General features: G+C 44.5%; 10 protein-coding genes and 1 pseudogene across 12 annotated transcripts; 2 read left to right on the forward strand and 9 right to left on the reverse strand.

The window, feature by feature from the left end:
- Nucleotides 1–4,455: 4,455 nt before the first annotated feature.
- sh2b1 (SH2B adaptor protein 1) lies at nt 4,456–14,205 on the reverse strand. Its single transcript, XM_028412277.1, has 10 exons — nt 13,913–14,205; nt 10,905–12,973; nt 10,642–10,743; nt 10,402–10,493; nt 10,222–10,304; nt 9,884–10,039; nt 9,589–9,800; nt 9,286–9,460; nt 8,450–8,540; nt 4,456–7,834 (listed from the first exon to the last, which is right to left on the reverse strand). Exons 2-10 carry the CDS (start codon nt 12,615–12,617, stop codon nt 7,813–7,815), a joined length of 2,646 nt encoding a protein of 881 aa, XP_028268078.1. The 5' UTR covers nt 12,618–12,973; nt 13,913–14,205; the 3' UTR covers nt 4,456–7,812.
- A 767-nt stretch (nt 14,206–14,972) lies between these two features.
- On the reverse strand, nt 14,973–17,356 carry LOC114440043 (heat shock 70 kDa protein 1-like). Its single transcript, XM_028412307.1, has 2 exons — nt 17,279–17,356; nt 14,973–17,046 (listed from the first exon to the last, which is right to left on the reverse strand). The coding sequence occupies exon 2, from the start codon at nt 17,025–17,027 to the stop codon at nt 15,108–15,110; it is 1,920 nt and encodes a 639-aa protein (XP_028268108.1). The 5' UTR covers nt 17,028–17,046; nt 17,279–17,356; the 3' UTR covers nt 14,973–15,107.
- A 1,539-nt stretch (nt 17,357–18,895) lies between these two features.
- LOC114439934 (protein FAM57B-like) lies at nt 18,896–21,533 on the reverse strand. Its single transcript, XM_028412145.1, has 6 exons — nt 21,415–21,533; nt 21,058–21,141; nt 20,281–20,506; nt 19,983–20,078; nt 19,261–19,370; nt 18,896–19,109 (listed from the first exon to the last, which is right to left on the reverse strand). The coding sequence occupies exons 1-6, from the start codon at nt 21,531–21,533 to the stop codon at nt 18,896–18,898; spliced, it is 849 nt and encodes a 282-aa protein (XP_028267946.1).
- Nucleotides 21,534–24,369: 2,836 nt separating this feature from the next.
- nlk1 (nemo-like kinase, type 1) lies at nt 24,370–31,756 on the reverse strand. Of its 2 annotated transcripts, none has more exons than XM_028412332.1 (12): nt 31,420–31,756; nt 30,351–30,519; nt 29,561–29,690; nt 29,413–29,468; nt 28,917–29,023; nt 28,644–28,729; nt 28,211–28,420; nt 28,019–28,120; nt 27,672–27,758; nt 27,377–27,575; nt 27,163–27,256; nt 24,370–26,768 (listed from the first exon to the last, which is right to left on the reverse strand). In XM_028412332.1, exons 2-12 carry the CDS (start codon nt 30,395–30,397, stop codon nt 26,720–26,722), a joined length of 1,167 nt encoding a protein of 388 aa, XP_028268133.1. In that variant the 5' UTR covers nt 30,398–30,519; nt 31,420–31,756; the 3' UTR covers nt 24,370–26,719. The 2 variants fall into 2 exon arrangements, with proteins under 2 accessions (XP_028268133.1, XP_028268132.1); XM_028412331.1 differs by having other exon boundaries at nt 30,351–30,784.
- Nucleotides 31,757–31,927: 171 nt separating this feature from the next.
- maza (MYC-associated zinc finger protein a (purine-binding transcription factor)) lies at nt 31,928–36,962 on the reverse strand. The gene is made up of 8 exons (XM_028412336.1): nt 35,847–36,962; nt 35,068–35,218; nt 34,460–34,842; nt 34,094–34,350; nt 33,899–33,962; nt 33,615–33,786; nt 32,901–33,371; nt 31,928–32,741 (listed from the first exon to the last, which is right to left on the reverse strand). Exons 1-7 carry the CDS (start codon nt 35,877–35,879, stop codon nt 33,043–33,045), a joined length of 1,389 nt encoding a protein of 462 aa, XP_028268137.1. The 5' UTR covers nt 35,880–36,962; the 3' UTR covers nt 31,928–32,741; nt 32,901–33,042.
- A 379-nt stretch (nt 36,963–37,341) lies between these two features.
- On the reverse strand, nt 37,342–40,940 carry cdipt (CDP-diacylglycerol--inositol 3-phosphatidyltransferase (phosphatidylinositol synthase)). Its single transcript, XM_028412400.1, has 6 exons — nt 40,783–40,940; nt 40,163–40,297; nt 39,843–39,996; nt 39,654–39,735; nt 39,478–39,559; nt 37,342–39,299 (listed from the first exon to the last, which is right to left on the reverse strand). Exons 1-6 carry the CDS (start codon nt 40,823–40,825, stop codon nt 39,157–39,159), a joined length of 639 nt encoding a protein of 212 aa, XP_028268201.1. The 5' UTR covers nt 40,826–40,940; the 3' UTR covers nt 37,342–39,156.
- A 604-nt stretch (nt 40,941–41,544) lies between these two features.
- Nucleotides 41,545–56,596, reverse strand: taok2a (TAO kinase 2a). Of its 2 annotated transcripts, none has more exons than XM_028412262.1 (20): nt 55,985–56,596; nt 52,388–52,528; nt 50,516–50,587; nt 50,263–50,364; nt 49,966–50,011; nt 49,781–49,877; nt 49,568–49,681; nt 49,233–49,324; nt 49,058–49,151; nt 48,789–48,870; nt 48,492–48,662; nt 48,124–48,333; nt 47,861–47,989; nt 47,420–47,656; nt 47,208–47,336; nt 46,929–47,132; nt 46,595–46,834; nt 46,233–46,445; nt 45,818–46,000; nt 41,545–45,595 (listed from the first exon to the last, which is right to left on the reverse strand). In XM_028412262.1, exons 2-20 carry the CDS (start codon nt 52,517–52,519, stop codon nt 44,726–44,728), a joined length of 3,417 nt encoding a protein of 1,138 aa, XP_028268063.1. In that variant the 5' UTR covers nt 52,520–52,528; nt 55,985–56,596; the 3' UTR covers nt 41,545–44,725. The 2 variants fall into 2 exon arrangements, with proteins under 2 accessions (XP_028268063.1, XP_028268062.1); XM_028412261.1 differs by having other exon boundaries at nt 46,224–46,445; nt 55,985–56,595.
- Nucleotides 56,597–57,008: 412 nt separating this feature from the next.
- LOC114440042 (heat shock 70 kDa protein 1) lies at nt 57,009–59,675 on the reverse strand. Its single transcript, XM_028412306.1, has 2 exons — nt 59,567–59,675; nt 57,009–59,225 (listed from the first exon to the last, which is right to left on the reverse strand). Exon 2 carries the CDS (start codon nt 59,204–59,206, stop codon nt 57,287–57,289), a length of 1,920 nt encoding a protein of 639 aa, XP_028268107.1. The 5' UTR covers nt 59,207–59,225; nt 59,567–59,675; the 3' UTR covers nt 57,009–57,286.
- Nucleotides 59,676–61,929: 2,254 nt separating this feature from the next.
- Nucleotides 61,930–65,786, forward strand: LOC114440095 (serine protease 27-like). Its single transcript, XM_028412379.1, has 6 exons — nt 61,930–62,183; nt 63,434–63,454; nt 63,643–63,805; nt 63,888–64,156; nt 64,508–64,647; nt 64,721–65,786. Exons 1-6 carry the CDS (start codon nt 62,129–62,131, stop codon nt 64,991–64,993), a joined length of 921 nt encoding a protein of 306 aa, XP_028268180.1. The 5' UTR covers nt 61,930–62,128; the 3' UTR covers nt 64,994–65,786.
- A 4,915-nt stretch (nt 65,787–70,701) lies between these two features.
- On the forward strand, nt 70,702–70,776 carry LOC114440649 (uncharacterized; annotated as a pseudogene).
- A 14,917-nt stretch (nt 70,777–85,693) lies between these two features.
- Nucleotides 85,694–91,318, reverse strand: LOC114440121 (myosin phosphatase Rho-interacting protein-like). The gene is made up of 6 exons (XM_028412416.1): nt 90,905–91,318; nt 90,465–90,576; nt 89,584–89,743; nt 89,210–89,311; nt 86,684–86,733; nt 85,694–85,757 (listed from the first exon to the last, which is right to left on the reverse strand). The coding sequence occupies exons 1-5, from the start codon at nt 91,023–91,025 to the stop codon at nt 86,728–86,730; spliced, it is 501 nt and encodes a 166-aa protein (XP_028268217.1). The 5' UTR covers nt 91,026–91,318; the 3' UTR covers nt 85,694–85,757; nt 86,684–86,727.
- Between the last annotated feature and the right edge of the window lie 16,129 nt (nt 91,319–107,447).

The following is a 107,447-nucleotide window of genomic DNA, read 5'->3' on the forward strand; positions in this document are numbered from 1 at the left end:
TGACCATTCGCCATTACAAAGGAACTCCCTGTATTTTTTGCCCTAACGCGTAGCCCCGCTGGCCAGTTTGACACAGGATCATGAGAATTAGCACACATGTGTATCACCCCAAGACGCACAAAAAAGTCTCTTGGACCCCCCCTCCAAACCCAACAGGAAGTCCACCATTTTTACTTTTTTTTTGTAATTTTTACCGTTTTCTGACCCTGCTATAAAACTTTTCATGCCTCGCATACTTCATGCAATTCAGCTGAAATTCACTGTGTCCACTCAGGACACCATAGGGAATAGACGCATTCCAAAACTCTTTCAAAAGTATTACCGTGTGGTGGGGGAGTGGCCTCAAAGTTGACCATTCGCCATTACAAAGGAACTCGCTGTGTTTTATGCAGTACTACCCATATACTTTATGCAATGTGGACAAAGTCTTACAGTACTGCCATGGAGCCGAGTCTAAACAGATATATATGCTAATAGGATGATACGGTCATAGCGCCACCTACTGGTAGCAGGAAAGTTTGGTTGTAAACATGTGTTTGTTGTATATCTGTGGAAATGAGAGGAGGAGAGCATAGCACAGGAGAGTATAGGAGACGAGAGCATAGGAGAGAAGAGTGCGATGACCCCGCGGATCGCAAGGTGCGCGAGGGCCCGCAATGCTGCTTGCAGCTTTAATTTTTAGGGCCCGAGCACCGAATGGTGCAAGAGCCCTATTGAAACCCTTAGGATTATTATTTTTCATTTTTTTTTTTTTTTCCTTCCCCCCCTAAGATCGCATTTTTGGGGGCCTTAACATGCCCAAAAACTCACCAAACTTGGTAGAAAAATTCATTGGCCCGAAAAATTTTGAAATTTGCTGACTTTTGAAATGCACATATAAAAATGGCTCTATAGCGCCCCCAACGCGTAGCCCCTCTGGCCGGTTTGACACAGGATTATGAAAATTGGCACACATATGTATCACCTCAAGACGCACAAAAAAGTCTCTTGGACCCCCCCTCCAAACCCAACAGGAAGTCCGCCATTTGAAGGTTTGTGGCCATTTTTGGCGATGTGTGACCCTGCTGCCAAACTTTTCACGCCTCGCATACGTCATCGGATTGAGCTGAAATTCGCCGTGTCCACTCAGGACACCATAGGGAATAGACGCATTCCAAAACTCTTACAAAAGTCTGACGGTGTGGCCGGGGCGTGGCCTCAAAGTTTGACCATTTCTGAGGACACAGAAAGTCTCTATAACTTCTTCGTTTTCTGTCCGATCTGTACGAAATGTCACATGTATGATCAGAGTCTGACCCTAAACACATCTATACAACAATATTGAGGCTTTGACAGAGCGCCACCTACTGGCTACACAAAATGTTGTGTTTTCATAGGTTTTTCTGCCTGCCCCTGTGGCCTGTTTTGAGTAGGGTCACGAAAATTGGCACACATGTTTATCACCCCAAGACGCACAAAAAAGTCTCTTGGACCCCCCCTCCAAACCCAACAGGAAGTCCGCCATTTTGAAATGTCTGTTAATTTTTGGCGATTTGTGACCCTGCTACAAAACTTTTCACGCCTCACATACTTCATCCAATCAAGCTGAAAATCACTGTGTCCACTCAGGACACGATACAGAATAGACGCATTCCAAAACTCTTACAAAAGTATTACGGTGTGGTGGGGGTGTGGCCTCAAAGTTGACCATTCGCCATTACAAAGGAACTCCCTGTATTTTTTGCCCTAACACGTAGCCCCGCTGGCCAGTTTGACACAGGATCATGAAAATTAGCACACATGTGTATCACCCCAAGACGCACAAAAAAGTCTCTTGGACCCCCGCTCCAAACCCAACAGGAAGTCCGCCATTTTGACTTTTGTGGCCATTTTTTGCCTATTTGTGACCCTGCTTCAAAACTTTTCACGCCTCACATACTTCTTGCAATTGAGCTGAAAATCACTGTGTCCACTCAGGACACCATAGGGAATAGACGCATTCCAAAACTCTTTCAAAAGTATTACCGTGTGGTGGGGGCGTGGCCTCAAATTTGACCATTCGCCATTACAAAGGAACTTGCTCTATTCTATGTAGTACTACCCATATACTTCATGCAATGTGGACAAAATCTTACACTACTGCTATGGACCCGAGTCTGAACAGATATATATGCTAATAGGATGATACGGTCATAGCGCCACCTACTGGTAGCAGGAAAGTTTGGTTGTAAACATGTGTTTGTTGTATATCTGTGGAAATGAGAGGAGGAGAGCATAGGACAGGAGAGTATAAGAGACGAGAGCATAGGAGAGAAGACTGCGATGACCCCGCGGATCGCAAGGTGCGCGAGGGCCCGCAATGCTGCTTGCAGCTTTAATTCATTTTTTTTTTTCCTTCCCCCCCTAAGATCGCATTTTTGGGGGCCTTAACATGCCCAAAAACTCACCAAACTTGGTAGAAAAATTCATTCGCCCGAAAAATTTTGAAATTTGCTGACTTTTGAAATGCACATATAAAAATGGCTCTATAGCGCCCCCAACGCGTAGCCCCTCTGGCCGGTTTGACACAGGATTATGAAAATTGGCACACATATGTATCACCTCAAGACGCACAAAAAAGTCTCTTGGACCCCCCCTCCAAACCCAACAGGAAGTCCGCCATTTGAAGGTTTGTGGCCATTTTTGGCGATGTGTGACCCTGCTGCCAAACTTTTCACGCCTCGCATACGTCATCGGATTGAGCTGAAATTCGCCGTGTCCACTCAGGACACCATAGGGAATAGACGCATTCCAAAACTCTTACAAAAGTCTGACGGTGTGGCCGGGGCGTGGCCTCAAAGTTTGACCATTTCTGAGGACACAGAAAGTCTCTATAACTTCTTCGTTTTCTGTCCGATCTGTACGAAATGTCACATGTATCATCAGAGTCTGACCCTAAACACATCTATACAACAATATTGAGGCTTTGACAGAGCGCCACCTACTGGCTACACAAAATGTTGTGTTTTCATAGGTTTTTCTGCCTGCCCCTGTGGCCTGTTTTGAGTAGGGTCACGAAAATTGGCACACATGTTTATCACCCCAAGACGCACAAAAAAGTCTCTTGGACCCCCCCTCCAAACCCAACAGGAAGTCCGCCATTTTGAAATGTCTGTTAATTTGTGGCGATTTGTGACCCTGCTACAAAACTTTTCACGCCTCGCATACTTCATCCAATCAAGCTGAAAATCACTGTGTCCACTCAGGACACGATACAGAATAGACGCATTCCAAAACTCTTACAAAAGTATTACGGTGTGGTGGGGGTGTGGCCTCAAAGTTGACCATTCGCCATTACAAATGAACTCCCTGTATTTATTGCCCTAACGCGTAGCCCCGCTGGCCAGTTTGACACAGGATCATGAAAATTGGCACACATGTGTATCACCCCAAGACGCACAAAAAAGTCTCTTGGACCCCCCCTCCAAACCCAACAGGAAGTCCGCCATTTTGACTTTTGTGGCCATTTTTTGCCTATTTGTGACCCTGCTTCAAAACTTTTCACGCATCACAAACTTCATGCAATTGAGCTGAAATTCACTGTGTCCACTCAGGACACCATAGGGAATAGACGCATTCCAAAACTCTTTCAAAAGTATTACCGTGTGGCGGGGGAGTGGCCTCAAAGTTGACCGTTCGCCATTACAAAGGAACTCGCTGTGTTTTATGCAGTACTACCCATATACTTCATGCAATGTGGACAAAGTCTTACAGTACTGCCATGGACCCGAGTCTGAACACATATATATGCTAATAGGATGATACGGTCATAGCGCCACCTACTGGTAGCAGGAAAGTGTGGTTGTAAACATGTGTTTGTTGTACATCTCTGCAAATGAGAGGAGAGGAGGGCATAGCACAGGAGAGTATAGGAGACAAGAGCATAGGAGAGAAGACAGCGATAGCCCCGCGGATCGCAAGGTGCGCGAGGGCCCGCAATGCTGCTTGCAGCTTTAATTTATATTTATTTTTGTCCAAAAAGACAATTTATAACAATTCATAACATGTTTAATTATCTTATCTCTACTGTCCTTGTATGGTCACCACATATACCTGTTTGTCGAACCTGTTTTTCTACTTATTAGGTCTATTTATTGTTTTTCTCTTTGCTTAACGGCTTCTCAAAACCATTATTTCCATTAAAACTATATTGCCGAGAACTTTTGAAAAACTGTCAAATATTCATGGCAAATGGTGTGGCCTTTTTTGTTTAAAATGACATTCTAATTTTTTTTGTTTTAATGCCCTTGGAAGCTGAATTCAGATATTTTAAAAAGGGCACTCACAATGATTTGATTGTCAGAACTGTTGCTGAGGGTTAAACCTGAAAGTATCAATGAAATTTCAAATCCAGTTACCTAGAAATCTAATGCACACAGTGTAAAAGGATTTACAATAAATAATAAACAGAGTAAGAAATGAGCACACGCCAACTGCTATGTTTCACTATATTTATATTATATCATTATCATTAAATTCATGTAGTACCTGAAACTAACCACACAGGGTGGACAGACAACACTGCCCGCCTTCAACACACGGTCCCAGCAAAGACAGAAAAGAGACAGAGAAAGGCACAAAGAGTTTTGAAATTGAGGAAAAGACACAGAACATGATAATTCGGGGGGGAAGGTGCATACAGACAAATACATGAGCAACAAAAAAACATTAGAAATGCTTAGGTAAGTTATGTGGTGTGTAAAGAAATGAGCAAGCTCTAAACTGAAGGTTAAATCAAGACAGAGCGACAGATGCAGGCAGAGGTTGATGATGAGACGACAGACACAGAAAGGCACAAGTAGAAAAAGTAGGTATTTTCATTGACATTGTCTTCTAATTGTATTTTTTCATGAATGCAGAATGAGGTTGAGGAGGAGAAGACAGAATGAAAACAAACAGAGGGATAATGGAGCCTTGAGAAAGAGGCATTATAGCAAATCTTATATATATATCTATATCTATATATAGATATAGATATATATATTTTTTTTCCTTCCTTTTATCCCAAAAATAAAAAAGGCACAAAGACATTTCAATTGAATTACTAAATGGAGTCGGAACAAGTGTTACATGGAGTAAGCATACAAAATAAAAAGGTGTCTTAAAAACAAATAAATTTAATACTATAATTCTGACCGTCATTATTATCATTATTTCCATCAATGTTATTGTTATCGTCAATAGTGTCTCTCTGAAAGAAAACACAGCTCTACCAGTTCAGCTTTGTGTGTGTCCAAGAGAAACAGAGAAAGAGAGAGAGAGAGATACACACTGAGTGATGCTGCTGAGTGTGACTGAGGTAAATGTTTCCTGACTGCTTCAGACCCAATTTATTACACACACACTGGTATAACAACACACCAATCCTAACTCCATTAAAAAAATCATTTCAGTGGTGAGGGATGTTAACAATCATCCAGCGCAGACAATAGTGCGAGTTGTTAAGAGCCTTATCAGCGTTCCTATCAGACCTGGCAACCCAGATTCTTTTTAGTAGCTGATAAGCAATCTACAATATCTTTGTAAATCCTTTATTAGGAATTGTTTACCAATCAGTAGTACCATATTGTCATTGTTAAAATATTTCTGTCAAAATCAGCAGCTGAGCTCAACATACCTTTAGTTTCAGTGGGAGTACCGCAGTTTTAAAAGCTCAACTTTTATGTATGCTTTTAGCATATAACTCACATTGGGTTTTTAATGAATCCAGTCTGACCATGGCCCATTTACACCTTTGTGCCTTCTACAGTGTATTACATCTGCGTCAAACCCAGAGAATGTCAATACACTTTGGTTTATATAACAATATGCATCTCCAATATGCAGGTGGTTTCACAACAGCTTGTTTTAGTGCTTAGTTGGTATGTTAAATAACTGTTATCTTTTAACTTTATCTTCTCTTGCTGCTGTTTTGAGCTCACATTATTGCATACTTGCATATTGCCGTTTCCAAACATTGTATTTAGTTTATGCACACTATGTTGACAGCACTTGAATTCTATGTAACAAACTTTTTGGCCCATAACTTAACAGCATACACTACACTGGCAATACAACTGCAATTTAAATTTATGAATCTGCTAAATGAAGGAAAATCAAACACCATCTAAATGCTGAAGTCTCATTAAGAGTCAACGCATCAGATTATGATCCACACCAGACCCAAAATGTCTCAGTGTGAATCAGGACAAGTTCAACAGACATAAATTGAGTATCAAACATTCATGTTCTTAGCTGAGAGTTGCTGTATTACTTTAGTTTGTGTAGATCTATAAAGTTTAAATCACCAAGAACCTGGAAACAACTCCTGGTATCTAAAACGTAGGATGTGTAAGAGTAAAGCAGTAATCTGAAGTGAATAAGTGTCATTATTTATAGAAGTATACATTCAATCACAGTGTGTTGATTATAAGTTCACATTCTAGTTCAGTTTTGGTATTTCTACCTATTTCAGTCTGACATGTTCTGACCATTTATTATATTTACGCCATCGTGACCCCATGTGCCCACAGGAACTAGCTGCAGCACTGAGCTCCAGCTGACTCACGGTTCTGTTTTTGTGTAACGTCTGCATTGAACATTTCAGCAGCTGAGCTTCTGTTCTTCACATTTTACAGAAAACTACATTCATGTTTGCAGCTGCTTTAGATGCGTTTGGCTCTATTTTAATATAAGAACAAAGTTTAAATCTAATCATGTTGTCAGACAATGTAAATAGTTTTTTTCTCTGCAACACACTCTGCTGGTTAACCTAGTATCCTGCTATGAGCCATGATCATACTTCATTTTGGTTCCAATATCTGACAACAGAAAATATGTTAGTTTGAATCTCTTGCTGACTTTTTTATATAAATTGCAGAACAGAAAAGGTGGATTTGTTATTAAAGTGAAAAAGCTGTGACAGGACTGGAGCACAATGCAGACAACTTGCTGTGTTTTTTAATGGAGTTTGCTGTAATATATTCTCTGCACCAGTGAGAGTGTAATGTTATGGGTCTACTTGCCACAGTAGAAATGTCTGTAAAGTATGTTTGGCCTCTGTCTCGCATGTGCTATCTTGGCAGGACCACTGTGAGGTATTGGGTCTGCTGGCTTCACAGGGATCAAGCTCTCACTACTATTTACTTGCATGTAGATGAAAGAGCCTGCTGTGAGGCGTACCGGCAAAAACAAAGCTTATCTGACTAAAAAGTAAAAGAAATGTACCGCTAGTTAGTGTTGTAAAGCTGCTCTCACCCGTCTCTCCGCTGCTGCTTAGTCTTCTCTCTTTCTCTTACATAGTGTTAGTACTCTTACACCTCCTCCTCTTCTCCTCCACCTCGCTAACAAAATAAAAATACTGGTTATGAATGGCTATGAATGTACGCCGCCTCATTCAATCTCACTTTCACACACACACACACACACACAGTCAGATACACACAAAACCACACGTACACCTCCTCATCCTCCTTCTCCTCCTGGCTTTCCCTTCATCAGAAGAAGGAGTACTGGTTATCGATGGCTCGGGGGGCCCTTGCTCCATCCCTCTCTTCTCCCTCCACAGCTTCTAGTTGGCGGAGAGGAGTGTCCCTGTCCCTCTCCTCCCAGTCCTCGGCTCCTCCACCACTTCCACCTCCACTGCCTCCGCTACCTCCTCCTCCTGTGGCAGCCATAGTCACCACAGTTGCTGCTGCTGCTGCTGCTGCTGCTGTTGCTCCACTTCCCCCTCCCAGCTCTGTCTCGTTTCCTCTCTCCTGGGGTGGAGTGGGAGGTGGTGGCCGCCCTGGCGGCAGGGGAGGAGGCTGAGGGGGGCTACGGGGTCTGCTGGTCAAGTCTGCAAAGAGGCAAGACAACAGACAAGAGAAAGAGAAAAGACAGAAACCGGGAAATAAGAAGTGTAAATTAAGGTAGGCAGAGGAAGGGGAAGGAGAAAGGGGAATAAGACCAGAAGTGGAAGAAGTGAAGTGACAGTGTAGTTGAAGGAAAGAAGGGTGAGAGGTAGGAGAGAGAAAGAGAAAATGACAGTGAGTGGCTGGTTAGGTGGAAGACGTCTGCGGTCATGGAATCCATAGGAGTCATGGAGGCAGTCCAATTCAAGGTACACATGCACACACACAGACACACACACAAGCAACACACAAATATACAGTAACTGTTGGACAATACATGCCTAACACTTAAATCTCATGTTTAGTAGGTACCGAAAACAGTGAGAATGAGAATCTAACAAAAGTACTCTTCTAATAGAATATATTAGAACATCTGCAGATAATTTTTACTTTTAACTGACTCATCATAAAGTGTCTTCAATGCCGGATAATATAGTGCTGGAATAAATAAATCCCCATATGAGCGTCCTGACTAAAAGGAGATATAGTCTTTAAATAAAAGTTAAACCACTTCACTCACTCCTACACACACTCTCTCAGCTGAGTCCGGTCTCACTTACACACAGTCAGAGATGGGGGTTGATGGAGAGTCGGGATGGCGCGTGGTGATGACATCACAGACTGTAGGCCGACTGCCTGCCCTGTCCCGGCCTGCAAGGGATGAGCCAACGGATACAAGACAACAGCAACAACAACAGAGAGGTCAGAACACAATGGGCAATGAAAAAGACTGCAGGGTATGAAGCCAAGCAGAGTCTTTTACCAGAATTTCCAGGATTCATTTTTGTTCCTGTATTTTAAAACAACCTCTCGATGAGCACCGATAGCTATGCTACTGTTTTCTTTATGTTTGACATAACATCTTGAATAAAGGTTGAAAGGTATGAAAATAACAAATGAGAGATGTTAGATAAAATTTTTCAGTGGTTATTTTTTTTTCCAAAAATGATTCTGGATATGTGGAGAAACCATTAAAGGAAACAGTTGAGAGGAGGTTGAAAATGTCACTTCAAGGAACAAAAACGAAATATGGCATGACTAATATAACCTCTGAAAATGGTAAGTCATGCAATGTGTACATGAAAACATGGCCAGCATGCAAATGCACAACATTTAATGTATATATGGTTTCGGCTCAACAGCACACTCACACCTAGGAGCTGACTGTCCGAAGTGATACCTTCAGGTGTAGGAACACCTGTCTGAGGAGTTCAAACTCTAACTGAACCCGTTGACCCATCTTATTGTTCAAAACCCTGATTGTCAATTAATGTCTGTTTTTACTAGCCATCATAATCTTCCTCAGTAAAATATACTTCCAGCATAAAATGTCAATGGCAACTATGACATTCTGGCAGGTGTTCCTAGTTTTAAATGTTGGTGAGTTTAGCCATACCTGGCTGGCGGACTGCAGTGGCACCCACGAAGCTGATGAGTGTTACATCGGAGGCGCCGCCAGACTCCAGAGGGATCGGGTGCACTCGGAAGTGCTCCAACATGTCAAAGATGGACTGGAACCAAAGGTGCTGCACTCGACACTGACCGTCCTCATTCAGGGATAGACGAAGATGCTGTGTGGAACAAAGCAACAACTCAAATATTAAAATCTTTAAAGTATATAATTAACAATCCCTTACACTTCATAAGTCTCTGTGTCATACAAAAAAATGAATGCAGAATACATTCCACTCAGATTCACCTTGGCCTTGCCCTGGAAGTTAAAAGTGAGGACATATTCTCCACGCCGTGTCTCACTCTGCCGAACCAGAAATACGCCGTGGCTTGCAGGGCCTCCAGCCAGCACGAGCTGAGCTGCTTTAAGGCGGGACAGGGTGCCGTGGAACCACTGACACTCACTGAGCGGGTGTTCCACTACCTCAGAAGTTGTCACCTCTGAGAAAAGGAAGGACCCTAGATAAACAAAGAACATATCCACAGTTTTAATCCAAAGTGGTGCATAAGTGACACAGCATTATATGGAGACTCATGTTCACCTGTGGCATCTGGTGTCTCGGCAAAAGGTGTGCCAAGACTAGCTCCACCTCCCCCAAGAATCCGGCCATCTGGTTCATCAAGAGGGGCCCGAGGTGGCAGCTCCGGTGGGAGTGGATCCATCAGAGGTGAGGAGCCTCCAATACCTCCATAACACACTGGCACGATCAAAAACATCCAGAGAAGTTATGAAATAGATAATTACAGTCCTAAAAGATGTTGAGAATAACTGCAAAAACTTATTATAATCTCCAATTACAATTATATCCAGGTGACACCAACGGGAAAGGGCAAAGGGAATACAATAGACATACACCAGAACGACACATCATACACTTACCTTGTGAAAGACGGTCACCGATCTCAGGTGTCCCACTGATGTCTAATGCCCCCCCACACACACCTTCAGCATCTTCCTGTTCGCTGTTAGAGAGACAGAACAGTTATAACCCACAAACCAGACACACATCTTTTATAGAGCTGTATGTTTGCCCTTGTGCCTCAGTCCATCAGACAGTACCTCAGACAGATCCCGTTCCTAATGTCACTCAGCCAAGCTCTCATCTGAACAGCATCTCGTGTCTCAATCACATACTGCGCTGATCCTTCCAACTGGAAGCAGAAGAATTCAATAGAATAGAATTCTGTCACATGTAGCATAATCGACCATTAAACAGTTTGATGACAGGAGACGTGCCAGTGTATGGTTGTGTGTATTCTGACCCACAGGAAAGGTGAGACTATGCTGATTGATTTTTACCTGCAGCAAAAAGGTGTTCTCCTTGTCAGGGACCTCCAGCGCTGTGGTGCTCCTCACATCCACAATGGAGCAGCAAGGGACAGTCAGACGAGGCTTTGATGACTAGAGAGACAAAGATTTTTTTCTGCTAAGCTGTACGATGCGCTAAAGTACCAATTTGCTTTCATGTGTTATATGGGCATATTGAAGTTCTAAAGCATAGTACACATAGTATTTAGATATTTTAGTCCAGTACAACATTAGAAACCTGTTCTTTTACTTACCTTGGGTGGAATGAAGAATTCTAAGTAGTACTCCTCTCCCCGTTCACCACCTTCTTTGTCCCTCTCTCTGAGGACCAGGCGACATTTGTGCCATCGGCCTCCTCTCCAGGGCACATTCCCCCCACTCGCCAAAGGCTGCACTGGACCCGCCTGAGCTGCCGCTGATGAAGCTGAGGCAGCATTGTTGTTATCTGTACCGTGATGCAGTAGACCAAATGAGAAGCCGGAAAAGCCATGGCTTCCACCTAACTCGTCGGTGGATGAACTGACAGTCACTCCGCCCTCCCGCACCAGCCGGCCCACCTTTCGTGGAGGACCCATAGCAGCAGCGGCGCTGCTTGGAGGCAGCATGGCAGAGTGAGAGCCAGCAGTGGTTGGCGTGAGGACAGGAGGGGGAGATCGTGATAATCTGAGTTTCTCCAGACGATGGCTCCACTTCTCTTTCTCACCTCCTTCACCATTGCTCCGCCGCCGATCCCGTGCAGCTTCCGACAGAGACAAAGAGGTGGCACTGCTTGAAGATGATGGGGGCAAAGAGGAGGAGGAGGAGTGAGGCAAGGAAAGGGGCATGGACAGAGAAACAGGCATGGTGGAGGTTGGTGTGGGAGGCTGTGTACCAGAGTTCCTCTTGGAGGCTGACACTGAGCTAGCTTCCTGCACACCCATAGTGTAGCTGTAGCTAGAGGGCAACTGGCTCTGAGCTGAGTCACTTGAGGAACTTCGCCAATGCAGGATGCCCCGTACACTCCCCCGTACACTACGACCGACACTCCGCAGTGAAAAGCGCTTCTTCAGTTTGTTTTTGGAGGAGTTGGGTGTGCTGTTACCTTTGGAGCTGGGTGGAGGAGTCAAAGAGGAAGGCGGAATCTGAGGAGTGTGGGAAGGATCAGTATTGTCCATTTCTGAGGACTCTGCTTCCCTCTCTTCTGGCTCAACATCTTCCCCAACAGGTGCCACTCCGAGCCAGCTGTCATCCTCTTCCTCAACTGGTGCCTCCCCATTTCCAGGAGCAACCATTGCCCCCCTTTCTTCACGCCTTCCATTGTTTCCTCCCACTGAGGAACAACATGACGATGAAGAAGATGGAGGCAGGACTTGGCCATGGGCATATGAATCTTGAAACCTGTCACCACTGCGGTTCTCCAACACCAACCGTGATGGAGCAGACTTGGATAAGGCTCTTGTCGTGTTTGTCTGGGGGCATGGGAGGATGGCTCCCGCTGTCGCTGAAAGGGGTGAGACCACTTCTTCTTCAAGGGAAGTAGCATCAGACTGGGGAGCCCAGCTCACCATGTCATCCCTCCCAGAAGCACAACTCGGTGGAAGCGCCCCTTCCAGCTCACTCTGAAAGTGACGAACAAAGCGGTCAGTGAAACGCCGGCAGAAGGCCGCTGCTGAGTCAGTTGAGTAGTGGGGGTTTTCTAGGAGAAAAGCCCGAAAATGGCGTGCAAAGTCACCAGCTGCAACACGGGCATGGAGCTCACAGAATTCGGTCCAGCTCAGGCAAGGCGAAGGGGATGGTGTAGGGGTGTCTGACAGGGATGACGGGTGAGCCTGAGTCGGTGGGCTCACAAGAGGGGGGAGAGGTGGAGGCCTGGGTGTCAAGGGCAACAAAGAAGGAGAAGGCGGGGAAGGTGATGGGGAAGGTGATGGAGGTAGAGGAGAGGAGTTTGCTGCCCGTGGACTGGGCGGTGTTAAAAGAGAGCCATTCATTCTCCTAAAACGTCAGGGGCACTGACTGATTTTATGATCTGTCAAATCACTTCAAACATACAACAAAAACTTGAAGTGCTTGTACAGCTGGAGCAAATGACTGGGGGCAAACACGGCACATTGGTCTACTAATTTACAAATGAATGTGAACTGAAGTGTTGCTCTCAGCCCCATCTAAAACAGAGAGCTAAAATGACAAGGTTTTTGCTACATTATTTTGTGAAATTGAACACGGGATCATTCCAGCAAGAATATAATGGTTTCAGACGGCCAGTATATAAAACGTTAGAGGAGGGGTCACTGGGTCAGCTCCTTCTTCACCATCTATCAAACATCCAAAGAAGCGTGGCCACATCCTGTATAAAGAACAGAGACACAGATTTTAACTTAGAAGAGAGAAATATACCAATGCCCAGGGAAACTTTAAAAACCTCCAATAAAACATGACCCATCTTTGTAAACCAGTTTTTTGTATTATCGTTTGACCAATAAATAGTTATATTTGCTTTTAATATAAGCACTTAAATGTTAAAATCTCTTGTGTTTTGTGTGTTAAAAGGTAAAAAGTAAAACAAAAACTGTTAATTGATTACCTTTCTGTGGCTAGCCTAATCTTTTCTCAAAGTACAAACTTCTAGGAGTATAAAACACTCCATAAGCACATTGTCTTTCGGCTGTTTACAAATGCATTATTACTGATACATCAGTATTAACAATGATGGATTTTAATATATCAGTCATAAGGGGTTGATATTTTGCTTAAGTATAATACACTTACTTTACATAAGCTGTGCAACTTTAGCTGACAATACTTGTATATGTGTTGTTGTTTTTTACAGTGACATGTATTGTTTAATTAGAGAATTAAATGCTCCCTGCAGTCCTAAATAAAATGATGAATCCTTGCTAATAGCGTTGGGTGATATAAATATTAGATAAACACGCCTCACTCGCTACCCTGCTAATATTAACTAGCAAGCAATGTGTGAGTCTTGCTCATTCAGCTTTCTTTAAAGACGTGTAACGTTAGCTTGCTAACAATAGCTACCTAACCTGAAATATCCTGCAGACCTGCCATTCATTAGGATCTGTATGCACCACCTCTAGTTATATTTAGCTAATTTTGTAATGACTACTGTACATGTCGCTGAGATGGCCACATATTGAATCAGCAGCAGCTATCGCCAAAGATTCTTTGCGAGCTAAGCTAACCGTTAGCCAGCCAGCTAGCTATTAATAAACCAGCTACCTAGCTATCAATATTGCTTTAGCACAATGTTCTGTGTCTCCTGTACCTGTATATCACAGTCCCGTGTTTTCATCCGTATCTTCGCGTGAAGCTGGTACGTCTTTCACCATTCTTTCAGTCTACATAACGGAACTATAATTTTCGTTAAGGTTGTTGTTGTTGCTAAATATGAATATTGCTATGCCTTGCTTGGACCAGTTCTTCTCGCTGTACTCCGATTCTCGCGATAGTTGGAAGGTCGGCGAGTGCAACGTCTTATTCTGGACGTCAAAAACAACTAGATTCAGAGGGATGGACAAGACTCGGTAGAAATACGAGTATAAGTACGCATCCAGTGTCGGTCCACCACTAAACTGACACCCCTCTATCCTGAAGGGGTCCCTGTTCAGGCATCACAAGAAGCAGGAACACAAAGAAACCCCAAAACCTGACTGCAATATATAATATATATATAATAGAACATAATATATATTATAGACCTATAAAAACATCATTAATTTTACACTGTTTTATTTTATTACAAGCATGATAAGAAAATTATATATATTGGAGAGGAGCACATTCACGTTCATTTGTTAGTATATCAAAATGATGGGGATGGTGGGTTGCAAGAACCATCATGACATATTTATTGTCAATAGCTATGTTTTGAATATTTACATATGCTAATTACAAATTAAGATGATGATATAATATTATATCTACATAGGACCACAGACCATTGTAACCTATATATTGTTTACAACTTCTATGATGACAAAAAAGAAGCACCATATTAAAAAAAGTTTAAATCAGTCACAGTCATCCCAAAGTCCATGATAAGAGCCCATTATAGCCAGCCCATTCAATAGTGGGCCACACACACTGACAAACTCAATTGACATGAAAGAACATAGAAGAACGCTGAAACTGGAACTGAAATATTCCCCTTTAAAATGTAGTGTAAGAGCTGTGTTTTCTGTCCTTTAATCCTCAAAATTAGGGAAACCTTAACACCTGAAGTCACTGCCTACTGTGAGATTCAACATCTGGCTCATTGTGTTTGGACACATTCATTGGTTTAATCTTTCTAAATAAAGAGAAAGGTTGAAACCCACATAGCCATATAAAATTAGATTTTCATTTTTATTGCAAAAATATCAGAGAGATTAACATAAATACAAAATTATTTATCAGCACTTTTATAAACATTACAATATTTCAGACAGCTCCAGTGATCAGAGTCTGTGTTAAGAGCCACTTTAGTCGACCTCTTCAATAGTTGGCCCCTGGGAGCCGCCTCGTGCCTCCTCTCTGCAGCCTCCTGTGGGCATCCCTCCCTGATACAACTTGCTGATGATGGGGTTGCAGACTTTCTCCAGCTCTTTCTGCTTGTGTTGGTACTCCTCTTTATCAGCCAGCTGGTTGTTCTCCAGCCAGGTGATGGTCTCATCGCACTTCTGAACCACCTTCTTCTGGTCCTCCTCACTAATTTTGCCCTTCAGGTTCTCGTCCTGCACGCTGCTCTTCATGTTGAAGGCGTACGACTCCAGGGAGTTCTTGGCAGATATTTTGTCCCTCTGAAGGTCGTCCTCAGCTTTGTATTTATCAGCGTCCTGCACCATCCTCTCGATCTCTTCTTTGCTCAGGCGGCCCTTGTCGTTGGTGATGGTGATCTTGTTCTCTTTGCCGGTGCTTTTGTCCACTGCAGACACGTTCAGAATGCCGTTGGCATCGATGTCAAAGATGACCTCGATCTGAGGGACTCCTCGTGGAGCAGGTGGGATTCCTGACAGGTCAAACTTGCCCAGCAGGTTGTTGTCTTTGGTCATGGCTCTCTCTCCCTCATAGACCTGGATCAGGACCCCGGGCTGGTTGTCAGAGTAGGTTGTGAAGACCTGTGCTTGTTTTGTGGGGATGGTGGTGTTGCGTTTGATCAGAGATGTCATGACCCCTCCAGCTGTCTCAATACCCAGGGACAGAGGCGCCACATCCAGCAGTAGCAGGTCCTGGACATTGCCTGAGGTGTCACCCGTGAGAATGGCGGCCTGGACGGCAGCACCGTAAGCCACTGCCTCGTCTGGGTTGATGCTCTTGTTCAGTTCTCGGCCGTTGAAGAAATCCTGCAGCAGCTTCTGGATTTTTGGGATTCGGGTGGAGCCTCCCACCAGAACAACGTCGTGGATCTTGGCCTTGTCCATTTTAGCATCCCTCAGAGCTTTCTCCACTGGGTCTAACGTTCCCCGGAACAGGTCAGAGCACAACTCCTCAAAGCGAGCCCTGGTGATGGAGGTGTAGAAGTCGACACCTTCAAACAGAGAGTCGATCTCAATGCTGGCCTGGGAGCTGGAGGACAGGGTCCTCTTGGCCCGCTCACAGGCTGTGCGCAGCCTCCTCAAGGCTCTCTTGTTCTGGCTGATGTCCTTCTTGTGTTTCCTCTTGAACTCCTCCACAAAGTGGTTGACCATGCGGTTGTCAAAGTCCTCTCCGCCCAGGTGAGTGTCTCCAGCCGTGGCTTTGACCTCAAAGATACCGTCTTCAATGGTAAGGATGGAGACGTCGAAGGTGCCTCCACCTAGGTCAAAGATCAGGACATTTCGTTCTCCTGATTTGCCTTTGTCCAGACCGTAGGCGATGGCCGCCGCTGTCGGCTCATTGATGATCCTCAGGACATTGAGTCCGGCAATGACGCCTGCGTCTTTAGTGGCCTGTCTCTGGGAGTCGTTGAAGTATGCTGGAACTGTGATGACTGCGCTGGAGACTTTCTGTCCAAGGTAGGCCTCAGCAATCTCCTTCATCTTCACCAGGACCATGGAGGAGATCTCCTCAGGGTAGAAGGCTTTGTCCTCCCCTTTGTACTCCACCTGAATTTTGGGCTTCCCTCCATCTGAAACCACATTGAAGGGCCAGTGCTTCATGTCAGCCTGCACCACTGACTCATCAAACTTTCTTCCAATCAGTCTCTTGGCATCAAACACAGTGTTGCTGGGGTTCAGAGCCACCTGGTTCTTGGCTGCGTCTCCAATCAGCCTCTCAGTGTCAGTGAAGGCCACGTAGCTTGGCGTGGTCCTGTTGCCCTGGTCGTTGGCGATGATTTCTACTTTTCCATGCTGGAACACCCCAACACAGGAGTAGGTGGTGCCCAGGTCGATGCCGATTGCTACACCTTTAGCTGCAGACATTTTCAGTGGTGATGGTCGCCTGAGAAACAGCAAAAGTACATTTTAGAAACTAGTAGCAGCACAATATTTATCTATTAATAAGTTGATTGATTATTATTAATTGAGATTGGCATTGTTGTTCAAATTTTGATTCAATTTCTTTTAGTTTAAATCAAAGGTGGATCCAAAAAAGCTCAAAATGAACCAAACATGGATTTTCATATTAAAGTTTTAAACTTCGTGTACGTATGAGAAATGAAGGTTGAACTTACAGTTGTGTGTTTGTTGGTCTGTGCTGAGTTGTTGTTCTTCTTCTTCTTCTCTGGATCTCCTGCTCAGTCTGCTCTGGTTGTGTCTCTGCACTCAGACCAGCCTCTTTATATCTGCCAGCTGACTGACTGGAGCCTTCTAGAGGGTTCACGCACAACGTCCTCAAGTCTGCGTCACACCATAAAGCAGCTTCCTGTTTGCCACTTCAAAATAAAATAAATACGTATTCATTTGAAGTATTTATGATTGTTATCAAACTGGACTTGTGTATAATCTAACATTGTCATCAGAGGTGTGAGGATGGCAGAGTGGAAACATCAGATGAACATAAAGAAAAGTTGTGAGAGAGCAGCAAACATCAGGACTGCCACCAGTTGTCACCACTGGCTATTTTATTTGAACTGGATATTGTCTTTTACCAGCAGCAACGGCGGTCTCTCATTGAGTCTGAGATTAGACACAGAATACTGGATATCTGATCCCATGCGGTGTGAAATATTTAACAATTGTTTGTTTTTTGTTTTTGACACATTCCAGACGTTTCTGGATGTTTCTGTTGCGGGGAAGTTTGTCTTCAATGAGACGTCACCTGTGAAACGGGCGCGAATCGAGCTCTTATTAGTCAGTTTAGTCCAAGCTAATGCGTCAATGTTTTGAAATTAATCGTATCTTTCAACCTTCAATATAAGACGGATGACACGGTTGCTGCCATGTTGTTTAACTATGTGGTCAACGGGAGATCTTTTATTTTGAAAATCTGTAACGGATGTGCCGCCTGCCACTGACTCTACGTTGACTGCAGCTTTCCTGTGAAACGTCTGGAAGCTACTAGAGACTGTTAGTGTGCTGGAACAGAGAAAGTGCTGATGTTCCACAGAGGACGGAGATGGGAGACTGGAAGGATGCAAAAAAAGGACTGTCAAAATGTATTAAAAACATAAATGAAATAAAAACTTAAAATTTAAATAGACCTTTTGTAAATGTGTCAAAATGCCATGTTTTTGTTTTAATTTGTGTCTTATTTATTGATTTTGTTTGTATGAATTACCCTATTAATAAAATAAATTCTAAAATAAAGAAATGCCTTTCCGAGTGTTACCGGACAAATTTTTGTTGAGCTGTGCATTATGACAATATAGAGTCTTGATATATTTTTTAAATCTCCACTTTTAATTAAAAACATATTTATTTAAAAAGACCAACATTTTCAGACATGGGAATTAAATGTAAACACTGTTTTCTACAACAAGATGAACAACATTATTAAAAAAACAACAGGCAGGGCAGCCTGTACTTATGTCACCTCCTTGAATACAAGTTTGTGTTGTCATTGTAGACTTGTCCTCTGCCTGTCAAAATAAAACCTGAAATCCTGATTGGACACTCAGTCGGTCTGTCTTCTGACAAACAATGTCCTTCTTCTTCACGTCAGCCATTTTTCTGTCACTTCTTCTTCACCTTCCACCTTCTCAATATTCCTCGTACACTCCTTTTGGCTGTTACCTCAAATGAAGAAAAAACACTTGGTTGTGTCTGTTACAACGTCCACCTCTGTCCCCTTTGGTTCTGTCTCATGTCAAAGGGTCAAAGGTTAAACTCATCCTCCTCTGTCCTCTTCATCAGTTTGTCCGATTGGTCACACAGCCGTTAGGTGAGGGTAGGTGGTTGTCAGAACTGGAATTTGGCGAGTTTGACCGTCTCGTGAAGAGACGCAGAGCTCCTCTGCAGATCAGGGCGAACCAGTAGAGCTGCAGGGGCCAGAGCAGTGCGGCCCCCAGGTTACACTGCCACGGGGCCACCAGAGGCACCCTGTACACCGGGATAGACGCATACCTGAAACGGCACACACAGGGTACAGTAACTAAACAATCCCCTTAGTAAACACAGCTGTTATTCAAAATACTCTTCTATAAAGCTGTTTAGAAGCAGTGCTTTTATTACATATGTATTGTCTCATAGACACAAAATCAAGATAAACATGTACCTGCTGTAGGCATAGTACAGGTAGGGGAAGAGTAACACCCGACAGCCGAAGAAGGTGAGCAGCATGACGACTCCGTTCACTTTGTGGAGCAGAGTGTGCTGCTTCTTATACTGATGACAGACACAACAAAGTACAATAAGACTTACTTCATGAATCGTAATGAATGTAACAGTCCAAACACACAGCAGGAAACACTTTGTTCTCAGCTCTGTTTTAAGCTGCAGATTCATCTCATTTTGTGCCATTAGTGACAGTATCTCACCGTCTGAGGACATTATCTCAGCAAACAATCGGAGTGTGTTCCTTTAATGGCTCTTATTTTGAAGGGACTAAAGAAGCATTGTCCTAACTTAAAGGTAATTTTTATTTCTTACTTTCATTTTGTGCTGGAAATGACAAAGAAGAGAATCATACATGTTGGTCAAATATTTGGATGATGAGAGATTACATAAAATGGTCATCAATGCCTGCTGGCACAGCTGTTGCTTCATATGTGAGGACAGAGAATTAAAGCTGCATCTTTTAGATTAGTGTTATCACATATGTGGATTAAATCTAGAGTCTTGTAATCTAGGTTAACATTGAAATCCTGTGTGGTTTTTGGATGTAAGTGGATTTCTGTGCTATGATATCACAGCGTGTCTCTCTCTCTTGCTCTCTCTCTGTGTGTGTGTGTGTGTCCCACTGTGATAACCTGAATGTCAGAGCTGGAGGTATATTACCTGGATCAGGACTTTCCCCAAGGAGACAGACGGTGTGCTGAGTTCAGGCAGAAACAGGATGCCCTGGAAGTAATCACCTTTACCCTGCCTCCAGAACTGACACACACACATCACAGGCAGAATTTTTAATTTGTTAGCATTTTTGAAGCATTATAACATCTAACACAAACAGTATACAGTAAAAAAAGTTATCTCAGTTCTCTAGAAAAAATATATTTTCATGGACTTTTAGTGGAGTCTTTGTTCAACTATGTGTAACTTAGTCAGAGGAAGAAGTGTTTAGTGTTGCTATGGTTACCAGTGAAGCGGGAAAACAAAAGGCCACCATGAAGACGTGATGCAGCACCATGAGGATCTCTGTGCGCAGGAAACCCAGCACCGCGGCTCTCACTGACCGGACACTCTGCCCTGCCTCCTCATGACCTTTGACCTGCAGCTTGTGCCAGTAACACACAAACATGGCATAGATGTCATAGGCAAAGTATGGCGTGGCAAACAGGATGTAGGACTCAGTCAGCCAGTGTCTGAGGAGGACAGAGGAAAAAAAAATGATGGATGAGAATGGAGGATCTGACTTTTTAACCTGCATGGTTAAACCAATTTCTTTAGAAAACAACTTGTGAGACAATAACCTGCTCCATCCCAACAACAACATGAACTCCCAGAGATCCTTGCAGCTCCCTGCGGCTGCCTGAGCTGTGATTTGATAATCAAATGCTGCTCAGACTCAAACCTCCGTTCTACTTTGACTGGGAAATGAGGAATCCTGGGAATTTACTGAAACTACTCACCCACCACGCCTCTGTCATCTGTCTCACCATCTACATCATTTCTTTTCCCATCATGCTCAGCATGGAGGATTAGTCTCACAGACTGAAATAGCTGTGCTGCTGGTGCTCACGAGACGTATTAGGCTCAGATTGTTAATTAGATTACAGACAGACAGCGAGGTGTGCTTAAGCTTCCATGAGATATTTCAGTTTAAAGAAAACTACTACCAATGTCTGACTATGGTTTGTTTTTAAAGTTCCACTTATTACAAATGTTGGAGCAAATTGAGACATTCAGTCTTCACCTGTCCTCCATGACGTCCCTGCAGGAAGAGGCGATGATACATCCGGCTGATGAGGCCATGATGGCTTGAATGGATGACACCAAACTGAGAGATACAAAACTTGTTTAATAGTCAAATCTGCTGCATGTCATGTCACAGTTGCTGTGAAATACTTTAAATGACTGTGTCACTCTCAAAGGTTTACATCTGCTGGATAACAGAGGCAGAAAAGAGACAACAGACATACAAACCTAGCACACTGAGAGAACCTTCAAGTGCCAAAAAATTTAAATGTTTATAAATGTTTACATTTTGTGTGCCGACTGAAGACTTGAGGAAACTAATGTAATGTGCTCAGAAGTGTGTCCATGTGCTTACCGCGTTGACACGACAGCGGCATCCCCCTCGCTCCATCCCATCAGGTGTTTCAGAGTCTGTTTGGACATCACAAAGAGGCCGGGGAAGAAGATGGAGCCGGCAGCCACAGCGGCCAGCATGGCTCCTGACTGTGTGTGTGTGTGTGCAGTTTGACTCTCTCTGTTGATGTGTTAAAAGGGGACAGAGTTGTAGCAGCTCAGAGAAGAGGATCAGGAGGGTGGCGTCTCCGCTGCCACCTGTCAGAGGAGGTGTAGTGACAAGGAGGAGGAGGGATTACACACAGCAGTGAGGGGCCAGACAAGCATCAAGGCCGGGTTACCTAAACCAGATATCTGCACCAATATTTGCATAATTTTGATTAATTGCAAATTTGCCTTAAATTAAAAAGTACACAATGAGACATAATATTATAAAGGAGAAGGTGATATGCTGAAAAGGTGTATCAATATCTGCGCATCAGCGCCCCCTGGTGTCTGACAGTATGTTCAGTGTCTTGTCTGTGGATAAAAAAAAATCGTGGATCAGTCATGTTTACGTTTGAGGTTATGAGAGGTTTGTAAACGGTCTGCATCCATTGTCTCATAATCTCATAATCCAGGCTTCATGCAGGCTCCTCACAGACCTGCATGTGTCCAAAAGAGGACAACAGTTTTAAAGGACCCACATATTTTCAGTTAAATAAGTGAATCATATGCAGTATATAGGGCAGAATGTTTTTTTAATAGGAGATTGATGCATGATTTGTGTGGACTATCCCTTTGAGCACACAAGGTCTGCAGAGACATTGTATTTACCAATTAAGTAGAAATAGTTCACAAATACACCATCAGTCTGTCCTTAAAAACAGACTCAGGTGCTTATTTGTTGCAGGAATATAACCATTTAAATCCACATAGCTGCTAATCTTCAGCACATTGTGAAATTAGCTGGTAAAATCCAGGATTAAAGCTTTATCCTAATTTGGACTCCTGTGTTAAAGTAAAATCAGTAAAATCTGAAAGAGATGTTCAACTAATTATTTTTAAACTTGCCAAATTCCCACCCAGGTAAAGCTGCAGAGAAATGACCGCTGAACATGACAGGATTATTATCCAGTGTCCATTTATTTATGTATTTATCATTCACTACTTTAACTCTAAACATTTTTTAAGAAATTCAAGTATTTGTTGGGAACACAAGTCAAAAAAAAAACCTTTTGCTAAAACAAAGACAAAAACATCAGTTTAAAACATCAGATTCATATTTATAATAATAATAATAATAATAATAAACACATCAAGTTTCTTTTCATAGAGAAAAACGGGTCTAATCTCTAAAGACGACCAGCCATCTGTCTCGCTCTGCTTTACGCCACTGAAGAGAGCTGAAACGGAGATCCTGAACGCACCCGACGGCTGATCTGAGAACAGAACGCAGGAAGGGAAAAGACCAAACACGGCTCGTCTAGTTTCAGAAGAGCTTCTAACCTGGAAGAACCTCTACGAACATGACAGAAAAAGAGTCCAGAGGGAAAACTTTGGATCAACTGCCCCCAACGCAGAAATGTAGTGCCTAAAAATAAACAGTCACTCAAACAACTCCTCACCGATGCATTTTATATTTCTTATGTCTTGTTGCTTTGCTATTTGTTACTGTAAACTGAATATTAAGAGGTCTGGAACAAATACGCTGTCTGTTGACTTCTTATAGTAACACTGCGAATTGTTAGAATGCTGTTTAATAACCACTTGTTATTGCTCCTGTTGTATATACAGTACTTAATATGTATTCGTTTTGAGCTTGAGCTGTCGGTGTTGACATCACCGACACCAGGAGACACACAAATATAATTTGTAGTGTCGAATGACACTTTTAAATTTGCATTTTAGCAAATATGTAAAACCTGTTCAAACACAATGAGGCCAGGAGTCTGACGTCCTCTGACCCACAGACTCTTTGCAATCACAATGAGCCTCATCTACACAGTATAAGGTTATAAAGAATCCCAACCTTCAAGTTTCAGGTCTGTGTTTATCTGACACATAATTTGTATAGAAATGTTCCTCATTTACCTTAATAAGATGTAATGAATGTATAATTATGCCAATAGATAAAAACCTGGATCTCTAGAATCCCTCCATCAGCTACAACCAAAGCTTATACTGTAAGTATTTGATCAAGCTGGAAAATAACTGATCATGACATCTGGTCCTAAATTTTATGCCTTATACCCACACAGGGTACAAACATTTACAAAACATGTACAAAAGTCATCACAAACTCATGAGTAGCAGCTAAAATTTGAAAGTTATCACATCAAACTCACGCTGTAAATATAGTAGGAACATAAAATAATACATGGCACACAATTAGGAGCGTATCCGAGTAACTGATCTTGTTTTTCGAGCACACAAGTTAAACCAATAAACAGCAATGATACAGCTTTCTGACAGCCGTACTGTGACCGTGCTGCTTTGTGCGTCTTAAGGGGTTATCATAAAAAGTTCTCCAACTCTGGACTCCATTAAAGAAAATCTAATAAGAAACAACAAGAAAACAAAAAAAGTAACAAAACTCCTAATCAAATCACTTCCTAAGATGAATTAAATTAAATGACCACAAAATGTACGTTTTCATCAGCATTGACAAACTCAACCATTGCACAGCATTCAAACCCAAATGCTCTCCACGGGATAATAAATATACACATGCAGATATACATGTTCTCGGTCTCAGTGTGTCTCACAGAGACTCTCTGTGTTCCTGTAGAAGACAAGCTGAGGTTTCAGGGGTTCTAAAAAGTTTAAAGACACTGTTAGGGACCAACAAAGACATGGTTTAGGGGCTGCTGTCTTCTAAAGGTTCAGGGCAAGTACAAAACAAAAAAAATTCATCCCACCATGAGAACACTTTGACTGGAGCTTCCAACCATTCAACACACATGATCGAGGAGCTGAAGATTCCTTAAGATTTTTGACCTTCTACCACATCAGCCAAAATATACAGATACAGCCTCAGTGTCTGTAGCCTCTTTGGGTTTATTGGCACCAGCTGATCCTTGCTGTAAAGTTCCTGAGATCCTAAAAGGTTCTTGCAGTCAAAAGAGGGCCAAGTATCTCATAGCCACCCAGATTCTTTACAGGATTCCCAAAGAGGATCAAGCAACAGAATGAAGATTTAAAAAGGGCTTTAGTCAATGCACCAGATGCGGCTTTTCAAAAGGTGTTTCCTTTACGGGCTCTCTTCTACTTTATTTTATCCACAAATATTTTTTTTTTACACACCCGTCTACTTAACATCTTCATTTTTACATCAGGTCAGTTCCACTGCAGGAATCAAGGTCTGAATTAAATCACAGGGAGATGACACGTGTGAGAATTTGCCCAGCTTACAGCTCATTGTGTTTTATGTTTCAACAACATGAAGCAACAGGAAAAACTGCTGCTGGGTTACCGACATTTGATACGTTAGCTGAATATTGATCCCTGATTTTCACAAGGCTTCACACTGCAGTGAAAATACGTGTACAGGAACACTGAGTTTATTGGAAAGTTCCTGGTATGAAGGAACATAACGTCCCAAGGATTTTAGCTTCGAGAAGTTCTGGTGGGAAAAGCTCCTTTTGTAAATTCACAGACACATTACAGTCCCAGTGATCCCAATAGGGATCAATACTGAGGCGTCCTAAGTGTGGCTTTTTACACAGTCTATAGTCTACAACAGGACACCTGAGCCTTAAACTAATCAGGAACTAGAAAAAAAGAAAACAGCAGCATTTCAACAACAACATCCTTCTCTCCAGACCACACACTGATTCAAAACGGCAGGGGGAGAGATGAGGAGCGAGCACGAGGTAAAAAGTCACTGAATCTGGAGGAATGGTGCTAAAGTTGTGACAGGAGGGTTTCCGTTTATAGATACACACATTTCCCACGTGCACCCGGCGTCTGCAGCCTCCAGTTTTAGTTCATCTTTTTTTTTCCAGGATTTGAGGTAACCAAGACAGCACGAACGCACAGAGGCATCGCTTCAAAGGGTGGAGACACATTCTTCAACAAACACTTAATAAATTAAAATAATAATAAAAAAAAAACATAACTGCCACCACATCCTGCTTTTCTTTGTCCATGAGTGGGATTAAAAGTCAAGGCTGAGGAGGTGAGCAGGAAAATAAAACCATGGGAAATCTGAGGCGAGTCCACACTGTGTTTAGCTAATACACACTGATATGGGAAGAAGAAGTCAATTTGAGAAAAAGGGAAAGAAAAAGCTGCCAAATATCTCTCGAGTTTTGGCATCTTTCCATCAGCAGAACACCACTGTAGACAACTAAAACACTGAGTCACTACTTCCTGTTACCATTTCCACAAAAGAATTTGCAGTCACGCAGCCTGCTGACATCAGACTGAGAAAAAAAATGGTGTGGGGAATGAATTCCTGATTAAAGTCTTAGTTCATCTCCTGCTGAATGTGGCTTATGTGTTAAGCTGGTCGACAAGGACCACACATTTCACTGTGAGGAGACAAATCCTGCAGAAAAACTGAAACAAAGCTAATAACACATGGAGAAACACCCAGGAAATCCGACTGTTGGTTTAAACCTGCTACATCTGTTGAGTTGCATTATTGTCGCCACATCAACGCACAACAATGTTGCACGATGAAAACACAGTGATGTGTTCAAAAGCATCGGGGGGGGGGGGGGGGGGGGGGGAAGGACAAAACCTTGGCGTTTGGCAGGTAATGGTGTCATGTTGTTTGGTGGGTGATGATGTCACGTTGACGAACCCGTTATGTTGTCAGGTGTCTGGCAGACTCATTGGCCGAGTGTTCAGTGTCCCCGCTTTGTTAATCTTTTTTTTTTAAAATTAAACCATATTGCACAGGGTTGGAATGACTTCAAAATCAACTAAGCATCAGTTCTACCAAACTGTTAAAATCATTATGCTTACAGTCTCTACACACAGATGGAAAAATCCAATCTAGTACCAAGTTCAGTTTTCCTCCCCTTTCTTTTCTCTCAAGCACTTCAGCAGCAGCATTTTTTTTTTCAATTCAGCACCAAAAAAAACGGCTTGAGCATCAGATGTTTGGGTCATTAAAAGTGGTCGTTTTCATATTCAGGAAGGTTGGCATGGGTAAATATTTGAGGATTTTGATAAAGTGGGTTGGCTTTTATGGTGGGGTGTGTCGTTTCCCCTTCCGATGAAGAATTGGGGGGGAAACAAAAAAAAACAAAAACACACGACCCAAACTATTCAGTATTCTTGGATGCCATGGCCAATAAAAATCCTCTCTCAAACTTCCCATGTCGAAGACGAGAGTTTCATCTCTCCTCCTTCCTGGACACCTTGGAGGAGTGCCATGCAGTGGACCTGATGAAGACAAAATGTTTGCCAGGTTAAAATGGAAGGAAGTGGAATTTGACCTTTTTGAACAACATTATGTTGTATAACAATAAGCATTTCAAGATTGGCTCATTAAAGATTATTTAACTGAAAATTGAGAATTCAGACATCAAGATAACATCAATAAAAGAGAGACATAGGCTTATAACTGTAAAACCAGATCTCAGTTAAAGTCAAGCTCTAAAATAATACTGAATAAGAAACACAACACAGCATTTTAAATATGATACCTCTGAGTGAAGTAACTTTATGGCCTTTTTGTGAAGGACTCTGTGCTTTAAAGCACTGTGTGTAGCAACACTAACTAATGTATTTTAAAATGTAAATGTTGCTGTGAAGTATGTCAGGCCTTTCTTCTCACCTGATAAAGGTCTTGAACGCAGCACTCTGAGGGTTGATGCACAGCGGTACCCGTTTGCCCTGCTGGTGCTCTGTGATGAAGCGATGGATTAACTCTGGGGTTGGGAAAGAAAGGAAATCACCATTACCAATATTGTGAACATGCATTTGATTAAATTCTACAAAAAAAAGAAGAATAATCACTATAAGCCATAAAGCCAAACATGCTACTTCACCTTTTCCCTGCCACACGGACAGAAGACTGTTCTCATAGCTGTGGCTGAACGGCCGCTCGGCTACTGGCTCAAAGTCCCGGGTGTAAACTCGCCCGCTAGGAACAGAGTAGCAGCACTGACACATGCAGGTGTGATACCGCAGACGTCCTTCGTCCAGGTAGGGGTGTGAGAGGGCGTCGCTGCCGGAAATCCTTTTAGCCTAGAAGCAAATGAAGATGAGGCGCAGGTAAACGTTGGTGGCACATATTCTGAAATTTTGTCAAAGCATTTTTAACTTCCCGTCATCTGAACTCACCGGATCAAAGACCAACATACGACAAAGCAGGTGAACGGCCTCGTGTGTGGCACCGTCAGACAGCATGTAGAGCACCGACAGTGACGGCTTAGGATGAAAAATACAGTTTGTGTCAACTTATGGATTTCTGCCCCATAGAGGCCAAACATTAATGCTTAAAACAAAAAGTCTGTATACAGTGTGTGGCTGCTGTAACATGGCAGTAAAAAAAAAAAAAATCACGTAGCTAATAAAAGAAAACCTAGGTCAACATTTGAATGTGCAGTCTCCTTTTTAGGCAACATGTTTAAAACAGTACTGTTTGCGCTGGTGCTTGCAGTGTATAGGCAGAGTACACAGCCACGCACCGGCTTGTGCGGCCCCCTCAAGATGTGGGCTCTGGCTCCTTCACAGGCTGAGGCCAGAGCTGACAGAGGAGGTGTTCCCAGCAGGTCTGTGATCAAATCCAGCTGGTTGGAGGAAGAGAAAGATGGACACGATGTTTGTGGTTTGAAACAAAGCTCCAGTGGTCATAACTATGTGACTATGTTTGTTCTTACCTGCTGAATGGGGCTCTGAGCCTGGAAGAGGATGCGGCGCCCCAGCAGCTCAGCGAAGATGCAGCCCACTGACCAGACATCAATAGCTGAGCCATAGTGCCGGCAGCCCATCAGCACTTCTGGCGCTCTGTAGTATTGAGTCACCACCTCCTGGGTCATGTGCCGTGACGGGTCAGGCTCCTCTACGCGTGCCAAGCCGAAGTCACAGATCTAACCAGAAACAAAGCGAGGTTAAAGGATTTCTGCATTCCATTGTACATTAGCTACTTATGAGACATATTTTCTGATGTGCTATTTTTATGCACTATGAGACTACTAGAAGCTGTAGCAGCTGTTTAAGTGCATTACCAGAAAATATTTAACTCGCTAATGACTATTCTGACACTTTACAATGTGTCACAGTGCTTACTGACACGTTTCAGCATTACCGCACCTTGAGCAGGCAGTTGCTGTTGACCAGCAGGTTTCCAGGTTTGATGTCTCTGTGCAGGATCCCAGCTGAGTGCAGGTACTTCAAACCTGAACAAACATGGGAAATGCATTTCCCATTTAATGTGGGTGCCACTACGGATCATGCCTCCAGGCATCAGGAAAATATTTTACAAGAATCAAAAACATGCAGAGATTTAGCATGTGTTTAAACCAAAAAAACGTTTGTATGTTTTTTGTAAACTCTTCTCCAAATGGAGCGAAAGCGGCCACTCACCTCGGAGGATCTGATAGAGGAAGACCTTGATGTGGTCGGTGGTGAGAGGCTGGGGAGACACGATCACTTTGTGGAGGTCGCTCTGCATCAGTTCTGTTATCACGTAGCTGTGGGGAGGTTTGCTGTCAAGGAAAAAACACTCACACACTCATGACCTCCGCCTACACAGACACAAAACATCTCTGAACACACGTCTCGCTGTAGGCTGCTTAACAACAAATGTCAATATAGTATTTAGGGGGGAAAAGCAAGCGTCGTGTCAACAACCTACATTAAATATTGACCAGTGGCCAGCCTCACATCTGTAGTGAGGAGCTGGATTTAGATCAGAGACCAGAAGCTATATTAAGTGAATTAAAAGGAGGACATAAGAGATAATTAATGAGGAGAAACTAGGACAGACAACTTGAGAAGGTAATATATGTGGTAAGTGTACAGTGGAACTGGTAATATTAAACTAGCTGACATGATTCTGCTTTTCATATGAAAAGGATACATCTCCTCAAAGCAGTCAATCTGTGGAGGCTGCAATATGTCCAGAGCTGACAACACCTGCATGAAGACACACAAAAACACGTCGTTAGCCCCCTCACAATTTAGATAAATGATTCTCTCATCGGTTCATCGGTGTGTATGGTCGTTACATTGTCATGCTTGAAGAAGCACAGCATCCTCAGCTCTCTGAAGACCCTCTTGCAGGAGACCAAGTTCTGGAAGACATTAGGCATCTTCTTTAAAGCCACCTTTCGGCCATCCCGAGGATCGGTCACTGACCTGCACAAAGATAAGAAGATCAGGTTTCCTTTAAGGAAAATGTTTCATAACAACTCAGATAAGCTGGCGACACAGTTAAGCAGAGTCTGTTGTTCAACAATGACATGTTAAACATTCTGTAGTTCGGTATTTTATCAGTGCAGCTGAAGGGAGGGATGAGTAGATTCGGTTAATAAGGGTAACTATCTTTGTTAGTTTTGATCATTATTTAAGGGCATTTCCCAGAAAACAGACCTCTGGGCTCTGCTAGTTGCAATTTCTGTGCTTTGTGAAATTTGAAGGGGTTCTGTGTCTGTGTGATACGAGGCCATAAAACAGGGTTAGCATAACGAGCAGATAGAGTTTAATTTAACTACTAGCCTCCATTTGCTCTTTGAAGAACACAACCCCCCACTGTGGCACAAATAAAGGGTTTTCTTTTTCCTGTCTGGTGACTGTGTGAAAACAAGCAATCTGCGATCATTTCTTAAGTTTGTGTTAACTGTTTCAAGTGGTTTGTTAGAAGACTAGGCTTCAAGCCAGAAATAAAAAGATGAGGCAAACACTGCTTTGCTTTAGGATCGAGTACAGAGCAACTACTAACTGCTCTATTTTCTGTGCTGTTGATAGTAATGCATTTTGGTCGTTAAAAGGTGCGGGTCTGATGCGGTGCTTTCTTACCAGACGACACCAAATGCGCCATAACCGATGGGTCGGTCCGGCTCCATCTCTGCAGGGCTGGGCACCTCACTGGCCGGGTTGCTGTAGGGCTGAGGCACTGCTGCTCCCCCACCGGTGCTTCCTCCAAGAGCTGTGGGATGACGAGGGGTCCCGGCCGGCGCAGTGGGTCCTGTCAAGCACGGTGTAGCACTGAGGCCCGTGGAGGGAGCTCCGCAGGAGGAGCTGACACAGAAATACTTGTGGCCCAACTCAGAGCCCGGAAATAAATCTCCACACACGGTCTGCCGGCCTGCGCCGTGAAATGCCATCCTCCTCTCACCGAACCCAGAATCTATCCTCTTTATCTGAGCGGCACCGAGCTGCTGCTGCTGCTGCTGCTCCCGGCTAGGCGCGGAGGAAAAGCAGCTCCTCAATCTGCATGACCCATCAGCTTCCTGTGTGTGCATACAGGGAAGACTGGGTGAGATATGCAACTCAACCAATGTAAACAAGCCAGCTCCACGCCAAGAACGGAGAAAGGCAAATCTGCGGCGTTATCACTGCAGCCTGAGCTCGATTGTTCAACCGAGATGTGCACACAAACACACACGTAGCATGTTCTTACAGCAAATCTAAATGTGTTTCACACGGTCTGATGGGGCAATGAAAGAACAAAGCACCGACTGAAACAGTATAATAAAAGATCGGTTACCTTTGTTAGTAGCATGCTGCACTTACCAGGTAATGAAGGTGCTCGGTTAACTAAGCTAACAGTAACCGGCTAGCTAACGAGCCAGCGACGTGTTCAAAATTTGAAAAAATACACGTTAACCCAACGGAATTCATGGTTATTCAATTTGCAGATTTCCTTTGAATAACCCAGTCACATGCCCACATATCCCCCCCTTTAAAACGCTAATAAAAAACATATACCAAAAGGACACATACTAGCTATTGTGCTAACCAGCTGTTCCAGCTAATTGGTTAACCCAACGATGACCCACATATCTATCATTGGTCGGATATGGTGACCTACATAATTCCAAACAGAAAACCTTCACTTTATAACTGAATAAAAATGCTTACAAACCTATCTCAGTTAAAAGATGGATGTCATTGCAGGAAAGCAGACTTCAAAAAGGCAAAAAAGCCGAGTTAGATGCTTGTCGCCGGGGTCCAGGAGCTAGCCGTATCGTTAGCTAGCTCTCTAATGTAGCCGAGCAGCTAGCTGCAGCTAGCTCTTTACTGCTCGCTAGCTGGCCATCGCATCGTGACATCCAGCGCAGAAGCGTCCCATAAATGCAGTCCCCTATGTTTTCTGGATGGTGGCTCATCCAGCAGACAGTTCACGCAGTGTTACTTAAACCTAGTTCATGTGGTCGCGATTACAACGACAGCAACAGCTAGCTGCTCGCTAGCCTGAAGAGTAGGAGGAGCTGACGAAGCCGGGTGGGGGAGGGTTGATACTTTTCACAAGGCTGTAAACAATGCTAACGTTAACTAGCTTTGGTGCTGCAGACAGCTACCAGTTAAATGCGCACAATCACCAATCACTCAGACTGCGATGGAGATTATTTGAACTTGAATCCACACATGCATTTTACTGCCTTTTAATACAGCAAGAGTAACTATGCACTATGTATCAAGTACAATCAATATGCACAGCCACAGAAAATGTATCACCAAGGTAGCTACAAAGTACATGGCAATTTACCTGTTCAAAGAGTTACAAATCAGCATCCAGAGTAAGAACAAAGATCATATGAAGCAGAGAAGTTATGCACATTCAATGTCCATGGAGAATATACACAAATAAGTTTGCCTTCATCAGCTATATAAAAGTGTTTATATACATGATGGCCCATCAGAAAACCTAGCTCCCATGTGCAGTGAGGATTTCCTGACTAAAGGATCTGATAGAAGCAAACTAGGAACTGTTTTGTAATAAATTTGGAGAGTCAGTCATGTTGCTGAGGTCCTCTAGATCCATTATAAACAAACACAGATATCATGAAATTTAAATAATGTAAAAAAAAAAACAAACAGCAACAGCTTTACAAATCATGAGGCTATGCAAGTAAAAACAATGATATGGTGACAGCTAATTTCTAAGCCATGTGAATAAAAATACACAAAAAATACACATACATTTTTCCTCCTTAATGAAAAAAACAACAATAACAACAGGGTTCGTCATCATCTAATCCACTGTCTTCATCCAGGCTTTGCAACAATAACATTGTACAATGTGTAACGTACAGTTGCGTCTCTAAGGGTTGAAGACAGATCAGCTGTTAAACACTGAGCTGAAGGAGCTGGACTTCACAGAAAATAAGCATCAAATCATCACATGGTCAGGGCAGGTTCTCCATGATCCTCTACATCCACCTGTGGCAGTCTGTTAAAAATAATCTGAAAAATACAAACAAAAGTGGATCACTAAACCATGCAAATACTACTTATTTTCATTTCATAATGACTTTTTTCACATTAGTTTTTGAAGTGTCAGCAGATTTCAACAGATTTACTTGTTTTAAAGACGTGTTTTAACAGACTAATATTTACACACACCTTGACAGTTTAGATGTTTTTCCAGTACTTTCCTCCATGTGCCCTTTGTTACATGTGTCTTGACTCACTCCAGTCCTTCCTGCCTCCATCCCCAGGCCCACCCACCCCACCCCAAGCTCCCCCCCCTAGCCCTCACAGTGTGCTAGCTGTGGGGCTGCGGGGCAATACTCGAGCAGTCAGTTACCAGCAGTCCCACTGTGCTCGCACTGGACACAGTGACAGCCACGCTGGTGGTGCCCACGGGCACTGTGCTCGTCTGGTTGGGGTTGGTGGGGTCGCCCTGGTTTGCGTGGGTCCCCATGTGACCCTGGAGCTGTGTGGCTGTCTTGCACTGCACTCCGCACAGCTGGCAGAGTAGCACCCCACCAGCCCCTGTCCCACCGAAACCTCCTCGTGCCCCGCCGCTCTCCTTCCACTCCTGGCCGTGGTGCTTCTGGGCATGGACACGCAGGTAGGTAAGGGTGGTGAAGCCTGGAAAACACAGTCACACTCAGGGTGTAAGGAGACAAACCTGCAGTTCTATATGCCAGTAAACACTGTCAACACTAAAAATGATATAAGCCGCTGTCTCTGGTACAGAAGTAATGCTGCACATGGACAAGTTTAGCCTGCGGTGTTTGAAGAAAGCATCACTTCACTTTAGCGAGTATTTGTAGCAACAGGAATATGTCTAAATGTGAAAAATATGCTCTGCTGAGGCTGCTGCTGTCTTACTGCGGTTGCAGAGGTGGCAAGCATGATGCTGTGACTGGTTGTGGACCCTCATGTGGTCGGTGATGTAAGCAGCAGACAGCAGCTTCCCACAGATGTGACATGGCACCTTCTCCTCATGACGGATCAAATGAGCGCGCAGACGATCACGCGTGGCAAATGCTGAAGTGCATGTCTAAGGACAAAATTAAGTTAATGCTGCATCAAGGATTAATTTGAAGAATGAATTCCGCAAAAACGAAGTAACATAATAGTGTTATCTAGTGTGATTCAAACAAAGACAATACCGTGCACTTGAACGGTCTCTCTGTGGAGTGCACCTGCCGGACGTGACTGTTGAGGTGGTCCGGTCTGAAAATATAAATAACACCAAAAACAGAATGAAATCTAGTAATCACAAGAAATATAGCAGGAGTCTTGTTGCCAAATGTTTGAAAACGTGACGGTCCTTGTTTTTGTAGATACCAAAAAAAATCTTGTACCGAGAAAAGGCCTTGGCACAGTGTGGGCAGACGTAAGGTTTCTCCACACCACCTTGGTGTGAGCGCACGTGGTAACTCATCCTGTCTTTTCTCTTAAAGCGCTGCTGGCAGATGGGACAGGAGTAGGGCTTCTCGTCTGAGTGGGACAGTCTGTGTCGGTTCAGGTGATAGACATCTCTAAAGGCTTTTCCACAGGCCTCACAGGCGTGATTCTTCCTCACCTGGTTGGTGTTGGGAATGGGATTGGGGATAGGATTCTGTGGGGCACAATTAGAGAAAGGCTATGCATAAATGTTCAATATATCAAGCCTGTCTTAGTCAGCTGCCGGTAATTAAACTAGTTGGCTCTCTTCCCAGCAAACCCACCTGCTCTATGGACCCAACAACAACGACAGCTGCCGGGATGGGTTGAGGCGGTGTAGCCATGGTTACGGTTGCTGGGGTAATCGACACAGAGACCTGCTGGCTCTCTTGATTGGCATGCTGACCGGGCTGGGGGAGGGTCTCCGGGATAGCAACAGTGGGAGGGGGCTGTGTGGGCAGGGTCAAGTGGAGAAGGGAGAGAGGCACTGTCTGCTTCTCTACCCGGCCTCCCTTCCCTCCATCCTCCTTCTCCCGGGCTGCTCGGTCCTTCATCTTGATTCCCGTGTGCACTGATTGGTGCCGCCGCAGGTTGTAACTGTTCTTGAACTCCTTGTTGCAGGTGGCGCAGATGTGGGCAGGCCGGCTTGGTTTGGTGAGCGGTTTAACTGAGAGATACAACACCAAGATTATGTTTTACTTCCAGTACAAGATCATTATTTTCTGCATTTTCAAACAGATCAGTTTGTTGTTCTGAATGCAGTCACTCCACTAATGCTTTATTACTTCTATTTTCAGATTGATCTGATTTTTACCTGATACAACAGACATCATCTGAACAATCTTCAGGTCTAATCCAGGACCTGTTTAAAATAAAACCCTGAAACCCTCACCAGGTAGCGGCTCCTCACTCAGGGCAGCGGTGTCGACGGTTGATGGTGGTGTCACAATGTGCTCCTCTGGAGGACTCTGAGCAGAACCGGTCAGTTCAGGCAGTAGCTCAGACTGCAGAGGGGTCTCAGGTTGGCTCTGAGTTGGCGGTGTCTGCCAGAGGGCAACAACAACAACAACAGTATTAATACTCCAACAAACTCAGGTCCTCTATCTTATATCAAGTACTTCCCAACTTTTATGCAACATTGTTTGTTACAGTCTGTCAGCTATAACAATGAATAAACTCTCTGAGCAGTGAGCATCCTTAATGGTGAATCCTTTGTATTTTTATAAGTAAAAACAATCAACCAATTAGAAGGAAAACAAAACAATATGCTGCAGATGAATCATCATGAAAATAACATATTGGAAGCTGCACCCCAAGCAACCAAAGCAGTAATGTCATTCTCTATGATGATAATCTTATATCAACAAATAAATAAAGGACCCATACCACATGTACTGTAACAGGCATCAGAGTTCAAGTCAACCAGGATCAGGTGAAAGTCTGCCTCAGTAATAAACACATGCAGGAGCCCCAGCTGTGAGAAAAGCTCCCAGCAGGGTAGCCAAACCCAAAACTTCCCCCTGACCCCACTGTGACCCCCCACCCCCCTCACCCCTTTTAACCCCCACGCAGAAATGTCAAACACCCACGAACCCCCCCCCCCCCCCCCCCCCCCCCCCTCCTCCACTCCACCTCCTCCCCCCCTACAGCTCCAGATTCAATATAACTTACCTGAAAAAGGAAATTACTCCAGGAGGTATCCATCCTGAAGGACTGAGAGGAACCACAGCCTGGGACCAAAGAGAGGAGGGAGGAGGGCCACGGAGCCGAGGAAGGAATGCGCTAAGTGCTGCTATGATAACAAAACCTGAGGCCTGTTTCGCAGCTCTCTTCTTTACCTGCTCGAGTTACTTATTAGATAAATATGATGACATCGGACGATATTCGGTTAAATTAACCAACACTTATTAGTGGTAAAACTGCTATGAGTTATGAATTAATATGGCAATCAGTTGGCGATAAACAGGCACTGACAAGATGCTTTTGTAAATGCGACAAAATGGTTGGTATCATGCTTGCTTTAATGGTGCATTTTAATAATATTTGCTTATGTCTACTGTAATAAAATCTGGTGAATTGCATGCAAAATAGAAATTATTTTAATACAGAAGACGAGCAGTCGAAACGTGCTAATCATAGTCAGCAGGAGGCATTTATTTGCGATAGCTCCGAAAAGGCCGTAGCGTCGGGTTCCAAGCCTCGGCGTTGCGTACAGCTCGTCACCTAACTAGAGAGCTCCTGGTCGGCCGCGGTCCATGGCTCCGCCTCGGTGTTTCAATCGACAGGATGACATCTTTCTGTTTTTTTCAAATTCGCTCCCTCTCCCTCCCTCTCTGTCTTTTCTTCCTTTTCTTTTTTTATCTCTTCTTCACCCCCTCTGTCCCTCTCTGCTTTAAAGGGAAAGTATTTTGTGTATGCGCCCTCCTAGCGGACCCCGTCTCGGCTCGTCTCGTGCCGCGCCGTCCCTCTCGCCCCCGCCGCCACCGCCACTTCTCGGTAGGCCGACAAATAATGAAATCCGACATTTATGGAATCAGCTCGGCCGATAATTCCCCCGCTTCCTTTTTTTAAAGAAAAAGTCCACTGCTGCTTAGAAAACTCACACCGGCCACAGTGTTCCAGACTGTGTTCGACAGACGCGACAAACTCTTGGCTAAAATGGTGTCGGGTTTGGCTAAAACAAGGCTTTATCCCCCGAGCATCTTAAAGGTAACGATGCGCGCAAGTGCAACAGCTGGATCTCAACTCACATGACGTCCATTCCTCCGCGGGCCGGAGCAGGCGGCACGCCGAGCTCCACTCAAGAAATCACACATTTCATCCACGCCCGCTTTTCAACACCAGTTATTGACAATAATAGTGTGTTCCGACATTCAGTAAGAGCCGCTTATAAATACGGCTTGCAAAGCAGCACCTGTATTACTGAAACACCCTTTTTTCTAAAAATAAATAAGATACAATTTCAGCCAACTATAACTATAAATAAAAAAAATAAAAAATAAGTCTTATAGTTCACAACCTTTATTTTGGAGCTGCTTTTACAGTAAGTTCAAATCAAATAAACAAAATAACCATCAAATCTTTATATTACTACTATTAATGTCTTGTAAATACACTTGGCTTTTTATTTGTATATGTTTTATAATAATACATTCAAGGAAATTAGTTTGATCAAAAACTATATTTATAATATTTCAGCACACACATTCTGTATTGACACATGGCTTTACAGTAGTCCTGCAGCACAACAGTCAGTGACTCTAAAACAAAACGATAATACTTGGTTGCTCTTCATGTGAGGTATACTTATGACCTGCATCACTCTCTGGTTGTTTCTAGGTAAACTATAAAATCAAAACACACTTCTTCTACCACAGATAAAGCACATTTCAAAAAAGCGCCACCGTCTTCAATATTACAAGGAATCTAAGAACGAACAACAAAAACAGAAAATATCGGCTCGGATGTTGTAAAAAGGAATATTTAAGCACACACACACTCCCTACTAAATGCTCCGTACTTGTGATTTTTCCCCTCTAATAAGAACAGAAGGAGGACGTCTGTGTCAACTGAATGAAGCTTCAGTTTTTTTGGTCAGCGTCCTCTAATTCAAAGACACAGGTAAAACAGGTGAGGAATAAAAGTGAAGACAATGTTCTTCAAACATGGACCATCTATGGCGTTTCTAGAAGCTTTACGAAGCGTTTCTAAACCCAACGAATGGCTTTAACGAAGAACTGTGATTTAGTGCATTTCCCATGAATTCCTATGGGTCATACTAACACATAACTAACCACTCACCTCCTCCATGTTTGTTTCAAGTGGCTCATCTACTTTACTGAAGACCAACATTAAGAATGGTTCATATAATGTTAGTGTGACCCACAGAGACACCATAAATAAATAGTATAGAAACGTCCTTTTACAGTGGATAAATTAAATAAACTGTTTCCCAGGTCAGTTAAAAGCTATGAACACATCAATCTGGGTTGTCAGTGCATCTGTACTAACATCCTGATGTTTCCATATAGCTGTAAATGCACAAATTCCCAATAATGATGATTTTCATTAGAAATGTCTTTTATGTATCAATCATTTGGTCCATAAACAATCAAATGTAAATAGGTTGCTTTCTGAATGTCTTACACAGTCCATAACACAAGCAGGTGCAAAGCTTTTACATTTGAAAAGCTGAAACCCAGATGTCTTGCATTAGTGGTTTGTAACTGACCTGTGAAGTATTTAATAACTTAAAAAAGGCAACTTATCAAACAGGATACACACCTGTGTTAAACTTACAATATTATCATATTCTTTATTTTTATTTGCTGGTCATCAATCGCACTTTGACCAGCAAATATTGTCTCTTTGAGTGCATTCATCCGATTGTCATTTATGGGTGTAAAATTGAACAACTGCTCCCATTATAGAATGATATTTTAAAAGGCGATAAGAATGACGTCATGTAAAAAAAAACAAAAAAACATCGGCCTTCACTGTGGTCAGTTTGTTTTACAAGCCTGTGGAATATATTTGATATGCCAAGTCGAGTTCAGATCTCTTGTAAAATAACATTAATATAGACAAAAAAATGAATAAATAACTCAATTCTGGTTTTGCAGGAAGTAGATATATCAGAGGCATTAAGTTGACATACTGTACATTTAGCAGTGCCTCACGCTTTTATATCTTTTTTTTTTTTTTTCCGTATGTAGAAGATTTAGGTTTTGCAAAATTAATGATGGCTCCTTCTGTCTGTACAGACCATCAGGCTCACACCTGCCAGGAGTTGGAATTTCGATATTTGGTCATTGACTGTCTTTCCGCTCTTTCCGAAGGTCACGTGACAAACTGAAGTGGGTTTTTCATCTATCATGTCACCTCAGCTCACATCAAAAGTCTACCTTTACCCTTTAGATAACAAGAATAATAAATAAAAACCAGAGTGGGTTTGTTGGTGTTGATGCCTCCTCCCGACCTCTCACTGCTTCTTCTCAGCCAGCTCTCGTTCTGCAGCATCCATGGCTGCCATGTTCTGGGAGGCGGTGATGAGATGCAAGAGGCTGATGCCTGACTTCACCAAGCAGATCATCCCACATACTCCCTGCAGGTAGTAGAGCCAGGCTGCGACAGAGACATGCAGCAGGTTAAAACGTATCAATATTTAGTTACAGAATTAATATTTATTTTATTATTACTGAAGCTTTCTGAGGTTCTGAAGAACTGGATAATTGGCTTCCACACAAGCCGAGGCTCTGATATGTTGGTCAGATAAAGGTTTGGAAAAGGAAGATTAACATACCAGCAGGTTCCTCAATGTGGTAGAAAACATAGAGCAGGCAGAAGAAGAGCTCATTCCCAGCACACATCACAAACAGCACCGGCTGCAGGAGACAATTTAAAGCATGTTTACTCATTTTTTTTCATGAACTTTACACAAAAACGACTTTAGTATATGACACTTGTTTCTGTTCTGACCTTGGATGTGTAGTAGAGTCGGAGGACAGGGTTGCCAGAGAGGTCGATGGACTTGTGGCTTGTTGATCCCTTTATTGTAGAGCTGAGGAGGACAAAAAGAAAAAGAGCGATCAAATGTCTTTAAAGGCCATTACACTGGACTTTTTCCCAAAGGCTAATATCTAAGCCCAAATGGAGCGGAGCAGTCACCTGTGCATGTGCAGCCAGTGGCTGGCGATGTCAACACACATGCTGAGCTGGAACAGGAAAGTGTAGGATGGGTAGAGCAGGGACAGGTTCACCAGCAGGCACATGGTTGCACAGCGATCAGTGAGCATGTCCATCATGGCTCCAAACTTGGTGGCTGAAAAAAAGTTTAGATGACACAGAAAGTCAGCAGCAGCCAAATAAGTCAGAAAATTGGGCAATAATTAAATGACACCCATATGCTGTGACGCAACGCATGTCAAATGCACAATGAAACTATATGAACAAGTAAGGAGTCAACCTGGACAGCTACAGATACGTACACTGATTAAGTGCTCGTGCAGCATGGCCATCAAAAGCATCGAGCAGACCACTGAGCAGGTAGCAGAAGACGGCCGGCCACGGACAGCAAGGCATCAGGTAGAAAGCCAGCAGGGCCAACACCACACGGGCATAACCTGCAGACACATCAATCACAGAACATTAAGAGACAAAGCAGAGCGTGGAAAGAAAAAAAGCACTGCACTTTAATGAAATGCAATGCCACTTCCTTATTGTGTTCTACTTTTAGCACACCATTTATTAATAAAAGAAAGATGACTATCCAGTAATCTAATCTAATGAAGCCACCAGTTTCAGGCATAAATTGTATATTCAGCAGCATTTAATATTCAATATATACATCAATATATACAACAACCAGGTGGTTTGATTAACATAGGTAGCTGTTTATATTGACCTACTTTCACAATAACAGCACATTTGTAGCTTGGTTTGAGTTTAGTTAAGGTCAATAAAGCGAAGTCACCCACAATAAAAAAAAGAGATAAGACGGCAGAATTTCTGTATTTGAAGGTCTTTGGTGAGTGTCTCTCAGTAGCATCTACTCTAATGTTACGTTGGCTAATGCTAAGCTAGCTACATATTGGTAGAGAAAACTCACCGATTAAGTTAGGAACGAAGAGGAAAATATTCTCTTGCGCCATCTCTGACGTTTGAAGCTGCTTGTGGTCGAGACGAGCAGTATTTTTTGAATCTATACACCGGTTCTACAGGATCGCGTTTCAGAGCGACGGGCTATTCCGGCTGAAGCGATGACTTCCTGTCAGGGAACAGGTTGTTATAACCGGAAGGAACTGGAGCACGACTGTTTTCAAAATAAAAGCCCGTGCCTACATGATCTTTATCACCTTATCATAAAAGGTGACCAGCTCAACTGACAACATGTATGATGATGGATGTGTATAATTCATTTATTTTCCTTTAAAGCAATTATAATGCAGTTTACATATTGTATATTTGGTGGTACTAGTAAATTGTAGTAATTTAGTGCAACCTGTAGGAGGAGCAAGTGGCACAAAAATGTAATATTACAAAAACCTGTTTTGCAAAGCTAAAACCCAGAAACAAAGACTAGCAAACACTTCTGTTTTTGTTCTTTTATTTCTCCAAAATTTTGTAACGTTTCTGTACAACTGGTTTTTTTCCCCCACGTCCCTCCAAACACTTTGCACTGAACCTAAACATTTTAAACTCTGCTCCTCCTGCTGCAGAAACATCCAACAGACACACATCCGTCCTTCTCTCCACACAAACACTCACTCTCACTACAGCAGTGTCATCCATCCTCATCTTCCTCACAGCGGCTCCTGTCAGTTTTTCCACCTGCTGGCTACACCTCAACAGTTCTGGAGTGTATTGTTTGTAGTCTCTTTTTTTTTTTGGTGGCGGAGGAACATTTAAAACTGCACCGGGAAGCACATGGACCCAAACAGAGACCAGGGATCATCTAAAAAGTTACAGAATGGCTCCAATAATTAATGTTTTAGGATATCTGCCCTTTTCAAACAGGCTTGTTTTTCACTGTAGATTGCTTTTTAAGTTGTTGGGGGGTTATTCAAGGTTTTCTAGTAGAAGCATGACAGGATTTTGCTTTTTAACTTAATCCAGAAGACAGGACAACATTTTCTAACATATTCATAGTAAGTAAATCTAATATGGCTCAAAAATGGAATCTAAGCTTTGGCTCTTTACTCTGTTCATGGTGTTGTGACTTTCCCAGTGCAGATTTAACAGCAAAAGTAACACGTCAGGAATGGTCAAAATAATGCAATAGAAAAAAAAACATTGGCAAAATGCACTGGACATTTCTTATGAGGAATAAAAGTCCATCCTCCCATGGCCAGCAGAGTCCCACCAAACACTTCCATCAATAAAACCCAGCACAGCATCTCGTCTGTTTTCATTTACTGAATGTTGGTTTAAAGTCCAGCATGTCCTCTAATGATGTGGCAGCAAATGGAAAAAATAAAATAAAACTGAAAAAGGTACATTTTACAACTTCCACCCTGAACATGGTGTTATCTGTCCTCACCTTTTATTCTTTATCATCTCTGGTCAACATTTGCACAAAAGTGAGAAGAAAACAAACAAAAAAAAAAAGGCAAGAAATGTTTTTTAAACTCCACCCAAACATTCTTTTACTATCAGTGCAAATGAGGTAGACATGACAACTAAGGACAGCATCCGATCACACGGAGACCATCTGCTGCGGCAGCTTGGCTGCAGAGAGGCCGATGATTTTCTACCCATTCGGACTGTGCAAAATCAAATGATGAGGTTTTTGTTTGGAAAACAGAGTGGAGTTCTGCTATGAAGTCACAAAGCTGCCAATATTAAATGAAAACTAAAGCCACTTTGTAACAAATAATCATACGTTTAAGATGTGTAAATATTAAAATCTGAATGACTTTAATAACATGACATTTATGATGCCAGTTAACAATAAGATTATGAAAATATGAAATAAAAGTTGGGTAACAATTACATTTGTATTTTCTTTTTATCCAATGAATTCATACAATTATTTATTCAATGCTTTTGTTTTAAAATCTAATATTGAACACTTTGGACTCCATACGTTGCAGGTTACAGTGTTTCTGGGAAAAGTCCTCCGCACAGTAAAGAGTGCGAAACATGAAATATAAAATAAAATTTAAAACAATAAAAACATGGCACCAAATGTAGTGAAAGAATCTGGAAATACGACTGTGGACGCTCCACATTTTAATACTGGCTCAAAATAAAAAATAAAAAGTAGAACGCAGCCCTGCCCAGAACTGGAGACTCCTACCCTGAGACCTCGACAGGAATGCTGGGAAAGGTAGTCCTTTTGTCCTCCTTAAAAACATTAATATTTTTATAGCTCTATCACAGTAACATTGCGCTTATTCCCCACCTAGTGGTCAAAATTGGCAATTACATATTAAAAACTAGCATACAACATAAATATTCCAACTGCAGTAGTAGTAATAATAATGATAGCATCTATTTGTCTGCATCTAGTACAAATTGGTTTAACTCACGTGACAAAATAATCATTATTATTACTCTAACACAGTCTCAAAGTTAGTGCTTCTATGTACACTGGTAAGTACAATGCAAGTCAAAAGTGTTTGGACAGTGAACAATCTTCAGTATACCTGCTACTTTTACACAGGCATCTTACATTTATATGCATTTATATAAATAGGTAGTGTGCATGTTTATTCATACAAATGCCATCTGTACAGTCCCATGCACTGAATTGTATTAATTTGCAATGCACATGTACATCTTATCTACAGATGCAGGACAAAAAAAAAACCTGTGGGGAAACGGATGTATGTGTAGGTAAGCTGTCAGCGCTGCACACACACACTCACAAACACACCCTTTTTAGCACGCAGATTTAGTGCTCGGCTCAAAACTCTCTGGCAGGATCCCTTCAAAAGGATCATACTGGGAGGTTTTCTTTGTTTTTTACCGTTTTCACTCAGACTAGTATTGTGTGTTCAGTACAAGAAGAGACCAATGTAATTTGTTTCAGCACAGAAATTAAGCTGCTGAAAAGCAAGCAATTTGATGCTTTGGCATTCAACGCAAAATCTAAAGAAAAAAAGACCAAACTGATCAATTTAAAATCTACTGCCTGTAGCTCGAACAGAAAATAAGCCAATCCCCATAACGTCAGACTGCTCCTTTAAGAGGATCAGAGGGCAGTGGTAACAGTTCTTGGGTGAACCCAACAAAAGATGGCAGTGTCTTTTTTGTTGTCATATACAGAATCTTATCACTACAAATAAAATTGTTTTCAAGAAATCTCTTTCTTGCTCAACGTCTGCGTGCCCCTCCCCGCCCCTGACAAACCAGACCCAGCTGAACGTATGAAACAAACAAAAACTGGGTTTACAATTTACTATTTACATAGTTACAGTGGTTTTTTTTAAAGCACCGCTAGCCAAGTGGAAGCTCCACAACTGTCGATCGATCAGTTCAATACAAACATTAAAAGAAAAAAAAAAACCTGCTTTTTCTCGAACAAACCTCAACATGTGACTCAGTTTAAACCATCAATACTGTGCAATGGATTCAATGTGGTGCAAAATGAACAAATGGACCCCCATTTTTTCTTATCATGGATACGTTATGGTTCGACTTTTTCATTTTGCAACGCATGGCTCAATTTTATGTGGACGCTTTTTTTACCTATTACTTTAGCCACTCTTCACTCAAACACTGCCCATCCATGAAGCCTGTGGTGACTAAATAAAGGCATCCCTTTCCTTTTTTAAATCTAAACATTCCTGTACACTTTAAGCAAGGAGATCTTAAAATTTACATTTAAAATCTTTTTTAAAGTTTAGTTCTCTTTTTTGAAAGATCAAATTATTTGCTATACCGTCCTGAAGCCTCTAAAAATTCAGCTAAAAATTAAAACCTCTCTCTCTCCGATATAGGCGCAGTTCTGCTTCTGTATTTGGCTGAAAGTGATTGTAGCCCTGTTGTTTACTTCAGAGAAGCAGGACATGGCTTATGGATCAGAAGAGAGGTGAACTCAAGTGGTTTCATGAATAGGAGAGGTGAGAGCCATTGGAGATGTGAGAAGTGACTGATGTGCTTCGGCTGAGCCCGCCATCACTCCCGCCGCCGCTTCCTGGCCCCCCGGAGGCTGTCCTCCGCAGGGGCTGGGGGCTATTCCTGAGGGCCATCAAACTGGGACCCCTGACACTCAGGCCCCCACCTCCGTAGCCTCCCTGTGACGATGAGGACGAGGAAGCAGAAGACGGAGGGGAAGAGGAGAGTGAGATAGGGGGAGGTGGCGGTGGGGGAGGCAGTAGAGCCAGAGACTGAGAGGAGGCATGGGAGGAGAGATGGTGGTGGCCCTGGGAGTGATGGGAGTAATGGACCCCTCCTCCAACCCACTCCCTAGCCCGTTCACGCTCTCTAGCATCACGTTCCTGGGTGTCGCGGTACAGCTGTGGCGTGCTCTGGTGGTGTTGGTAGTGCTGGGGGAGGTAGTGCTGCTGGTGGTGGTGGTGGGAGGAAGAAGAATGACCCCTGCTGCTCTTGTTCATCTCGCTGTCCCTGCCCAGGCCGTGAGAGGAAGGGATGGACTCCGCCCGACTGATGCCTCCCCCGCTGCGGTTCTGACTGTGCCAGGATGGAGTCGCCACTGAGTTCTGCACACTGTGGCTCCAGTGGCTGCCAGAGCGTGGGACAGGCCGTGAGGGCCAGCCACTGGAGCCTGAGGATGGAGTTGGGGTTGGGTAGCCCTGGTTGAATGCCTCAGCCGGGATGCCGGTCAGTGCCATGTTACTGAAGCCCAGGCGCATGCTCTCTGAGTCAAACGCCTCGATCTCGTGAGCCTGGCGCTCAAGCAGAGTCCGGATTCGCTCTGAGCGTTCATTCTGCAGAGATAGCATCTCCTCTTCAATCTGACAGAGACAACATAGTCACACTGTTAGTTCTCGGACACAGACAACAAGGATTGTCTCTTCTGATGAAACTCATAGCTCTATGTTTTAGTCATTTCTATAGTTTACGTAGGTTTAATTGATTATATACTGATCACTTCCATTTAATACCACCTCAGTGTTTGAATACAGGACAGCATTACAAAGCACAGGACATACAGACCAGTGTTCAGGTGCACATACCCTCTGCTCTAGCAGCGCTCTGCGGATTGACACCCTCTGTTCCAGGTCCTTCACCTCTCGCTCATGCTGGCTATCGGTGTGGATCTTGATTTTGCTCTGGTAGGCATTCAGCAGCTCCAGCTCCTGCTGCAGTTGCATTCGCAACACCTGGTACTCTGCCTCCTGGGTCTCATCCAGCCGCAGCTGTAGCATGAAACAGGACGAAGGTCAATATCAGTAGAGCACAAACTAGAGCACTGATTAAGTTGAACAAAAAAAAAAAAACTTGTATCAGATTAGACATGAATTGTTGCTATAAAACAGCAAATAATCTATCAATCATCAACCTATCTACATGTAGTTTGGTGTTCTGTATAGGTGTAGGTGCAGTTTTTCAGAGGTGGGCGGTGCACGGAATTTTCCTTGCCTTACTCACAGCCTGTGTGGACAGCATATCGTTGACGGAGTGGTCGTATTGCTCGGCCAGGATGGCCAGCTTACGTGTTTGTTCCTCTTTGAGGCGTTTGAGGACGGCCTTGTGGTCAGATTTAGGGGTGCTCTCCAGCAGATGGTTCCTGAGGGCTTTGTATTGACGAGTCTGGATCTTACAGGTTTCTTGGAACTGACGTTTGATCTGGAGCTCTTTGGACTAAAGAAAAGCGTTGAAAATAATCAGACAACACAATTCATCACAGTCATCTTTTGCCAGAATATATACTAGAATATAAAGATTTTCCAAGATAAATTATCATGGGATGTTTTAATCTAAGAGTTCTTAGAGTTCTCTTTCCCACGTACCTTGAGGCTTTTTGGCTGCTGCCGGACCTCCATGGCATGCTTCTGGCGCAGTTCTTGTTCACGCCTTTTGTTGTACTCCATTTGGTTGGTCAATTCAGTCTGGTGTTGCGTTCGGATGAGGTCTGCCCGCGTTCGTTGCACTGAGCTCAGCTGCCGAAATTCCAGCTCCTGGGTGGACTCATGGTGCCGCAGCAGCATTGCACATTCAAGATCCTTCTGGGTCTGCTTTTTATTCAGGTCCTGGGGGGACAATGAAGAAGTTTTTGCAATCAGTACAGAAAAGGCTGAATGCCATGAAGGCTATGTTGTCTGGGCTCCAGCCACTGTGTCAAACCTCTCTGAGAAGGTCCTGCTCCAAATTGTGGCGAGCCAGCAGCATCTTCCTCTTGTACTGGCGACACTGCAGCTCATAGTACTGCCTCTGCCTTCTGAGCAGACTAGCCTCTTCCTCTGCCTGCATCTGCTGCAGACACTCCTTCTGACGGATCAACCACTCCTGTTTCTCCCTCTTTGGAGTCGACTGGTTCTCATTAAGCTCCTGTAGAGTGCAGTAAGGAAAAATAAGAGTGCACTCTGTATCAGCACTGGTGAAAAATCTAGATCAGTCACATACCTCCTTCAGCTGCTCCTTGCGCTGGCGATACTGCCGTTTTTGAGACTCCAGTAAACTGGTAAGTTCTTTCTTCTGTTGGCCAAGTATGTGTTGCTGGAACTTCTTCTCCTCAGCCAGAGCTGCTTTTGTCTGTAGGAGGACAGGAGGAGGTTCGAGTTAGAACTTTTTAAAACCATCTGTGTGGACTGTGTGAGAAAATCTGTCTTCCTCACCTCTTTCTCCAGGATGGCCTGGTGCTTCTTCGCCAGCTTGTCAGCCTCTGTGGAGAAGCTGTTCCTCTGGTTCTCTAGCTCCTTGTCCAACTTCAGCTGATGCTCATCCATCTCTGCCTTCAGTTTGTTCTCCAGGCCCATCAGCTGCTTTTGGTGCTGCCTTCTCATACGTTTGTACCCAGACATCTGCTCTCGCAGTGCCGATCCCTGCTCATGTTCCTGGATCTGACGGGTCACCTGGAGGATATTAAAAAGAACAGATCAAATAACTGTTTGAGAACAGTTGTACCAATTAGCCACAGTCAGGAAGCCTTTGTAGTTTGCCTTGTAGTCAGTTGATAATGTTACTATACTATAGCTCTACTGTATTAGTAATCCAAGTAATATCTGCGTACAGTGTAATTGGCCACAATGACCAGCAAACCCTTATTTTAATCTTACCAAAGAGGCAGTACGGATGGTGGCAAAGTGGTCACGGTTGCGATAGTAGGCCCGACGACGTCCAGCTGAGGGAGCCTGAGGTTGATCCATCTCTGGCTGGTAAGGGTCATCATAGATGTTATCCTGACCCTAAAGAGGAGGGTGGGTCGTAGGGAGAATGGAGAGACTTGTATAAATAATAGTGACAATCAACATAAGCATTCCAAATTAGGTTTGGCATTTTCAGAGTATTAAAGCCATCCACGTGGACTGACTGGACGTACCGTAGGACGGTGAATGATGGAACTATTGGAGGTGACGGTGTGCTCCCCCTCCTGCATCATTGCCATCTCACTACTGCTGTCATCAGAGGCATCGGCCAGGCTGTTGACAGAGCTGCTCTGAGAACTGGCTGAGATGGACATACTGGGAACCGACTGGGAGCTTTCCATGCTGTTGACTGTGCCTGTCTGCAACAGGTACTGCTCCACCTCCTGATACACACAAAAGCCCTTCAATTTACTTAGTGCCTTTAGCTCTCTGCCAAATTACTTAGACACTGCTAACATTAATGTTTGCTTTTCAGGTTGAGCTGGTGTCATGTTTGTCTGAGCCACAAACACAAAGTCTCCATCTTGTCCTTACTCCTCACCTCCTCATCATCCCCACCCTCAGATACAGGGCCATTCTGCTGGGTTTCCTGGAAGAGGATCTTCTTCATCTTGCGGTACTGCAGGTTGTCCAGCTCCCTCACTGCATCCTTGGTCCGTGCAATCAGGTCCATGACCACAGTCAACGGACGCTCACGACACAAAAACCGGTGCTACAAGTAGAGGGATGGAAACAGATGATCAGTAATACTGCAGTGAGGAAAAAGTTAATGCACGTGTTTGCACAAAACTGGATAAACGACAGGCACTGGAAGAACATCAGCTATATAAATTCTCACATTCAGCAGCACGTCCGAGGTAGGCCGGTCCTGGGGAATCTTCTGTAGGCAAGAGTCAACAAAGTTGCGGAAGGAATCAGACCTGAAAGGAATTGATTGACAGATCAATTGAATGATCTTTACCAAACTTTATTGGGGATTCAAACGCATTTTAATGGAATGATGTTACTCTCAGTTCAGAGGAGGACTGAATGAGAACAGAGCAGATTAGACATTTCTTATGAGAATAAGAAACTGATGTTTTTTAAGAAATGAAGGAATAGTCTCACCAGTGATTGGACTGCAGGATGGGACTTTCATTCTGAGCAATGTGGTATAAGGCACTCATAGCATTCATGTTGAACAGTGGGGGCTTTCTTTCCGCTGTGGAAAAAGTACATAGTCTTAGAATCAAAGAGCTTAATATCTGCACATAAGACTAAAGAGTTGGACAGCAGTCTTTACCCAGTTCGATGCAGGTGATGCCCAGTGACCAGACGTCCACCTTGCCATCATATTGGCCTTCATCCATGGCCAAGATCACCTCTGGTGCCATCCTAGAGGACACAGCAGTGGTTATCCAGAGGCACAAGTAATAACAATAACCCTTAGAACAAACAGAAATGGATCACTGTTGCCAGTCCAGTTTTTCCCCATTTATAATTGAAGCTTCCGTCAATGACAATAGACTTCTTAGTGATCTAGCAGCCTGCGTAAAAATATTTGCTGCATGCATCCCTGCTTACTGATCAAATGTAGGTGCTGTAAAAGAAAACAGCAGGTTCTAGATAAACACTCACCAGTAGGGAGTCCCCACAAAGGAGTTGGCAGGGGCCACAATCGAGGCAGAACCAAAATCCCCCAGTTTGACCTGACCAGGCTCCGTCAGCAGGATGTTTCCTGCTTTCACGTCCCTGCAGGAGTCAGATATTAATTCTCACATAGTTGTGTTTCACAATGACACAATTTATACATATATAAACATACAAAAATAAGAATACACAAAAGTTTACCTGTGAATCATATTGTGAGAGTGAAGATATGCTAGTCCCTGCAGTGCCCCATGGGTAATAGCAGCTATTTCAACTTCCTGTAGGGGCTTTTTGTGAACTGCAAAAAAAATAAAAAAAAATTACAACTCAAAAAAACAAAAAAAACCACAACAATGAACTGTAAACAATCATGATTGTGAACTAACCTTCGAGGAGATCTGAAGCCGAGCCCAGGCAGTACTCCATCACCAGCTGAGGGACAATCAGAGCAATAAACAATACAGAGGTGGATATCGTCTTGTGGAGGTTTGTCACATACTCATCATGCTCCCAGAGGAAGTTTTTTCACACTGGTATCTTGAGTAGCTTCAACAGTTACTCTGTATAGTTTGCTTATTGATCAATAAATATGCAATTTCAGCTTCTAAAAAACATGTTTCGCTGTTTTGGGGTTTTTCCCCCAGAGTATGACAGTGCCTACTCCTGACTGACACCATACATACCCATGCTGTGTGTTCTTTCAGGTAACAGCCTCGATACTCAATAGTGTTGGGGTGGCGAAGTTTCTGCAGGAACTTCACCTCTTTTATGATGTCCTGCCATTTCTACACACGAACACAAAAACACTTAGTCAATCTACTGTATAAACACAGCCACTTTTTGTTATCCACACTTTCAGGAAGAGCAAGTCAGAACAGTCACTTAACATTTAAGACTAAAAGATTACATTTGTCAATATCTATTTGATATACCTACCTCATTTGTCTGTTTGCCGCTGTAGGACATTTTTTTGATGGCCACCACCTCATTGTTTCGCACATCTCGGGCCTGTTGGACAACAGACAAATAATTTACCATGACAAGTAAACACAAGAAACCAAAGCACTCGGAAAACAGAAAGCTAAGCTCAATGATATGAAACAAATATTTAATTGGACACAGAAGCAGGACTTGATGAAATGCTGAATCTTTCTCTGTACCTTATTTTGAGTAAGAGGATGCATACACGTTCATTTTAAATACCGATAGGAAAACTGCACACATGTAATTGCCATTCTGAAGAAATATAACTGGAGAATTCTGGTTACTCTAATCCCTTGTCCTATTTACAGAATCTGCATTGTTTCTTGTTTGCATTGTGTTCTAGAAATCAGCTTATGAATACACCAGAGACCAGACTAGAAATCGTGATTTCTCCCTCCTTCCTGTCTAAAATACATTTTTAAAAGAGTTTGCATATTCAATAAATGCTTTACAACAATTCTTATTGTATTTAATTGGGAAAAAAATTTCCATAATTTATATGAACAGAGATGATCCAGAGATGATGAGTATGTTTATTTTTTTTTAATCAAAACTCTTTTTTCTCAAAAGCTATTCAAATGACTTAGTCCTCCAAAAGGCTTAATCCTAAATCCCAAGTGGGGATGCCGCTAACCAAACATAGATGAACTCATGCTGTACTGTGATGGTCCCATCCCAGACTGTAAACAACTGAATCATGTATCAATATGGATTTACTATAAATAATTTCAGCATTACAACATAACATTTATTAGTTATTTTAATAAAATGTGCACCTTGACCGGTATTCTAAGCAAACATTCAAAGATTGTCAGAGTGTACATGTAGAACCGCTTTTGTTAAATTGATGCAAATTGATGCACACTATCTATTTTCGTAGCACATCTCTAATGGCCTTGTGAGGATCCTCTGCATCTCAGACATTCAGTGTAGCAGTGAGAGCGATGTGGAGGTGTTAGTCTACCACATTGCCTGAAGAATATCTCACAGGTGAAATGACATGCATACACATGTTGTGTTCACACTGTTTTCCAATGAGGTGGGGATTTTTTTTCAGATTAGCAGTTTCTTTATTAATGGCAAAACCCAGACAAGACCATTTTTTTTATACCCACACAAATTAACACTGCCCACAGAACAACCATTCTGTGCTAAGTTGAGGGTGAGAAATATCTGAAAAATCACACCAATTTTTGATCTCTCAAACATGAAGAATATCCTGCACAAGTTGAGCCTTAATCAAGTGAAAAAGAGTCTGCTCTGGGCCCACACTACAAATTGCTGCATTTTTCTTAAATTTAAAGCAATCAGGCTCTGGAGGCTTTTACCACCGCCAGCTAATATAAATAAGAACTTTTCAGGTAGGATCTCAAAGGCACCTTCAACAAAAACGGTACGTGTGGAAGTGACCGACGTTTATGGCAAGTCGATAACAACTCTGGAGCTGGGTTTATAGTGTGTCTAAACGAGGCATGCCACAAAACCCTACAGTACACCATCAATTTGGCATTGACTTAGTAGTACACTACAAAGTCAATGCCAATGTTTGAATGAGACACAGCTATGCTAAGGTTATATATATGATAGGGATAGCGTGTTGTTAAGGCTGCTGAGATCAGAGGGAGCCGCTTGCTCTTTCAACACTACAATTTCTTTGATCCAGAAAAACACCACAGCTTCCTCTTAACTGAAACGGGGTTAGTACAATACAAAGTCCTTTACATAAAACAGAACAGCCAAAGGACAAGACTGAATAAAAAATTCTAATTATCTGATGACTGTTGAATCTAAACTCAGAATAAACAGATGTAATGTCTAACTTACAAAGTACACCGCTCCGAAGCTGCCATGGCCAATCTCACGGAGGTCAGCGAACAGCTTCTCCGGATCATCTTTGCAGAAGAGATCTGCCACATCCGGGTCCTTCAGATTGCCCGCCCGTGCATTCGAGGGCATGGCCAGGGCCTAAAGATGGAAAAGAGCACAAGTCATGACTGGGAAATTACAGTTAGTGTTAGTCTAAGTTCCTTTCAGAGTTTCAACATCCAAATTGTTTTGCTTTTTACAAGAGTATGTGCTTTTGTGGTAATGATACCAATACTTCAGATGCTGTTTCAAGAATCTAAAATTCGTTTTTTTTTTAATATTAAAAAAGATGTATTGAAAATTTTAGCCATTACATTAATAACTCTTTATATTTGGATCATGGACTGGGTTTCCATTGTTTTTTTAAGGATGTGAAGCATCTGTTTTCCACTTCAGTTGGGCAGAAAACCATCTAATTTAACATGTTTATCATGCTGGAATAAGCGCTCTCATGAAGTGACCCATTTGCAAAATTCCCTCACAAGCACAGAGACTTTATCAGCTGCCCTGATATCCCCAGTCTAGGGTGTGCATCACGACTGGATGCTTTTGTGAAACCATTGAGTTAATGTGAATTTGGCACCTCGGCAGTGACAAACAAAAACCTCATATCCCACAGTTGATCTATCTGTGACAGCAACCAGCTTGACAAGCCGGGGCATGTAGACAGTTACAGAGAAACACTTGATGTTTAACTGTTTAACTGTAGGAAGATCAATTCACAAATGGCAACAGACCACAGAGGAAGTGCCACACCAACACCAGAGGGTGTACACAGATGTGTACACAGAGACAAAATGGCAGCTGATCTCCACAAAGTGCACCTTAACATAAATTTAATTTAGCAGTTTCAGCTGGTGAAGTGACATCAAATGCATAAATATAAAAGCTTTCAAATTAAGAATATGACAATTTTCTGATATTTAAACAAAACACATGCTGGTATTCTTTGATGTCCTTGTAAGTATTAAAATACACTAATCAGCCACTGCATTGTGACCACTGACAGATTAGGTGACTAACAATGATCAACTCTTGTGGAATATATTTTGCAGCATGTGAATATTTTATCCTCATATCTGATGTTAGAAGCAGGAAAAATAGGAGGACCTTTGACAAAGCCTTTCATGGGAACCGTATTCCCTGATAGCAATGGCATCCGTCAGCTGGATAATGCACCCAGCCAAAACACAGCACAAAAAGATTCCCCAGATTTTAACTGTAACCCAAGAACGGTGCCACACCGGGTAATTTCAACTGTGGAAGAACCATGCGAGTTAGTTTTCCTTTAAATGTCTGAAGCGTGAAGATTGTCATGAGACCACAGGGACTATAAAGGCTCACATGCACATGGAGGCAGTGTGGTTACTAAAAGACCAACAGAACATCTTTAGAGAGGTTACAGTCATGGTTTTCACAGTGCATTCACATTGAACAACTTGGATATAATTTGATGCTTAAAAATAAATCACTTAAAGTATTCACATATTATTATATTGCCATGAAAATGAGCCTCGGAGAACCTCCACATACATTTCATTACATGCATGACACAGATCAAAGAGCAGCTGAGGCCGAACAGACAGCATTTCACCACGACGGTCCAACTTAAATCAAAGACCGATTTAAAAAAAAAATCCATAAAAATGAGCCATGGTTATTGACACATGCAACATCGTTGTATAATAGGGTTAATGTAGCTGCTCATCCTTTGAGTGTCAGCTGGAGCCCTGAGGAAAGATGGCAACATAACCAGGCCTCTGTCATCCTGCGAATGCATGAACACATGGCCTCAGGGTCTCTTTTTAATGCAACACTGCAAAGCTTGTTCCTTTTAAAGTACCGCTGTGTAAACACGTAAGTAGATCTGTGCTAGATGAGGAGACAGATTCCCACCCTCCCGCCCCCTGACCCAACATTTCTTCAACATGCAGTGAACCAATTTCCAATTATACATTATGTGGCATTCGGTGGCCTGATGTGTTCAATTCAAAGCAAGGAGGCAGACGCCTCCAGCTAATGTCTACCACACCAACAAAAAACAACCTATGTGAAAATGTGAATTGAGACCTTCATTAAAGTTATCTTCATTTTTAATTTTAATATGACTTTACTGTACTCCACAGTTCATTAATAGAACTCCATGAATGTAATTGCAGTCTCCAAATTGGGTCATGTTTACTTTGTTGTTCTTTGCCTTATTAATGTGATTTTAAATAAAAGATATATGCTGAGTGTAATTAAAAAGTGGGCATTAGATGGATCACGTTAATCACCCCCTACTTGTTGACTTCTGAGTTTCATTTCAATGTACAAAAATACAAAATCATTCACTGTTTCTGAGATGAGGAGGCGTCTTGTGTTATCTATTTTTGGCATTTTCCAAGGAACTGGGTTGCTCTTACAAGCTTAAGCATGCAACACTGGGAAGGCAGGTTTCCTCAATTTTCTATGTGGAAAACAAACTTGCACATGTTCAGTCAAGCTGAATGACAAGGCAGCAGCCAGCACAAAGAGGAAATAGGGAAGCAGAGACTCAGACTGATCTTTTGAATACAAAGTGTGACATGAAATGTGGTGTGTCACAACGAGCACGATCACACGGCTAAACTCAGCCCCCACTGGCAAAACAGTTTTGCATAATAAAGACATTATCACTTAAAAAGCCACATCATAAAAACTTAACTATGGCCCAGTTCCTATTTCAATTACAGGCAATGAGTTTAGTCTAAACATTACCAATACAAAATGTAAAATATATGATGAATCCTCAAGCTGCATCACCATAACAACAAATACACCACGCACATTGAAAATTACATAATTAAACCCGAATGTCTTTCCGTGATTTGGTGCAAAATCTCCTGACACAGACTGGGGATTGTTTACAACAAAGTGAACCTCTCTAAAATTATCTGGGAAGAAATAAAGATACTCAAGATATGTGGCTTTGATTTTAGGCTTACATAAGCATTACATCAAGCTCTGACCCAAATCGGGAACCACTGATCTATTTAGTTGCTTTTGTTTGGAAACTACAACAACACAAATGGCCTTGACTGGCCTGTAAGTAGTCACTGTGTCCGTAAGAAAGCTCAAGGGACTGTATTTCGTGTTGAAAAGACTGAATATCAATGTACTATGAGTATATCCATGATATCCGATAGTCCACAGTGTTTGCGTTACGTTTTGGAAAGGAAATTCCTACATGAAGCCAGTAAACTGTTATTAGTGCCGTTGGCGTATAGAGTGAAAATACAACCTTTTAGGATGAAGCCAAACTCTCACTGACTGTGCGTCTTGGGTGTCTGGTCGTTTGTGGACAAACACTAAATTATGTCAACCAACGACACAAACGCAGGTAAAAAAACAAAAGATGTACACCCGAGCTACGTGGCTATGGCTAGTTTTTTTTTAAAATAATGTATTCTCTCATCACATGCCTCTGAACATAAAGACCACCGAGCGACCTCGGACCCAAGTTTGAAAACCTATAGGACAGCTAACCAGGTTAGTCAGCTAGCATCGCTGCTAGCTGATTGTAGCCTTACTTACCGCGGCTTATTGTGGTTCCGATCTGGAACGAAAAACAACCGTTAGCAGCCAAGCTAGCAGCGAGCCCCAATCCTCATAGCCTGGGTTTCCTCTCAGCAGACAATCAACACGATGAGTGTCCCATTTTCACAGAAGTCCATCCCGATTTCAGAATAACCGTGCAAATATACAATCGTTTCCAAATTACACGCGTTACTTTAGAGAGCTTAATTTAAAACTTCGGGATCTCCGGTTGCCACTCTGTTACGTTACTGGGTTACTAGCCTTAGCTAATTGGCTAGCTTAGCTTTGATAGCCTACGAGCTAACGTTAATGTTAGCTGTTCTGTGGGGTGTGGCTAATATTTCGCCGCGGTGCGCCGCCTGCAAGCATATTGTCCTATTGCACCAAACCTTCCTGAATTGTGTACTTAAAACTCTTCTTAACATCTGCGCCCCATCCTTTGGCTGGACTTAGTTCTTCCTTCGTTTTTGTTCTTGCTAAATACAAGATGGCACAGACTGATGGGGCGGGACTCGAGCCGTGACCGGAAACTGCTGGGTTTGATTTCCGGTGACGTTTCCGCTTCAAAAACTAAAAATGGTATAAATAAACCGACCTACATAATATTAATAAACTGGAACAAACGCTCGAAGGCTAGATTTAATGATTATTTTTTATAAGACTGCAAATCTGTTGGCCACTTTATGTAATGAGGCGCAGCAGCTAAAAGAGGTCGTATCAATTTACTTTAGTGGAAACGTGAGGTATTCAATTTTATGCACTATATATATGAAATATGAAAATATGCATCCAAGTTTGACTTGATTTACAGAATAGGTTTTTCAATCAGTTACATTTTCTACTTTCACTAAACTTTACTTAAGCTTCCATATTTTATTTTATTGTTATAGAGTCTAAGCCGGCATTTTCTGACTTAATTCGTCCAGGAGGCGCTGAAAAAAACTTATATTGTGACATCTAGTGGTTATATCTGCGTACTGCACTCACCGTCAGAGATCATTTCACATTTTTCAGTCCCACATTTACAAGAGGTTTTTTCTTTTAATGGTAACTTCATGTTTCAAAAGTCACAAATATTAGTTATTAAAGTACAATTTATTATTTACCAAAATTATGTATTGCAAAGTCCAGCAATGCAATTATATAAAACAGACAATTCAGATCACTCTTAAAGTCTAAATATTATTATATAAGTAAACATAAACAAACATGAAGGTCAAATTTAACCGTTGTTGCATAGAAAACAGTTGTTTAGCAGAACATCAGCTCCAGTGATCAGAGTCTGTGTTAAGAGCCACTTTAGTCGACCTCTTCAATAGTTGGCCCCTGGGAGCCGCCTCGTGCCTCCTCTCTGCAGCCACCTGTGGGCATCCCTCCCTGATACAACTTGCTGATGATGGGGTTGCAGACTTTCTCCAGCTCTTTCTGCTTGTGTTGGTACTCCTCTTTATCAGCCAGCTGGTTGTTCTCCAGCCAGGTGATGGTCTCATCGCACTTCTGAACCACCTTCTTCTGGTCCTCCTCACTAATTTTGCCCTTCAGGTTCTCGTCCTGCACGCTGCTCTTCATGTTGAAGGCATACGACTCCAGGGAGTTCTTGGCAGTGATTTTGTCCCTCTGAAGGTCGTCCTCAGCTTTGTATTTATCAGCGTCCTGCACCATCCTCTCGATCTCTTCTTTGCTCAGGCGGCCCTTGTCGTTGGTGATGGTGATCTTGTTCTCTTTGCCGGTGCTTTTGTCCACTGCAGACACGTTCAGAATGCCGTTGGCATCGATGTCAAAGGTGACCTCGATCTGAGGGACTCCTCGTGGAGCAGGTGGGATTCCTGACAGGTCAAACTTGCCCAGCAGGTTGTTGTCTTTGGTCATGGCTCTCTCTCCCTCATAGACCTGGATCAGGACCCCGGGCTGGTTGTCAGAGTAGGTTGTGAAGACCTGTGCTTGTTTTGTGGGGATGGTGGTGTTGCGTTTGATCAGAGATGTCATGACCCCTCCAGCTGTCTCAATACCCAGGGACAGAGGCGCCACATCCAGCAGCAGCAGGTCCTGGACGTTACCTGAGGTGTCACCCGTGAGAATGGCGGCCTGGACGGCAGCACCGTAAGCCACTGCCTCGTCTGGGTTGATGCTCTTGTTCAGTTCTCGGCCGTTGAAGAAATCCTGCAGCAGCTTCTGGATTTTGGGGATTCGGGTGGAGCCTCCCACCAGAACAACGTCGTGGATCTTGGCCTTGTCCATTTTAGCGTCCCTCAGAGCTTTCTCCACTGGGTCTAACGTTCCCCGGAACAGGTCAGAGCACAACTCCTCAAAGCGAGCCCTGGTGATGGAGGTGTAGAAGTCGACACCCTCAAACAGAGAGTCGATCTCAATGCTGGCCTGGGAGCTGGAGGACAGGGTCCTCTTGGCCCTCTCACAGGCTGTGCGCAGCCTCCTCAAGGCTCTCTTGTTCTGGCTGATGTCCTTCTTGTGTTTCCTCTTGAACTCCTCTACAAAGTGGTTGACCATGCGGTTGTCAAAGTCCTCTCCGCCCAGGTGAGTGTCTCCAGCCGTGGCTTTGACTTCAAAGATACCGTCTTCAATGGTAAGGATGGAGACATCAAAGGTGCCTCCACCCAGGTCAAAGATCAGGACATTTCGTTCTCCTGACTTGCCTTTGTCCAGACCGTAGGCGATGGCCGCCGCTGTCGGCTCGTTGATGATCCTCAGGACGTTGAGTCCGGCAATGACGCCTGCATCTTTAGTGGCCTGTCTCTGGGAGTCATTGAAGTACGCTGGAACTGTGATGACTGCGCTGGAGACTTTCTGTCCAAGGTAGGCCTCAGCAATCTCCTTCATCTTCACCAGGACCATGGAGGAGATCTCCTCAGGGTAGAAGGCTTTGTCCTCCCCTTTGTACTCCACCTGAATTTTGGGCTTCCCTCCATCTGAAACCACATTGAAGGGCCAGTGCTTCATGTCAGCCTGCACCACTGACTCATCAAACTTTCTTCCAATCAGTCTCTTGGCATCAAACACAGTGTTGCTGGGGTTCAGAGCCACCTGGTTCTTGGCTGCGTCTCCGATCAGCCTCTCAGTGTCAGTGAAGGCCACGTAGCTTGGCGTGGTCCTGTTGCCCTGGTCATTGGCGATGATTTCTACTTTTCCGTGCTGGAACACCCCCACACAGGAGTAGGTGGTGCCCAGGTCGATGCCGATTGCTACACCTTTAGCTGCAGACATTTTCAGTGGTGATGGTCGCCTAAGAAACAGAAAAAGTACATTTTAGAAACTAGTAGCAGCACAATATTTATCTAATAAAAAGTCAAAGTCTTTATTGTCAAAACTACTATATGTGCTGGACATACAGAGAATCGAAATGGCATTACTCTCAACTCCACAACATATAACTAAGACTAACTAAGAACTTAAGTATAATCATTATGAATTATGAATTTAATCGAATATAATGTATCATGGATGTAAATACATTTCAAAATAAGCATCCAAATATCTCCTCTAATTTCAAATTAAAACAACATATGTATGGATTTTCATGTTAAAGTTTCAAACTGAACACTGAGAAATGAAGGTTGAACTTACAGTTGTGTTTGTTGGGCTGTGCTGTGAGAGTTCTTCTTCTTCTTCTTCTTCTTCTCCTTCGTCTTCTTCTCTGGATCTCCTGCTGCGGTCTGCTCTGCTTGTGTCTCTGCACTCAGACCAGCCGCTTTATATCTGCCAGCTGACTGACTGGAGCCTTCTAGAGGGTTCACGCACAACGTCATCAAGGCTGCGTCATCACCACAAGGCAGCTTCCTGTTTGCCACTTCAAAATAAAATACGGCATTTCTATACAACTGTGGGTACCCCACACTCAACAGCCTCGTATTTTATTTTAAGAGAAAATTTACGTTCCTTCCGGTATTTTTTCATTTTGTCACTTGACACACGATTCTCGATTTGTCGAGGTCGAACCTTCTGGTCTGGTAAAGAACTTTCTGGAAAAGTGGAGCAAACGCGAGAGAACTTTTGTATGATGCGTTGCATTTTTTTTGTTTCCGGTGTTCACCTAAAGTGAAAAGATAAATGAAAGCAACTTTTACTTTGGAATCTGTATTTTAAAATTAAATCACGTAATAGTTTATTTAAGTTGATCTGTAGATTCACTGAACCTTAAAAAATAAAAACAAAAGAGGGAACTGTGGGAAATTGGGCCAACTGGACTGATAGTTTTCTGTAGACATTTCGTTACTGCCCTGAATGACTTCAGAGAGCTCAGGGTTTATGAAGACACATTTCTACTGTTGTTAGTAAGTTTTAGTGTAAAAAGAAGAAAAATATTCTTAGTTCTTTTAGGAAAGGCAGTTTTTTTGTATATTATTATTCCTATTTGGAATATTTTGAGAATAATGCAGCAAGTTTCAGGAGTACTAATGTTTATGGGAGTAATTACAAAACGATATTTTAGCCACGTTTCAGCAGGTTTTGAGTTAATTCTAATCTTTCCACTAGATGGCGTCAAAGTAGTGATAAATGATTAGCAGCAATTCTAGCCCGCAAACTACCATCCACCCAAAAATTAGGAAGGCAACACAAGTCAGCTGTTGAGCACGGCATTACCGGTAACATCTGCCCAACCCAGTGCTGCGGTCATCCCGTCTGCTCTTCGGAGAGACACGGCCGTGCTGTGTACGCTTTAAAAATGGTGCGCGACTATGCTAAAATGTACGGTAAAGTGTGCGGAATGTCCACTGCGCTTACAGACGTTACCTCGGTGCTGCAGTGACGTATGTCATTGTCATCCGCTCAAGCACAGTTCACACAGTTCTTCCCAGACTTTCCTAACTTTGTGATTTGATACTTTTTAAATTAGTTTTAACTCTAATGGTTTTCTTAAACATGACTATGTTTCAACAAACACACTCAAAGTAGACCTGGACACACAGGGTAGAGAGAGGGGAGGACAGAGGAGTAACCAGTAAATGACAGCAAAAGACTCTTACAATGATAAAAAATGTAACAAGAGTATATTTATAAATGTACATACTGTGCCAGTGGTCTTCAATTTATATTATTATTTATGAAAACAAACTGACCCTTTGCTTTTCTGTGGAAGTCTTTGACGCCCTCACAAAAATATAATTGCCCACCCCTGGTCTAAGTTGATATTTTCTCATATGATCACATTTTAAAGCTACACAGGATTTTTCTAAATCTGAGGTCAAATAATATTCTTGTGCAGGTTGGTTTCCATCAGTGATATATTTATCCTACTTCTTTTCTCTGTGTGCTTTAACAACCTGTCTGCTTATGACATTCTTGTGTGTTTGAGGTTCTAGAAATGATTTACAGATTCATTTTGAACAGCCAAAGGTGAACCCAGGCTCAGATTCTTTCTCTTAGCATGATTTAAAACTAGAGCTTCACTCTCTGCTAACACAGCACTAACACTGTAACAGTAGTTAGCTTCACTGAGCTTGCACCTGTTCAGATTCTTGTATGAATCACTGAACATTTTGTTCTTTAATTATTGTTACACAACAAAAGCTGCTTTTGTAACAAACGTGTAATTCAAGAGCTTAGAACAGGTTAGAGTTCCATGAGGACATTTTGCTGCTCCGACAAACAGCCAGAATTGATGAAGCTCCGTCCACATGCCTCCTTCAAGCTCCAGGAAAATTAGAAATTCCAGTCACATTTATTCTCATTTTAATTTAAGGAAGTCTGGTTGGCGTACAAATGATTTTCTCTTCACTGAGCTCATGATGTTTACTCAGACCTCAAACTAAAATTAATTTAATGATAATTTCATTGAATTATTTATGTGAAAAACAGCACAATGAAGTCATTCTGAGTCTGTTTGTACTTTGACACACGTTGGATTAAAAAACCTGTTTAACATCTCCTCCTTCTGACACTGTATGTGGATTACATCAGACCACAACAGAGAACCCAGCAGTCAAGGTCCCCCACATACCTGCGGCCAGTCCTGCTGGAAACTGCATTTGGTTAAGAAGGGCGTGTGTGTGGTGTGTTACCTTTAGAGACAGGACATGGCAGCAAAACAAAGCAGTTCACAGGGCGGCAGGTTTGGTCACACCCTCACGTTTCTGCTGCTGCTGTGAAACTCAAGTGATAAAACGTCACAGTTGTAAGATTTGCACCATGGGGATCAGGATGTTTGCTTGTGGAGCTGTGCTGTTGGCTTTAATGGTCACAGGTAAGTGTTTTAATTTACGTAAACTGATACTCATAATCCGCTTTGTTAACTGAAGGTCAGCTGAGATAATTGATTCATGCTCACATGTATCAATACATCTATTCTAGGCCACCCAAAAGCAACAGCTACATTTAACAACATTAGTTAAACAGGAAAAAAAATCATTAAATTGGACAAGAATCATAAGAATTTAGTGTAATTTCCCCTTATCTTGATGGTCAGGATTTTCTTAATTTGAAAATCCTGACCATCAAGTGTGTTGACATAGAAAATCCTGCTATCACAGACATGAAAGAAATACTACAATACTTTTATAATCAACTTTTAGTGTTATAACATATACAGGTTAATAGTCTTTATTGAAATTCACTTTGACTCTACAGATCAGGACACTACAGTTTATTTATTGGTGTGTGTTTTACTATTTTAAAAAAAGTATGAAGAAGTAAATATTGCTCCCAGTGTTCTTCTATACATGTTTTTACAGACTTGTCACGACTGAGTTGGACAGTTTATCTTAGTCATCACAGCTTTGATGCATCAGAGCTTCCATTTTCACACGATGACTTGATGCTTGGAGTCTGAATACTTTTATAAATGAGAGATTTCATCCACGTTACCATTGACTGGTCAATGAAAAACTATAATCGCCTGAACAACACATTCTAAAGTTAAAAGGTGAAGGAGAATGTTTTCTAAAATACAGGATTCAGAGAATAATAACGGTTGGTTCGGGTGAAACTGTTATGACAAAAAAATGCAGAGCAGCCAGTTTCTCGGTGTGTCAGTACTGCCTGTCCTGCTAATTAGCACGTCAGCAGAGTTTCACTTCTGGTGCTGCTACACCCTTAAAACGGTTCCCATCAGAAGGGTCAAAACCCTCTAAGGGGTCACCAGATGAATCAGAGGGGTGATGAGAGAATCATCAGGAAAATCAAAAAGAGAAAAAAACATGAGGTTGAGGAACAAGGAAGTGGAAGTCTTCCTCAATCTAATACATGCATTTTTTTCCAGTGACCGCAGCTTCTTCTCTTTGTGTTGCCATCATCCTAATCACTCTTCATGGTACAAACGTTCTTGGAAATGTTGCAACCAATCAACATTCTCTTTTGTTTGGCCACAGGCCATAACTCCAGCCTCAGTTGACAGCAAGTCAAAAACAACTGATGCTAGTGATTGCACGCAAACCAGTTGGTTCAGTTCTATGAAATGCAAACATGCTCAAATCGCTTTGTTTGTCTCTCCCACAGAAAGCAGAGCACAAGTGGATGGTGAGTTTGGCTTTCAGACTTTTGATGATTTATTTAACCTTACAGCAATGTCTGATTCTTCTTCCTGTTTTGTGTTGTACTGTGTGTCCAGCCTGAAACTTGCAGAGTCATATGCATCTACTTTGTATAAAGAAATGTTAAACACATTGAGGCAGAGACACTGACATGTGTTGTGTTTTATACTCCAGTTTGTGGCACTGCCCCGCTCAGCAATAAGATCGTTGGAGGCGAGGATGCTTCTGCAGGGACGTGGCCATGGCAGGCCAGTCTGCAAAGAAATGGCGCACATTTCTGCGGAGGCTCCCTGATCAACAACAAGTGGATCCTGACTGCCGCTCACTGTTTCGCCAGGTACGCAGCTTTTTATCTGAAGCAAACCTTGATGATTGGTCACCCCCACATATCTGAGCGTGTCATGTTTTGGTCTCCTCAGCGCCAGCACCTCAGGTCTGATTGTTTACCTGGGACGTGACACCCAGCAAGGCCTGAATTTTAATCAGGTGTCCCGGTCAGTGAGCCGGGTCATAAATCATCCTAACTATGACGACACGCCGAGTAACAACGACATATCCTTGCTGGAGCTGTCCTCAACTGTTACGTTCACAAACTACATCAGACCAGTGTGTCTGGCAGCAGCGGACAGCAGCTTCCCGGCCGGGACGAACTGCTGGGTCACTGGCTGGGGAAACATTCAGAGTGGTGGTGAGGATTAATTCAGTACTTGGTGTTAAGACAAACTGAATGGATTTTTGTTGTTGTTAGACCCTTGGACAAGTGTCTGATTTGGAAATACAACTTCCTCCACTCACAATGTCGCAACACAACACTAATAAACACTCCCAGTGACACAATACTGCCAATACCAGCTCACAGGAGCAGCCTGAAGACGTCATCCCAGTCTGACGATATACCAGTTTAGAGGAACTCAATCATTGTCTTCAACAGGCAAATACATCCAGTGTAGTGGTGGATTAATCCATATAATTATGTGCACTACCTTCAGATTGGGACCTTCAGTTCTGTTAATGTTAATGTCCCTGTTGTCTTTTCCAGTTTCCCTTCCTTCACCTCAGAGACTGCAGGAGGTCAGCATTCCCATCGTGTCCAACGCTGCCTGTAGCAGGTCCTACAGTGGTATTACAAGCAACATGATCTGTGCTGGATTCACTGAGGGAGGAAAGGATTCCTGCCAGGTAAGTCCTGACTGTGACAAGACTCACCTGTTAACTGGAAGTTTGAGGTGACTGGCTTGTCTGATGTGTGCAGGGGGACTCAGGTGGACCCATGGTCTATAAAAATGATACCAAGTGGGTCCAGGCTGGAGTGGTGAGTTTTGGAAAAGGCTGCGCTGAGCCCAATTTCCCTGGAGTCTATGCCCGAGTGTCCCAGTACCAGTCCTGGATCAACAGCCAGATCTCCAGCAACCAGCCGGGCTTTGTCACTGGCACGGCCACTGGAGCAGCTCACGTCATCTCTTTCTCACTTCCTCTGCTGCTGTCCATCCTGCCTGTCCTCTTCTCTCTGTTTGTCCTCTCATAGGAAGTTCAATGAAGCCAGATGTCAATGCTGAGATTCATTCCTCTTAAAACAAGCTAAAAAAATCTGCTCATGGATTTTGTACTACTTTAAAAAACATGTGTACTTTTTAAAATGTGAGATCTATAGCCAAGACATTTTTTTTTTTTATTATTGATACATTTCCATCATCAGCTGTTGATGCAGGAGATGCTCATTCTGTAAAGGAAAGCACCATTGTAGCCATGAACAAAATACAGCCGACAAATGTTTCAAAAACAAAACTAAGGAGAAAATAAAATAAAAATAAATGATTGGTTCATTGAATGATTAAAAAAGAGGAGGAATTCACATTCTTATAAATTCATTGTAACTTTTGTCGGCAAAGAGATTTTGTTCTTGTTGTTTTGTTCGGTGTAAGTGCATGCTGACTTTTTAACTGAAAAATCTCAGGGAGGGATTTCTTTTCTGTATTTTTGAATTTTGCAACATTTGCACTAATGAAGGATTTGATACCTCATAAATCATTTTTGGATTCAGTACTGCTAACTGATTAATTACTAACGCATACAATGAGCACCTGCAACTGTGATTTACTGATTTAGCTTATCATTAATGAAGAATTTCAATGATATTTAAAATTATAATCTAGACAGACTTGTACATTGAAATAATCAGGGTCAGTCAGATATTACAAACCTTTCACAGGAATGCATTTATTACCTGCCTCTGATTGTTCCATACACACAGTATAATGTATATGTCTGGCCTCTTATAGCTGTGTTATGTTCAATAAATCATATTTTCCTAGCATTTAGACTATGGTGCTGTGATATTATGGACTGGTTGTGTCTTTGTAAGGGGTGAATAAGATAAGGAGAAAAAATAACCAGAAATAAAACAAGTATAAACACCTACTTGCTCACAAATGGATGAGTAGCAGCAGGGGCTAGTCAGCTAATGTATAATATTATAGCTTGTCTCTAATTACTTGATTACTGTACCTACTCAAGCAGTAAATAGCCTAAGAGAAACTCCTGCTACGTTACCACACTGAGGCATCCATCAGTCTGACCTAATTATAACCCTTAGTTAGGAATCAGGTCGAAAGCAAGAACCAAGAAAAACCAGACACATTCTTAAACCCGTCAGCAAACAATTAAAAGTTGCCTTTGTTTCTTCAGTCATTCCATGGTATGTACAGTTATTATGTGTACTCTGTACACACAATAAAAAGGCCTTAGGCGCACCCATTGGAAGTAATCTGGTTCAGTGTCCTGTCAAAGAACAAGTCAATATGCAGAAGGAGGAAACATGGATTGAAGCACCAACCCTGCAGTTAGTCCTTTATTGCTTGTAGTGGGTCACTGTGCACAAGAAGACACAAATACTGTAATTACAAACACTGGCAGTAATAAACTCATACCTGTTAAAGATTTATGTAAAGAAATCTTATTTATGTATTTTATGCAGTCTTTAGAACTGAATAGGCTTTTATTGTCATTTGTCAGGAAATTTAAAGTGTCGATCTGTTCAAGGTGCACAGTCATACATAATATATATTATATATATATATATATATATATATATATATATATATATATATATATATATATATATATATATATTCAACAATATAAACAACTAGTGAAAAAGAGGCTCTCAACTACCAACTGGAGGAGAGCACAGAGGTGATGGAAACCCAACTCCTGAACCTGGAAGAGGTGCTCGCAGTCAAAGACAAAAGCCTTGAGAGCATGCAGCAGCTCCTTAAAGACGTTAGAGAGGAGAAGAGGCACCTGGAAGAAAAACTCAGCAAGCCTCAGATGTCCAAGAAGGAGCAAAAAAAGGCAGAAAAGAAGCTGCAGAAAGAACGTGAGGAGAGGGAGAAACGGGAGAAGAAAGAGCGCAAGGAGAGGGAGAAAATGAAAAGAAACAACGTGAGGAGAAGGAGAAACAAGAGAAGAAGGATCGCAAGGAGAGAAAGAAGCTGGAAAAGAAACAACGTGAGGAGGCAGCAAAAGTGCTTCCAGATATGAGGAGCTGGCCTCTGAACTTTGCTCCCTGCAAAGCCAGCTAGAAACTGTGAACCAGACTATCCAGGAAGCAAACAGCATGCTGACCAGTGTGGCACAGGAGAGGATCTCCATGGAAGACAGGCTGACACAAGAGAGGAAGGAAAAGGATGAGTGCCCTAAAAACATGGGCCAATGCTTTGACAAATGTGCAGAGCTGGAAAATGAGGTTTGCACACTGCAAAGCCACCTGGACCAGGCCAACCAGACCGTCCTCGAAAGAGACAGTCTGATCCAAAAACTGAAGGAGGAGAAGTCTTCCTTAGAAGAGCAGCTGAAAAGGAGTCTGCAGAAAGAAAAGACAGCGGCAGCTGATGCAGGCAAGAGAGAACGGGAGGAAAGACAGAAACTTCAAAAGGACAGAGAAGACCTTCAGAACAAGCTGTCAGAGAGGGAAGCAGACATCATCTGTCTGCAGCAGTCTCTGGAAGTCCAGCAGAAACAGACTGAAACATTGGCTCAACAGTTTCAGGCACAGTTGGACCAGGCCAACCAGACTGTCCTGCAAAAAGACGGTCTGATCCAAAAACTGGAGAAGGAGAAGTCTTCCTTAGAGGAGCAGCTGAACAAGGCCAACGCGGAAACTCAAGCCGTCGGCAAGGAGCTTGGGCACGAAATGACCCAACGAACTAAAGAACGTGTGGAGTTATTAAATATGGTACTCACTCTGCAAGCTGTCCTGGACCAGGCCGACCAGACTGTCCTGCAAAAAGACGGTCTGATCCACAAACTGGCAGAGGAGAAGTCTTCCCTGGAAGAGGAGCTGAAACTTGAGCAGCAGGCTACAAAGGAAAGCCTACAGAAGGCTCAGCCTCTTCCTCATGAGCAAGAGGAACAGGTAAAACTGCTCAAGGACAGTAACGACGAGCCCTCTTCAAAGGTGTCTGAACAGCAGAACCCCATCAACTCCCTGACGGCTGAAAACAAAGCTCTCCAGACAGATGGAGGTCCAAAAGGAGGAGGACGCAACATCTGAACTCCTCACAAAGGAGTCCTCTAGGAGCAGCTGAAAAAGGCTAAGAGGCTGCAGAGACAACAGATAAAGCATGAGAAGGCCAATAAGAAAGAAGAGGAGGAACTCCTCACACTCCTGTTCTATAAAAAACAATTGAGGCTGCAGAGACAATAATAATAGAATCAGAATCAGAATCAGAATCATGTTTATTGCCATGTAAGTGAAGGGGGTTCACATTACTAGGAATTTGCCTTAGTGATTGGTGCATACAAAGAACATATAATAATTAACATGCAATAAGATAAAAACTAAGATAAAATTAAGTTAATAAACTACAGTAAGGCTAAATTTACATGACAGACATGGCGTAACAGACATACAATGAACAGAACATAAAATACTTGGCGGATGAAATGGTAAACATAGACCCTTATATGAACGAATGGAACAGTGTAATAATGTAATAATGTAACAGGTACCACATGGGTCGGTGAGGTGGTACTCGTGTGCAAGTAGTGCAAGTTGGAGTAAACAGTGCAAATAGTCGTCATTGTGCCGTGACTATACTAAAGTGACCTTCTGAAGTGACAGTGCAGAGCAGTGCATTAATTACAGTTTAACAGTCCAACAGCAGAGGGGAAGAAGCTGTTCTTGTGGCGCGAGGTTCTGGTCCGAATGGACCGTAACCTCCTGCCTGAGGGGAGTGGCTCAAAGAGTCCGTGTCCAGGGTGAGAAGGGTCAGCTGTGATCCGACCTGCACGCCTCAGAGTCCTGGAGACGTACAGGTCCTCGATAGATGGCAGGCTGCAGCCGATCACCTTCTCAGCAGAGCGCACAACACACTGCAGTCTGTGCCTGTCCCTGGCAGTGGCCCCAGCGTACCACACTGTGATGGAGGATGTGAGGATGGACTCAATGATGGCCGTGTAGAACTGGACCATCATTCTGGCTGGCACCTTGAGTTTCCTCAGCTGCCGCAGGAAGTACATCTTCTGCTGGGCCTAGGAGCTATGTTATCAGGGGCCCCCAGCAGGGTCTCCCAAGGCAAACAGGTCCTGGGTGATGGGTCAGACTAAGAGCGGTCCAAAAAACTCCTTATGAAGAGTACAATACCAAGGAAACGTGGCTGTACGTCTGATTACTGTTATCTTCATCGAGGTATGAACCTGCACCTGAGGTATGCAAAAGCACATCTGGACAAGAAAGAAGCATTTTGGAAAGAAATACTGTGAGATGAGCCTGAGATAGAGTTCTTTGGTCACAACCAGAGGAGGTATGCATGGTGGAAACCACACACTGAACTCCATGAGAGGAACTTATGGCCTACTGTGACATTTGGTGGCGTGTCCACCATGTTATGCTGAGCTGAGCTGAAAAAATAAAGTTGCTGCTTCAAAAGCTGATGCAGTGATTTTCCTAAGGGGTGCCCAAACTTTTGCAACTTTTTAAGACTGTATATACCTATATAGATATATATACACACACTCTGTTGTGTTACTTATATAATATTATAAATATACCAGTGTTCAGGTGTTTTTGTGGAATCGACCCACTTCTCCTGTTCAGCAGAACGTGCAGACCAACAGAAGCAGAACCACAACCCCCGCAGTATAACAACAACTCAGTTAGTTCAGCTGTGAGGAAGACTGTTAAACACACGTCTCAGGAGGGACGCCTTCTTTCCCTCCTGTGTCACTGCAAACACAAATCTGCTCTCACCTTCTTGGGTTTGGGCAGGATGGCACCGGAGGACGTGGTCACCGCTGTCCGGCTCGGTGTCACCGTCTTCCTGCAAGGCGTCAGCGGCGAGCAGCGAGCCGACAGCCGGACCAGGCGACCGAGGGCCGACGCCATGTTCCCAGCGTTTGCAGCAGCAGACATGTGGAGAAGGAAACGTTTGTGAAGGGAAACAGCGCCACCTCGTGGTTTTGCTCAGACGCTGCACCCAGCTCACCCAACGCCGTCCACACGATAGATGTTTTATAAATTAAACCAGCTAATACATCTATTATACAAACCTATTTGTGATGACAACATTTATTGTGCCGTTTTAAATCTGACTGAAAAATGGTGGAAGAATGTTATTTGCTCCATTAAAAAAAATGGAATTATTTTTTTAATTTACATATGCAATTTTCCCGTTGTGGGACTAACAAAGGTTTATCTTAATCTTAATTTTGTATATTCATGTTCTTCGTATTAAACCTTACATAAACTATTCTGAAGAAGACTTTATTCTATAATGTAACAACGTTATTGTGCAACCGGTGTAATAAATATCAAAATACTGATAATTTATAAGCTTTGCTGCGTCTTTTTCTAACGATAAACTGGATTAATAAACTGGAAGGTTTATGTTAAAATAAATAAATAAACGCACTACATCGCAACACTTCAACTAGACATAATGCTGTAATTCCAAACGACCAGTAGGTGGCAGAAGAGACTAAGAAACAGATAGAATTCCTTGCGCGGTTCTGAAGGGTATAAAAGAGAGAGAGAGGTTCTGAGCGGTGGAGTGGCGGTGGAGTGAAGGAGGAAGGGAGGTGTTCTTCAAGGTGGATGTTGTAGTTCGTTCTTTGACGATATAAACCCAGTTAAACCCAATTAAAGCACTAGTTAAGGTCAGAATGTCGACACCATGAGTCAGACCGCCGATAAAAAGGCGGAGTATATATACATGCAGAGTACTGTTTATTTTCGTGTTACTTCGGTAGCACATATACTAAAATTGGAACGATACAGAGAAGATTAGCATGGCCCCTGCGCAAAGGAAGGGCAACGTTTATGCCGGTCGGGGCCCCCGCCGGCCCCCGCGGCGCGGGGGGCCGCGCGGCCCGCGCCCGGGCCCCCGCGCCGCCCCTGCCGGGGCCCCGGGCCGGCCGGGACCCCGCGCGCGGCGCCCCGTCCGCCCCGTCCGCTCGAGCCGGGCGACCCGCCGGGCCGACTCAGAAGATCAAAAGATCCGTGGATCGCCGATCGACCAGCCCACCGCCCCGTTGTTTTGGCCCGGCCCTGCGCACATGGCTAATTTGCATATGACGCCGTCTTAAAGGAAGAGGCGGAAGCGCACTGTGTTAGACGTTTATTATGAATAAAAAGAAAAATCTCAAGCAGCAGAAGCAGACTCTACATTAAGACAGAAATAAAAATCAATTGTGTAATTCTTCATTTGTAATTCATTTTTAAACCTCTGTAACACCTGTAATTGCTATTCACCTTGTGCTGGGTCTTCCAAACACCCGGTCTTTGCCACAGCTTTCCTGGCTGGTGTTTCCATCTGTGAAACCTGAAAATGGAGTGTGACCCTGACCCCCCCCCCCCCCCCCCCCCCCCCCAGCAGTCTTTGTGGCCCTCAACTCAATAGCAAAACTGCACCCTTCCCCCCACCCACTTCATCAATCCATAGACAAAGGGAGGTCTCTGACTTGCTTATTTACATGAGGTGTAAAGGTGTGAAAGAGCAACTGTAAACAGGGGGCCCCTTTAATCCCATCTCCTGCGCAGTCGTCAAAGTGTCGTACAGAGACAATGATGTGTTTTCGATCCACCTCCTGCAGTCGTTTGCTGTGATATCACATCACCCTGTCCTCTGTCTTTTCCAAGACTAGTCATTGGTTTTGATCCGCCTGCCAGACAAATCCCAATAGACAGAATGAACAACTTGAGCATAAGTGCTAAAAGAGTGCTTTAATAGCAAACCAAGAAACAGGACCAACAGGAATGAGCAAAATAATAAATAAGTCAACTGTAAATAGTAGCACAAAGTCAGTCAGACAGTCAAAAGGCAAATGTGCAAAGCAAGAAAGCCAGCTGAAAGTACTGGACTGTGCAAAATAATAAAAAAGTAAGTTTTAAGTAACATGCAAACTGAAAACAGAAAATAAAAGTGCAAACACAAAACAGCCTGCAAGATATTTGCATAGCAATCACTTCCTACAATGAAGAGCAATAACACAACAAGCGATATCAAACTATATACATAATTTACAGAACAGTGCACACAAAAGTGATATCAAACTATATACAAAACAGTGCACACTAAAATCTAAAGTGCAAAGAACACACACACACACACAGCAAACTCAAACACAAAACAATAGAAAAAGGAACATTACAGTGTAGGAGCAGCAGGTGGAGGAGGAGGAGGAGGAGGAGGTGGTGGAGGCTGGTCAGCAGGTGTAAGAGTGGCAGCAGCTGCAGCCTCCTCCATCTTCTTCTGTGCCAGCCACTCTTCCACACTCTGCTGCTCCCTCACAGGACAGTACCAACCGTACTTCCTGTAGCTGGTGTGTCCGTACTGCTTGGTCTTTGGCAGTCCACAGTCGCGACAGTTAAAGTGCGTTGTCCGTCGATACGGCCTCGCAGTGTCCCCCGCCGCCAGTGCAAGCTACCTCCCCATTTCACGTTTTTTCATCCGCCAAGCTGTGGTCCTGGAATACCCAGCTGTGTCGGCGGCAGCAGAGGGGGCAGGCAGGGGAACCTCTCACAGCAAATGGTGGGAAAGCTGTGGCAGGCTTAGTCCTCCCCATGAATGGCGGAAAGGCTGTGGCAGCGGAAGGAGAAGGAGCTGGAGGAGCTGTGGCAGCAGACTGCGCACAAGCTGGAGCTGGAGGAGCTGTGGCAGCGGATGGTGCACGAGCTGGAGGAGCTGTGGCACGGGATGGAGCTGTGGCAGGGGACAGAGCTGTGGGAGCCATGGCAGTCAAGCGCCTGTATAGAGCCTCCGACAGTGGTCCTCTGCGCGTGACTGCCAGACCGGACAGATCTGCAGGCACATTGGGCTGAAACAGAGAGCTGTGGGTCCTCGCTTCCTGCTGCAGTGTCTGTGCCGGGTTCAGCACCTCAGCTGCCGACTGTGCTGCGGTCGCCGGCAGGGAGGCCAGGTTGGCAACATGAGCCGCCTTGGCCTTGCTCCGCTGCATGTTCCTGGGAGGAAGAATGTGACAGTGTGAGCGACCGCATCAAGACACACATAAACAGATATGTGTTTTTTATATACAAATATTTAATCTTACCACAGTGAGAGCGTGCGCTGGTTGACGTCGTACAGCTGGAGCTTGGTGGCCCCCACCAGGGTTGGACAGTTGAAGATGTTGTCCTGTATCTGGTTGTAGTCCCTGATGATGGCGCCCCAGCGGTTGATGCGCAGGTGCGCGATGGTCCGGGCGTCGGCCTGGTGGAGCATGATGGCCTCTACACGTCTGCTGGCCTTTGGAGACTGAGAAGCCCCCGCCCCCTGGCCCATGGCACAGCTGCACACAAGACAGTGTGATGTGAACAATGCGCACAACGCAAAAGTATTTGTTGACTGGATTGCATGTGGTAAACGCTAAGGGTGGGTGGGTTGCAAGTGCTTACCGCCTGATGCTGTCCCTGCCTGGAGTGTGGCTCAGGCGTTGGCTGACTTTAAACCGGCCTTTGACAAGCCTGTCCTGGTGGCTCGGCGCAAACTGCACTGGCTCTCTGTCCTGGTCAGACAGCCTGTTCCACAGGGCAATGATGTCCCTGGCCTGTGTGTTGGTCACAAAGGCGTGGTTGCGCAGCTCCACCAGAGCCATGGCCAGCTCAACCACCTATCGGTAGCCAGGCCGCCCATCTGGACCCTCAGCGCCCTGGGAAAAAGATGCAAAGCACAGAAATGAGTCATGAGTGTCTCCAGTTCTCTCTACAGTTCTCTCTCTCTCCCCCTGTCACACACACACAACCCTCCATACAGACACAATGTGGAAGAGCAGACAGTTGTAGTACTTACAGACTCGTCCTCCCCTGCCTGCTGCAGGCCTCCCCCCTCCTCCTCCTCCTCCGTCTGGGAGGAAGCGTACAACCCAGCTGGGGCCCGCATAAGCGCGGGGTGGTGGGAGAGGGCCAAGTCCTCCTCGGGCCTGAGGTCATCCTCATGCTCCACCAACCCGAAGCCCTCGTCGCCCTCTCCCTCTGCCACAGGCACATCGGGCACGTCGGGGTCTTCTCCACAACCCTGCTGACCGCCTCTGCACGGGGCAGCAGTGGGAGAAATCAAGATGGCGACGGATGGTGGCTGCTGTTTATACCGTTTCACCACCTCCTGTGCTTCCTGTGAGGGCCTGAGGGTCAGTTCTCTGGAGGTGGCCTCAAGCCGGAACACTGGAAAATGATCCTGGGGAGAAATTAAAAAGATTATTATTTATAGATATATATATATATATATATACACTCTGAATACATCTAGTAGCCACACATTTTTCAATATGAAACAAATACAAGAACACCTTAATCACAACAATATCTACACATGTTAAACAATCTAAAATAAAAGCAGGGACACGGTAATTACAATTTTTTTTCACAAACTCATTATTACACTTTACTACTACATATTTATTACTTAGTACTATCACAGTAGGGCCGTCGCGCCACGCGACACTCGAGTTTTACATTACACACACACAGTACAGTACAGTACAGTACAGTGCAGTATCGTTCACTAAGCTTGCTAACTTTCGGAAAATGACTACATTTAATAAGTAGTTAGTGATAAGTACTGGGAAAAAAAGGTTGCTTTCCCGAAATGGGATTTTTAAAAATTTTTTCTTCACAAACGTGAATCGTTTAATCGCTAGCGAGCAAAGGGAAATACGGCATTAAGCTAACTTTCGGATAAGTATGTACTACATTAACAAAGAAAAATTAACGTACCATTTCAACGAATAAAAGTGTTTGTTGTTGGAAAAAGTAAGTGGAGATGCTCTTTCTCTCTTTCTCTCGCGGATAGCAGAGGACGACACGTTCAAGTCCCTCTTCCAACTTCGCTCTCCGGGATCGTAGACGCAGAATTGTGCGGCCATCGCGGCGGCCGGCACTTGAACGCGACTCCGCGAAATTTGCATGGAAAGTGAAACACGACCAATAGCGCGTGCAACCTACTGGAGTTGGCCAACCGCGGGCCAGGAGGGAGGGACCAGCGTTACACTTCGAATTGGAACAGTCACGGGGTGGCCGTAGCCAATCGGGCACAAGGGGGTGTGGCCTAAAGTGTAACACAAAGGTGTAACAGGGTGGAGAGAGGAAGCCTGTCCCAAAGGCGCAAGGATGACACGCAAATTCGTGAAGCGTTCCTCATTTTCCTCCTTTTCCAAATTTTTAAATTGAGACTTCAGTTTGACGAGCAGTAGTTACAGCTACTGCTCCACCTAGCGGTAGGCAATATGGACGACTGGTTGCCGAAATATATTTGGTCTGTTATACACCTTATGGATGGATTGATTTAAAGGATTTAAATGCTAAATAAATTGTTATGTCACGTCAATTTAGCCTTACTTTAGTTTATTTACTTAATTTTATCTTAGTTTATCTTATTTCATGTTAATTATTATATGTTCTTTGTATGCACCAATCACTAAGGCAAATTCCTAGTAATGTGAACCCCCTTCACTTACATGGCAATAAACACGATTCTGATTCTGATTCTGATATAATTTGAATTGTTTTGATGAGATCTATAAGAACGTTTCACAGAATATCCCAAGTCTTTATCCAAGTAATTAAAAATATGTTGCATATACCAACTCCAAAATTACATAAAGTGAAAATAGATGATTTACACCTAATAAATGACGAATATGACTATATTTCTTAAGTACTTATATATTGTATATTATATATTATACAGGTATAACAAAAAGCTCACTTTTAAAGATCATAAGTCTGAAATAGCGACTATTCGCACAAAATACTACCTGATTTCTCCAAAATGTAAAGAAGTTCACTCATTATGAACAATATTTATCCTTCAAACAAATATATATATATTCAATATTCAAATAGGAGTAAAACAAACTGAATTTCTAGTGATTATTATTATTATTATTATTATTATTATTATTATTATGCATAGACCAATGCAGATCAGAGACACTTGTTGATATGTTGTGGTTTTCGGCACCATGTTCCACAACATTGTCAATCACCACCACTTGTATTTATACAGCAACCTTTGTCCAAATTATTCAAGCATTGCTTTATTATCTAACAATATTTCATTAAGCTCAAGCTGAACTATGATAATTAAACACTGCAGAACATTCACAGTTGTTATGGCTCTAAAAGACGCTGTTTATTCCTGCACCTGGGGTCCGTTTTATTAAGGAGTTTTAAATGTTAACTCTGACTTCCCTCAGATGGAAAACTCACAGTTTCTGGTTTAAGTACAGGCGTCCGTTTTATTAAGGAATTTCAACAAACAAAAGTTCACATGTTAACTCTCTTCTGGTTTCAGTACAGCTGATTTGTGTTAGTTTAATCAACTTTGAGTATATGGCGCCCCCTTCTTTGCAGCAGCACACGGTTCACCATCATGGAAGGTGTCACACTACCTGAGCACAGACACAAAACACTGGTATTAATCTGAGTCCAAACACTGGAGACCACACAATGAATATTACACATATAACAAAGACACATTGGCAAAGCACAATGTTAGAGGGAGCACTACACATACAGAGGTTGAAATGTATTTAGCATCTTTTACAATCAAAAAGCAGATAGTGGCAAGAAAAAACTGACCTGTAACAGGAAGACACCTGGAGCAGGACCCGGCTCATAAGGGGGGACCCTGCTGCTGATGGCCGGCCGGGTAAACAAGAAGAAGACGTAGACAGAACAGACATGCAGCAAACATCATACATTACATGACAAACATGCCAGGTTGTTGTTATAATACTGAAAATTAATACTGAGTTTTGCATTTATTTATAATGCAGCTTAAACAGCATTAAGTCAATTACACAAGAGCCAGATAGTCGGTCCTATGCTAACTGTGCCTGAAGCCATATCTACAAAATATCTGAAGCCATGCCTATTGGTCCTATCACACTATGGATCACACAAGCTATAGGCCTTGTTAAACAGAAAGGTTTCATTGAATACACTGAAGAGAGAAACCTTACTAGCTTATTTTTTATTTAAAACAAAACATAAAACACTATTTCTAATATAGAAATACTAACAACTAGTCAATGAAAGGTAAGTGCACAACATTGCACATTAGGATATAAAGTACTAAAAGTAAGTAACAAATTAGTAAAAGGTAAATGAATCTCAGTGTCATAACATAACAGCCAATCACAGGACAAGGTCAGAAAATAGCTGCTTACACATGAATTGTTCTTTCAGCAAACAGGAGGAGAGGTCTCTGAGGCACAGGTAAGTAAAAGCTTTCACATTACACAGTAATTATGCAGAATATAACAAACAGCCGAGCCAGGAATCTGTGAGGTAGCTGCATGTAAGGTTTGTGCATAGCAGGAACCTACACATGAAAAACAGAGAAAAACGAAGGAGGACGTGGAGCTAGAGGTGGAACAGAGGCAGGAAAGACAAGAAAGAGCATGGAGGATGGGTCCTGGAATCTGGGTCTGGATGGAGGAGGCTGAGGCTGCGGCTTCTTCCCTCCTCTTCTCTGCCAGCCACTCTTCCACAGACCTCCCTTCAGCCTTCACACAGAACCACCTGTATGCCTTGTAGAAAGTGTGCCTATACTCTTTTGTTTTCCGCTGCCCACAGTGTCGAAAGTCAAATTGCAAAAACTTCCAGTAAGGTGCTAGAAATCGCCCTGCCTCCCGTGCACGCTGCACCCTCTCCTCGTGCACTCTTCTCCTCCAAGCTGTGGTACGACAAACACAAACTGTTTGTGGACGGTCCAGCTGTGGCGGTGGAAGGAGCAGGAGGAGGAAGGGGAGCTGTGGAAGTGAAGCTGATACGATACACCCTGTCCTTCCTCCGCTGATTGAACCTCAGAGGAAAACCATGACAATGTGATTGACAGAATAAAGAGACAAATAAATAAACAGGTCTTACCACTGTGACAGGGTGCGCTGATTAGCAAGTGTTTTGGCATCAGTCTGGTGGAGGTGGCAGAGCTGAAGGAGCCTTTGGAGAGGTGGCAGCTCCTGCCCCCTGGCCAAGGATAGTGCTGCACACAGGGTGGTATGACATAAACAATATGCACCATGCAGAAGTATTTGTTGAGTGGATTGAAGGGCTGAATGGTAAGTATGGGTTGTACATGGCTGGTATGTGATATGGCTTGTCGCAGTGGGAAAGCTTGTTGCACAGGCTGATGATCTCTGCAGCCTGCTGATGCGTGACAAACGCATGGTGACGCAGTTCCACCAGAGCCATGGCCAGATCGGCAACCTGACGGCAGCCACGTGACCATCTGGCCCAACAAACACATGCAAAGCACAGACATGACTGACTAATCCTTACAGTGTGTTCACACACAGCTGACCCTCAGAGAGAATGAGGAAAACAGGCCTTTGTAGTGCTCACAGTCTTATCCTCCTCCTCAGCCTGCTCCACCTCCATCCCAGGGCTGTCATCTTGGGATGGAGGACTCGGGACACAGAGGGCCCTGCTACAGCTGGGGAGGCAGCAGGGAGCTCTGTGCCTTGAAGAAGCGCACTGTGATGAGACAGGCATGAAATGGCACCAGATTCTCCTCATGCCCCTCTTCCTTCCTTCTGCCTCTCCCTCGGCCACTTTCACATCCTGAGTACCAGGATCCCAGTCAAGCTCCTGCTCCAGCACATGATATTACATTTGACAACATCTAAACAGATGAAAAAGCTGACATAACAACAATAAAGATCTCTACTTAGTCCTCAAGCATACCTCTTTACCAGCCTGCTGCTGGGCATCTGAATCTGGATTTGTGGTTTCGTCTGAATCAGGCAGAGAAAGACTGGAGCAAGCCGCCGGCGGGCCGTCTCTGACAACAGACGAAGTAGAAACTGAAGTTACGTATTTAAGTGTAGTAAGAAACATTATTGTGATAAAGTCGGTCGGTAAAACCACCACAACAACAGCAACAACAGCAAAATGAAGAATGAGTCTTTGTAATAGGCGTCATCAACATCATCTGCAGCGGTGTCAGGAATAGCATCAGCAGAATCCATGAGCACAGAATTACAAATTAACTAATTATTCATTTGTGAATCGAATATTTGAACCTTGACATCTGTATTTAGCTACTAGCCTTGTGGTGGGGGTCCCAAATGACTCCTCTTTTTCACGGCTTTCCTTTCTGGTGATTCCATCATTGAAACCTGAAATGTCTGACACACACACACACACACACACACACACACACACACACACACACACACACACAAGCACCTTTGAAGCACCTTAAAAACTCCACTGCTCCCTCCCTCCCTCCCACGGAGCCTTAAAGGTGTGAAAGGGGGGCCCTTTTTACATCCATCTCCTGTGCAGTCGTTTAGTGTCGTCACCTCTATCAACTGTGTTTTCTTGAGACAATGAGGTGTTTAGGGACCCTGTGGAGCAGCGGATCAGTTGTCTCTTTTTTAGCACTCATGCTTGGCTTTGATCTTCCTGCCAGACAAACCCAAATACACTGAAGGAAGAATTTGAGAAGAAGGAAGTAACTGCTCGAAAAGAATGTTTTAATAACAGTAAAATGAAATGTGCAAACTAAGAAAACAAGCTGAAAGTACTGGAATGAGCAATATAATAAATAAAGAATACTACAAATAGTCCTACACAGTCTGTCAAACAGTAAAAATAAAAGTGTAAAATACGAAATCAAGCTGAAAGTACCGGCATTATCTAAATTATAAATAGTACCAAAATCTGTCAAACAGTAAAAAATCAAATTTGCAAAATCAGAAAAAGACGTGTGCATAACAGTTAAGAGCAAACAAGTGTTAAAATCAAATTGCAGGACATTGCAAACTAAAAACTAAAAAGTGTAAACACAAAACAGCCTGCGTAATATTTGCACTTCCAAAAATGACACAACAAGCGATATCAAACTATATACAGCGCTTACAGTAGAAGATTGCACACTGAAAACATCCAGGAGGAGGAGGTGGATGTGAAGGTGGAAGAGAGGCTGGAGAGGCAGCAGTGGCAGTGGAGGAGGCAGGGGGAGCCGTCACAGTGAACGGGGGAAAAGCTGTGGTGCACGAGCTGGAGCAGGAGCACTTGGACCACTGGCAGCCATGAAAGACAAGCATCTGTAGACACTCTCCCCGGCCTGCTGCCCAGCACTCGTCCCCTCCTCCTCTGCCCGCTACACGTCCAGGGAGGTGTCCTCTTCAGACGCAGCCGCACGGCCCTGCAGGAGCTCAATGTGGTGAGAGAGGGCCAACTCCTCTTCGGGCACCAGGTTCTCCTCATGCTCCACCTCCTCGAAGCACCTGGCGGCCTCTTCCTCAGCAGTCGCATTGGGCGCGTCAGGGTCCAGCTCCTGCTGCAGGACAGCCCCGGTCTGGGAGTACAGGTACTCCACACCTATTAGCTCCCCTGCACACGTTTGGAGACACACGTGATCTGACTGATGATACTGAACTCAGAGGCAAAGCACATCTCACAATCAGGGCTCAGATTACATACCTGTGTACGGTCTGAGCCGACTGTAAGCCATGACCGGCACCGTTCCCATGTACTTCTGGGCCAGCCGCTCAAAGCGCTGCAGCCTCTCTGCACTGTAGCAGCGCAGCGCCATCTCTCGTCCTCCTGCGGTGGCTGCCCTGGCGCGGTCTTCATTCCACCGCATCAGGCCCTCCAGCAGGTACACCTGGAAGTGTATATCACTCGCAGAGGTCCCTGGCAAACAGGAGAGAAACACTGTTAGTCAGAACTCTAGGCCAGTTTCATGCCACTGATGGAGACTGGAAAGAGGCTTACCTGGAATGAAGCGGGCGAGGTGCAGGTGGAATGACTCCAGTGATGTAGAGCCCCTGCTGCACCGAAAGACAGGGAGACGCACGCCGCCTCTGGTGATCTCCCCCGTCTTGGTGTACAGCTGCACACCTGGCGGGTCCTGGATGCAGCTGATGTGGCGGCGCTGCGTGGTCCAGATGTCCTCCATCCGCTCACGATCCAGCAGGGGGACGCCGAGTGAGTCCACAGCGTCCCACATGCTGTCCAGCAGCTCCTGGATCAGCCTCTCCACCTCAGCCGTACCCCTCGTCCGCCGGCGGCAGTGGCGGGCAAGCTCCTTGGCTGTGGGTTCGGCGCTGCCATACGTCCTCCCCGCCTCGGCCTGCTTAGCCCTGGTGAGGGCCGCCACGTCGCCTGCGTCCCACTCAAAGATGGCGAAGGACAGTCTGCCCATGAAGAGGCCGTATAGCAGGTGGCTCTCTTTGGTTACACCCCTGGCGAGGCGCTGCATCAGGTGCCAGACGTCCAGGCGGATGACGATGTCCCTCCACTCATGGAACATCTGCGCTGTCTTGCAGCGCCCCGCTGTGCTGCAGCAGTCATTGGCCACATAGAGCACCTTCGGGGGCTCCTCCTCGGCTTCACGGTACCGCCGCATGAGCCCAGCTGCCATGTTGATGAGGCCGTCGCCCTCTATGCAAGTGAGCACGGACATGAGGACCTGCCCGTGCTCATTGCCCACATTCGTCACGCAGGCAGCTGTCCCAGCGGCACCACCAGCGAGCTTCTTGGTGAGCTGCGCGACACAGAAACCTGTCACGAGGTGTCCACACTACACTAATGATAACACTGACAGGAAAGTGCCGACGCTGCTCACCTTTTTGGTAGAACTCATCTTTAGAATGGACCCAAAGACTGATGTGATCCTGGCCTTGCTCTCTGGCGCCCTCAGCAAGGCCTCCCTCACATACACTCTCAGCAGCCAGTAAATGCTGGGCACCGGGAACATCTCTGGGACCAAGACCTGCGGGTCCACCTGCAGCTTCTCCAGCACATACAAGTACAGGCTGGAGCGATCCATCCACTGCATGGTGTGCTGCTCCAGCAGGTAGGTGCGGAGCCGAGAGGGGCTGTTGCCGAGGCTGCGGTCCCTCAGCAGACCCAGCACCACCTTGTCACATGCCATCCTGGGGGAAAGAAGCACAACTCCCGTTTCATCGGTCAGGCGAAAATGGACAAAATGCACTCTGAGTAAGTCAGCAAACACTTTAAAGCACCATCAACAGTTAATGTTGATATTCTGATTTTGAAATGTCATACTTGTAGGACAGCACAGCTGGAAACTCCTCCCGGTGAGCGACGTCCAGCTGATCCAGGACGGCCTGCGCCCAGCCCGGCACCTTCTTCTTGCAGACGCGGCACTCCAGGTACTCGGTCGCCATGAAGTACCACCCGTCCAACTGCAAGACCCTCCGGACGGTCTTGTACAGCCCAGCGCCCGTCAGCCTCCCTTTGCACTCACACTGCAAAGGGTACGCCCAGATCCTGTAGGGCAACCACAGGAAGAACGGGCGCTGGAAGAACGGGTGGGCATTGGCAGGTGGCTCCGCATACAGCGGCCGGGGGCCAGGCGGGAACCACCACATCTTGCCGATTGTCCTCAGCTCGATCTTGCCCCTGGCCGACCGGTGAAACAGTGATTGGCCGACCCAGTCCTGCTGCTCCTCGGGCAGCGTGGCCCTCCACCCACTAGGTAGAAGCTAAAACGATATCATTTCATTAATAAAACATCCAAGCACAAGCTAAACACTGACACAACAACTATAAAAACTAACTGCAGTCACTAAGCATACCTCTCTGCCAGTCCACTGCTGCTGGGCAGCTGGATCCACAGCTGGGCCTGGAACAGGGCAGGGAGGCTGGCTGGAGGAAGCTGCTGGCTGGGCGTCTGAGGAAACTGTAAAGTATATATAGAAATGTCATTACTTTCTTCCTCAGTTTGGTCCCCGGTTCGGTTCTTAATATCTTTATTTAATATCTTTTATAAATCTTTTTTCATATATACCTGGACGTGGGAGCACGTGGATTGGCTGAGACTTGGGGGGCCTTTCCCTCCTCTCAGCATCTCTCGCCATTATGTATTGGTGCAGGGAGTGCAGCCTGGTCCCGGTCACCGGCTGCATCTTCTTCAACCAACTCACATAGCTGCACAATAACAAATGTGTTACTTATATCCGTCTTCCACATGTGCACACACACACACACAGACAAGCACGCAGGGCAACACTTACCCTTGGCATTCCCTGCTCCTGGATCTGTACAAGGCCTTGTAGGTGAGGTGTGCATGCTCCCCAAACCCTACAAGGGTGCCGTCAACGGTCCTCGCGCTTGCCTCGCTCACCCTACGCCTGTTATTAATGGCATCCGCCATCGCCGGGAAAGCCATGGCATAGGTGGCGAGGCAGTCCTTGTGTTCCAGCAGATGCGAACGTAAGTTCGGGTCACTGTCCCTCTCATCCTGGCGCTGAGCCACCACGCTGGCTGCAAAGCCCACATCGTGGCTGAGCAGCCAGCGGAAGGTCTTCCCTCTGTACTGGCCAAACTGGAGCTCCGTTTCAGCCAGTACCTGCAGGTCAGAGCTTGGGTCGCCCCGCTTCCCAATCACCCTGCTGACCGCCTCTGCGCGAGCAGCAGCGGCCGGCTTCACGTTGGACACCGGTGGAGGCTGCTGCCTGTAGCGCTTCGCCACCTCTTGTGCTTCGGGTGAGGGCCTGAGGGTCAGCTGTCTGGACGAGGGCTCAAATCTAAAAACAGGGAAATGATCCTGAAAACGAAAAGACATTGTAAATATATCGAATAGCTAGACTTTGACATAAATTAAAACCACACATAACACAAGCTGCGCATGCGTAATGTCTATAAATTGGTTATAAAAACACAGACCATTTAAATGAAATTATAAGGAACAGGATTCGAGGACCATCGCACACTGTATAATAATAAAAAAATAAGTACATCAGGCTAACTTTCGGAGAATAACTTACTACAACAATGTAATAACTCAGGAACATCCTCTCACCATTTCACCGAGCGCTCTCTCTCAAAATATCCGATGTACTGCGGTCAATCGCTCTCTGGGAGTTTCCAGTCGCTTTCTCGAAAATTAGCAAAAACTGCGGTTCGCGTTTAAATGAACGCACTGTGTTTGCATACGACGTACAACGGACCAATCAGGCCTCTCAGCAAAGGTAGAACTGACCAACCAGCACCTTGGATGGCGGACCCCTCCCCGAAAATGTGGAAGATGCCGAGGAAGAAGCCGGGGAAAAAACCCAATCAGCAACCGGGGGGCGGGGCTTAAGGAAGAACACGCCCCCTGCGACTCATCGCAACCCAGGCGGCCTGTTATCTGACATGTACTATAGCCAAAAAAAAAAAAGATTTGACCGAGCCATCTGGTTTGAAGCAGGTACACATTTTGGTATCATTATTATCAAAACGCCAAACAGCTTTTAAGTTAAACACACTAAAAAAAATCTTGTAGCACAGGATTGTTAAAGTGTGCTAATGGGGAGATGCAACGTACATGTACTGGAGCCTGGAGGTCTCGGGCAGCCCATGGAAAGACTTTTGTGAGTTCTTTCAGACACCACAAGGACTTGTGCCATGGCATGAGGACACTATCCAGAGAGGGTGCCTACAATAAAATAACCAATGATGTGATGTAACAATGCCTCATTAAAACTTACAATAACAAACATTTACTCACATTGGACTCTTTGATCTCGGCTGCATTCGCCTCTTCTTCTTCTGTTTTCCTGTGACTAACAAAAAGCGTCAAATGGTTCATTTAGAGCTTAGAAATAACAGCCCAGCTGATCCGCCATTTCTTTGGTCCGGCCCAGGGATCGAACCTACGACCTTGTGGTCTGCGACCCGTTGTTGTGACTCACTTCGCACATGGCTAATTTACATAAACATGGCAGTCTCTCTTAAAGGACCAGGGCGACGTTTAATCAAGCAATGTTTATTTACAGAAAATGAACTTTACACACTGAAAACTGTGGTAATAAATAACAATAAGAACTATAAGAAATGCTGTCCAATACAACACACAAATGCTATAAAAAATGCTGTAAAACCACCAAAAATAAATGCCACCACCACAACCTCAAAAACAACAAGAGCACAATGAAGAGTGAGTCGTTCTCCTACATGTCCTGGTCCTGTTTTTCAGCCAGCCACTTGTCTGCTCGCCTGCCAGCAAAGAGGGCACAGAAGTGCTCCCCTTTGTACTGGCTGTGTCCCAGTGCACTTTTTTTCATGTGGCCACACTTCTTGCACATGTGCTGCTTGTGTGGCCTTTCCGGGCGACCCGCTTCCTGTCCCTTCTTTCTGTTCCACTGCGTGCTACGAGGAACTGTGGGTGACTCACTTTGCTCGGAGTAACTTACCCACTGCTTCGCTGCCTGCATGGGGGTCATGCTTGGGAAGTATCCCTCATAATAACAGAAGAATGAGCCTTTGTAATAGGCATGACCAGTGTGTAGCTTCCTGGCATAGCCACAGATGAAGCAAGTGCTTCTGCACTCCTCTTCATCATCAACAGGAAAACAGGGAAACGTTGGTCCAGTTAAGATTGTCTGTCACTCAGTGGAATGTACCTCATCAACAGATGAACTATAAACATGTAGCAGATCTCACATACCTTGTGTTGCAGGGGCCTCATTTGTAGTGGTGGCAGCAGCATCATTAGAAGCAGCATGATCATAATAGTCACCGGCAGCATCGTAATAATCATCAGCAGCATCATCGTCACCATCAGCAGCAGCAACAGTAGTAGCAGCATGATAATAATCGTCACCAGCAGCATCAGCTTCACCATCAGCAGCTTCATCATCATCATCAGCAGCAGGAGCAGGAGCAGGAGCAGCAGACTCTACATGAGCACAGAAATTAAATTAATTTACGAATTAGTCATTTGTAAATGAATTTTTAAACCTTCTAATTGCTACTCACCTTGTGCTGGGGGCCCCAAATGCCTCCGCTTTTTAATGGTTTGCCTGGCTGGTTCATCCATCGCTGTAACCTGGAAAGTGAAAACCTGTCAGACCACCATCAACCTTTGAACCTAACAAAAAAAAACTCCACATTTTTCCTGCTCCCTCCCTCCCACCCCCTCCCTTTGTGGTGATAGAGGAGCCGTAAAGGTGCGAAACACCGATTTTAAACAAGGGGGGGGGGGATTAATCCATCTCCTGTGCACTCGTTTGGTGTCATCACCTTTTCTTGAAACAATGAGGTGTTTAGGGTCCCTGTGGAGCTTTTAGTGTTTGTTTTTTTTAGCTCTCCATCAGTTGTCTCTTCTTGCACTTGTCCATGATTTTGATCTTACTGACAGACAAACCCAAATACACAGAAGGAAGACATGTAATTGCTCAGAATATTTTAATAAAAATAAAGCAGAATATCAAAATGTGCAAAAAACGTAAGGTGAGAGTAACAGCAGTTTCTCTGCCCCTGTAAATGCTGCCATATCCAAGCTCTGATTTGTGTATTTGTTGAGTTTCTGTTTTTTTAATCACTGTAATAAATGATTGTTTCCATAATAAACCTGAGGAGTAAAACAGCGTCTTCAGGCTCCATAACACAGCGTTAGTGGAGCTCTACTACCCCCTAGTGGTGACTTGGCTGCACAGAAACCAACAGTGTCCTGCAAAAACATGCAGAGATCTACAGCACTACTAACAAAGTTTCTGATTTGTAGGCTGCACGTACTAAAGTCGTAAATCCTCCTACGGCTCTAAAATTCTGTTATTGATTAGTCGGACTGGGGGATTTCTCACCTATCTGTTTCTCTGTGTTTGTGCCATTGGGCTGCACTGATATGGTCTGTAAACATAGGAAAATGGCAGCAGGAGCTCTATTATTTCACCGTCACACAGATGTGTGTCTTCAGAATGAACTGTCAGCTTTTTAAACACGGGTTAAAGTCGCGGCAGCGCGCAGACTTACGTGTACGCGGGTCTCCGTGGTTCCACCGGACCCTGCGCTTTGCTTCATCCCTGCAGGAGAGGCAGACAACAGACATCAAGGCGGAAATACGTCTAATAACATGAAGAAAACAGTCCTGATGCACGTCAATGATTTTAAAGTAAATGTTGCGCTAGCATCTATGCTAAGCTAAGAGTAACCTTAGCTAGTTCTCCCGATAACCCTGCTCTCCAACAGCCACTTACCGTGAGCGTCCGCCATCTTTGTGTTTACAAAGTATTTTACTAAATTCCTGCTCATCTAAAAACTGAAAAAAGGTTAAAATTATAGAACAAAGGTGAAGCCGATCTCTCTTCGCTGTTCTTCTGATGAGATCAGAGTGGACACTGTCGTCCACTACGATCCCACCTAGTGGTACAAAGTGGTATTACATGGATACGCTTTTAGCATTTTGACTAAAAATAATCTTACAAATTTCACCTTTGACGTCACAGAAGAAAAAAAAAATCCCATGATGCATTTTCATGTGTGTGTGTCGCCCTGAATAAATGTCGAGTGTTTCTAAAGAATGTGTTTTATTGATAGCAAAAATGTGTATAATTTACATAAGACTCTACAGTACATTAAATATGAAAATGTTTTCAAAAAGGCAGGTAGATAAGTCGTTTTTATCACAATACACAAGGTCAATAATAAACAGAATAATTATTGGCTCATCAATGCAAACATTGGTCATGGTGCTGCCGGTGGCACATGAAGGACATGCCGGAAATGTGGAGGGGAAGCTTGAGAGTCCTCAGCTGATGTGGCTTGTGGGACGACATTCATTCAGCAGCATCCTCAAAGAAGGCTGAGCCTGAATTTGCCTGTAATCACACAGAACTCTCTTTCCAATTCTGCCTGCCAGGAATCTGGATTCTTGGTTTTAATCCCAAATTTTATATTCACAAAAATGTTTCCAGGTACAAAAATAACAATAATTACAGCACATGATAAGCTCCCACGTCCTAAAAAACTTTTTTTTCCACAAAGTAAACATGACTGAACAGCTATACAACAGAAAACAGAGGACAGTAGCTCTTCTCAGGCAGAAAGCTGAAACAATAAGAACGTTTTATCTACAACAACACCTGATAAAAAAAAAAAAAGACATGCCGCTCAACAAATATTCCAGTTTTTAGACCAAACGTGCACTCACACAGCGGATCTCTTTATGCAAGTACTCAATCTCATTTTCTTTCATCCTGAGAAGAACCTGAGAGGAAAAACAATGAAGTTATAGTCTGTGCAGAAACTCTGACTGAAATTACAGCTTCCTCTGTGGGTGACACATCAGTATCATTTGTTTGAAGAGTAAAAACACGACAAAATCTACAAACACTTGTGCACACGCCGATACAAGCACCGTGTCATTCCGTCAACATGGTGCCAGTTTACAACAACAACACTGGCTCTGGTCCCGTGGTTTAACAGGTCACAGAGGGATCGGTCACCAGAAATGTGAAAATGAAAAAAAAAGCATTTTCTCCACCTGCTTTAACTTGTCTAGAATATGTGTACAAACATCCTGACACATGAGTCATGCTGAATATTTTTGTACAATGAACACAGATAACACAGTCTGTTATTCTGAGGAACAGAAAAAATGTTGCCCTTTGTACTATGTTTGAACTGCATGTTTACACAAATCAATATATGCTTTCAAAGAAATCAATCTGGCTTTATTTTATACTTATGAGCCTGTATTAAACTCTCTCCACACTTTCTCCCCCCCCCCAAGGAACTCTGTGCACCAGCCACTTTACCCCATGAACTCTCTTGCACCTTAGTTGGCTCATACCAGTCACATATAAGCTGCTAATAAGTCCTTAATTACACAATTTCCCTGGACTGTTTACATCTGTCTTGCACTATTAAGATTTTGCATTGTGCCTTCATTTTTGTGCCTTGTATTTTTGTGTGTGCCTCATCGTAGGTACATTTTTTACACTTTAGTTATATGTTTATTCTTAAGTTGTTATTTATATGTTATATGTTGTGGAGATGAGAGTAACGCAATTTCGATTCTCTGTATGTCCAGCACATATAAAGCTGACTTTGACTATAGAGCTGGCAAATTCTCACTCACTGTTTCACATAAACAAACCTGTTCTACATCCACACTAGTAAACTTTTCTTTTAAATCTGTTTTCAGTTTCAGAAATAATCCCCTCCCTGCACACGTGACCAATATAATGTGTAACTTATTTAGGTTTAAATAGCTACGAGGGATCAGAGAGGGACACCTCATGACTGACCAGACCAAATTAAGGAAATGAATGTGGGTGTCTGTGTCATTGCCTGTTCAGACCACAGCTCAACCCAGAAGCTTGTTTTAAAAGAAAATGTTGCATAAATGGAGTAAAGGTTTTTGCATTTCAGCGCATTAAATGTGGATGTTACTCATGCAAAGAACATTTCACACCCTCACCCCACACGAAAGCTGTGGATGTTTAGTTTGCTGAACAAACTGGCACCCTCAGTTTGTGTTTGTCAGCCAGCAGTTACCTGCAGTTCACAGGGCGTCCTGTCCTTGTCGTCCTCTGAGCCGTGATCTTTGACGTTTGAGCGCATTCGGACAATCTCCTCCGTCAAACGGGCCTTCAAGTCCTGAAGAGAAAGATGTTTTTTGTCTTAATAGTTTTAAATTTGTTGGCATAGGCTGCTGTTTTCCCCCCCTGTCCGCACACAGACAGCAGCATATCAGTATCAGATACTGTATGCAGCGTCCCACCTGTCCCTGTTCTACTGACGGTCGATCTGGGACCAGAAATGTATAACATTACACCAACCAGTGCACCATAAAGGAGAACAATCTTTCATCGTGTAGATGAGTTCCGTTTCAACCTTCCTGTTGGTTTGAGAACTTCTTTTAATCTCACCTGGTTCTCTTTCTTCAGCTGCTCCATGTCTCTCTCCATGCGGCTGATCTCCCTCTCTCTCTCAGCGTTACTCTGCTCAGCTCGGTTCAGCTCCAGACACTTCTGAGAGTAGCGTTCAGAGAGTCCGGCCAGCTCTCTCTGCAGGGCCCGAGTGTCTGTCCTGCAGTGAGAGGCAGGTGTTAAGTTTCAAATCCTGCTTGTGAGACCGACAGACGGTGTGACGGGGTGAGTGATACGTCTTTTTTTGCTGCTTTTCTCATGCATACAAAACTGTTGAGTTTTAAAAGTTACTGAATCCCTTCTGAAGCTTGTAAAGTATATAGTCTGAAGAGGCTTTATTAACAGAACATTCTTGGTGTTGTCATGAGTATTTCCTGTTGAGGTTATAAAACATCTCCACTGCGTATAACCAATGACCACAAAAATAAGGAAGAGCATGCGAGTTGAAAAACTGCAGAGCCAGCGACTCAGATAAGCTCTAAAATGCGGGTTCCAGTAGCAGCCGCTCAGACAGTGTGTGTCAAAGACCTTGTGAAGCTCACAAAAGAAAACTAATCCATGACCGAATTCTTCTACATTCCTCAAGTGCCTAACAGGACTCAGCAGCCTCGCTTCAACAAGGAACTCTGGTCTGTTGCGGAGGCTTCAACCTTTTCATTTCACAGAAAAACCCTTTTGTTGCCAACGAGCACAAAGACCTATTCACATAAATTACCACTGCTGGCCCGTACGGACTGACACAAGAGGGCCAAGCTACAACCGAGAATTTATTTTCATGGCTTGCACAAGATACAGAGTTGCAAGCGGGAGAGTTCAAGTGTTACACAAACTCCTTAATGAGTCAGTTTGTTTGGGAGATGTGTATATTTTACATTACTTACTGCTGTTGGGCTTGCAAAGTCTGTGAGTCAAGCATGCCGCTGCTCAGCCTCTTGACTTTCTCCACCTCTCTCTCTAGTTCCTCTTTGTGTTTTGTCTTCAAAGCCTCCATCACTGAAACACAATAATGGTAACTGCCTCATTAGGACCAGCAGAGAACAGCTCAGGGTTACACTTTTTCAGATATGAATCATTGAGCCAAAGACATTTTTGGATGTTTTTCACTCCTTAGATTCACATTTTCTGTCAGTTCTTCTTTTACAAAACATTTTTCCACACAAATGTTACTAATACTGGATAAATGGGAGCAAGTTGGGCTCAGGAAGCACCTTCAACCTAAAACCTTCCTGTTTTACTAAGCATACAGTGAGTGTTCTTGGGCCTCCAGCTAGAGATATTCTATAAATTTGCAGCTACAGCAGTGACGGTCTGGTCGACTGACCTTGTGCCGTGTCCTGGGACTCCTCCAGCAGCAGCCGGTCCTTCTCCGCCTCCAGCTCCTTGATGTGGCGTTCGTGCTGCCTCTGCAGCTCTTCCAGTGCCTGCCGATGAGCACGCTCCATGGCTACCAGGCTGCGGCTGCAGGGTGCCTCAGGGCCGCAGCCACCACGCACACCCCTGAGTCCCTGTCCTCCTCTTCCCCCCTGTTGTAGATTCTCCAGCTGCTGCCTCAGTGACGCCACCTGAGAGAAGACATGGATGAAAGTAAAGCCCACTGGGAGACAACGGCTGAACTCAAAGTCTAATGTGATTCTATTGATTAACTGGAGCTCTGTAATGGGGACTGCAAACACAGTGTCACACCAGGAGGCATCACAACATGCAGACACAAAGCAAACAGGAGCTTCAACAGTATTTTCTGTGTTCCAATCTGAATGTAAATCACTGCTGAAGAGGAAATAAAGTCAGGAAGCAGGAAAGAGAATTAACTCCCCAAGGCTCGTGCTCAGTCCACTGCTGTACACCCTCTTCACCTACGACTGCGTCCCCTCCCAGAGTAACACGTCCATCATCAAGTTTGCTGATGACACAACCGTCATCGAGCTGATCACTGGAGGAGGCAGCCTACAGGCAGGAGGTGGCTCAGCTGGTGTCCTGGTGCCAGGAAAATAATAATCTCTCCTTAAACGCTGAGAAGACTAAGGAGATGATTATTGACCCAAGGAAGAGGAGAGACCAGCACGCCCCACTTTACATCAACGAGGCCCAGGTAGAGAGGGTGAAAACCTTCAAGCTCCTCGGTACCAACATCAGTGAGGATCTCACCTGGGCTCACAACACGCGGCAGATCATCAAGAAGGCTCAGCAGAGACTCTTCTTTCTCAGGAAGCTGAGGACATTTGGATTATCCTTCAAACTCCTCAGCAACTTCTACAGATGCACAGTGGAGAGCGTCCTGACAAACTCCACCATGGGTATGGGAACTGCACCGTCCAGGACAGGAAGGCTCTCCAGCGTGTCATTAAAACGGCACGATTCATCTGTGAAGCAGCCTTCCGACCTCTACAGGACATCTACAATGCCCGGGTCCCAAAGAGGGCCCACAACATCATCAAAGACCACACTCACCCACAGCACACACTGTTCACACTCCTGCCGTCAGGCAGACGCTTCAGGAGTGTGAAAGCAAGGACTGCACACTAGCATATTTTGCTTATTTTATTTTTTGTTTCTTATTTTTTGCTTATTCTTTATTTTTATTTATTGTTACTATGCCTAAAATACGTCTATTGTCTTTTATCTTAGTTGTGTACAAAGTCATGTGAAGGGAACTCGCAAAGTAAGAATTTCATTGCTCAGTGTAACCTCTGTTGTGCATTTGACAATAAACTTCTTGAATCTTGAATCACTTCAACTAGACATAATGCTCTAATTCCAAACGACCAGTAGGTGGCAGAAGAGACTAAGAAACAGATAGAATTCCAGTCATACACATCAAAATGTGGCGATCCACTCTCTCATTATGATTTACAAACATCAGCTTTGCGTGGATTAGACTAAAAACCAAAAAGGAAAAAAAAGAAAAACATAACGCCCCCCCCTTACATCGTTTAGGGCCTCTGCATTTAAATGCAGAGGCCCTAAGCAGCCATGGTGCCCCAAAGCTACATGTTCAGCCTCACCTGAGTGGAATTAAAATGAGCTAGTAAGACATTTTTTCAGTGGACAACACCCTGATGCTTCAGAGCTTTACAGGTTTGTACTACTGGACCTTCACCCTCTTCCTTCATGTACCTCATCTCCAGTGAAGCCAGGGAAGTGCTCATCTCTCTCAGCACAGCCTGGATGTCTTCAGGATGTCTTTGGTCTTTGGTTGACTCAAATGTTCAATAACTTCAGGGTCAGACTGGTTGAAGTCGGCCTGTAGAGAGAGAGAGAGAGAGAGAGAGAGAGAGAGAGAGCAGGTTAGCACCAACAATGACACATACTTCATTTTCATCTTCTTTATCAAAGACCATGTGGCTGCTTCTTGTGGTTTGTGTCCTGGCTATAATCGAGGAGTGTCAAATTAATCATTACGAAACTGTTTTGATATTTTCCAGAATCACCCGTTGTATGTCCTTATGAACCGAACGTTTGGTAAAATACAGTAAAATGATGTGTTAAAGTTTCACCAAGGCAGCACAGAAGGAAACATAATCCTCCAAATACCTTTTTACAGCCTGTGTAACAGCTGTGGAGACATCAGAAAGAATCGAGACGCTTTATTGTGATAGAACAACGGGATTTGGTCCGAAAGCTCAGAAAAGGCAAAAGACATGAATACAAAAAACACAATAATACTCAAAACAGCTACTTTGCAGTAATGACATGGTCAAGTCCAGCACGATGTTATAAAGTGCAGCGTAGTGCATACAAGCATATAGACTTTAGCACAGGGTGTGAATGTGTGTCAATACAATTAGCCTTGGGATGCTGTGGACAGGTAACAAAACAGTATTATTATAGTTATTATTATTATAGTTTGCACACAAACGGCGCAACCATGTTGACAGTTAGCTAGCTAGCTAGCTAGTTGTTAAAATCACAAATCTGAATGCCGTGAATATACTGAAACGTCTCATGTGTACTAACCGGGTGAAGTTACCATGGAGACGGCGTACACCACAATGAAAACATACACTTATAAATATTCTCCTGTTCATTAAATATGTTGCTTTAATCACTTTGGTAACCCGTTATAAATCACGTTACTCCTTCGCTTTGCTAGCCGAAGCTAAGAAGCTAACGCAAACGTCGGCTAATATAGCGGCTATGCTAGCTTACGTAATTAACGTGAAAGGCTCCAACAGATGCATATGGACGTGTTACAAGGGGGCGTGGCTATATGATGACAATCATAGGCTCATCATTGAATTTTAATGAAAGGCTCTTTATGATGTCATAAAATAACTTTTACCATAGTGATGTGTAAACACACAGAGCGACACTCATTTGGAACACTCAGTGATTCAGGTATTCAGGATTATTACCATTGAGAGAGGACCATTTCTTCACCTACTGAAGAACACAGGAGCACAGTGTTAGCAGCATTCAGGATTATTACCATTCAAGAACATATCTTCACCTGAAGATATCTTCAGGAGCACAGTGTCTCCAGCGTCCACCATGGATCACAGCAACATTCCTTCACCTACTGCACTAATGGGGGAAGAAATGATGTTGAACAGTCCGTTAACTTGCAAGGTTCTGCAGAGCCTGAGGGCTGCTCTGCTACGCTCAGAGCAGGAAAACACTGAGCTGCGTGCCGACCTGGCTGCTCTGAAACAGCAGATGCAGCAGTCTCTGGAAGTCCAGCAGAAACAGACTGAAACATTGACTCAACAGTTTCAGGCACAGTTGGACCAGGCCACCTCTGCAACCCTGACCGAAGACTTCAGAAAGGCTGTTTTGCACGAACTGGACCAATGCTTTAACAAATCTGCAGAGCTGGCAAATGATGTTTGCACACTGCAAAGCAACCTGGACCAGGCCAACCAGACTGTCCTGGAAAGAGACAGTCTGATCCAAAAACTGGCAGAGGAGAGGTCTTCCTTAGAGGAGGAGCTAAAAAGGTGGCCGCAGAAAGAAAAGACAGAACAGGAGGAGGCAGCTGATGCAGGCAAGAGAGAACTGGAGGAAAGACAGAAACTTGAAAAGGACAGAGAAGACCTTCAGAACAAGCTGTCACAGAAGGAGGCAGACATCATCTGTCTGCAGCAGTCTCTGGAAGTCCAGCAGAAACAGACTGAAACATTGGCTCAACAGTTTCAGGCACAGCTGGACCAGGCCACCTCTGCAACCCTGACCGAAGACTTCAGAAAGGCTGTTTTGCACGAACTGGACCAATGCTTTTACAAATGTGCAGAGCTGGCAAATGATGTTTGCACACTGCAAAGCCAACTGGACCAGGCCAACCAGACTGTCCTGCATAGAGACGGTCTGATCCAAAAACTGGCAGAGGAGAGGTCTTTCTTAGTGGAGGAGCTAAACAGGTGGCTGCAGAATGAAAAGACGGAACAGGAGGAGGCAGCTGATGCAGGCAAGAGAGAACTGGAGGAAAGACAGAAACTTGAAAAGGACAGAGAAGACCTTCAGAACAAGCTGTCAGAGAAGGAGGCAGACATCATCTGTCTGCAGCAGTCCCTGGAAGTCCAGCAGAAACAGACTGAAACATTGACTCAACAGTTTCAGGCACAGTTGGACCAGGCCACCTCTGCAACCCTGACCGAAGACTTCAGAAAGGCTGTTTTGCACGAACTGGACCAATGCTTTAACAAATCTGCAGAGCTGGCAAATGATGTTTGCACACTGCAAAGCAACCTGGACCAGGCCAACCAGACTGTCCTGGAAAGAGACAGTCTGATCCAAAAACTGGCAGAGGAGAAGTCTTCCTTAGAGGAGGAGCTGAACAAGACCATTGCTGAAGCTAAAGACACAGGCTCAGACAGACAGAGGTCCAAACAGAGGAGGAAGAAAAAACATCTGAACGCCTCACAAAGGAGGAGCTGAAAAAGGCTAAGAGGCTGCAGAGACAACAGAGAAGGTGGAGGAGGAGGCTGACAAGAAAGAAGAGGAAGAACTCCCCACGAAGCCCTTCAGGCACCCCCCCCCCCCTTTCTGAAAGTTGTGCAAAAATCTCAGATTTTTACCTGTTTTTTTTCCCAGAATTCGACAATCATTCGACATCATTGCCAGAATGCAAAAATTGCACATATTTGTTTTGCATGTACAATCTAAATGTCCAACCTCTGACAATAAAACATAAACAATGCACATCTGTTTCTCTGTGTTTGTGCCATTGGGCTGCACTGATATGGTCTTTACATGTGATAATGTATTGTTTTTGTTAAGGCATTTGATTTGAGATTTCTTAGACATCTTAATGAAAAGTGCAAAATTGTTCCACTTCACTTGAATTCACAGAAAACAGTCATGACACTGTTATAAACTGATTTGACCTTGTAATAACACTTAATGACATCTTAATGAAAAGGGCAAGATTCATGACACAATTATAATGGTGTCATGACAGCCAATATCAAAACCAACCATATATGATAGCTTAATGTCATGTTAAAGATATAAAACAATACTTTCTTACAGTTTTAAAATTAGGTCTGCTATGTCATATTTATGACAGGTTATGTTGTCTTGGTTAATGTCAAGTTGTCATAACAAAGACATCTGAAACAATGTCAACTTTGCATCAAAAGTGACATAATTTACCGATTGACACCTTATGACAGCTGTCATAAGCATTCATTGATGTTCATGACAGGTGTCATGTCATGATTATGGCAGCGTCATGTCAGCCTTATGCACACCCATTCAAATAAAGTGTTAACATACAATAATACTCAAAACAGCTACTGTGCAGTAATGACATGGTCAAGTCCAGCAGGATGTTATAAAGTGCAGCATAGTGCATACAAGCATATAGACTTTAGCACAGGGTGTGAATGTGTGTCAGTACAATAGGGGGCGTGGCTAAGTGATGACATCATAAGCTCTAAATTGACTTATTATGAAAGGCTCTTTATGATGTCATAAAAGAAGTCTAGAAAATATATAGCTGCGAGCTTAGTTCAGCATTTTACCATAGTTCGTGTACACACACGAGAGCGACACTCATTTTGAACACTCAGTGATTCAAGCATTCAGGATTATTACCATTCAGGAACATTTCTTCATCTACTACACTAATGGGGGAACAAATGATGACGAACAATCAAACAACCTGTGATATTCTGCAGCTCCAGGGGGATGCTCTGCTATGGTCATTGCAGGACAACTGTAAGCTGCATGCTGACTTGGCTTCTCTGACACAGCAGATGGCCCAGGAGCAGCAGTCAGGAGCAGACAGGAACATTTCTACACCTGGTTGCAGGATTCTGCAGAGCCAGAGGACTGCTCTGCTAAGCGCACAGGACGAAATCTCTCAGCTGCGTGCTGACCTGGCTTCTCTGAACCAGGAGATGGCCCTCAAGGAGCAAAACTGGGAGGAGCAGTCAGAAGCATCAAAGGAGGATCTGGCCATTAAGCAGAAACAATGGGAGCGTGCATTGGCAGAGAAGGAAGAGGACATGATTTCCCTTCAACGGTCTCTGGATGTGCAGCTCAAAGAGGCCACCGATGGAAATCGGCACCTCAGAGACACTCTGGAAGAGCTGCAGACCTGCAAAGCTTCTTTGACCTGTGAACTTAGCATTCTGCAAGCCCACATAGAGGAGGAGAAGGACATCATCATCACTCTGACCAGTGAAAAAGAGGCTCTCAACTACCAACTGAAGGAGAGCACAGAGGTGATGAAAACCCAACTCCTGAACTTGGAAGAGGTGCTCGCAGTCAAAGACAAAAGCCTTGAGAGCATGCAGCAGCTCCTTAACGACGTTAGAGAGGAGAAGAGGCACCTGGAAGAAAAACTCAGCAAGCCTCAGATGTCCAAGAAGGAGCAAAAAAAGGCAGAAAAGAAGCTGCAGAAAGAACGTGAGGAGAGGGAGAAACGGGAGAAGAAGGATCACAAGGAGAGGGAGAAAATGAAAAAGAAACAACGTGAGGAGAAGGAGAAACAAGAGAAGAAGGATCGCAAGGAGAGGGAGAAAATGGAAAAGAAACAACGTGAGGAGAAGGAGAAACAAGAGAAGAAGGATCGCAAGGAGAGGGAGAAAATGGAAAAGAAACAACGTGAGGAGGCAGCAAAAAGTCCTTCCAGATATGAGGAGCTGGCCTCTGAACTTTGCTCCCTGCAAAGCCAGCTAGAAACTGTGAACCAGACTATCCAGGAAGCAAACAGCATGCTGACCAGTCTGGCACAGGAGAGGATCTCCATGGAAGACAGGCTGACACAAGAGAGGAAGGAAAAGGATGAGTGCCTGAGCCAATGCTTTGACAAATGTGCAGAGCTGGAAAATGAGGTTTGCACACTGCAAAGCCACCTGGACCAGGCCAACCAGACTGTCCTGGAAAGAGACAGTCTGATCCAAAAACTGAAGGAGGAGAAGTCTTCCTTAGAAGAGCAGCTGAAAAGGAGTCTGCAGAAAGAAAAGACAGCGGCAGCTGATGCAGGCAAGAGAGAACGGGAGGAAAGACAGAAACTTGAAAAGGACAGAGAAGACCTTCAGAACAAGCTGTCAGAGAGGGAAGCAGGCATCATCTGTCTGCGGCAGTCTCTGGAAGTCCAGCAGAAACAGACTGAAACATTGACTCAACAGTTTCATGCACAGTTGGACCAGGCCAACCAGACTGTCCTGCAAAAAGACGGTCTGATCCAAAAACTGGAGAAGGAGAAGTCTTCCTTAGAAGAGCAGCTGAACAAGGCCAACGCGGAAACTCAAGCCGTCGGCAAGGAGCTTGGGCATGAAATGACCCAACGAACTAAAGAATGTGTGGAGTTCTTAAATATGGTACGCACTCTGCAAGCTGTCCTGGACCAGGCCAACCAGACTTCCAGACAGAAGTCTTCCCTGGAAGAGGAGCTGAAACTTGAGCAGCAGGCTACAAAGGAAAGCCTACAGAAGGCTCAGCCTCTTCCTCATGAGCAAGAGGAACAGGTAAAACTGCTCAGGGACAGTAACGACGAGCCCTCTTCAAAGGTTTCTGAACAGCAGAACCCCATCAACTCCCTGACGGCTGAAAACAAAGCTCTCCATGTGAAGGAGAGCGAAGCCAGGCTCAGACAGATGGAGGTCCAAAAGGAGGAGGACGCAACATCTGAACTCCTCACAAAGGAGTCCTCTAGGAGCAGCTGAAAAAGGCTAAGAGGCTGCAGAGACAACAGATAAAGCAGGAGAAGGCCAACAAGAAAGAAGAGGAGGAACTCCTCACACTCCTGTTCTATAAAAAACAATCGAGGCTGCAGAGACAATAAGACACGCCCCGCAGTATAAAAAGAAGGTGGATAAGGGGCTGCAGAAACGTACAGCTTACAAGCTGTCAACAATAGCTGTCAACTAAAACACCATCGGACAGTTGTGCAAAAAAATCTCAGTTTTACCATTTTTTTTTCCAGAATTCAACAATTCTGAGGAAAAAAGTACAGTAAATTCTCAGATTTAAATCAACCTTAACAAGAAGCCCTTCACACACACACAACCCCCCCCCCCCCCCAACACACACACACACACACACAACTGAAAAGGAGGCACCTAAACCTCTGAAAGTTGTGCAAAAAAATCTCAGATTTTTACCTGTTTTTTTTCCCAGAATTCGACAATTCTGAGGAAAAAAGTAAAGAAGTACAGTGGTGGAGGGGTTTGAGTGCCCAGGTGATCCCAGGAGCTATGTTGTCAGGGGCCCCCAGCAGGGTCTCCCAAGGCAAACAGGTCCTGGGTGATGGGTCAGACTAAGAGCGGTCCAAAGAACTCCTTATAAAGAGAATGACACCAAGGAAACGTGGCTGTATGTCTGATTACTTTACTGTTATCTTCATCGAGGTATGTGAAAGCACATCTGGACAAGAAAGAAGCATTTTGGAAAGAAATACTGTGAGATGAGCCTGAGATAGAGTTCTTTGGTCACAACCAGAGGAGGTATGCATGGTGGAAACCGCACACTGAACTCCATGAGAGGAACTTATGGCCTACTGTGACATTTGGTGGCGTGTCCACCATGTTATGCTGAGCTGAGCTGAAAAAATAAAGTTGCTGCTTCAAAAGCTGGTGCAGTGATTTTCCTAAGGGGTGCCCAAACTTTTGCAACTTTTTAAGACTGTATATATACTTACACACACACTCTGTTGTGCTACTTATATAATATTATAAATATACCAGTGTTCAGGTGTTTTTGTGGAATCGACCCACTTCTCCTGTTCAGCAGAACGTGCAGACCCACAGAAGCAGAACCACAACCCCCGCAGTATAACAACAACTCAGTTAGTTCAGCTGTGAGGAAGACTGTTAAACACACGTCTCAGGTGGGACGCCTTCTTTCCCTCCTGTGTCACTGCAAACACAAATCTGCTCTCACCTTCTTGGGTTTGGGCAGGATGGCACCGGAGGACGTGGTCACCGCTGTCCGGCTCGGTGTCACCGTCTTCCTGCAAGGCGTCAGCGGCGAGCAGCGGGCCGACGCCATGTTCCCAGCGTTTGCAGCAGCAGACATGTGGAGAAGGAAACGTTTGTGAAGGGAAACAGTGCCACCTCGTGGTTTTGCTCAGACGCTGCATCCAGCTCACCCAACGCCGTCCACACGATAGATATAAATTAAACCAGCTAATAAATCTATTATAAGAACCTCTTTGTGATGACATTTATTGTGCCGTTTTAAATTTAAGTCTGACTGAAAATGGTGGAAGAATGTTATTTGCTCCATTAAAAAAAATGTTATTATTTTTAATTTACATTGGTATAGATATGCAATTTTCCCGTCTGCTAACGACTCTGCCTCTGTGTGGAAAGGACTGAGGCAGATCACCAACTACAAGCCCATGCCTCCCACTCAGCTGACGACCTGCAATTAGCCTACAGTCTGAACGAGTTCTACTGCCGCTTTGATGGACTATCAGCCAGCCCTGACACCTCTCCACACACCTCTCCACACCCCATCAACACGGAAATCCACATCAAAGATACCCCATCAGAGTCCTCCTTGTCCCCCTCCTCCTCCCCCTCAGCTGCCCTCTCAATCCTGGAGGAGGATGTTAACAGGCTGTTCAGGAGACTGAACCTGTTATGTGGAATAAAGGAAGGGATCCAAATGCAGATCTCGAGGTTAGAGTCTTTATTACAAAAGGTATAACAAAAAACTTCCACTGAGGAGGAAAAACGCTCGTAGGTGCAGGTGCACGGGGAGGAAAGGGTCCCTAGAGGGAGATGATGTCTCACCACACCACAGTACCCCCCCCTCAACGGGCGCCTCCTGGCGGACCCCCAGGTCTGTCTGGGTGTAGGCGATGAAAGTCCTTCACCAGGGCTGGGTCGTAGATGGCCGAACGGGACACCCAGGTGCGTTCCTCCGGACCATAACCCTCCCAGTCCACCAAGTACTGGATTCCCCTACCCCGACGTCGGGAGTCCAGGAGATGGTGAACGTGGGGACCCCGTCAATGATGCGAGGGGCGGGAGGCGGGGTGGAGGGAGGCTGGAGGGCGCTGTCGGAGGCCGGTTTGATGTTAGAGATGTGGAATACTGGGTGGATCCTCATGGATGAAGGCAGGGACAGTTTCACCGTGACAGGGTTGATGATGCGCAGGATCTTGAAGGGCCCGATGAAGCGGGGGGAAAGTTTGCGGGACTCGGTCCTGAGGGGAACATTTCTGGTGGAGAGGAGAACTGGCTGGCCCACACGGTAGGCAGGGGCAGGAATCCGGTGCCGGTTAGCCAGGCGCTGGTTCCGAGCCGTCGAACGGAGAAGCGCCTCCCTCGTACGTCTCCAGATCCCGCGGCAGCGGCGGAGGTGATGCTGCACGGAGGGGACAGACAGCTCCGTCTCCGAGGCAGAGGGTAACGGGATGAGATGCACTGCTTTGGAAAAGCGGTCAATAATGGTGAGAATGATAGTGTTACCGTCAGAAGGAGGGAGGCCAGAGATGAAGTCCAGAGCGATGTGCGACCAGGGACGCCCAGGTACCGGGAGGGGGCGGAGCAGGCCGGAAAGAGGGCGGTGGGAGGCTTTACCGCGGGCGCAGGCAGGGCAGGCGGCGATAAACTCCCTGGTGTCAGCCTCCAGCGACGGCCACCAAAAGTGCCGCTGGAGTAGGTCCACCGTCCGCCTGACTCCGGGATGACAAGCCCACCGGGCAGTGTGGGTCCACTGCAACACCTGGGAGCGTACAGAGGAGGGCACAAACAGGCGGTCAGGAGGACCGTTACCTGGGTCCGGCTCCGACCGTTGGGCCTCCTTGACCCGGGACTCAATCTCCCAGGAGAGGGATCCGACGATGATGGCCGGGGGGATGATGGCCTCCGGTTCCGTGGGGACCTCCGAGTCGGGAAACAGTCGGGAGAGGGCGTCAGGTTTAGTGTTCTTGCTGCCAGGGCGATAAGTCAGGGTAAAATTAAATCGGGTGAAAAACAGTTGCCAGCGTGCCTGGCGAGAATTGAGTCTCTTAGCTGACTGGATGTAGGCAAGATTCTTGTGGTCCGTCCAAACGACAAACGGCAGCTCCGACCCCTCGAGCCAGTGTCTCCACTCCTCGAGTGCCAGTTTCACAGCTAGCAGCTCCCTGTTGCCGACATCGTAATTTCTCTCAGCGGGGGACAGGCGTCGGGAGAAGAAGGCACAGGGATGGAGTTTACCATCCCTCTCCGCCCGCTGGGACAGAACCGCACCCACCCCGGAGTCAGAAGCGTCTACCTCCACTATAAACTGTCTGGTGGGGTCAGGTTGAACTAAAATAGGAGCGGAGGTGAAGGGGGCTTTGAGAGAGGTGAATGTTTGTTCGGCTAGGGGTGACCAGAAAAAGGGGCGAGCAGGTGATGTAAGCTGAGTGAGGGGGGCGACAATCTGGCTATAATTGCGGATGAAGTGCCTCAGTGACCTGCCTCAGCAATAAACCCCAGAAAACTAACTGATGAGGAGTGAAACTCGCATTTCTCTGCCTTCACGAACAGCCTATTCTCGAGGAGGCGTTGGAGGACGGCTCGGACATGAGAGATGTGTTCCTGAGGGTTGGCGGAAAAGATGAGAATGTCATCTAAATAAACAAAGACAAAACGATAAAGAAAGTCTCGGAGGACGTCGTTAATGAGGGCCTGGAAAACGGCAGGAGCGTTGGTTAGACCAAAGGGCATGACGAGATACTCATAGTGACCTAGAGCGGATTTGAACGCGGTCTTCCACTCGTCCCCCTCACGGATTCTGACCAGGTGGTAGGCGTTTCGTAGGTCTAATTTGGAAAACACCCGAGCCCCCTGAAGTAGCTCGAAGGCCGAATTCATGAGGGGAAGTGGATATTTATTCCGGACAGTGATTTTATTGAGCTCCCGGTAATCGATGCACGGGCGAAGAGTGCCGTCTTTTTTCTTAACGAAAAAGAATCCTGCTCCCAGGGGAGCGGAGGACGGTCGGATGATACCGGAGGAGAGAGATTCGCCGATATACTTCTCCATCGCTCCCCTCTCCGTAGGCGAGAGATTGTAAAGTCGGCTCGAGGGTAACGGGGCGCCAGGGAGGAGATCGATGGAGCAGTCGTAAGGGCGATGAGGAGGGAGAGATAACGCCTTTTCTTTACTGAAAACCTCAGCGAGGTCATGATATTCGGGGGGAACGGAAGTAAGATTAGGCGATGGGATCGGTTTGCAGCCGGAACGGGAACTAGGCGGAACGGCCGAGCGGAGGCAGTTGGTGTGACACCGAGGACTCCAACTGAGAATGCGGTTATTATCCCAATCAATGTGAGGATTATGACTCGAAAGCCAGGGGTAGCCAAAAATGACGGGGGAGTGAGGAGAGCGGATAATGAAGAATTCAATCCGCTCGTGGTGGTTGCCCGAGGTAACCACCGCAAGCGGAACCGATAGTCGAGTTACCTGGGTAATGAGGCGGCCGTCAAGGGCAGTAGCGCGCACTGGCTCCCCCAGCGGAGTGGAGGGGATATTACACCGGTGCAGGAACTCAGAGTCAATAAAATTACCGTCTGCCCCTGAATCTACCAAGGCGGTCACTGGGAAGGAAACAGAATCGAAAGTTAAAATAGAAAGAGAACATCTGGAGCCAAGAGAGAAATTAGCTTGACCCACCCGCATCTCCAGAGCTACGGATGGGCGCCGTCTTTTGGGCGAAGAAGACATGCGGCGACGGAGTGACCCTTACTCCCACAGTACAGGCACCTACCCTCCCTGATCCTACACTCCTTCTCCTCCAGGGTGAGGCGAGTCCTGCCCAGCTGCATCGGCTCAGAGGTGGACGGCAGAGCCGGGTAAGGGGAGGGCTCGGAGCTGGAGCTAGGGTGGCGGCCAGGAGAGGGCGTGGGTTGGGGCCAAAAAGGCCTCTCGCGACGTCGGGGCCGGAGACGGTTATCCACCTGAATAGCCAGTGTGATGAGGGCATCCAGAGTGTCAGGTGGGCCCTGACGGATCACCTCCTCCTTTACTTTGTCATTGAGCGCATTAAGGAACACACCTCTTAATGCAACCTCATCCCAACCGGCCTCTAATGCCAGTGTGCGGAAGCGGATGGAGAACTCCGCCAGGGGGTCCGAGCCTTGCGAGAGCTGGAGGAGGCGCTGGGTGGCATCACCAGCGCTGTCGGGGATCTCAAAAACACTCCGGAAGCGTTCCAGGAAGTCCGCGTGGGGTTGAAGTGCCAGGGGTCTGGCGGCGTCCTCTGCCTCGGCCCATGCCAGGGCCTGGCCGCGCAGTAAGCCCACAACATACAGGTTTCTGGCCCGGTCTGAGGAAAACCCGGCGGGTTTTAAGGCGAAGACGTTGGAGCACTGGAGCAAAAAACCTCGACAGCCCCCCACGGTGCCGTGGAAGGGTTCCGGGTCGGGGACGTGGGGATCACGGGGCTGGACCGCCGGGATCACCGGGGCTGCAGAGATGACATGGGCGGTTAGCTCGTCAAACCGAGTTCGGAGGTCGTGGATCAGGGCCTCTTGTCTCCTGTTGTCGGCTTGGAGGGCGCGAATCGCTTGCTCGTGCTGACCCAGGAGGATTCCCTGGTGAGTGAGCGCTGGGCTTGATGGTGGGGGAGAGTCCGCTGGATCCATGTGTGACCAGTTCTTCTGTTATGTGGAATAAAGGAAGGGATCCAAATGCAGATCTCGAGGTTAGAGTCTTTATTACAAAAGGTATAACAAAAAACTTCCACTGAGGAGGAAAAACGCTCGTAGGTGCAGGTGCACGGGGAGGAACGGGTTGCTGGGTCTCACCGGGCTGGCGGCCTCCTGAAGGGGAGAAAAACAGGCGCGTTAATTCTGTAAGACAGGTTCAAAAATATTTCTAGGAGCTCAATCAGCTTACGACGCAGGGCAACTGAAGAACTGGTGAAGGTGGTAGAGGAGTGAAGGGCTTAAGAGCTGTCCAAGGAAGGTGGGGTAATTGAAGACAGGTGAGGCAATCAGCCACGGCTCCACCCAGCAGCCCTGACAACCCCGTAGCACCTGAGGAGAGAAAGCAAAACAAAAGCAGCCAGATGGAAGAGTACCAAAAAGGGTCCCTAGAGGGAGATGATGTCTCACCACACCACAGAACCCCCGCAAGGCTCCTGGACCTGATGGTGTGTCCCCCTCCTCCCTAAGACACTGTGCAGATGAGCTGACTCCAGTGCTCACAGACATCTTTAACACCTCTCTGGAGTCATGCCATGTGCCAGCCTGCTTCAAATCCTCCACCATTGTTCCAGTTCCCAAGAAACCAAGGATCACTGGTCTTAATGACTACAGACCTGTGGCACTGACGTCTGTAGTCATGAAGTCCTTTGAGCGCCTGGTACTGTCCCACCTCAAGACCATCACAGCCCCCCTCCTGGACCCCCTGCAGTTCGCCTACAGAGTTAACAGATCTGTGGACGATGCTGTCAACCTGGCTCTTCACTACATCCTGCAGCATCTGGACTCCCCGGGAACCTATGCTAGGATCCTGTTTGTGGACTTCAGCTCTGCTTTCAACACAATCCGCCCAGCTCTCCTCCAAGACAAGCTGTCCCTGCTGCATGTTCCAGACTCCATCTGCCGGTGGATCACTGACTTCCTGACAGACAGGAGACAGCATGTGAGGCTGGAGACGAATGTCTCGGAAACAAGGACCATCAGCACCGGTACCCCCCAAGGCTGTGTACTTTCCCCTCTGCTCTTCTCCCTGTACACCAACTGCTGCACCTCCAGCCACCAGTCTGTCAAGCTGATTAAGTTTGCTGACGACACCACCCTCATTGGACTCATCTCAGATGGGGATGAGTCTGCCTACAGGATGGAGGTGGACCGTCTGGTGTCCTGGTGTGCTGACAACAACCTGGAGCTGAATGCCCAGAAGACAGTGGAGATGACAGTAGACTTTCGGAAAGTGCCAGCTCCATCACCCCCCCTCACCCTGACAGACACCCCCATCTCCACAGTGGACTCTTTCCGCTTCCTGGGTACCACCATCACCCAGGACCTCAAGTGATGAATTTAACTATATTTCTTAAGTACTTATATATTGTATATTATATATTATACAGGTATAACAAAAAGCTCACTTTTAAAGATCATAAGTCTGAAATAGCGACTATTCGCACAAAATACTACCTGATTTCTCCAAAATGTAAAGAAGTTCACTCATTATGAACAATATTTATCCTTCAAACAAATATATATATATTCAATATTCAATATTCAAATAGGAGTAAGACAAACTGAATTTCTAGTGATTATTATTATTATTATTATTATTATTATGCATAGACCAATGCAGATCAGAGACACTTGTTGATATGTTGTGGTTTTCGGCACCGTGTTCCACAACATTGTCAATCACCACCACTTGTATTTATACAGCAACCTTTGTCCAAATTATTCAAGCATTGCTTTATTATCTAACAATATTTCATTAAGCTCAAGCTGAACTACGATAATTAAACACTGCAGAACATTCACAGTTGTTATGGCTCTAAAAGACGCTGTTTATTCCTGCACCTGGGGTCCGTTTTATTAAGGAGTTTTAAATGTTAACTCTGACTTCCCTCAGATGGAAAACTCACAGTTTCTGGTTTCAGTACAGGTGTCAGTTTAATTAAGTTCACATGTTAACTCTCTTCTGGTTTCAGTACAGCTGATTTGTGTTAGTTTAATCAACTATGAGTATATGGCGCCCCCTTCTTTGCAGCAGCACACTGTTCACCATCATGGAAGGTGTCACACTACCTGAGCACAGACACAAAACACTGGTATTAATCTGTGTTTGCGAGCCCTGAGTTTATGTGAACAGTAGACCTGATGACAGGAAGACTCCAGGACCACAGTATCAGGGGTCAAAACCACAAACATAGGTCCAATAGGCAGAGGTACAGATTAGAGGTCATGCAAGGAATCAAAAGTCAACATACAATACTGAGTCCAAACACTGGAGACCACACAATGAATATTACACATATAACAAAGACACATTGGCAAAGCACGATGTTAGAGGGAGCACTACACATACAGAGGTTGAAATGTATTTAGCATCTTTTACAATCAAAAAGCAGATAGTGGCAAGAAAAAACTGACCTGTAACAGGAAGACACCTGGAGCAGGACCCGGCTCATAAGGGGGGACCCTGCTGCTGATGGCCGGCCGGGTAAAGAAGAAGACGTAGACAGAACAGACATGCAGCAAACATCATACATTACATGACGAACATCCCAGGTTGTTGTTATAATACTGAAAATTAATACTGAGTTTTGCATTTATTTATAATGCAGCTTAAACAGCATTAAGTTAATTACACAAGAGCCAGATAGTCGGTCCTATGCTAACTGTGGCTGAAGCCATATCTACAAAATATCTGAAGCCATGCCTATTGGTCCTATCACACTATGGATCACACAAGCTATAGGCCTTGTTAAACAGAAAGGTTTCATTGAATACACTGAAGAGAGAAACT

The sequence above is a fragment of the Parambassis ranga genome, chromosome 8 (genome assembly GCF_900634625.1).
Source record: "Parambassis ranga chromosome 8, fParRan2.1, whole genome shotgun sequence".
In the NCBI taxonomy this organism is placed as follows: Eukaryota; Metazoa; Chordata; class Actinopteri; family Ambassidae; genus Parambassis; species Parambassis ranga.

What these genes read in the sequence shown, in the direction of transcription:
- sh2b1 (XM_028412277.1), bottom strand. Translation starts at nt 12,617, where the DNA reads ATGAATGGCTCTCTTTTAACACCGCCCAGTCCACGGGCAGCAAACTCC. An exon ending in AATTCTTCATTCCACCCAAG is followed by an intron (nt 10,744 to 10,904) that starts GTAAGTAAAAGA and finishes TTGTCTCTCTAG; the next exon opens with TCATCAAAGCCTCGTCTGAC. An exon ending in CGAGACACCAGATGCCACAG is followed by an intron (nt 9,801 to 9,883) that starts GTGAACATGAGT and finishes TTGTTTATCTAG; the next exon opens with GGTCCTTCCTTTTCTCAGAG.
- LOC114440043 (XM_028412307.1), bottom strand. Translation starts at nt 17,027, where the DNA reads ATGTCTGCAGCTAAAGGTGTAGCAATCGGCATCGACCTGGGCACCACC.
- LOC114439934 (XM_028412145.1), bottom strand. Translation starts at nt 21,533, where the DNA reads ATGCTGGCCGCTGTGGCTGCCGGCTCCATCTTCTTCCCCGGCCTCTTT. An exon ending in GCCGCTGTCGTGTCAACGCG is followed by an intron (nt 21,142 to 21,414) that starts GTAAGCACATGG and finishes TGTATCTCTCAG; the next exon opens with TTTGGTGTCATCCATTCAAG. An exon ending in AGGGACGTCATGGAGGACAG is followed by an intron (nt 20,507 to 21,057) that starts GTGAAGACTGAA and finishes TGTCCTCCTCAG; the next exon opens with ACACTGGCTGACTGAGTCCT.
- nlk1 (XM_028412331.1), bottom strand. Translation starts at nt 30,658, where the DNA reads ATGGCATTTCACGGCGCAGGCCGGCAGACCGTGTGTGGAGATTTATTT. An exon ending in GCTTCTTCAAGCATGACAAT is followed by an intron (nt 29,469 to 29,560) that starts GTAACGACCATA and finishes GTCTTCATGCAG; the next exon opens with GTGTTGTCAGCTCTGGACAT. An exon ending in ATTGACTGCTTTGAGGAGAT is followed by an intron (nt 29,024 to 29,412) that starts GTATCCTTTTCA and finishes ACCTCCCCACAG; the next exon opens with CTACGTGATAACAGAACTGA.
- maza (XM_028412336.1), bottom strand. Translation starts at nt 35,879, where the DNA reads ATGGATACCTCCTGGAGTAATTTCCTTTTTCAG. An exon ending in AGAGACCGTTCAAGTGCACG is followed by an intron (nt 33,787 to 33,898) that starts GTATTGTCTTTG and finishes TTTTGTCCTTAG; the next exon opens with ACATGCACTTCAGCATTTGC. An exon ending in TTGCCACCTCTGCAACCGCA is followed by an intron (nt 33,372 to 33,614) that starts GTAAGACAGCAG and finishes TGTGTTTTCCAG; the next exon opens with GCTTCACCACCCTTACCTAC.
- cdipt (XM_028412400.1), bottom strand. Translation starts at nt 40,825, where the DNA reads ATGGCGCAAGAGAATATTTTCCTCTTCGTTCCTAACTTAATCG. An exon ending in CTTCGTTCCTAACTTAATCG is followed by an intron (nt 40,298 to 40,782) that starts GTGAGTTTTCTC and finishes ATGTGTCTGCAG; the next exon opens with GTTATGCCCGTGTGGTGTTG. An exon ending in GACTCTACTACACATCCAAG is followed by an intron (nt 39,560 to 39,653) that starts GTCAGAACAGAA and finishes TGTCTCCTGCAG; the next exon opens with CCGGTGCTGTTTGTGATGTG.
- taok2a (XM_028412261.1), bottom strand. Translation starts at nt 52,519, where the DNA reads ATGCCCTCGAATGCACGGGCGGGCAATCTGAAGGACCCGGATGTGGCA. An exon ending in GCGGCAAACAGACAAATGAG is followed by an intron (nt 50,365 to 50,515) that starts GTAGGTATATCA and finishes GTTCGTGTGTAG; the next exon opens with AAATGGCAGGACATCATAAA. An exon ending in TTTGTGGGGACTCCCTACTG is followed by an intron (nt 49,325 to 49,567) that starts GTGAGTGTTTAT and finishes TGTGTCCTCTAG; the next exon opens with GATGGCACCAGAGGTGATCT.
- LOC114440042 (XM_028412306.1), bottom strand. Translation starts at nt 59,206, where the DNA reads ATGTCTGCAGCTAAAGGTGTAGCAATCGGCATCGACCTGGGCACCACC.
- LOC114440095 (XM_028412379.1), top strand. Translation starts at nt 62,129, where the DNA reads ATGGGGATCAGGATGTTTGCTTGTGGAGCTGTGCTGTTGGCTTTAATG. An exon ending in GTTGGCTTTAATGGTCACAG is followed by an intron (nt 62,184 to 63,433) that starts GTAAGTGTTTTA and finishes TCTCTCCCACAG; the next exon opens with AAAGCAGAGCACAAGTGGAT. An exon ending in AAGCAGAGCACAAGTGGATG is followed by an intron (nt 63,455 to 63,642) that starts GTGAGTTTGGCT and finishes TTTATACTCCAG; the next exon opens with TTTGTGGCACTGCCCCGCTC.
- LOC114440121 (XM_028412416.1), bottom strand. Translation starts at nt 91,025, where the DNA reads ATGGAGCGTGCTCATCGGCAGGCACTGGAAGAGCTGCAGAGGCAGCAC. An exon ending in GTCCCAGGACACGGCACAAG is followed by an intron (nt 90,577 to 90,904) that starts GTCAGTCGACCA and finishes ATTGTGTTTCAG; the next exon opens with TGATGGAGGCTTTGAAGACA. An exon ending in ACTTTGCAAGCCCAACAGCA is followed by an intron (nt 89,744 to 90,464) that starts GTAAGTAATGTA and finishes CTCTCACTGCAG; the next exon opens with GACAGACACTCGGGCCCTGC.